Raw genomic sequence first — 105,537 nt, 5'->3', positions numbered from 1 at the left:
CAAAAGGTAAAAGCTAAAGCTGGTGGAGCATCACCACCGTGCTCCAGGTGCTGTTTGGAGTGAGCTTTCCCAGGGAAAGGGCCTTGAGTCACAGGCCCTGCTCCATAACAGCAAATGATTCAAGCGTTGCTGCTCTCCCAAGTGCTCTTAAGAGCAGCACCCCATCCTTTTCCCTCATCCCATACTGTTATTTTACTTAAACAGTTTTTACAGTAGAAAGCTCTGCTCTGGAAAAGTCAATGAACTGGACAACAGAAAGGGTGGTGACAGCAAAACAGCACCTGTATCACATGTATGTGTACAGACCCCCTCACACACGGACGAAGGTTGGGGTTTGCTTGGCTACGCAGTATTTTCTGCAGAAGCAGCCCGGGGAAGGAACAACCCTTCATTTCTTTTCTCGTAGGCATCTGCTTTACAGTTTTATTCCTGCCAAATATTTATAAACGTACAACCAGAGAGGGCTCTGCTTCACATTAAGAAACAAACTGTTCATTTTTCTTTCCCCCTTAAAAGCATTAGTGCTTTTTCTGAGCTTGTCCGTATGTTGCTGGTTTGGAAGACACCTTTGTTTCTGTATTGCTGCTGCTGGTAAGGATGAGAGAGGGTTTCACAGGCCAAACCTAGTCCAGGTTGTCCAACGAGCTAATGCAGTCAGGCTGACTAAAGGAGAGCTGCTCTTCATCCTGAAGATTTGTGAGATGGCAGTATTTGTACTTGGCTTCAAAGTCCCCCCGCTCTTCTATTAATGTTTCCATCCTGGAACAGACAGAAAGAATCAAACCTTTGTTTACATAATTTAGCATTCATAAAAACCCTTTGTGCATCCCTGAGAGCAAAATGAATTATGCACTAAATGGATCTGGCAACTGTACAGGCAGCTAAAGCACAAGATTGCAGCTGTGGCAGCTTTCCTGAGGGAAGCCAGCAACCCAGGAATCCCCCTCTCCCCCAGCTCCATCCCCAGCCCAGAGCCTGAGGAGGATGCTGCCTGGGGAGTCCTTAAGGGGAGGATGGGGTAGCCCTGCTCCCTTCCACTCTGCCTTGGGTGGAGGGGGAGGGAAACACATGCAAGCCCTGAGGAACAACCTCTGGGGCTAAAAATGGTCAGGCCTTTTGTTTCCGAAGTTCAGCTTTTGCAAGCATTTCCAGCTCACAAATCAAAGGCTGAGGCTGGCAGCTGCCAACTGCCCTCGCAGCTTCACTGTTCTGTGTTTGCAATCCTCCCTGCTCTGCACCCTAAGAGCGGAGTGAGGAGGGAAGGGAAGACTCACGTTATTTAAGCAAAATCGGTTTCTGCAGCCTCAAGAGCGGGACAGCAGGGTGTCTTCACCTTTGAGGATGAACACGAACGTTAGCTTTACTCCAGAAGCAGCAGCGCAAAGAGATTTTCCTCATCAGCTCTACCATTTCTGCTTGGCTTCTGCAGGGACACCACAGGATGCAGTGCCAGTGGCTACAGCTTCCATGCCAAAGGCTGTCCTCTCAAGAGGCTGAGGAGGACACCGTCCAGCTCTAACAGAGACCTGTCTTATTTGTATAGGTAAATTGGGGGTAGGTTACTAAAACCAGAAGTGCAGAAACATGAAAGGAATTTACTAATGGTTGCTATTCCATTTTTCTTTCTTCAACGTTTGTAGTGGCTGGCATCAGCCTTTCTGTAACAGGGCAACTGAGGAGCAGTAACATGCAAAATTGGGAAAGCACAACTGTATTCTGGACTGATGGGCAGCTTAATGAACAGCTATTAATATCTCAGCTGTTTGTCTGTTTTGACATGTCACTTCTTCACTTTCCCGACAAAAAACCAAACAAACCAACCCCATTCTGTTCTTATTGCCAACAGTTATTTCCCCCCCGTCCCATCACCCTGGAAGGGGAGCCACCCCACCAGTCACTACACCTGAGCAGCCCCTCCAGGTGGGGAGCACAGCAAGAACCAATGGGCACTACTTTGGGCATCTCCTTTCCAGAGAAGGAGATAGAGAAGCACAGAAATATATATATATATTTTTGGCACAGCTTGCCTCCGGGGCTGACGAATCAAACCGACCATGCTGCAAAGATCTACTCTTTTTAGGAGAACCAATTGCCAGTTCCCCACTGAAGTACAAATATTTTACTTGCAGAGCAGTGCAGATAATTCATCCAACAAGCTTCAGTGGGATTTCCACTATTTTCAAGTTATTTGCAGATTTAGGCTATTTAAAGCAAGTCCTCAGGGCTACTTGTTCACAGGTGCTCATCCAATGCTTGGCCCAAGGCAGCCTCTCTTACAGCAGCGACTTAGGGCACTCTATGGTGAAGGAAATGATCCAGAGGTGGGTTTTTTAATGGATTCTGACTGCTGAAAATCCAATGCCTCATCTCCTTGCAATAACACAGCTGCCTCTGACTACACTTGCACAAAGGTTAGGAAAAAAGCTCATGTCCAGCAACAAAAAGCTGGAGAGCTTTTCTAGGAAAGCGCCTCAAGCCTTTCCAAACACATCAGTTGCCACCACAGCTCATTTATCCTGTCAGCCACTGCCAGGCTTCTCCATGTGTGGTTCAGACCAGAGCGCTGACAGAAAGGGTGATGCTCCCGACTACAAGGTAGATTGACCGAGGAGCTGCCCCAAGCAAAATGCTTTCAGTTCAGGCTTCCAAGGCCAGCTGCTTTGAAAAGGTTTCAAACCTGTCATAACTTAACTGCACCAGCCGCAAGTGCTGGCAGCTGAAGGAGGATGAACACAATGAGGAAGGAGGGGAGCAAGGAAAAAGCCATGCAACACCTTGGGGCAGCCAGTGGCAGTTCAAAACTGCAGTTGAGAGCAGACAGACCTGTCCTGGGTGACAGAGAAGCACCAAGCAGCTCAGCTTGCAGCCACCAGGAAAGAGAGGCTGTTACAGAAGAGGCACAGGGACCTGGAGCCCCAGAGAAAGCAGACGGGGAAGCCCCTTTCTATTGACCAGGTGGTTTTCTACAACTGATCTACACTTAACCTTTGGTGGCCAGAAGGTGCCCATGCCTGACCGATGGGCAACAGGGACATCCCCAGCGGAGCATGCTCCTGCTCCCCAGCCATCGCGAGTGCCGAGGGTGGGAGAAGCGTTGTGTAGCACAGCAGAGCTGCCTACTCTGTACGGGTTTCAGCCCTACAGGGCTTCACTCTCACTTGTGTAGGGGGGGAAAAACGTTGCAGAGGAAACTCAGAAAGCGATGAGACAACCTGATGCTGCCATCACCCGCTGGGAGACCCCAGAGGCTGCAAACAGCCTTGGGATAGGAGAGTCCCAGAAGAAAGGTGAAAACCAGCAGAATATGGCTGCTGGAGGCTCCCACCTTGCAGATGCTGGGAAGAAACTGCCAAAACAGCCCATTTTTACCACCTGCAGCAGGCAGATCACCATTGCTTCTGCACCTCCAGCTTCTCCCATTGCAACTGCTGGTCTGCAGCAGCACGCGACAGCCAAGCGCGCTGGCTCCAGGACACCCACTGTTCCTTTGGGAGAAGCCAAGAGCATGAAGAGAGAGAAGGGACTAAAACTGTCCTCTGAAGGTGGCAACAGCAGCAGTGGGTGGTCCCAGAAACAAAGTCCTGAACCCAGGAAACTTTTCCTAGGGCTGAGACACCACAAGGCCTCTCTTCTCCAAAAGCAAAGCCAGCAAGCAAACTGGCTTGGATGATAAAGTCAAACTGCTTATCCAAAAAGCTGCAGGTCTGGAGCAGGATTGTTTCCAAAAGGCCTGAGGACCACCATGTGGAATGACTCCTGGCACAGGAGTGATGCTCTCCCCTGGGCTGGCTGCTGGCTCTTACAGCTGGGGCAGAAAGCAGAGCCTGGCGACAGCAGAGCCCAATAGCTGCAGCCCTGCTCCAAAGCAGCTGGAGAGGAACCTTGTTAGAAAGGATATCCTCTTGGGGATTTTAGTTTGGGAATACGAGACCCTTCCCAGAGAGATTCAAGGTGAAAAAAAATCTGGCCCAAGAGCAACCCTTATCAGAGGCTCATAAAGAAGTCTGTGTGGGGTTTTGAAAAGAAACTATCCATGTTGGTGAGGCCAGAATGTCACCTGCTTTATTTTAGCTGACTTGCTATAAAGTTCATAGGCTTCTTCATGCACAGATGACAATTAAAAAATTTAAAAAATCAGTGTACATTGCACAAGGGAGATTCTTTTGAAAACATGCTTTCATCTAGGAAACATTCTAGTGCTGGGTTTCCCATTTTTTTATTAAAATCAGTTATATTAGGAAATAATAAAACCCTTTAATTGTATCATACTAGCTCACCTGATCTTTAACCCGTTGCTGCTCAAACACTGAGTGCTTGCAACGGGATATCACAAAATCAAATGTAGCAGCACATAACGCATGGCAGCTCAAAACTTAGAAACGGTCAACTAGTTGCCATTTTATAGCCAGCTACTTGTGAGTAGTACTGCTGTACTATACAGATCTGGAAGCAAAACGATGCAGGGGGAAGATAAGATTTAAGGGATTTTCTCTGTACGTGAACCCACTGGCACAGCAGAAGCGCACACCAGAGCTTTTGGCAACATTAAGAAAGGCTTCACGTCAGCTTTGCCTATGACAACAGTTCAGACACAAATCTTCAAGCTGCTGCAGTTTTTATCTTCACTTGACATCGCTCAGTCCTAGTTGTCAACCAAGCAGCAGCATCCCTGCACACATGGCTGTTTATAGTTTAGCTGTGCTGCGTGTCCTTCCAAAGGCAGAAGTCCGACTCCAGCGATCACTGGCTGACTCCTAGAGACAGCTCCGCTTTCATTTTTAAGTCTCAAAACTATACACAAGCCTACCGAGGGAGACAACGTAGCAGTTCCTAATGCCACTTTATTATCCTAAAATAGAATAACAATTCCTGCCCTCTACTTGTATCTGTGATGTCCTTGTCTCTTAGAAATTTCCCCACGTAGAAATCCTGAAGCAGGGTATATATTGAGCAACAGACATCCGTAAACACAAGCGTACTAGGTAGACTTCAGTTATTTATCAGGACTGCTCTCTGGATGTATCCTACAAATACGGCAGAACAGAACAAAATCACACTTGCGTATCGCAAAGTGGCACATCTGCAATTAAAACCACCTTCTCATCACCCCTTGTCTTCCCAAGATCCTTTACAACCCTCCTTTCAGTTAAGAAAATAAAACCAAAACACCCCTCCACTTCCTTCATCCTCCCTCATATCTTTCTCAATCGAAATCCATTTTCCAACTGCTTCTCTTCCCACTTAGTTACTTCTGCCAACCCATCCCCTCCTCTCCCATCTCACCCTTTCACTTGCTCCCCCCACCAGCCAACATGATCGACTTCTCCAGCCACACCCAGCTCCTACCCAGGGCCCATCCTGTAAACTGGCCTTTGCAAAAGAGGGACCGACGCTTCATACAGCAGGTTTCAGAGGAATAGGAATTTGCATCCAAGTGAAAGAAACACTACATTTTTCTGAGGAAGAAGAAAAAAAAAAGAAAAAAAAGGATTGGTTGTGGCTGTCAAAAGATCACAAGCCTTTTCTACTTGCAATCTTATGCCTGCAAAATTCCCTCCTTCTGTTCAAGGAGAATGTGGGATCCCAAACCAACACTTGCCCTACCCCACCTTCTGCTCTTCAGAGAGCAAAGCTCGCAGGAGGCACAATCCACGGACACATCACGGAAAAAGTCGCTATTTCTGTTCCCCATGGATTCTGTCACAGCAGCTTTCAAGAGGCTGGGCAGACCCTGGCCCACCTGGTCTGCGGACGCAGTGAATGAGCTGCCCTGTTTCAGGCTTGGCCATGATACCACTTACCAGAAACTCAACCAAAGATGCACTGGAAACTTCTGGGACAACGGGAGAAGGGAGATTCTCACATTCAGTGACAAGGTGGTACATCAGGACACAGTGGCAGGAAAGCCCTCTGACTGCAGGCCAGGCTCACGCTCGGTGATTTAATAACAGCAAAGCTATGAAGACAGGAAACTTCTAGCTGTGCAGCATACAGTCGAAGTCACCTAGCAAATAACTTTTAAAATTAGAGAAATCCAGCAGCAAGACACCCTTTTCAATTTTGTTAATGAAAAATAAACATCGACAGCTGAAGACATCTTTAGATAGAACACTGGAGAAAAATACAGGCCATTATTTAATGGGTTTTCCAAATGAGTTAATCTGGGTAAGAAGTGACCTGTCCAAAGGCAAATGCCAGTATCAACTCTATTTCCAAAGCAGTGTCCCTTCTATGATACAGTATAAAACTGAATTTCTTAATAAAATCCATGTCAAGTCCCTCATGGTCTTATGAATTTGGTGACAACAACTTCAACCACTTCAATAATTCTGAAAGTTTAATTAAAGTTGTATACAAGTAAAAATGGGAACTGGAGGTAACTGTAGGTAATCAACAGCCCTTGTGATTCTGAGACTAACCCTAATAAACTAAGCTCTTGTAAGGAAAGGCTTGATTTTGCATAGCTGAACTTGGAAGAAGTTCCTGCTCATCCTGCATGCTGAAACACTGGAGTTTTTCTGCATAGTAAGGAAGGCACAGCTCAGATCTTCAGCCCAGCTGAAGTATCTTCATCCTGAAAATCCTTGAGACAACCAGGGAATTTTTAACCCCCTGGTGACATTAAAAATTTACCTGGAAGTAATTGGCTACAACAGTGACAGGAAAGCACCTTAAGGCTGATGCTGGAGGTTGTCCTCTTGCTGAACATCAGTGGCATGGAGACCTCTGTCTGACTCCCTGCTCCAGAGCAGAAACCTGGGCAAACGCCCGGGTAGCCCACACTATGGGCCACGTGGAGGCTCAGCCCATCAGGTAAAACACATCTGTGTGGTATGACACATGGTATGAAGCTCTTCGTTCAGCTGTGAAGATCACTGTTGGGTGAGAGGCATGGATTGACTAACAGAACACAGAGCTGCTTGGAGCCCCAGGCTCATCACCAGCCCATTCCAGCATCAGCTTTCCTCAAAGCACAGGGCTGGAGAGGGTCTCCTTGGCTGTCACAGTCCCATCTCAGGCTACTGCCTGCCAAAGAGAAGATAAGCCCAGTCAGAAGCTCACAAAACACTATTCCTTAGTTAACTGAACTGTGCGCACTCCTGATGGCTGTTCCTGAAATCTTTTTAGGACCAAAAGTCTTCACCTTTTAAAAGGTGATGCTCTGTTCATGCAGAGTCATGTGCTAACATACCTTCAGAGCTAAACAAAACTATTCCTTCACTCCTAATGAAATCTGAAAAAATGTCGTATTTGTTCAGTACTTAAGAGGATTCTTTTCAGTGTATCTTGCATTACTATAGTTTTTGAGGCATATGATACTACAAAACATAGATAAAAGCCTGATATCCCCTTCGCACCAAGGCTGGAAGCATCTTGGCAGTCTATTAGGGTACAGAAGGAAATGCTCAGAGGCATTTGTCACTTGTCAAATGAGACAATGCCGAGATGCCCAAAATATTTTCTTGTTAATGTATTAAGGACACCCTGAGGAGAGAGCACCAGCACACTAGCATCAGACTGCTATACCTTGGAAGAGCAGTCTTCTGGCTCACTCGAGAGAGGAATTTGAGTGACACAGAAGTACCCCTAAGTTTCCGAGGCAAGTTTTATAGACCTAAAATTTGCTAAATGCTGCTGAAAGACTAAGTGAGGGTGAAAGACATTCCAGGTGTGCCTGGAGCCCAGAAAAAAAAAAACAAACTTAAAATGGCATTTTCCCCACTTTGACAAACCTTTGAAGCAACAGAAGACTGACTGGAACTTCTGTAGGGCAGGAGAACAGCCTGCAGCTACAAGACTTCAAGATTTATTTATTTTAAACCTTATCAACTGCTGCTGCTGGACAATTAGCATATTTATAACACTGCTAAGGAGATAAGGCTTCAATACAGTGGCATTTGGAGGGAGGCAGTATATATTTAAATGGAAAATCTGTCAAATATAAAGTACTTACATCTTACCTGAAAATGATTCCTTGAAAAACAACTTAAGCTTTTAAAGGCCAATACAATTATGTATTATTTTAATCTTAGTGCTAAAGGAAGACAGAAAAAGTGTATTTACAACGTCAACACTTCAATTAGAGAACTTCGTATTGCCATCCAATTACGTGGTCTGCCCAGCTTTTGGACCTATATAAAAAAAAATCCAACATCAATCTTACACACTTGTCAGCTGGGCATAACCACCATCCATAGCTATATCAGAATAAAACAAGTTATAGGGATATAGCTTAACAGTATTAGACTATTGTCGTAGTACATACCACACGGCAGTATCACGATGTGGTTCATAGTTGTAACAAAACACCTAAAGGCACTTGGCAAATCTTGTCCTCACCACCTACAGTAAAAGATGCCCTAAACCTGAAGGAATCAGCAAGCACTGTTGTCAGCCACCCTGCTGAGAGGTAGGGTATCTTGTGTCTTCTTCTTCAAGGACATGCAATGAGGTAAACATTCAAGAAGGCATACCCTAAGTGCCACCTCGAGATCAAACACCAGAAGATAGCCAGCATCTCTCCCTCCCCAGCAAGTTTCAGTCCCTGCATCCAGGTCATCTTGCATTGGCTTGGATTCGAGAGGGGAACATCACTGGACCCCACCTCACTACAGTTCACTTCAGGAGAGTTTTACGTATCTGTAACCCTCAAATTTAGCTGTACTATAATGTTTTCTAATAAAATAATTTAATATCCAATTTATCAAAGTAAGGAAGTCACTTGTTTTCTTTTTCACTGAACCGTGGTGAAAAAAGGTCACTGTTTTATTCAGCATCATAGTTACATAACAGTTGTCTGTTTCTATTACTAGAAAGAATTTATTAAAATAGTCCTGAAAGACACCTTTTCTTTCTCCAATGCTTTCGAAACTATGCCTTTTAATGCCAATTCCACACAGTCGCGGGTTTGATCCGTAGTAGTCACTTATAGCAATTGTCAAGGCACAAGCTCAGCTCTGCACATCGGCTGCAGCTTGCATTATAAAAGAGATATGCCAGTTACATCTTCATGTAAAAACGCATAATCCCTTTATCATATATTGCAACAGGAGAAATTAACATTAAACACAGACTACGAAAGGTAAAGGATTTATTTCCGATATGATTTGTAGAGTTAAATTAAAAACCTACTGAATACTTTATGTAGTAGATGAACATAACCTTAGTAGTTACTTTCTAACAGTTTATTTAATGGTTGGAAGTGTACAACATGAAGTAGGCCTTACGTTTAATATTGTTCAATTTTGCTTATTGTTAGATGAGATTAAAATACAGTAGCCATCCCTTTAGATTATGTTGCAACACTGATCATGTGCCTTGATAAGTAGGAACAACGATTCATTAAATAAAAGGTGATGACATAACATGTAGGGAAGACTTTGGATTGTCTATTTAAAATGTCAACATAATAGGCAGTTAAGAATAAAACTTCATTTTAAGTGCACTTCCACATGCTTTGTTTATAAAATAGCAAAAACTTCCTATCTTTTTTTCCAGACACTTCACTCCCTACTCTAAAGCTGTTCAGTTGAAAATGCACTTTCCCCAGTAAACTTCTTTAAAAAAAGTAACTAAAATTTCTACCCTTTCATATGCTAAGAAATGTTTCCTAATTAAAAACACAGTTTATTACAAGACATGTGAAGACAACATATAGTGAAATGAATTTTAATTTTTGTGCTGTGACTAAAGTAAAGTTCTCAAGGCTGCAGTTTAACATTCCAAGTTCTCCCTTCCATCTTTATTGATTCTTAAGATTTTGCACAGAAACTCTTTGGGGGCTAGAACAGCAGTAATTGCATCACACTGTTTTCCAAGACTTCAAGTTTCAAAAGCAAACTCTTCAAAAAGTACAGTTCTTGATTTGATTAGATACAGGGACAAAAATATAGCACATACTTGAAGGTTACATGGTCTACAAATGATGGCAATATTTTCCTTGGGAGAGTACAGTTTGTTTTCTTGTAAATACTCAAAAAGGCTCAACTTCAAGCAGTAATAAACACAAGCAAAAGTGATTTAACCCTTAAAATAAATATTCAGGAAAACCTCTCTGTACATACAAGTGAAAGAATATGTAACACTTTCACGCTAAAAGAAAAAATAAAGATTTTGTTCATATAAGCAGCTGAAATCTGCTGTTCCAGCCCAATGTCCCCAGTAAAGAAGGGAGGCACAAACACAGGTGACTACTGTAGCTCACTATCTTATGGCCTTTTTGGACAGGGACATCACCACCATCATTTTTTTTTAATCCCTTTTGTTATATTTATTACAGCATGCCAAATCCTTTGGCATATGTGATGGCCTTCAATAATCTTTCTTTAAGTTTTTCTTTGCTTGAGTACTCCGGAAGCAAAAGTACATTAAAGCATGTGTGAGATGTAGGTAACCTGTAGAGCAAAAAAAGAAAGAATTCAGATCTGGAAACATGCAGTACATGCAAAGAAATGCATCACTATTTCACAAATCCAAAATAATGGATTTAAAGAGAATGTGCTTTGCTTAAAGATTCAACTTTCAGATTTAACTAAGTTATTAAATTAAAAGCATAGAATTTGCTTCAATTTATAAACAAGCAAAACGTAGGGTTTTTTTTACCTCTCTGTATCTGGGCCGTTTTTGGCTATGATCATCTTTAACTTTCCAAGTCCTCCCACGGGGGCTCTGTCTGTGCCTGTTGTAAACTGTAAGAATAGTCTTTTCTGTTCATCTGTAAATGAATGGACTATTTCCCAGAATTCCCTATCAAGGAAGAAATCAAAAAGTAAGCTGAAAACTGTCTTTGGTACAAATGAGACTTTCAAAAGTAATTGAACTTGGAAGGTTTAGGAATTCTAATCAATCTTAACATCAAGTTTACAAGTTGCATTCATAAACCAGAACTAACAGTAATATATTTACCAATCGATGAGATTCAGAAGTAGAAATCAGAAATATTACCAAAACACTGCAAGTTAACTGTTTTTAAATGTTAATTCGCCTGATAAGTGATCTGCAAATATTCTTCCTTTATTTTACTGTTCCTGTTTCCTAAGGAACTGTACTGGTTCCACTACACTGCCCATCTCTGCCACCTTCTTAAACACCACAGTAAACAAATGCATCTGCTGTCAAAGGTTTTCTACCCTAGCAGGAACTAGTTAAGTAGTCGGCAAAGTCTAGAGGACTGAAGATGCACACTTCTCTGACCCTTGTCTTCAGAGTTCTCTAGTCAAAGGGGACAAGAACGTAAAAACATTCAAAACACTGATTTTACTTGATTTCTAATTAGAGAAGTAAGTTCTACACATGCAACCTATTCAAACAATTCGGTGTTTGTGATTTTTTTTCTTTTAAACAACAGCAGAGCAGTGGTAATTTATTGAACCAGCCCTGTTTATACTGGGGATTACTTAAGCATATGGTATAAGAGAAAGACCAAATACCCATGGAAAAAACCCCTTGTAAGCTTTACCAAAGTTCACTGGAAGCTAAAAACAATGCTTGTAATATCTGCTCTTTTCTACTGACAGTACTTGACTATAGTGAAATTATACATAAGACACTTGCACCTCCAGGACTACAAAAATACTCAATCTTACAGTATTAAATTCATTGTGAAGAAACAGGCATGTTAAGAGCTTTTAATATTTCAGAAATTAGAAAAAAAATACCTAATAATAAGAGAGTCTCTTGTATAGCCACCATCATATTCTGTAGTTTCTTCTAGTGCTTGAAAATCTAAATTCTGTAAGAAGATGACATTTTTTAAAATGACCACTAATTATATACTTAGGATCAAAAGAGTTCCGCTTTCTGGTGTACATTCAGGATTCTTACCCTACTTCCACAAATAAGTAATTCAATTTCCTCTGGTCTAAATAAATATTTCAATGGAGATTCATTGGTCACCATGTGGAATCCTCTCCGAAAGGCCTTGAACTGCTTTTCTACTGATTTATTGAGTATATAGTCAGCATACAGATTGACAAATTCCTGTAAGGAAACAATCCCCCCAAAAAATCTTAGTATTTTGACACAAGCCACTTGAAATATCTCCCAAAAATACAAGACCCCGAAATACATTTAATTCCATGATTCTACATAGATTATCTGGGCTCAGCTTCTACTCAGCAATAATAAAGAACAAGTCTCCAATATTTCTCAAACAGGTCAAACACCACACCCAGAAGCTATGTATGCATGTATCGATGCTTTCTTTTCTGCTTACAACTATACTGTGCTATTGCAATTTTAAAAGGTTTTTAAACTGAAATTATAAGTGAGACCAAGCCTTTATAGAGTGCTACATAATTCTGCATACAGTATCTAAAAATTACAGATCACGTTAAAAAATTATTTGAGTGTACCTTTCTATTTTCATTGGTAATAGGAATTTTATCACCGTTTTCCTTTAAATCATGCATCATTGGATTGCCAAAGAGATCCGTATGAGATATTTGAAACGTTATCATCATATCATCTTCCACACTTCCTTCATACTCTAGTAAGTCTCTCAAACTCTGGTAAAGAACCTAACAGAATAAGAAATACATGTCTGTCATAGATAAGTTTCAATAGTTTTCACTGAGTAACACCAGAAGACATGAAATCATCTGCCTCAAAAAGGGTTGTTATTCTATGACAAGTCACCTAAGGTCTCCCATAACAGTCCAAACAAAGGTGTATTAAGCTCAGTGTTTGTAAAAATAACCAATGGCAGATATTAAGGAAAGATAAAAAAGAAACATGGCAATGAGTGATAACTCCCTTAGAAGAGCCTATCGGTACCCAGGAATCTTCCTAAATGCACTGGTCATACCTGTGTCTTTAAGAGCCACTGACTACCTCTTCCTCTTTTAACTCTTTTGAAACTGTATTTACTTTTGGCATCCAGAACATGTTACACTAATACGTTGAACATATATGTGTTAAAATCAAAGAAAATGCTTTATTTTATATCAGATAAAATTCAGGCAGCAGGCTTTTATCTCTTACATCTTGATTTAAAACCCAAACAAACTAGGAAGTAATCGGGAAGCAACACAGATGGGGCAGTCATTAAAGTAAGAAAGTATTTATGCACAAAAAAAAAATAAATCACAAGTTAGGTCAGAATTTGCCAAGTGGAATCTGAAATTACCTGTAAGAGTTTGCTCTATTCAAAGGAGCAACCAGCCTTCCTCCCTGCTATGCCTTAGGAAAAGCCCAAGACTCTCTTGGAAACCAAAGGCTATGCAGAGAAAGAACAATTCTTTGGCTGAGACAAAGGTGTAGGACTCAAGAATGCAAAGTGAAGGTATAAGCAACAACAGAGTGCAACTATACTTTTATAGCGAAGTAGAAGTAATAAATTTCCCCTCAATGTTTTAATTATTGAAAGTTTAGATGTAAGCCTCATCCTCTCACTATCTGTATCCTTTTGATTCTTCCACAGCACCTTTAAAAATATCTTGCATTGAAAATGACTGGAATTGGAACCGTTGGTGGTGAGGGCCAGTGAACACCCTATCCTCCATGCTCTATAGCATTAGAAAAACACTGTGAGGCTTGACTACTGTGAATTTCATTTTTTGTTTGTGAAGCTCTGAAGTGAAGTAAGTCATATTAGAATACAAAGAGCTTAAGGATTATTTTAAAAGAAGTCAGTGTAGCTGTCAGAGGAGAAATGTTAAGAGTAGGGGAGAAAAATTAAGATATGTCCTGACTGCCTTGTTTCACAGAAATAAATCCTCTTTTTCTGTCACAAAAAGTTTTGAGTATGTAATAAAAATTACAGGAAACTGGGAGCACTGTGTATTTCTCAACATCAGTTTACAGAGAAACTGGTCAAAGCTGGCATGCTGTTGTATGTAGCCATCCAAAGCAGACTGGATAACCTATTTTTTGATGACATGTCTCATTTTTTGATTAAACAAAAATAAAAAGCAAGTTCTTTCTGAACAGTATCATTTTACTCATCTTTTTTGAATAGCTGAAGATTTTGCTTAATGAAAAGAGAAATGTCCCATCATTTGAAATGAAATAAAACATACTAATAACTCATACTATCTAGCATGAGTGAAAACTACTGGTGATCTTCGATTGAAGACGGAGCAGGGCCAAGACATCTTGCATATATGCTTCTATGCTCTACCTACTAAAACATGCGCACAGCTTAGCATTTTTGTATAGCCACTGGCTGAGGAGGGGTGGGGGAAGATGGAGACTGATCACTGCTCCCAAACTCTAAGGATATTCATGAACCGTCTCATCTGTCTTTTGCTTTAGACAAAAACCAATATGAGCATTGTACCTTTGCATGTCTACTCTTACTTTCACATTTTTTACAGAAATCTACTTCTACAAATAGATACAAACCAGCCTAACTGTAGAAGTCTCTTTGGGAAGATACTGTTAATAATAGTTTATGCTTAGTAATGCTTAGTGACATTAAGTAATTTAGGCAACATGTAAAAAATAGAACAAAGCTTTACAGATACCCGTCCCTATTTGTTGACTTGACAATTCTGCCTCCTCCAAAGAAGAGGTAGTAAGAGGTTTTACTGCTTACGAATTTATTTTAACAAATACAGACTCTTCACACAAGTCACTGGTTATTTCACTTCCACTTCTGACAGTGATCTTGTGTTTAATTTACATCTAGATTAAGTTATTGCATGAAAACTCAAAGAACATAATGAACTTACAGGATGAGAGTCTGCCAGATCACGGAAAGTTCCTTTTTTGCCCATTAGCTTCCTGTAGACAACCATGGGAAAATGTACATCCAGTATACAGTTATTGTAAATTGCGAGACCCAGTACTATGCCAATCAGTGTAAACTGACCCTCAGTTTCAAAAGAGGACGGATTAAACCAAAACAGTTTTGTAGATTCATCATATGTGAACATCCCTGTAAAAAAAATCATGTTGAACAATTATGGTTACATTTCACTAAAAATGACATGTAAAACATACCATTATAAACCGATTTGCATTAGAATGCCTCTAAAACATGTTTAACTTAACATTACACTGAATTTAATGGCAAAGAGAAGCTACTTACCTTAGGGTAACTGGAGCTGCTCAAAATACTGTTACTCACATTACAACTAAAAGCATGCAGGAGACCTGCGATACAACACCCTGCAAAACCCACTGAAGCTGTACATCCACAACCTTTCATCCCCCTCCATTACTGAGGAAGCAGCAGCACATTGTCAACATAGATTGTAACTTTGATAAATACAACAGTGCAAGAAAAGAACACCATCAAAAACCACGTGGATGAAATAATCCCGGAGAACTCCAGTTCCTAGAAAGTGATAGTCTTTCCTCAAAGGCTTTTCCATGCCAGTTCCAGCAAAGGAACAGGACTAGATGCAGCCCCATTACTGAACTGGAAGCTATGATGATGGAGCAGAGATTAACCATCACATATGAACTTAGAGTTAGATGCCCAACAGATTTTTTTGTTTGTTTGTTTAAAGGTACTCGACAAGGCCCACTGTTGCTGCAGCTATCACATACATCCTAAGCTGAGGTGAAAATGTAACATGGGACTGTTGTTTCAGAGAAGGGGTTGCAATTTTAACAGCTTGTCACTGTTGAAAGTGGGAGGTTTTGCTTTGTTCCCCTATCATCTGATTCAGCTTGCTATTTCAGGTGACCAACTTCCTGCCAAGTTCACAAGCTGAGCACCTTCACAGAAAGCTTCAAACAAACAGCTGAACTGGCACATGCCAGGAGTGGCGGGAGAGGATAGCACTGTATAGACAAGAGAAGGGCAAAGAGTCCCTTACCCTTTTGGCTGTAGCAAGCCACTAGATTAGCTCTTGTTTATGATACCAGAGTTTATGTACAGGCTATAAGCTATTCAAATGAGTCCCACAGTAAAATCCATTGCTTACCTGACTAGATACCAAAGCAAGATAAATCCAAAACCCATAGACTTAATGGGAGAGAGAGACCCCACCCTGGACAAGTACAGTCGCCGTGATCTGTTGCTAAGTCTCATGATTTCCAGGCAGAACCTAAGAAAAAGTGCCCAGGCTCCTTCCTCTCCACACACCAGAAGTTAGATGCACGTGGTCAAGAACATGAACTACATTTGCCACAAGGATTTATCTTGTCAGCTCTTAAAAGATATGCTTATTTACAACCTAAGATGATGTACAAATTGATTACAAAGCCACAAGAACATAGCCACAAAATTACTCCTGAGACTGAAAATAAGATGTCACCTTCAGCCAAGAGATAAAGCCTGAATTCTCATTCAATGTAAGGAAATGAACTGAAAACTCATTCAGAGACTCTGGCTATTCCCCAAAATTGAAGATTATTTATCTCAGTAAGGTACTAGGACAAGGTCAGCTACTAAGGGAGCACACAAACAACAGAATAACAAATCAGGTAAGTCAACTGGAAACCAGAAATGGATCAGCAGCACAAGCATATATAGGAGAAACATTAAAGAGAAATCTTCATTTCATTTCCTGAATTGGCTGAAGTAACTTCTGGATTACTGGCACAATAAAAGCAATGACTTGTACTTTCTGGAAGATGATGGAAGAGTTAAACAATCAAAACAAACAACTCCAGCAAATGTCTAATAATGAAGGGCTAACAGTTTATCCAGATCCACATCTCGAAACACTTTAATGTGAAATACAATATTTTATTCACTGACCAAAATTAAGACTATATAGTACATTAAAAGCATAATAAAATACCAGAAGAAACTGGAAGCTGCAATAAGGGGAAAAACAACTGTATAATGTTGCTAGGAATATTATATGAAGTTATTCCTTCTTCTCTTCTGCCATGGTGACTGTTGGTCATAAATTTAATATTTTGTCTGAGTTACTGCCTCCTTTGAGTAAAACTTTAAGGGTAGTTTAATATGAAAACACTTAAAATGTAATGGCAAAGAAACTATTACAGCAATAAACGTCACTCCACGCATACCTGTCAGAAGACAGACACTTTGAATTACATTTAAAGGATTTCCTTCATTTTCTCTGATAAATAAAGTGTTTACAAATCAGCAAAAGCCACATTAGGCATAGATGGTGTATAGACAGTTACACTGCAGTGCATATTAATAGGTGCAAAAAAAAGATGACTGAATGCAAGCTACATTTTCTGCTTTTACACATTTATGCCGAAAGCCAATAAATGCCTACTCTTTCCAAAGTTGATATGAATACAAGAAGTGCACATACGTTTTTGTATTTTGAATACAGAAGTAAAATTTAAAACATGCAAGCACATCTCATCTACTACCCATCTTTACACACAGGGAGCGTATATACACTGGCTAGATCTTAACTGAATCAGACTTCAATTACTAAATAGGAGTATTTCAATACAGATACCCCACACAACTTCTGTTCAGATAAACTCAGGTCAAAAATGTATTTTGCATTGGAAATACAACTTGGTCAGTCAAAGTACTACGACTTCCTTATTTTGCCATACTCTAATTTATTCCAAGTAACTTTACTAATTCAGATTTCAAATCTCTCCAAGTTACAGTTTTCAGAGTAAAAGTTGTCTATGGATCTGTATCACTTGTTACAAGAACTGGCTTGTGTACAGTGAAGGGCAAGGGCCAAGGTTCAGATTCTGTTACCGATTCTGGGGACTTCCTCTTTAACCCAGTCAAAATGAATTCCTGTGTTTCTTTAACAATTTTCTAAGCTACAAAACCAAGAACAACGGCTCCCTTCTTTAAAACAGTTCAATGAACCCAAATTAATTAATGGCCATAAGCTGTTGAGCTTCTTTAATGGACACCATTACAGGAACTACAACGTGACATCATATTTCACATAAACTACGAAATTAGTATTGGAACCTGGTAGGTCTCGTTTCTATTCTAACGCAAAGTATTTGCATAATTTTAAAACATTTTCATCTTTTCAGAGCAGCAGACAAGCTGCATATTAAAAGCAGCATGTCCTTGCATGTATAAAATGGAAGCATAAAAGACTGGTGCAGGGAGCAAGGGAAAAAACAGTAAGATGGAAACATGACTTAAAACGCAAATATAAAACTTTGGCTCCGATATATCAAATTACTCCTAGCTCTTAACTAACTACAATCAAATTTTACATTAATGTCGCACTTTGGATGCATACCCCTTTTAGATGAGATCATTAGAAGAACTGAGACTATCAGGTTTTTTAAGCTGGAGGAAGCGGAGGAAATAACTCAAGAACTCACCATAGTCCTACTCTGGTTTTATTGCAGAAGCTCTTCCTCTTTGGTTTGATTACTAATTCTAGAAGCTAATCACAAAGCAAAGCGAGGAGAAAGGTGAGAGAACAAACAAAGGAACCCTGCAAAGAAACCCTATACTACTGATTTATATCTAAACAAGCAATAGCTTTCACTAACTATACACAGTTATTCCTTTCATCATTCCTCCTTAGAAGGATGACTGATGATGACAGTGAGCCTCAATGCATCAAGTACTCTCATGATCACCAAGAAATCTGGAAAGCTTCAGAGAAAAGCAGCAGATGTAGAAAGGCACTGCATAAACACAGAACAGCCCAGGTTGGAAGGGACCTTGAAAGATCATCTGGTCCAATTTTTCATGGGAAAAATCCAATAAATTAGTAATTTATTAGACCACATACCAATATCTGGATTGAAGATTTCTTCCACAACCAGTTGAAAAAATTCTTTGGAAACACCTCCTTCATCTACCCCTTGCTCTCCTTCAAATTCAACATACAATTGCTTCTTCAAGTCTGCAGGATTTTCCATGGCAATCATCTCTAGCTATTGAGTGAACAGATAGAAGTATTTAATTAGTAAATCTGTTTACTAGAAGTCAGTTGAGTATCAAATAATGAAATCAAAACTACCCTTCAAACCTAAGAAGAAAGCAAGTATAAATCACAACAGTAAAATATCAGAAACCAACAGTAATGCTAAATCACTCTAAGCACGTATTAGAATTTGGGGATTAACACAGCAAGAAACTTACCACAGATCTGATCTGTTATCAAATTAAGTCTGTTAGCCTTCTTCATTTCTATTCTTTTAAGCACTTATTTAAAATAAGTAAGCATTGTTTTGCACAAAATTCACAGAAAACAGTATGAAAACAAGATGTATTACAGGGATAATTAAATTCATTTGACAATGAAAAGACTGCAATCTGATCTACATGTTTGACAATGAACAGTTTTGTGAAGGGATGACACAGATCTATGTTTTTAGAACCTTCATGTAACAATTCATAGTGGAAGACAGAAAACAAGCCTTTGCCTAGTAGCTGCATCTCACAAAGAGCTGGGAAAGAAAAAACAGAAATAAAGACACTAATATTACAGTCAAATTGATCCCCTTCCCTCTTGACGCTAACGAAGAAGTCTCAAATCTCTTGCTCTTATTTCTTCAGTGCCTTTAAACAGATCTACTGCATTGCTTCCACAAAAGTTAAGGTCAAACAGAAGCTGTGACATTTCATAGGCAAGGGTTTCATGTCTATATAAAGGCCATTACAGGTCTTTCACTTTCTTCCAACAAAAATATATCCTTTCAGAAATCAAAAGTTATACAAGAGTATTTTACAGCTGATAAGAAATATGCTGCTTAAAAGCATAAACATATTGGTTATATCTGTGCAGTATGATTACAATAAACATACCTACGTGCCAAAGAAAAATCAACAGCAGTAAAGCAGAGCACAGATGGATCTGTACATTCCTCTACCAAGACCATATTACTGGTGAGATTTGCCTCTAAGCCAGGCTAGCTCAAACCTTACTTACCAGCAGGTGACCTTAACGTGCCAAACCATTTCTTCTCATTTCACTGCCCTACCTCATCCACACACACATGCCAACACATCCTTTAAATCCCAGAATTTTACTACAGAAGTGTAAAGAAAACAGGAATAGAACAGAAAATAAAGGCAGCAATAATGACACCATCAACTCAAAATGACACCATCAGTGAGACACATTTTCTCCAGGTAACTGCCAAGTCAGCCAGCTATGTTGCAAGGAGCACAGGAGGGGGAGACAGGTGACAGAGCTAAGGTGGTTAGTGTAACTGGTTTGAAGACTTTGAAGCTCCTCATGCAAAAGGAGCACATGGAGAAAGAATTGCACTAACTGGTATTGAAAACCAGTATCAGGAAGACAGTGTGTAACTCCGTAGCATGAAAAGCTCAGCTTAAAAAAAATGGAGGTAAGCCACGAAGACCCCAATAATGAGAGCAAGTCAGATTAGCTGACTGAGATATATATATTAAATCACAAGACTATCTGGAAAACTTCATATGTGCTACCTAAAGCATTCGGTATTCTACTGCATATAATTTGCAATGGACTATTTTTGCCCCTAAGTAGACCAAATAACATTTATTCTTTGAAATTCACTGTATTCTATCAACAATACTTCTGCAGCAAAAACATGTTGCAGTTCACCCCCATTGGCATTCCCATCATGCTTCCCATAACAGTGTAGTTTTGCATCTTGCCTTTCATGTAAATCTTAAAATCATGCATCTTACAGATGTATAAGAAGTTTTCTTCCCAAATAGGAGGGCAACAGAACTTAAGCCATGTTCCAAATACAACTGAGACTTTTTAAAAAAAGAGAAGTAGCATTTATTTTAAGACCCTAAGTACAGGTTATACATTCAAACTGGACAGACAGAGGTTCACCTATTTGAATCCCTTCCACTTACAACTGGCACTAATAATACTTTGGTTTTTTTCTCCCCAGTCATTACTTTGTTGGTTTTGTAATATTTACCACCAGCAATTTACTATTTTGCAAGTTTTAAGAATTTTGATGAGTTCTGAGGAAGTACTAGCTCTGCATTTCTTTTGGGACAGCAACCCTGTGTCATTGTGTAAAGGCTCTCTTGTGTCACAGATATTAAGGAAAGCACTCATACTTTCCTCACACATACAAAGCAATTTAAAAAAACATTCCAAAATGATTTTTTTGGCTGAGAACTACACTGCAATGAGTGCTATAAAAGAAAAGCAGTATTAAAAAAGGGGAAGGAAACAATCTTAGTTGAGCGATGCCATCTGGGGAGATTGGAAAGCTGCACTGATGTCTGCAAGGGACTCAGATACAGGATTACCAAAAAGCCAGTATTTTGAGTCAGAGCCTAAAGTTCCTTGAAGTAGCTCTATAACCCGGACAATACTGCTAAGCTGCTCAGCTGAAGGTTGTGAATTTAGCTGCTCCTTTGAACATCCATGTCTCTCAACACTGAAGCTTCACAACAAAACTGGAACTCAGTGGAAAACACAGCATTAGTCACGATAGTAGAGAGGCAATGAAATTTAGCAGAACTGCAGCAGTGTTTCTATAGCAAGGAAGTATGAACTTCAGTTTAAAGTGTTTTGTTTTGTTTTTTTTTTTTTGTTTTTGTTTTTTTTGTTGTTTTTTTTTGTTGTTTTTTTTTTTTAAATAATCAGAGCTACCCCAATCGTGTCAACACAGACGCTGCTAGATAGACCCAATCTATATGTGTACGTCAATTCCAGTGTTTTCTGTCATGATGATTTGACTGGCCAAGCAGATGAAGTCATCATTACATTTTCCAGCGACTTCCCAGAAAGCGCGTCTGAAGCAGTAGCATCAAAAAATTGAGAATCTACAAATTGAAAAGCTGAAAGCTGAGACATGACATTATAAAGAATATCTGTATTTTGTTGGCCAAAACATGATATTGTGCCACAGCATAAGAGACTGTATTATTTGGTTTGCTTACAGAACAACATTGTGCTTTCCTGAGAGACAGGAATCTTCCATTGGATGACATATATAGGACAACATTTATAAGCTTAACATAACACCAGAGCTTGGTTACCTTCTTAAAATTGATACTAATTGAAATAATCTCTATTCAATTGAAAATTATCAAAAAAACCCTCAAGTTCTATCAATGTAACATAAAAGCTCTCTTTAAGGCAGTGGCAGTAATACTTTCCATTCTAGAAGGCAAAACCGACACGAACACAACTAATTTAAGTCCGAAAGTACCAGTGACACATCATGACATAAGTCAGTCACTACATTTTCTGCAAAGCTGCATGTGAAGTAATACTTAAGTGACTAAGAAGCATCCTCTCAAGCCATACGTTATGGTTCATGCATAAATCACCACAGTCAGACATTCTGCACACGACCAAGGCACACTAGAGTGCTGAGATTTTTAACTGAACATAAACATTGACTTAGTCTAAGAGAACCTCAAAGCTCCTGAAGTACTTTGTGGCTAATACATTGACAGAATCTGCCTATTAGCTTCACTTGTCACGTAAGAGTTTTGCTCATCAATATCTTTTGCAGTCATTTACAATCAGGGGAGGCTTGCTGCCTGCCAGCTGTCTACACTCAATGTGAAATTTGTCAAAGTGAGTTTCTAACTTGCGGGCAACCACCAGGCAGACTCTGCTGAAGGAGTCTTTTCAGTTGCACAATTCATGTGTCATAACTCACACCCTTTAAATTACTGCTACCTGAGAATAAATCCACACACAATCTGTGCAAAAAAAAAAAAGTAAACTCAGGTAGGGGATGAAAGAAGTAGCTGTTGCGGAATGAAAAGGCAGAAGAGGGGATTTAAGGATAAGCTTCCTTTCATTCCTACCACATTCAGGTAATATGACTCAGCAGAAGTACAGTTAACATCTCAAAACAAACCTATCGGACACAAAAAAGCATGTTAACTGCTTTCAAGAATGGCAAACTCAGCTACCAACTCCTAAATGTAAGGGTTCCTTAATAAAAGTGGGGACTAGCACTTTACTATTTGCAACCCCATCCCCCTAGTGACTTTTCTAACATGCATACAAATAAGTATACAGTAAGTATATAATAGAAAAAAAAGCATCTTTCATTAAGTCCATTTCAATAAAAAAATTAAAAATAAGCTTCTGACACAAGTTTCACACATGCAAAGAGTCGAATAATGAACGTGTAAATAAAATTTTTACTCAGATATATTTCTTCCAGGGTGAACTATGATTCTCTTAAGTGGCTTTAAACAAGTTATTGCTTCAAAGGTATTTAAAAGGTATTGCTTCAAATTCTCAGTGAAAGAAAAAAATCCTACAGTAATTAAAAAAATCACTTACCAGTGCTCATATTGGTTTTAATAAAATCCCAAAAGTGAGAAGATGTACATAATGAATTCTAAAAGTTTAAATATTAAATATTGATAAGAGAAAAACAGCTTGGTGATAACTTAATTAGCTTGACTAATTAGCAGAGACTTGTACTTCTTTTTCAAAAAAGAAATTATGAAGGCTGATCGATGTATTTCCTTGAAAAATATCCAGCATCAGTAAGGAAAATATGAATAAAACCATCTCAACCTAATTTTAATCAATATTTCTGAAAATGCTTTTATCATGAAATTATCAGGGTTATTCCATATATAGTCAAAAAAGTCCGCAATGGTTGTTCTGGAAAGACACAGGTCTAGTAACATGAGTATGTAGTTACTTACAATTCAAATGAGTCTGTAAGTATTCAAACCCCTGAAGTAAAAAGTGCAATGTAAGGGTAAAGATATTGGAAATCGTAATTACTTACCTGTAATTTAAGCATGCTTAGAAACATTTTGTCACTGAACAGATCTAAGAATACACATTTACAATTGAACACTATTACCTTGGTAAGATCTTTCTGATAGTTTTCATTGAGACCCTTCCAAAGTTCAATACTGCACCCCGAAAGTACAACCATCACTGAAGCAAACTCATACAATGCAGCTTTCAGAGAATCACAGAATGGTTAAAGGTTGGAAGGGACCTCTGGAGACCATCTAGTCCAACCCCCTGCCAAAGCAGGTTCACCTAGAGCATGTTGCACACGGTTGCGTCCAGGGTGTCTTGAATATCCCCAGAGAAGGAGACTCCACAGCCTCTCTGGGCAGCCTGTTCCAGTGCTCTGTCACCCTCAAATTAAAGAAGTTCCTCCTCATATTCAGATGGAACCTCACATGTTTCAGCTTGTGCCCATTGCCCCTTGTCCTGTCACTGGGCACCACTGAGAAGAGTGTAGTTCCCTCCTCTTGACACCCACCCCTAAGGTATTTGTAAGTGTTGATAAGATCCCCTCTCAGTCTTCTCCAAGCTGAACTTAGGTTTGATGCTGTCAGTGCTACTACAGAAGCACATGGCACCTATCTTTGACCTTCAGTTTGAACTTTGACTACAATCAGAGATAGAGCAAGTCACTTTAAGGATTAGGACAGGAGTAAGGATGAAAATCTTCATCCAGACTAATTACAGGCCAACTAGGAAGTGGAAACAAATTGCGAAATTTACTAAAGAAAAAAAAAAAAACAAACCACATCTCAACCTGTTACAGGAAGTACCTGTGTAACAACAGCATGCAATTCTTAAACAGATCAGGTACCCACTGAAGAAAGTGCAAGATGACAGTGTGGAACAGTATTTTCCCTGTGACACTTTTCCAGCTACCAGTAGACTTGCAGCTTAGAGACTTCCTGAGGTTTGCGTGTGGGTCACACCAAAATGCCCGTAATGCCCATTAGCTTTTGATGGAGCTTTCTTTCATGAAGAGCTACAAGTTCTGGGCAATGACATCCATAATTTTAAAGTACACTGAGTGGAAAAAATATGTCCTTTTGCTTGTGTTAAGCTTGCTTCCTGATAATATGACTGGGTGCTACCAGATGAGAAAACCAGTATTTCCCATTCAACTTCTCCTTGCCATCTTTTATGTCCTCTCAGTCATCTTTTTTACCATTAAGAGGACTTCACAGTCTCTCCGAAGAGACTCTGAACTCTCTGAATGTATTCCTATTGCGTCCTTTTTGGTATTGAAATAAGAAACAAGTAGGAAAAAAAGAGACACAGGCACATCACAGTAAATGCAGACATTGTATTGTTTCATTTGCTCCTTCCTTAACTTCTAACACGTCCTCAGTAATATTTAAGATCTATTCCTTGAACACCGATACTTCATATCATCAGTTAAAACATATCAATAATTAAAAGATGACTTCAGTACCCACTACATACATCATTTATCAAGACAATTTTCTCTAAATGCACATCACCTCATAACAGCTACTTCGTTGCATCTGTTTGAAATGGCACATACAGCTCCCTTCCTTCAGCTAGGATGGTGAGTCTTCATTCATCTCCATCTTACTGAATATAATCTATTTTGCACTTTCGAGAAATGCCTGGGCTCACTTGTTCTCATTGACTAACACTACAGTTCAGCTCAGACTGCTTTAATTTAGAATAATTCTATCTTTTTCCTTTATTTTCTGTCCCAGAATAAACAGTTTACAATTCTTACCCTCCTCGGGGCTTTGAGAGAGTCAGATCACCGTAATTTCGCATGTTCTGACAGCTTAAAATAACAGCCAGAAGAGGATCCACGGCAACTGCTCAGGCACGCATTGGTAGACTGACAGGCTGTGCAAGGGCTGCTGCAAGTGCACCACAATTGAAATTAGTATGTTTGAGCTTAATCTGATTTAAACTACCTAAATTTCCAACAGACCAAGACTGTGCACAGCGATGACTTCTGTGGCTCCATTGTGATATAGCAGCTGCACCAACTTGACATTGGCCATGAGCTTTCTAAGCCACACTAAACATATTTTTTGTCTTCAACTATTTCAACCTCCTTCCACAACAAGCAACATGTGGAAGAATGCCTTTTCTCATACTTACAGATTTTCCTTCCCATCACCAGCTTGGAAGGTCTGCTTCCTCTCTGCTGAAACTGACATTAAAACAAACATTTCCCTAAAACTAGCTCTTATCCTCTTTTAGCCCATCCTCTCCTAAAGAGATAGTACTGTCCCTTCCTTTTTTTCCAGTATTTATATATCCCAAAGCTGAACAGAGTTTTGGAAATGGAAACAAACTCCATTATGATAATGTGACAACACATAACTGGATAGAACTGTAAGTCTGATAGGTATTGCAATTACAAAGAGTATTCTTAAATTAGAAAACCAGTACACAGTAGGGTTTAATCTTAGAACAGTATATTTCTCATTTGCCTAATAATTGGGTTTACAGACACAAGCCATTTCTGCGCTGCAATTTTATTTTTCCTATGGGTACTGGAGACAAAGGTTTTCCCTGACAAGTTGTAATATCAGCAATTCCCATGAAGCAGCTAACCCATCTAGAAATTCAGAGGTACACAGAAAAATCAAGGTGGGAGCTCATTTAGGGCTCTCACAATTGACCTTCAGTAGCAGTTAAAGAAGTCAAATTTAACTAGAAGTAACAGCAGGGTTGACAGGCAAAAATAGGTACTTTCCCCAGAGTCTTTCCAAATACCTGTCTGGCTCTTCAGCAACAAGCTTTAAAGCCGTGGTTAAATTTAAAATTTTGCAAACATTGTTGTGCTTCAATAACAGAACACAGAAAAATGAGCTTCTGAAAAATAACAGCTTTAAGCAAATAATAAAAGGAGGGAGAATCCTAAAATTAAAGGACATATTTATGAAAACAGTTTCCTGTGAAATATTTTTTATACTTTGTATCCTGTATAATTCTCGTCTTCCAAAAAATGTGTGAACAAATGGCTTTAAGTTTTACTTTAAGACGACAGCATATTCAGAAACAGTTCGCTCTCACAGTTCTCAGGTACTAACAGGTCTTGCTTCTCCTTTCTCAGTCACATCAGTATTTGCACCAAATTGCGACAACACTTAGAGAAGCGAATTCTACTTATCATGCAGTCACTCCGCACACTTTACATCTAGAAGTTCAGAAGGTCACATGAAGAGTATACAACTGAAAGGCTTTAATTCCAACTTCCATTCGAAAAATCCTACTATCAGAAGACGATCCAAGACAGCTCAGAGGACAAAAAAAAGTACTGAAACAGAAGGTGGTCACTCCCATCATTAAGAGCTGCAACAGTGCAGAATCTGATAATGGGGAATAAGAACTATTTGACACTAAAACATCTAAGTCTGCAAGCACTCTGAGCAGAAGTGGTTCTGCTGAACATACAAACCTTCAGCAACACGCTTAGAATTCAAACTTAATAGGTAAAGCTATTTGAGTTTCTTCTAGAGGAAATCTAGTACATAAAACACTGCATTCACATGCAGTCCTTTTCAGTTAGGCAAATCCCACGTAGTTTGCACAGTCAGAACCAACAAACCTAAGTTCCATGTTGCTGCATGACTTACCCGGACAAGTGCATCATCTATGATGTGATCACGTCTCACTTTAAGTCGCAAATATGGGTTGAGCTGCTGTCCTTGAACTAAGCTGTAGAGCACAGTTATGCGTCTTTCACTGTACATCCGGATTCTATTGTCATAATACAATCCCAGGTTCTTGGTAACAGCATTCAATATGAAGGGACAGGTCATAAAAGAGAATTTATTTTCTGTTTCTACTTTGAAGAAAGTGTAGTCTTTGTCCATTTCTAGAACATCATTCAGTGGTTCATTAATAAATTCTTCAAAAGGGATAAGTGGTTTTCTGCAATCTATAGTTTTAACACCAAGTTCAGTTTCCAGTGGGTCCACTCGAGGACCCTTTTTATTTCTTCTTTCCTCACCCAACAGCTCTTGAAGAGTTAGTTCACTTGATTCTGGGATGGGTTCTTCATCTTCCTCTTCATTATGATCTGTATCCACATCTCCTCCTACTACATTTGCATAGTAAACCATTTTCAAGCACTTTGAAGCAGCAACAACAGCATCATCATCATTCACTAGGTTACGACTATTGAACTCATTGCTTATGACTTTGTAAGTAATAAGCTGCTGAAATGTTTCCATCATTCTCCGAATTTGGTCTGCTCTGTACTTAGACCACAATCTGACCAGTTTTGCTTGAGCTGCAAGGGGTAGTTTGCTCATTGCTTTGCAAAACAATGGTAGAGCCATTTCCAGATATTCTGGGCTATGAAGATTGCCATTCTCCATAACGATAATAAACAAATTCAGATAGTTAGGATCCCGAGAGTACACATTATGGTAAGTCAAGTCACATTCCACATTAGGTGACAAGTACACAAGTGCATTTAAAAAGGCAGTTTCTATTTTTTCATTAGAAAGTAATCTATCATACACCCGTCTCACTGCTTCAATATCTACAGATACTTCATCCGGGCCTAGTTTTTGGAGGTTGTTGTCTCCTTGTGTGTTATCACCTATTCTTGATGACGAAGATGACGATGCACCTGAATCTTCTTCCATAGCAGCAGCCGAACAGGCAGCTTTTTCCTTTTCATCTTCATCTTTGTCTTCATCCTTTCCTTGAAGAGACTTGAGCTCCTCCTTGGTGTGCTGCTTGGCTTTTCGGAAACTCTGTACCAATGCTTCAGCACTAGAAAATACTCTCCCAATCACCCGGATTAAAGGGGAATAATCCTCTTTCTCTCGACATAGTTCAAGAATTTCATATATCTTGTCTTCTGTTAGAAAAGTCACATCTATAAAAAGATAAAGTATCAATTTTATTAAGATAAAAATTAAAAAGATAAAATACTTCTAATTTGCCCTACTCATGAAATCTGTGTATCATATCATTAACACTGGAAAACAGTGTCAGTGCTGGATAAATTCAAGCCAGATCCTTCACAATTTCATTAGCATGAAGAATCATTATTTCATTCACTATGATTTTGTAAAATATTTTATTCATGGATGTCAATCAGAGAACATGCTCAATGGTAAAACTTTTGTAGCTGATTAACTACATTTGGTAGTTAACAGTATTGTATCATTTTAACAAGAGCAACTAAATCAATCAGCAAGATGTTTAAGCTTTAAAAGACTTAATGATAAGACTGTGTGACAACACAGTCTTCTAGTAAATCTGCATAATTAATATATGTCACTAAACTATACAGAAACTAAACTGTATCAACCTCTCTTTTCAAACATAGCACATGCATATGGACTTCACACACTTTCTCCCTTAAAAACAGATCTTGAAGAAAAGATTCAATGATTCGTTTTGTTGTATATTAACGGAAATATAAGATTTCTTATTTCTATTTTTAATGCCTTCTGCAACTGCTTTTATACTAAACTGATGCCTGAAAAGCCTCCCAAAAAACACAACACATGCTCAGAAATTTATCCTGCCTTCTAAATTACACACACAGTTGGGCATGTGGGTTATTTCTTTGTACATTAGGCCTCACTGAAACAAACAACTTCAGTATACTCATCAACATACTATTCACATGAACAAGCTGGTTTACACACATCATCTCCACTGGCTTCAAATACCTGTCTGTTCCCCCTCCCTGCCAAACCCGATATGAAATATGTTATTTGGTCATCCATTTGTTATTTGAAATCTTTCTCTTTAGAAAAGGAGAAAACATTATTTATGGTTTTCTATGCTACTTCTCAAACAGAACCCACAGATGCTTTCATATCAGGTGATAATTTAGAGTAGGATTACCACATGATCAGACCCTGAAAAGATGTTCTAGTTTAAGCAGATTCTTCTGTACTGACACATAATTTAGAACTAAAACTGAATCTGTTTAATAGCATCTCTAGAGATCTAAAACACACATCACAGCACTGTATTCACCAACCATGCTAGAACAACTACCTCTGCAGAAAGAAGGAAGCATATCATTTTAAGACAGTTATATGTTGAAGTATTTTGAAATGTGACTGCCTACACTAACATTCATTCCAAGCAGTCATTAAATTAAAAATACAAACTAAATGACGCAAAGACAACCTATTGATTTTTGCAGAGTCCCAAGCCATTCTTAGAGCACATATAACACAGCAAAGATTAAGCTTATGTCATGCTACTGAGATTGACTTCCAATCTGAGGACAGTGAAAAACTAAAATCCATCCTGTTAAAAAAAACAACAGCATTGAAAATATTATGAAAGGATTCAAGCTTAGTGCAATATCTCCTATTTTTATCTGCTGCAGTGCCTGCAAAAGAAGCAGGCTTGCCTAAAATAAAAAAAAATTAACTGCTGATACAGATGCTGTTCCATGCCACAGGCTCCTCAAAATGAGGACCACAGCCTCAAGTTCACTGAGTCTGGATTGCAGAGGTTATTCATAGCATAAAAATTATCAACAAAAGCTGACAATTTAACAATGTAACACATTTCAGATTTCCAATACTTACAACACGTATTTCCCAGTCATTCTTTTAAAGGTTTTAGTATTTAAGGAACTAACCATGTGCTATTTTCAGTTAGAATATTTAGTATTATCATCAGCAGTTTCATAACAGTTTTAAGTCATATCCTGTGACCATCCTCTAACTGAGCTGCCATAAGGGTCTGCACCATTTTTACTTCACAGCATTGAGAACAGCTGGACAAAAACGTAAGTGGAGCTTTCTTCTAACTCAAGTCAATTTTAGCTAACTTGTGTCTGAATATGTGAGCTTTTACATGCCTTCTCCTCTCACCCTTTCTATTGCAACTAAGTGATCCAGCGAAGTAAACGTACCTCTTCTCAGACCTTGTTCTCAGTAATACTCCATGACAAATCTTTACATGAAATCAAGTTTTAGCAGTGATTCTTGACTGTGAAAAAGACTGCATGTGATCTATACACTGCCAACAACACACTCCCTAATTAGCAAATTTATTAATTAGCTTTTCATTATCTTTTATGGAAGCTTTGTTATTATTGTGTGCTCACTGCCTGTCCACTGACCTTTTCTGTTCCCAATTTAATGTTTTGGTGATCAAAAGTTAAAAATAGCTTCCCAGGTAATTATAACCCTGATTTTGAAATGTCGCTCTCTCTATATGACTACATTTGTAACCCATACTTTTTATATATTTGCAATTTCTCTATTTCCTTCCTCTTTTTGGACAGCCATCTAAGATATTACTGAGATGCTGACAATGGCCTCCAGATAGACTATTACCTTTGGGGAAAAATGTAAGAGCTTAGCACTACAGAAAAGTAATTTAAATAATTCTTTCTGAAGGGCATTTCTTTCAATTTATTCAGAACTTCCAATCCTATGTTAAGCATAAAAGCAAGCTGCACATCCTTCTCCTTGTCTGTCTTAAACTTAACTGCAGTTTTCCCAGTAACTGTTGCTGCAGATGGACCTTAAAAAATTTCAGAGCACTAGATTCCTTAGACATCATCCAATTCCAAAGGTAACTAAGAGTCTCGGATGGGCTTTAAGAATGCATTAATGCTCTCTGTCCATACAGCTACAAAGACAGATCAATACTTGTGATGCTGCAACAGATGAAGCCCGAGTCATTGGTTTAGACAACAGACTGCCTCTGGAGATAGGCTGAGAAGACCCTCAGATACCTGTCCTGGGGAGAGAGGACTGTAGGGTCAGAGAGGAGGAGGAAAATCCTGTACGCGCACACCTCCATTAAAAATACACAAAACCAAGAGACAAATCACAAAACAGATCTAATGTACCTCTTGCCTGTCTTAACTCTACGCTGGCTCCCCTTTCCCCTCCCTACTGTTTGCCTCTTTGCTTACTCAGATCATAAATAATTTGGGAACAAATTTATCCTTGCATCAGATAAAGAACAAACTGATGCAGGTATTGACTGGAGCATCTTAGGTCCCTTATAACACAGTACTATTGCTGGTTCTGTGGGGCTTCTTAATTCTTTGATGTAAACAGTTTCACATTCTTCAGCTAAAATGAATGAATCCGAATTTCTGTGTTTATATCACTTATTGCAACGATACTTAAAAACGTCTGCTCAAAGGTTAATGGCTTTAATCTCATTTAGCTTGTGATTTCTGTTTGCACCACAGGTTTGTTGACAACTAAAATTATTCTTGTAGTATGTATTTACTATTCTAGAGAGTTTGAAAAGCTAAATAGAAGTTAGAAAAGACATACAGAACAGTTTTATTTCTGCAGACTGACTTAGAAATCACTTTGTTTAAACTTTTTTTAACTTAGTAGATATATGGCCTATCATCCACTGTACCATTTTTTGTTCATCTGTTGAATTTCTTAACATAGAAACTGGAATTAGTTAAAGTATAACTTTTATAACTCATTAACTACAGAAGAGTTACGAAACTAGCAGAACTAAAGCAGTCATACAACAGCACTTAAAATAACTCTCCGTATTTGCAAAACCAGCAATCTCAGAAAGCAACAAATGCACATGGATTTTAAGAGATGTGGTAAAGATCCAGATTTGGAACCAGTGTTCAGCATTAATCCAGCCATTTTTCAGAATCCACAGTAAAATATTTAATTGTCCAATATTGTATTTTACTTAATAAGTCAGCAGAATTCTGTAGGCTTATGCTTGTGCATATTAAACGTGTTTTATTTTAGGAAAATTCTAAAATAACATCTTACCTTTAAAGTCATCTCTTGGGCCTTGCAATTCCTTCTTGTTCATTTTTCTGTCAGTGCAGGAATTGTTATGGGCACCTTTGGAATTGTTTTCTAGGTAAGCTGAGCTCGTTCCTTTCTTGGAGGGATGAGGATCACAGAGTTTTGCATTAATCTTATAAAGCTCGAGGGCCTTAATGGCTGCTGCATTGTTATCCATACGGAGAAAAGTTGGACAGGAAGCACAAAATTCATTCGTGCAGGCTTCATTTCCACAGCCCTCAGTTAACTGGTGGTAGTAGCGCTCTATTAGATGCTTTGCAGCTGCTCGCTTCCTGTAGCAAACATTCAAACAGTAAGTACAAGGATTAGTAGAGCTTTCACATAGAAAGCTCATTCAAAAGCATCAGCAAGGCAGAGATTAGTCAGGCACTGAAACACAAGATTTCTGTGTCAGAGAGGACACATCAGGAGATTTTTTTTTTAAAGGCAGGATTCTCATCTTGACAAATGCAAATCTATTTAACACACAATTTCATTTGTGGGTCCTATGTAAGTGAAAGGTAAATCCTGTTTATGCACAGTTTTCAGCTGTGTTACAGCGGACACAATCTTGTTCAGCTCTGAACAATCTCAGTTGTCACTGAGAGAGCAATGTAGATGCAAAGCAAGGCTGCGAGTGAAACAGAACTGGATCTCATACAGGTGATTGAGTCTTGATGTATAGTACTGAGGGATGGTTGTCACTGACAGAGGGAAGAGGCATGAAATACAAAAAAAATCCATGCATTTATTTAGTAATAATATCAATACTACATCAATAGGATATAAACTCTTTAAAAATCTAAACCATTTAAAAAAAATAAGATTCTAAATGACTAAGTTATCAGATATTTAGCCTATTCAAATCTGCAGGAAAAACATTTGTTGGTTAATTAAACTGATGACAAAACCACGATTACAGATGAGCTCAAGGCTGAATATACCTCTCCTCAGCTTAATAAGGTATGTGATTCTCTAAAAAAAAAAGCTATGTGCCAAATCCTCCTCTTTCTCCTGCAATTATACACAGCAGGTATGTATTCTGAAGAATTACTGTATAGCTATACAAGTCAATGTGCTCAGTACTATATATACACACACAAGAAAATTAACTGGTCAATTAATAAGGTCACAGACTTTTACAGAAACATGCAAATGGTAAGGAAATCACCAGAAAGCTGCAGGTAATTGGGACAGAAGCAGCTGCGTGCAGCACCAAGAGCACCATATTTGACCACATCTTGGAAAGAAACCCCCAAACCTTCACTTCATTTAAGAAAATGAGTTATTAATGAAAAATATAAACTATGAAACATTTCAAATGTTTTGATTAGGTGTAACATGCAGGCTTTTTTACCTAACTTTAGTGATCCATTACTATAAATATCAGAACATGGGAAACCAAGATTTTAATCGGAAATTGTGATATTAACTTAAAAGTTGCCTTTTCCGATGTTGATGCATGCACAGACTCTGCATAGAACAAGCACTTGAGAACCGAAGTGCTAGACCCACTGGTACTACTCAGCACTTGCTGCACCTAGCTGTTAATACTGGCTGGTTAAGTATCAGAGTTTCAATGCAGCTGCTTCAGAAGAAAAAATGTCCTCAAGTTCTGAAAGTAACTGTTGAGGTGTATATTATTCCCCAATAACGCCTTTGTTCCTTCCTTTTCACCCTTCAAGATCTCTCATGATCCTAGAGAAGAAAATATTTCTTACAAAGAAAATCATTACCTCAACATCTACCTGACCTGCCAAGTGCCCCAGTGTGTTCCAAGATGAAAAAATTGAAGAGAAAGGCTTCCCTGGCACTGAGACGAAGGTGGAAGACCATTAAAAAAAAAAAAGCAGCACCAGCAATACCATCAAAACCACTACTGTATAAACAGGGAATAGCTGTATTCTGATCCAAGGAAAGCGTTCTAGTCTCTCCAATTTTTATACGTAGACTTAGGAAAACCTGCCTCTCTCCACATACGTATAAACATGCAAGTTTTTTGTATGTTTAAGACAAGATCCTGTCTTTCATACTTCAACTTTTAATACAGAGGCTTTAAAAAACCAACAGTGTTTTAATACTGTTAATCAGTCCATGATTTCAGAGACATCTATTTCTGAATGCCAAGATTTCATGCTTTGATCATTCTTGACTTTCAGTCATTCCAGACCTTTAGATTTAGAGTGAGAAACACTGTCATTTGTAAGCAGGTGAGTATATAATGTGAAAGCCTTTCTTTGTTAATATCAAATTTTTACACCTGAGCTATGGCCACCTGTTTCACCAACATGCTCCTTATTTACTCCTCTTGCAGTCTCTCCTATGCATTACCTTGATGCCTTCATGAAAGCCATTTCCAACTCAAGTTGAAACTTACTGTTCCTTTAGTCTTCCTCCCTCTCTCTCACACTGACCGTGTTTTCCACAGTGCATACAAAATGGCAGTTATTTCACATACACATTATCATTTTAACTTTATCCTTCCTCATCGCATGTTCCTTCCATCTTATTTCTCCATTGCAGTCTACATGTCAATCACAAGTTTTCTGCCATAATTTTGGTGTTTTCTGACCTATGGAATACACCTACGAATGTCATATGGATTATTTCTCATAGCTGTTCTAACTGTATACATATTAGGGAGGCATGTGTGTATTTATTTATTTACCTAAAGCAGCTGGAGTTGTTATTCAGATTAAATATATTGTGAAAAGCTGACCAATTCTCTAAGAGAGAACTTACGTTTTCAAACTGGAGAAACTGTTAGTCTTAGAGGCATGCACACCTTTCTAGCTTACCTAACATCTTGTTTGAATACAGTTATTTCAATGTATAAACACTGATACATTAAGAACACAATTTATCATATTAAACAACACTCCACTTTAATCAGGTCATATCTGAGATGCCAGGAGACAAAGCTAAGCTTAGACTTATCTCTAACAGTTAACTTCTGAGGGACTCAAGTTTTTTTGCTTCCAATTTTTAACTTCCAATTACTTCTCAAACTGTGCCATGCCTACAATAATGCTGTTTGTACAAACATTTTCATTTTGACTCACGGCCACAGACTCACCAACTCAAGTTCTGTGAAATTCTATTAGAGACAGAAGGTTTAACTGAAAGTTAGAATTTTTTTTTTTTTTTTTTAAATCAGCTATGGAAGCAAACAATACAATGTCCAACAGCACTAGAATACAACAGTATTAGAATTTCCCCCCACTTATCTCTGGCGGCTATTTAGCAGATTTTTGACATGGCCTCAGATCAACTATTTAAGTAAATAAAAAAAGTGGAGACTTAAAGTGAGGATACAGACCTAGAAGGTAGAACAGAATTCACCAGGCCTTCCACAAGAGCTACCCTTACTGAGGTCCACCCATGAAAACACTTATAGTTTTGAGTAAGCCAATGTGTGATTTTACAGAACAGTAAGATATTCCACACCACATTCCTGTTGGGGTACTTGAAGAATTATTGTCACTGTCCAGTGCCAACAGCACACACTTCTATATTATTCAGAAAAAAAATGTAGCATACCTTCTCTGTTCTCCAGAAGTGAAAACTTGATCTCTTTCTACATTCCCTTGCTCATTTAGTATGCAGAAAACTTAAGTTCTTAGCCTGAGGCATTAAAACTGGTTCATCAAGCGAGGTAACACAAACCCCCTCTCTATTCTTAGCTCATGCTATACAGTGAAGATTGCAGCTCACCAAGTTCCTATACAGGGATCTAGTGAAAAGTAACCGGTCCCTTATAAACTCCATGACTAGTTTACTGTACATTAGCCCACAGACACCTTCTAGTGTAGCTGAGGCTGCAGTGACTGACTTGCAGATATGTTCGCAAAGACTCACACTGTTGTTGCACATCCAAGTATGAAACTGCACTGGTGTGGTTGCAGTTGTAAACATTTCACAGGCATATCACAGGTATATCTGTATGCCTTAAGGATAACCTCGTACACAGTGGGCCTTGTATAACCTCAAGCAAGATGCACTACTTCAGTGAGGAGGAGATGCACCTAAAAATAGATGTCATCTTCCTTCCCCAAAGTCCAACAATTTCACAAGCATATTTCTCCATTTAAAAAGAAATCAGTATTCACCTACTTACTTTTGTAGCACTTAAAGAAAAAAAGAATGCCTTTAGGCTTTTTAATTGTTGTTTAACTAATAAAAATCCAGATAATAAGTACTTTGCATTTGTAATTTAAATGCTGCCAAAACTGTGGAGTATCACTAGAAACATGCACCACTGAGCCTCTGCCTTTCTAGATACTTAGGAAAAGGTGCATTGGGCTGCATTTTGGGTTGTAAAGTAACTTTTGAATATCTCAACCACATACAAAACAAGGCGTTGAATGCACTGGTTCAAAAGTTCCTATGTAACAGCATCTAATTTGCATTTCCCAAATATCTTAAACTAAATACAGAGAAATGCTACATAAAGGAAACTTTTGTGAGAGAAAAAAAGTCAGATGTTTAAACATTCAAGAAATTTTAGAAAAATCTGAATCATGATTCTTCAGAACAAAGAATTTTCATCCAAGTTTCAAAACTTGCCTTAAGTTAAAAATATCTGCATAAACGCATCATTTTTGTTGTAAGTTTACCCAAATTTTGGAAATATGTATGAAGGTTTCATACTTATCTGGAAATATCAGTATGAAATGACTTACTTCTGAATGGTTTCTGCTTGGTACACAACAACTTTTCTATTATTTCTACACAGAAGTCTCACATTGCTCCAAGACAGCCAATTTTAGTAAGTGGAAATCTACAACGGGCTGTTTTAACAAAACCATCAGGAACTCAGAAGTGCCAAAAATGTTCATAAGCTGTTTTCTTTCTTAAGACAAAAAAAAAAAAACAAACAACAAAAGTATTAATGTGCATGGAAACAAGAAGAAAATTTATGTTTGTCTTTTGGAGAGGAAAAAAAACAGGGACCATTTTCTTTAGTACTAATAGCAAAACAACTTTCAGTATATGCCTTAATGACAAGTGCATGAAGACTTCTACACCTGCAACTATTATACTACACTGTGGAAATAAGATGACCAGCAGATCAGAAACTGTTAAAAAAGTGTGGGCTATGGATGGACATCTTTGTGAAGTTAAATACTGTTTTCTGAGAGTTTCAGTTTCAAACCTTGCATGTTGGTTTCCTGCTTCTGTTTAAGAACAGCAGTGCTAGAGAAGACAAGCTTCCAGTAAAAGCAATGCCCGCATGGACCCTTTTGAAGTGGCCTGCACACCGAACTGCCAAGTGCTCCACCCAGAGCTGGAGTCGAGCCTTCTGTTCCAGCACTGTTGTAACACCTTTCGCCTGCCTCGACCACTAGCACCCCTGTGAACGTACACCTGCAAATGCACACGGAGCTTGCATTTTCCACCCTCCTTCTTTCCAGTGTGGTGGGCCTCAATAGCTGAGGTGCAGACTGTGTACTCCCTTGGACCATACTGGCTTCACCCAAGGGACCTCCCTCCTCACCATGTATTCTAGGTTCTCTGTGCCTCCAGGAACATCATGTGCTGACAAAGTCAGGCATGGCACTTCCTCAGGAAGGGCGAACCTGAGAAGAGAAGAGTTGTCCTGACTTTATAGAGCAATGCAGAAAGACCGCTAGAGAGAGGGGGGTCAAGAACGTATCTCTTAATCTTGTCTCACAGACAAGTTTCCTTGCTGCAGTCCTATTAAAAAAGCACCCATCATTACTGCCCTTTCCTCTTTAGGTTAGTAGCTCCAGAACTCTACAGAGAATGTCAGTCCACAGACCAACTGGTTTCATACCCTGGTTCCTATCAGTCCTTCTTAAGATGACATGCAGTGCCCTGTCACCTATGCAATCCCTCCAACAATTAGCCGAAAAATTGAGATGAATAATGCATCAACTATACCCTGGCTTTTCAACCCAAGCAATTTCAGGAAAAATCCTCATTCCCGCCCCCCCCAAACATCACAGGCCTGAAGCCGTTAAATAACTGATGATGGGGAAACAATTATTAGGCAATTATTGTAAGAAAACAATATATGTAAATGGTAAGGACTGTAGACATACTTGACTGTTTTAAATACTACACTCACATTTACAGAATCAGTGCCTTTTGAAAAGGCAGAGAGAAATGCAACGTTCATAAAAAAAAGCCCATAAATTTATTTAACTACAAAGAAAAAGTAACTTGAATTACTGCTGGAATAAGCTTACTAAGTTTAGGACTGACTATAAACTTAAAACATCTTTCTCTCTTTGAACAAATTTGTTTTCTTAATATTTGAAAGAAAAAAGTACATAATTGTTATCAGCTGTTAAACTTTCAAAGAATAATCATGTCTAACCACACAAAACGTTTCAACCGTTCTCCACATCTTGTTTTAAGTTATCAAGTAAGGAGTCCTAAACTCTGTACTGGCTGTGAGGCCACAATAAGACCAACTTTGTCTTTATTGGAAAGAAATGAAATGACAGTAACTTCACATACTTGCAGGAATCCTTCAGTCTTTTATATTCAGGAAAAAACAAATAATGAATATTTTCTCAAATATTAAGCAAAATACATATTCTTTAGTACCTTCCATGTTGTTTTCCTTTGGTTAAAGAAGTCCTGGCACTCAAGCAAGTACAATTAAACTTCACACTGTACTGTACTGAACAAGCTTAAATTTGTCAAGTATGGAATTTATACACTGTATTCTGATCAGCAGCTCAACCAAAGAAAGGAGACTATTAGCACTGAGATATCAAAAGATTTAGACAGTAACTTGGAGACACTGATTCCAATTGTCTACTTCTAGACCACTGGAGTGTTTCAGTAGAAAGCATGATATAAGAGACAAACTATTTCAGACAAAAATACTGATATAAGAAGAGGACGGACCATTGCAACATGTAAGAAGGACCCACAGAGAAGAAACCTAAATGCTGATCAACCTTGTACTCTCCTTGTACAACTTGAAGTGGCCAAGTACAGGAAAGGGACAATCACACAACTCTGTTTTCAAATTGTTAGAAACTCCAGAACACTTTTAAAAGTTCTGTTTCCATGGTAGCATTTTTTTACTATGCCTTTCATTCTGCATGACACTGTCCAAGAAGGACGACCATGATCAGACAGAAACTAAATGCAAATAATGTGGATCATAAGACTTAAATGCCCAAGTTTCCAGCTGAAGAACAGTCTAGCATTTGCGGATTAGACAGCTCCAGAGAGAAATACCTCCTCTTTAAGCTCTCTTTTTGTTTGTTTTTAACTGGCAAATTTACAGCATCCTCCAAGCTCCTTGGGAACCAAGGACCATACATTTGCTTCAGTTATATTTTCTAGCGCAAAATCTGGAATTCCTTTTCTTTCAAATAGTTATTCCAATCCCTAACATTCTATGATTCTGTCATTATCTTACTGCACTTTTGCTCTGGGAAGCAAAGGTATAACAGACACTTAATTGTAACTTAAATAGTTGCTTAATTTAAGGAAGTAGTAATTCTTGAGTAGAGTCAATGCAGTCTTATTAACCGATGACATTTCCTCAAGGGAATCACTGCCAGGCTAAATGACACATTGCAAGCAGCTCTGAGAAGAAATTTTTTAATTCATCCTAGACAGATCACAGTATAACACAGTGACAGGCTACAGGTGTACATAAAGATACTTCTTACATCTTTTCCTTCCAAGGATGGCAATAAAACAAGCAGCAAATGCCACAAAAATATCTATATGTGCTAAGGTTTGATACAGAGGCCATGATCAGTATGTCCCACGGTTGTTATGCAAATCCACCTGTGTTTTCAGCTATGAGGAAAGTAATTTAAGGCATTCTATGTCTAGAAACCACTAGGATTGCATCTGAAAGTATGTATCATGAAACACTAAATACTTATACAGTTACTGTATATATTTGCAGTGGTTGTAATTTGTTTTTTTCTGGCATATTTTGAGGCTGCTGCAGAATTTCTATTTTGCCACTCTTTCAACAGAAACAAACAAGCTATCAAATCTACTCCAATGCGAGATGACTATACATCAAATATAACTGTAACACTGCTTTAAATGGGGGGTGGGGTGTCAATGACTTTGGAAAGAGAGAGAGACATTTCAAAACTGCAAAGCATCCCATCCTCAAAAACGAGGAGAAAGATGAATGCACAGAAAACCATCGTATCAGAATACCCAAACCTTTACCTTGATATGTGACAACACACAATACACAGAGTGAAAATACATGAACTGATAAGAAGTCAAGTTATTGTTAAAGTATACAATTTAAAATTACATACTTCAGCACTAAAGGGGTTTTAAAGTTATACTAATCGAAGCTGAAAATTAATGCAGTCCTGTAACAGGAACAGACAGGAAAAGATGCTGATCTTAAAAATTCAAAGACTTGAATGAATGTTAAGGAAAAGACTCCTAACTCTGAGCTAGCATCAAGATGTTCATCACACATAGAGCCAGAATTTGAATAGCTTGGGACAAGCAAGACTTATCCATGGAAGAATTTGCTGTGTAAGAGTCTGAGTCAGTAGATTTTTTTATTTTATTATTTCATTTCACATATGTGAAACATATGTGACTATGGCTCTTGGTACAAAGCTTTGCAATGCAAAACACAGAAACAAATAAAGCAATTATATCAGCCAACCAGAGCAAAAACAACTCACCCGTTCATTGTGCAAACAACAAAACACTTTGCATAAGTCCCTGCATTTACTAATAAATTACAGGCATGTAAATAACATAGTAACTATTTTAGCTACACAGTAGGCTCGCAGGTCACACTGTATTACCCAGCCTGCCATTCTACCTTATGTGGCAAGAGCAACTATGCAGCAGGATTGCAGAAATTCTCTGTAACAGGTAATGTACACATCCCATTGTGATAGAGTTTTAAAAAATTTAGTCTTGCAAGTATACCATGCATTAATACTGTATAACTACTACAAAAATATCTAAATCCCTACAGCTTGACTGGCTCACATCTATTTTAGATGGATACCTGAAATCTACATAGCCAGGGCAACTCTGATCATCATTCTGCACAAAAAAAAAAAATAAAAAAAAAATTCAGCTTTCACACAGAAAAGCTTGCCACTGTAGATTGTTTTTTCAGGTTCAATTTAAAGGAGGATAAAACACACACAAAAAAAACACGTTGTCAAGCTGCTAGAAGGAAAAATACTTGTACTGCCTTTTGCTTCTGATTTATCACAGGTCCTTGCACAGTCTTTGCTTCACACCAGTCGAGATCCTCGTTTCTGACACATCTTTCCTTACAATGTGTAAAAAGCAGAAGTCCAACTGACAATATCCAGAGTGGACTACAGCCAGTCTACAGCCTGATTTCCCATGTTTGGCTAGGCCAGGGAAACAAAAGAACACAACCCAACTTGCTGTAGGAACAATAAAACAGAATGCAGCAGGGGCTGCTCTGGAGCAGGAGAACAAGACTATTGCAGAGTTTTTGCCCAGCAACCTCTACCTCTAACACATGTCCACCTCTCAGGTCTGGATTCCTGCAACCTGTACTCCTAAGAAAGCAACTAGACCGCACTTCTGTAACAGATGGCATGAGAGAGGGAAAAGCAAACTCATCGTCCCAGGGGAAATGCTCCTCCTAGTATAAGAAAAGACTTCACTGCAGTGAATTACTAAAAACACACGGGAAAAGCATTCTTTGTTTCCTTCTCATCACTTTTAAGGTTAGGTATGCAGTCCAACGTGGAAGGGCTCACCTCAGCTTTGCTCCTCCCCAAGTTGGGCAGCTACAGTAGAGAAGTCCTCGAGTAATTCACACTATGTCCCTAGCCCGCAAAACATCCTGAAACTGGCATTCATCCCACCGTGTGTAAAAAATGCTAGACCACTTGGGGGGAGGGTGTGAAGGAGAACGTTTAAGGTCAAAGAAGACATTTGTAGCAGAAGAGAAACTAACACAGGTCTTCTAAAGCCTCGGACAGTACCCTAACCAGTCAGCTACGCTCTGTCTATCATTTTGAACTTGTGCTGTAAGCCAGAAAAGCGGAGTTTGTGGTTTCCCTATTTGAGTTCTATGACAGGATGGTTTGAATAGCTAGAAGAGAATTTTTGTTTGCTAACTGACAGAAGAATAAAGTCTTAAATAACATTTTTCTTTTTTTAAAGTGCTCCTCTCATTCCTGCAACCCTTCTGAATTTGAAATTAAAATGAACATTTCAGCCTATCACAACCTTGCTTCTAGTTAATCCTGGCTTCTAGGCTAATGACGACAGACCAAAACAATGTTTAGAATTGTGAGCAAGATGCTACCTGAGTACTGTTTAGTGAAAAAAAAGCTAGTTTTCTGTTTCTAGAAGTAACTAGTATATAAATTTACCAAGTTAAGTCACACTTTTTTTTTTTCTTCTTAGTTCAGCAATCCATCTGCCACAATAGGTATTAGCAGGTATTGTGCCTTAGTACTGAAGTGTCATCAAACTCATGCAAGATGTTAGTGAGTAGCAGGTAGAAATTACACCCCTACTGTCAAGTCTGAATATAGGCCTGAAGATTTCTGACACTGTATTATGCTACCATCTACTGGTTCACGTTAAATTAAACCTCTGAACTTTCCTTTCAACTCATTCATTCACCAAAAGAAAAAAAAAAAAAAAAAAAAAATCGAATCATCCCAGTTTCTACAGAGGTTTGAATTTATTTTTCCATAGCAAAAGACTAACTTGAAATTTTCTATGGTGATTCCACAGTTCTACTCAGCTTTTGTCTTTTTTTTTTTTAAGCATGTGCAATAGTAACTGTTGTGTATGTTCAAAACATTTTCAAACAAGATATACCAAACTGATCCACTCATTTACTTACATTCGGCTAGTTTCAATGTTTTCAGAGTGAGGTTCTCCTGGTGATCTGCAAACACAGATACAAAACCTTAAGCATTCTTTGTTATTTTAAGTCATTACAATATGAAGAGTTAGGAAAGGTGGAAAGTGATAATAATGTATTAGTGCCACTAAAAGCATCAATTTTATGCACTTGCACATTTGCTTGACCAAACTCTAGAAGACAGTTGATAACACAAAATCTGACAATATAATTAAGCCAAATTTCTCTAAGGAAGACAGCACTTTTTCCCCGCAGCTTACACAACAGCAGCCACTAGAGGAAACTTCTGCTGGCAGTACTTCCGTATTCAGGTTACATAGTGCACCAGTTCTGGGCTAATTCTTCATAATCACTTCTATAAACAAAATGTATACTCAAAGTTTATAAGTGATCAACTGTTACAAACAGATTCTCTGCACAACTGGACTGTTAAGAAGCAGCAGCTCAGAAGCAGGTCTCAACAGAATCCCAAAACAAATTTCATGTCTCTCTCTACTTGAATTTATGGACATAATCTCACAGAGCAGGAGTGCTAAAGGCAGCTTTCTGTTTCTTCCTTCCAGCCAGCAGGTCAGCCAGTAATATTCAGAATTAGGTGTTATTGCCTGGCATTTTTGAACACACAAGCAGCACCTGTATTCAGCTTGCCAACCCCCTTGACTTAATTTACAGAGTAATTTAAGGGTTATAATTCTATATTAATTTAAGTAGGCCAAATTATAGCTGTTTAGCTCCTCCTTATTTCCATCTTCTTCCTTATGCCAGCACTGACTCAAGAAGTTAACATTTCTTTTTTGCTGTTGGGTTTTGGTGTGGTTTTTTTTTTTGTTTGTTTGGGGTTTTTTTGTGTGTGGGGTTTTTTTTGTTGTTGTTGTTTTTTTTCAGATTGTTTTTTCCTCCATTCAGGACTTCCCCCTACCCAGTGAGTTGTAGCCACATAAGCCAGGAGACAAGGCAGTACAAATACAGCAGTTTTGAGTTCAACCACCTTAAGCTGCTTGGAATCATCCTGAACAACATTATGCAACCTTCACTTGGGTAAAGAGTTTGGTACAGTTGACCAGAACTGCCATGCTAGATACATTGCGTGAAGAGTGGAAATAGAGCAGTCATTACAGTAAGACTCTGTAGCTTACATGAACAAAAATGTCTTTCATGACAGAGCTTTCTCAAAACAGAAGTAAGCTAAAATCTGCAAATAGAACTCACTTCATAGGTTTCAACAGAATTTGCTAGGGGACTTCAGTCAGCACAGCTAAGCAGGCTTTGCCATAGCTTTACCAGGAAAATCATTGTTTATAGGAATGGAATTTCTGAATTTCTCTATTTACTATATTACTAACTATACTATTCTAAATGCTAGTGGAAATCTCCACCTGTAGCCTGAAACATTTCCTGTTTTCCTATGTTTCATTGTGCTACCTTACTGGATGGTCCCTCCTATTAACACCCAGACTGTTCTCCGAGTTCTCTACTAAAATCTTAGTTCCTTTGCTGGCATATTAGATCTTCACAGCTTTCTGGATTTTACCAAACTGTACTATATTAACAGACCCAGTGCCTAGAAAGCATTTCTGGCAGACAACTTAAAATTCCTAGCCTAGCTGGATACTATGCAGTGAAAGATGATGCAGAACACAGGAAGGTATTTGTTTATATTCCACTAAGTTATAAAATTAAATTGACACTAGGGACAGAATTGTGAACTTACCATCCAACTAACTTTATATTCATGCTTAAAATGCAAATACCCTCTAACTGGAAAATAACAAAAAAACTGCCCCATCTCAAAATTTGGTCTCTATTTATTCCCTCCAAATGATATTTCCCTTATGCATTAAAGTTCAGGACTGATGAGATAGTTGCTGACAAAAATAAGGCTCAACCGCAAAACAAATAAAAATTTATTTTCCCTTCAACTCCAGTGACCAAAACAAGTCACTAAAAACTTACAGAGAAAAGAACCTCAAGTATTTTTTTTTCTAATTATTCACATAAGCATGTAAGTGTTAGAAGCCATGCAACCTGAGGAGCAGTGGAAAGAAGAGTGTTTATATTCATATTAGCTAGCTCTATTCACATCCAGGACTTCAGAAACTGATAGCAAAGACCCTGGAAGTTTGAGAAGGTTGCTATCTTTTGTGTTGTATTTCCTATGACTAAAACAAATAAAACTAATACAACACAATGAAGCTTTGGGTAAGAGCAGTGCTTTAAGTTGCTATGAAAATACAAGTGAAATAGTGGTGTTAAAACAAAAACATCAAGAGTATTAATCACTTTGAGCCTTTAAAATACACAGCAGTATGAGAAGTTACAGAAAAATCGCAGATTGACATCTAAACTTAGCATGTAAAAAAGGTAGCCTGGTGATTTGCAGTACAGACATGTAAACACAGCTATCAGTATATCCAAAATATTTTCCCACCCTTATCACTTGTGTGGGTTTTATCTGGGCTTTGAATCACAGAATCACCCAGGTTGGAAGAGACCTCAGGGATCATCGAGCTCAACCGTTGCCCCTACACCACCCTGTCAGTCTTTTCTTAAACACATCCAGAGATGGTGACTCCACCACCTCCCTGGGCAGCCCATTCCAATGTCTGATAACCCTTTCTGTAAAGAAATTCTTCCTAATGTCCAACCTGAACCTCCCCTGGCGAAGCTTGAAGCTGTGCCCTCTTGTCCTATCACTAGTTGCCTGGGAGAAGAGGCCAACTCCCACTTCACTACAACCTCCCTTCAGGTAGTTGTAGACTGCAATAAGGTCACCTCTGAGCCTCCTCTTCTCCAGGCTAAACAACCCCAGCTCCCTCAGCCGTTCCTCGTAGGTCAGACCCTCCAGACCCTTCACCAGCTTGGTCACCCTCCTCTGGACTCGCTCCAACACCTCAACATCTTTCTTGAAGTGCGGGGCCCAGAACTGGACACAGTATTCAAGGTGCGGCCTCACCAGTGCCAAGTACAGAGGGACGATCACTTCCCTAGACCGGCTGGCTACACTATTCCTAATAGAGGCCAGGATGCCATTGGCCTTCTTGGCCACCTGGACACACTGCTAACAGACAGTGCAGTTCAGTATATCCTGTTCTGCAAAAAAGGTTTCTTCTCTAAGACTAACAATATAAGAGAAGGCAGTTTCAGGGAAGTTCAGAAAGAATAAAATCTAGCTGAGTCAGAAAAGGTTTGGTCCTCTAAGGTAATTGGTTCTACAGAAAACAGGGCTCAAATTCCTTCAGCTTATTGTTTTCTCTAACATGAACATACCTATGATTTGCAGAACTACTAATGCACTTAACTGGATTTTAAAAGGTTTCAAATGACAATGTAAGCACCAAATAAAATGAGCTTTCAGTATTCATTAAAACAATGTGGAAGATCAATCTAATTACAGGAATTGTAGTTGTTTGTTGAGAAGCTACTTATTTTGCAATACCCAACTGTTTACAAACAAGATACCTTGTTATTTCTCCGAGCAGGCAACAGTACTGAAAAACAACTATACAGTATGGCAAGATGTCCTTTCATTATGCTTAAAATCTGAAACAAGAGTTCTGTTCAGAGAAAATCTCACAGCAAATGCTCTTACAAATTTCAGCTTTGAATTAGACTGTAGATACTGATCACAAGACACCAACTAATCTGAATACTGCAGTATGAGCTAGCAAATTCAAATGGTGGCTCACTTCCAGTATAACAGGGAGCAACTTCTCTATTCTGCAAGCCACTATTTTTACCTTCAGTGTACCTCCCTAGGACAGAAAAGTAAAGGTATGCAAGCCTACAAATTTTAACATCAAGTCTCCTGGACAAATACTTCAAAAAAAATTGAACAAATTACTAAAATAAGTATGCTAAACAATTTATACAGAATTTCAGTACGACAGTAAAAACCACCAGAGACTTAAGTGATAGTATTGCCCTTAAGAGGGATACCACAGAGCACCACAGTGCTTGTATTTTAAAAAGCGGGCAGGGACAAGCTAAGTGAGATTTGAAATCACTCTAAGCAAAAGGGTAAGTCAGCTTTGGCAGCTGACTTATCTTAAACAAACAACTTACCTTAATATTATTTATAAAACTTCAACCCATTAAAATGAAATACTTTTAAAATAAACATGATACTAAAATTGATCCTGAGAAACAATACAATATGCTTTATGCTTACCTTTTACAAGCTGTGGCCATTCGGTGACATCAGGGTGATCACAATTTTGAGTCACTGATTAAAAACGAGTTGTCACACCAGTCCTGTGCCACGCTGGGCTAAGCATAAGCTTAACAACTCTAAATAAGTAAAAATAATTTAGTTAAAAGTCCTTACAAATTTTATTTGCAGCCAGCCCACTAAATAAAAACCATAAAATGGAAGAAAAACACTGATGTTAAGCATTGTTTTATCTGCGAGATTAAGACCTACTGCACAAAAAGTAGTTCATTTTTCAATGGCATTCTAAGACTTCTAGAGTAACTCACTACAGTACACTCAACTGGTGAACTTGAAAATCCATCAACTTATTTTCATTCTCTCTAAAAAGCAACAAAGCCAAAACGCATCTCTTGGACCAGCGGAAAGCACCTCACATCAAGACAACAAGCATTCAAAGATTTGGAAGCAGGTGCGTAAATATGAACTGTAAGTTCTAACTACAATAAAATCCTTTTAGTTGTTTCCCTGCTACAACTCAAACTAATAGTGGTTCCTAAGAAGGTTTTGTGTTTCCAGGGGAGCAATATGTAACTTGCGCTTTGCTGTGTGCCTCTCCCCAAAATGAAGTAAGCTAAAGCTATGTAAAAGTTTCAGAGAAGCACCCTTTGCTATCTATGGCTAATCTTTTAGGTTCTTTGCTCCATTTACACCACATGTACTCTCTCCTCTCCCTTAAATTTTCAAACGTGTATTTTACCTGTCAATTGTTTCCCGTGATCTGGCTCCACTGGTATAAATTGAAGGGTTGGTCCTTTACTTTGTCACGCAGGTGGCAGCCAATGATCACTCAGCAATACTCGTGCCCAGAGCGCCCTGGGACCACCCCAGCTGATTACTTCCATGGCTGAAAAGGAACCAGTTAGTCTCTTACCTACTGCTATTATCTACTCTAAACTAAAGTTAACTGATAAAATATTTCCAAGCATAACCCTCAACACTCAATTCACCCCATTCTCTCTTCCACCCAAGGTCCTAGGTGCACTGGACAAAGACTATAAAGTAAAAAGGCCTTTGATGGAGAGTCAGATCACAAACAGCATTATTCACTTTTTGTTAATATAAAGTCTTGATTAAAATTGAAATTTTATTACTGTATTTAGTAAATAAAAAGTTATCTTACTTTCTCTAAATAGCCAGTAGCTATGAAGACAGACCTCTCTACAGTATCTGAGAAGTTCATTCCTGTGGCTCTAACCCAGATGAAACCCCACATTTGTAGGTTGCCATGCAGCAGAAGCCTCATACAGGAGCAAGGTGCACAAAGGCAAGCAAGCTATTGATGGCACACCCGCGGCTTTCTGCAACACCCACGGTCACAACCATCTGGTGCAAATACTAAGAGAGCACATCAGACAGCTTTAAATGTTTCAGTGAAGAAAGCTTCTGTGTTTCAGTCCAACCTATTACAAGAGTCTTTCAGTAAGGTCTTAGGTTTGATGAGCAATCAAGCATTCTCAATACTAATTTGTATCTATTAACTTGTCAAAGATACAAAATCACTGATCAGTAAGCAAGGCCCATGATTTTCTCGTCTGTCAGAAAAGCTGCTGACTTTTGCCATTCTACCACAATTTGCCATTCTGCTACAAACTCTGCAACGGAACAAAGTTTGTATTAGTTTCAGAATGAAGCTTATTAGTTTTATTGGGTACATTCCTTGAGGCAGGAAAAGCGCAATTAATTATTTTACCATCAGTAATATTTCAGTCTTCTCATCTAAACACAAGTGCAGTTGACACAATGAAAGTAAAAAAGAAGCAGGCTACCAGAAACCTCTGAAAAAAAAAAAAACCAGAGGTTCTCCAGTATCTATGTTTTACAGGTGTAAATCAAAGTTTAACTGAGTCAATGCCAGGAATACAGTACAACGAATAAGTCAGTTGGATAGATTCCTCTTCTGTCAACATTAAATGACAAACAGGGTAAAGATTTTCAAATTAATGTTTGCTGACCATCAGCTGTACAGAAAAGCAAACAGCAAAAAAACAAGATGCTGATGCAAAACTAAGAAGCCTTAAAACGACGCTTATGGCATTCCGATTTAAGACCTGACAATGTCCACTTTCAGGCAAGCCTTAGCTTTAAAGAAACAGATGCCTATTCTAAGGCAGTGCTTTCTTCTAGTTAAATCTAAATTCTTGCTGCTTTCTGAACTGATGTGAAATGGCTCCGTAAAATGCCTTTAGAAATTAAAACCCCTTCTAGCTCTTTCCCCAAGTAACTTTTAGTGTGCTGGTCAAAGCGGACAGTGGTGTAATCTCTAATGCCTCATTGGCTGGGAAACCCACATTCTGTCCAACCGCTGGAAGTACCAGCTCACGTTCTGGAGTGCACTGAATCAATCACTCCCTACCTAGACTTGTTTCCTATGTCACCCAGACCATGGGCAAAAGTAATTACAGCAGTCTTCCATTCAAATGGAAGCATGTTAGAACAAGAGGCTGACAGCAATCTTAGTAAAACAGGGTCTTCCCGAGGCTGTTTCATGTGAGAAAAGTCATCAACACCATTGTCAACAGTGAAGGAACACACAAAATGTTGGTACTGGCTTCAAAAACCATCAGATTTCAGAATATTACAGAATATGCACTGAGGTGGCAGCTCCACAATCATGGCCAAGACAAGTTTGTGCCCAGGCCTGACACAGATTCAGCTCTGTTAGTCGGATTTACCACACCACTGAACATTGTATCTACAGCAGCACTGTGAAGAGAGGCAGTATCCGTACCAGCATGAATCTCACCAAGCTGAAGTTAACTCGTTTAAATTTTGTACTGAAATTTGTATCTACAAATTGAATTTATTGTGGATCAGAGCTTTTAATCAGGTAGTTGCAGCATTTCTAATCTGTTACTAGATACCTTAAAACTAGACTTACTTTACTGGGGTCTAAAAATCTCATGCTACTTTTCAACAATACAGATGCAAGAAATCTTAATGAATCATTTTCCTCCTCTCTCTCCTCATCCAACTTTCCCACCTATTCTTGCTGCCAGTCCTGTGGGACAGAATATGACTGGCAAGGATTTCCTAGCATAGATGAAAGAATTCATTTTTCTAAAACCTTACTCATTCATGCATCAGCAGAGTACTGTCTGCTGGCAAAGAGACCATCATGTTGAAACATAGGATGAGTGGTAAAGGAGACTGCCATCAAAGATCCCTTATTCTGAATCTAGTTTGAACAATGGACATTTTGACTGCTGGATCCAAACAAGGCAGAAAGAAAAACAAAGCTAGTAAGAGAGTCAAAGGATGCTACTCGATCAGGAAAGGGAAACCACACTCATGAATAGACTAACATCTTGGAAAAGGGCGTTATGAAGAACAGGAAACTGACCTAAACCAACTGCTTTTCTGTCACAGGAATTTCTTTACAAAAAAAAAAACACCACCTCTGGATTTAACTTACCTTCTAGAAGGTAGGAACAGCAGCCCCAGAGCAGATATTTATTCTTACTACTCAAACAGATTTCTCTGGTCTTCACTGTCATGATTAACATGGCTTACGGTTTAGGCTTTCACAGACACACAGAGCAGCTGAAGGTATCACACGAAGTTTGTGCCTGTGGAGTATGTCCGCGAAACCCGAGATGGCTGCTAGGCTCTTCAGGCCTCCGCAGGCTCCGGGACAGACACACCTATACCTGCCTAGTGACTATTTACAAGAGGTATATTCAACCAGGACTACAACAACCCCTATTATAATAGCAAGGCAATACACAAGATCCATGCCTTCAAACCATATAACTGAAGAGCCTTGTGTGGCATGGAGAAGCCCTCATTGAGAGGGAACAGGACAAATAATATTTATGCAGTAGTTTGAGACAACAACCATTTCTCCAAGGTGGTAAAGGTGCAGATTTTCTGAAAAAGAATGTTCTTATCAACTCAAGAAGAAGAAGGAAATAAATGGTAAATGAGTGAAAGAGCAAGAAGTCAGAAAACAAGTTCAGATGCCTCTAAAGACACTAAAAGCAACTTTGCTGCATAGCCTAATGAGAACTTCTCTTTGCGTATTTCATTTAATTTTTAAAGTCTGGAATCACAAACATGAGCAAAGAAGAGGCCTGCAGCTCCAACTTACAGAACCTAAAGCCACACCATGGAGAACATAAGTACCTATTTGTCAGCAATCAAAAATAAAGCCAAAAAGCTTCCAGCTACAAATCACTTAATTGGAAGTTGTCACTTACATGGATTTCCTATACCTAGTACTTTCCTTGTGTTATTTGATGTTCACTTTCTGTGACAGAACAGCAATCTGGCAGCTGACACCCAGTATCTGAGGTCTAGGAAGATACCTGAGAGGAGGAACACTTTTCTTATTTAAACTAGGACTTCCTCTTCACCTTACTGAAGGATGGGTGCCCTGGGAGGTGGCATTTGTAAGAATTTAAGATACCTTTACAAAAGAATCTTAAGTATCCACCCAAGTAATCTTTGATCCGAGTTTTTTTTAAGATTCTCTTTTTGACAGCTGAGCTAATGAAAATAGGAGCGATTCACCTGTACAAAGAAGTACCATGATCTTCCTTACCTGCCAGTGCCAGAATTTGAGTTACTTAATTAAAAATAACCATTTCTCTCAAGATATCACTATAGACAGCTTTTGTATGTTTTCTGAAGAATCCCTCTGAATCCCCCAAGAATGAATTTGATACATTTCCAGAATGACTTTGAGTACCATGATGAAACGGACAGTCATCATCTATACAGTAAAAGATGCCCTCAGAACTACCCTAGCTAGCTTACTACTTCAAAAAAAGGAACGGACAGCTGGAAAGTGGCCTTTTATAACTTGAGATTGATCCAAGTGTCCTGGAGGAAACTAGAATATTCACCAAAACCCTAAGTTCAATCTTAAGTGTCACCTGCATGAAAAAAAAAAAATTAAGAGTAATAGTGTAATAGGCATGTTTGACACTTAATTTCTCAGTAAGGTTGGAAACATCAATTGCTTTTGTTCCCTGCATGCTGCTTCCAACAGAGAAAACCTGAAAAGACATGAGATTCTAGAAGTTTTCTTCATGCAACTAATAGCAGGTCAAATTAGGAATAATCTTAAAGTAAAATAAAACAGCCACTAATAAAACCTGATGATACAAATCCTAATGGAGCTGGAAAAAAAAACCAAACAGCAGCAAGGCATCTATATGATTTTTTTTTTTTTCCACTGCCTGGTAAACCAAACCATTCAACTAATAACAACAAACACAAAATCACATAGTTAGAAAACCAAAAGAACTGGGTTCTATCCTGGAAAATGCCAACCTAGAGTGACTAAGGCAGTCACAACTGATGAGCAAACACACATGCTCCCCATATTACAGCTAGAACAACAGATATGACTCATGAAGAGTTCCTGGAAAGGTGTCTGTTCATCTGTACAAAGTACTTCAGACATGTTCAAAACTTGAGCTCAATTCTCCAGTTATTCAATATTCTTCAAAAGTGTTCCAGAAGTAGCAAAAAAGAGTCACAAAGACAGCATGAAGACAGGAGAAAGTGCCTTGTGATAAGATAATGGAAAGAGTTCAAAGTTAATCAAGCTAAGTAATATGGATACTGGAAGAAACTAAGTCCTCTCATAGCACAGAAAGAATACATAAAAAAGATCTTCCAATTAAAAGAAAGGATATGAAAACCCACATGACTGGAAACTGAAGGTTAACAAATTCAAATTAGAGTAGGAACACAAGCATGCAGGACTGCGAGGACAATTAACACTTTAATAAATTATTTGGGGTGGGGATCTGAATTTGCTACTATCTTCAAATTAAAGCTGGTACCATTCTGGAATTTACACTTCAGTAAAAACGCAAGTTACTCAGTTTAATAAAAGTAGAATTTGGTGCATGTCAGTATACAGAGATCAACCACAGACTTATATAAAAGCTTCATCCTATAACATCTGTATACTTACTTCACCTTGATGTCAATACTCCACAAATCACATAGTAAGAGAAAAAGGTCTAGTGTTTGCTCCCATTCCCTCTCACCACCCCTAAGCTAAAGGCCTGTGCGTTACTCTCATTTTCTACAACTGCCTTTGCAACTCTGGACGCTAGATTTTCAGTATTTGCTTTTGGTTTGATATTCCAGGAAGGTCATAGATGTATGTCACGGTTTAAAGTTGGGCTGGCTTTATTCACCTTTGTAAAAGAAAGACCTGAAATTATCTTTAGCTTCTGCATTTTTCACTTAGACCACAGCTGATTTTTCTTTCACTACACACACTCCATATTTTTTGCAGCAGAACCACTTGTTTCTCTCTCGATTACGCCTGCTACTTCAGGCTCCATCCAAAATGGTATACAGTTATGAATGGAAAGCCTTCCTACATCAGGAGGTGAAATCCAATCATCTGTTTAAATTTCTTTTAGTAGCTCTCCTTTTACCAGGTAGGTATCAAGTTAAGTTATTTTCCAAATGGGTAAGTTTTACAGCTTCACTTCAGCTTTAACAATTAAAACTTTCATTCCATCTGTCCTTTTGCTTATGCTTTGTTATGTTGCTTTCTTTTGCCACCCATCTTTCATGCAGCCTTCCACATAAAGTATCTTTCTGTTCACCAAGTTCTTCAGTGTCACTCGCATGTTTGTTTATATATATAGTTTATATTAAGACCAAGCAATCATGCAGTTCTGTAGCATAACATTCAGTTTTCCTGATGTTCCATTAGTATTCATTATTCACAAGTTGTGGGGGATTAGAAGGGAATTCTTCATCAACTTATGAAGCGCATACCATTACAAAGACTCTATGCATACATACATCAGCAAGCAGTTAAATATTCAGAAAAAAGCAGCCAGCAGAAATAATGGCAATAAAGAAATAATGGTTTAGGTTTGAAGAAGAGCCATCATACACACAACTGGTATTGAAACGGGAGAGCAAGAAGCAGGTGGGTGGTCCCAGTGGTGCTGTGGGTGCAAAAATGAATACATACTACCTGCCAGATGCCTGCTAGAGTAAAGGACCAATCTATACAATTCTCTCAGGAACATCTGGATTGTGATAATGTAACATTATAGCTTTTATAGATTTACAGTCTTTAATTAGCACATATGATATTTAAAGTTTCAGCTTATAATTAGTCATTTTAGCTCCTGTCTATAGCTTCCTACAAAACAGAAGTTAAAGAAAAAGACACCCAACAACCCTTCTGCAAGGTTGAGACTTCAAAACTTTAAATGTTCTTATGTTAAGTATCTTCAAAACAAAAATCTAGACATAAACACACAGTGTATAGAACTCGTATCAGCAGTTACTGAGTTCTTCCCCACATTTTAAGTGGTTAAAAAAGAAAGTACCCACATAGCTTAGAAGCAGTTGTTGAAGTAACTACATATAATTTTATATATGCATTAATAGACTTTTTTATTATGGTAGAAAAATTAACTTAAACAATAATTGTTTCTCTGAATGCAGCAATGCCAAAAGTTTCAAAAATTCTCTATGTACCAAGCTGCAGAACTACAGAACTTAAGAGACGTTACAGAGTGGTGCAGTTATTCCATACTACCAGGTATCTCCACAGGATTACACCAGAATACAGATAGAAAATGGAAATTAAAATAACTACAAGTTAAGGTTCCAACCTTGCTGTAATATATACACATACTTTTAAGCTGGCTGGACACTTAAGTGCCTAGACAAAAAGAGAGACCATGTGCCATGAGCTCATGCTAATAAAGGTTAGATTTCTCTATTTCCTAACATTCCAATTTGCAAATTTGACTTCCACTGATGTTTGCTTAAGTTTTCTAGTAGTTCTGAACTTATTTGTCAAGTCATACCTAAAAACTGTACAAGCCTCACTATAAATATGCTCAGCAGCAAGGAAAAAGGAACTTTCAGAAACAGCACCGATTCTTATCCAATCCATGGAGAAATAGATGGATGGTAGCAGCGTGACGCTGAACTTGTAAAACAAATTAAAAGAGAATTCAACAATGTTGTATCATCGATATTTATTTTCACCAAGAAAAATCAAAATAACTCAGTTTTCTAGAGAACTATGCCTAAGTAACAGACATCACAGTCAAAAAAATATGGGAAAAATGAATGTATGTTACTTCCTGAATTTATTTCAACTTTTTTTTTTTTTTAAATCAGGGAACAAAAGTACAATCATTTGTTATTATAATTATTAGCATACACACAATGTAAGTGAAAACATAAACATACCATATCTTTCCAGAGCTGCAGAAACTTGTTCTTTCAAATTCTAAAATGGACTTCTACAGTTCTTGTACCTATAATGCAAAACATTACATTTCAGTTTTTGCACTACACTCCATAGCCATCTGAAGCTCAATACAACTTCAAAACGATACATTCAAGAATGGCCATTCAATTAGTCACAAGTTTGCAACTACAGGAAACACATACTTAGTCTGTTTCTGTTCTATGATTCTATCTCAAGTTGGAAGGGACCCATAAGGATCATCGACGCCAACTCCCTGATCCTTGCAGGACCACCTAAAACTAAATCATATGACTTCCCAACGAAATCATACTTTCCATAAAAACCACAACAGAAAATACTTAGTACGTTAGGGAAACTACAAAAGCAAAAAGTACATATGCACAATGTTCCCTATTCTTTCCTCTCTAGTGATGCAATACAGTTTTACAATTCCGTTCATCCAGTTCATTACAAATATCCATTTCCTTCTTCTGGAAGATTCTGGCAAGGTTTCTTCCCCCTCCCCACCCTACTTTTTTTTTTTTTTTTAAAGAATCAGTATTTATAATAAAAAAAACCCCAACACTCACAAAAGAAGTCACAGATAGAACCATATCTTTGTCCTCGCTGCACAAAACTGCTGGAGTTTGATAAGCTTTTCTATAAATTGTTCCTTTTCAGGGAAGCCATAATTAACAAGGGACTCATGACTAAAACATACTCCAAACATTTTCAACAAACACCTAAAAGCACAACCAATTTCAGGCGAAAAAGTGACAGAAACAGGCATTTAGGCATATAACTAATCTAGTAGTTACTTTCCAGAAACTTACTCATTTGGCACAGAGTATCACACTTTCAGTACCATGAAAATTTAATACTTAATTTCTTGTTTCTACAACTCTATTAAGAACAAACAAATCCAATGCAGCTGATTTAGGCTGATCTCTGATACAGACTGGAGTTCCCACAAAGGAAACCCTGATCTGGTTACCTTAAGAGTACATTCAGGTTTGTCTTAAACGTGTCAAACGAGAGAACCCATGCAGTACCGAAGGCCCAATTCTGTATCAGGGATGTGAAAAGGAGTGATCCTGGACTGACACAGTCATGCCAGTAAAGCTTTACAGCAATAACAGTTTGTACACAATTTTTTATACTTAAATTAAACAGTTAAACAGGGCACCCTACCTGTTTCATGAAACAAGATTCCTATTTCAGCACACAATTATGAAAATTATGTGGATTTACGTACAATTAGGAAGAAAAAGTTAATGTTATGCAACTGTGTCAATAAAACTTTACTACCATTCAGAAGAAAAAATGAATAAATTTATCTGAACAGTATGAGACAGTAACTGATCATTTTCCTGTTCGGAGGTGGCACTTCCACTCCATACCAACTGCAGAAAACCAGAATATCTAGCTTATATTCCATTGAAGAATAATTCTTCATTCAGAGTGACTCCATTAGGCAAACTCAGTTAGAAGTATTCTGACAAATGTGACCAGTATTTTCACACCTTGTATCACAGAACTTCCAGCTTAAACTCCAATATATATATTTGTTCATGTACACATATAGAGCAATGACATCTATATAAAATTCACTCACTCTCCTCTACAGTACAAAAGCACCAACTTTCAGTGTGCATAGAGTACAAGCAGAACACAAAGTACAGCATGAAAAAGTATTGCTAACACATTTATCAGGGATCTTACGATCATTGCTCAGCAATAGAAGAAAATAAAACAAAGGTTCCCAACATAACTGAAGCTATGTAGTTTAAGACAGTACAATTTACAGAAGAGACAAGACCACAGTAGAGGAGATGGAGACAGAGGATTTACTTAATAACATGTAGCTAGCAGAGAAGAGCAAGCAACTTCAACAGCACAAAACTGAAGCACCTGCACTTACAGTTCTCTTTCTCAATTCCCCCCCGCCGCACCAGCTACCACCACGGCACAGCAGTTCAGCAGTCTACTAAAATAATCTGCACAAAGGCTACATGAACAACAACAAAATGAAACACGGAATCTGCAATGCTTGTCTAAAAGGAATTAAAACAATTTCATGAAGTCAGATGTGCTTCAACATTTACCTTTAGTATACTTATTAATTAGCCACATCAGCCTAAAAAAAAAATGCAAGTGGCAAATGTGACTAAAAGCATGGCTAACACTATTGCTTCCAGTCAACATAAAGAAATCTTGATCTGTCACATGACCAGAGCCAAAAGAGCTGCTTTTTTACAACTATGTCACACATTTTCAATAAGAAAGAGACTTCAAGGCACACCAAATGATACTAACAAAGATGGGAAGCTACTGAATTAACCAAACCGTAGCATACAGAACTGCAAAATATTTAAGAAATGAATTCTAAATTATGAAAAATATTTTGTAACTCTCATGTCTGGCCTGATGAAAGACATCATGAAGTCACCTCTGTCAGGTGCTTAAACGACATTTTCCACTTTTTTTTTTTTGCAATAACTGTCACGAGACAGGAGCAGAAGAAAAAATTCTGAGAAATTCTAAAGAAAATGGTTGGTATTTTACCTAGTATTATAGACCCTCTCCCACAATTTCAAATATAGACGTTCAAATAAGAATAATTTTCTTCCACGACTGGCATTCTTAATATAACAATGTTAGCCAAATGAAAAGAAAGCATTCACAAACATCCTTCTTTCAATATGATATTCAGGTCACAGGAACCAGGCAAATGGAGTATTTATCACCACCTTACAACATAAAGGGCTCAACCTTCGCAACCAAGAAATACCAGTATTTCACAGAAATCCACACTCTTAAGAGCTCCTGTGTCCTTGAACTCTCATGGGACTTGCAGGCTGTGTGGACTATAAGTATGTATTTCTATGGTCCACAATAGGCAAGTTTTGCTACAACAACTGAGACACATCTAGGTGCTGCTACTGCAGCCAGGGTACGCTAGTATACCTTGGACTTTCTAAAATAAAACAGGGTATATACACATATTAGACCACAATATTCATCACGAAGACTCTGGACAAGAGATTTCACTATGAAATAGAAAGTAATCATTATCTGAATATGGCTATGCAAAAAGAAAGATGAAAACATCATATTGGAAACAGAAATTCTGAAGTAGTGATAGACCTCTTCAGTATTATCTAGCTTTGTAAAAGTTTTTGATACCTTTCAAGAAAACAAAAAATATTGTTCTGTAAAATCAAAATATTTTAAGCATTAACGTAATCAGCTCAAACACATGACTAACCATAATGCAAAAGAAAAACTCGTCTACAACTATGGTAGCATTTCCTGAAGTATGTTGACCTATAGTCCATTTTAGAAGTTCAGCTCCTTTAAGAGCCACTCCACCACCCTCTAACACCCCAAGCCTGCTGAACTGCAGCTGCTCCAACCTGGGTCCCACAGAGCATACCAGAGCAGGAGTACACAAGTAGTGCCAGAGCCTGGCTGCCTGGGCAAGTTTGGCATCTCTCAGCACTGCTCAAGCTTGGCAACACATTACAGATAGCTCTTGTGCTTCCCCTGCACACAGCTCCTAAAGATGAGGGAGAGGGGGTGTTTATTTGTCATGCTAATTTCCTCATTTTACCAATTTCTTTGATGCAAGGAAGTATCAACAAGTCCAAAAAAGGGGTCCAGCAAAGGAAGTAAGAGCATAGTCTCTTCTATGAACGAGAGATGAAGAACTAGCTTCATCCCTAGAACTCTAGCTCCGTCAAGACAGCAGAAACCCCGCCACAGTCCTCACAGGACACCAGAATGAAACACAAACCATGCAGATTAATCGCTGCCAGACAATTATGAAACAACAACCAAACCCAAATACGGGTTCCATGATTGTCTGCTTGTGATTCCACTGGGATACAAGGCCCACCAAGACCAAATTTCCATCAGGTTTCAAACTGAGATACTGTACCTTACAGTTTCTGAGACACTTAAATTTTGTTATTCAGTTACTCAGACCGCAGCTTTGAAATTATGTCACACAAGGACTGAACGTGAAAAAAAGCAGCACCCTCTGTATCAAGCAGCCAACTGGTACCTCAGTTCAAGTTTGTGCTAAATCATCACCACTGTAATTCACCTCTGGTACAGTCCCACTGTTGACATACTACACAAGATAAGTATGATTCTCAAAGGTAAAGCATATGAACACAGAGCATGTTTTTAAAGCTATTTGGATGGATGCAAACAACAACACTTTTTGATGAAAAGTCTTGAATAGCTACATACCATAAGTGCCCTTTTTAAGCCACTAGATTACAAAAAAAAAAAAAAAAAAGTCCAAACCTCTGCTTTGCTCACTAGAAGTTTCTGTTAAAACACATATACCTCTTTTCTAAGGAAATGCAAGTTGCTTCAAAAGAAACAGGTCACCCCTCTTACCTAAGACAGTGAAGTGAGGGTCCAGAGGATAGCCACCCATTTAGTTCCACTCAGCTGAAAAACTGCAGCTTCTCCTAATTCTTCACCACCCTGTAAAACATGGGTAAAGAACCATGCAGGATGGTAACAGAAAGAGTATCGGTAAAGACTGACTTCCGCCCCCTTCCTCCATTCAGCAGTTTGCATAATACAGGGAAGCAGGCTCAACCTATTAAAAGTAAGAAGTAGTTAATGCTTCCTTTAAGAGATTCATTCATAAGAGTATTTGTGAGACAGAACACTATTGTATTATTTAATTTATAATGTAATTTTGCAACCAGTAAGTTATTTTGTCGTCACTAAGTTCTGTCACTCCTAGCCACAAGAAGGTGGAACTATTCAAAACCAGCAATTTAAAGTGCTATTTGTTCACATGTTACATTGCCAAGCATGAATCCTGGATCTCAACATTATTTGATTTTATCTTTTTTTTATATTTCTCCTATGAGGTTATTTTCCTGAAGAAATGTCTCACCAGCTACTGAAGCGTTGCTTCATTACAAAATACTACCTTTACACTGTATTTGCTGACTTTCTGCTAACCAACCAGATACGTCACACACATTACTATTCATATGAAATAGCTTTTTTCCAAACTTTCATTCACGAGCAATACAGCCTTACAAGGCTGTCAGGCACTGCCTGTAAATACAGGAAGTTAATGCAGTAAATGTTAAGGTCAAAGTATTTAAGGTGACAAAAGTCACTTCAAACATGCCATTTGTTCATTGCTGTTGTCTCTTAGCAAAGCTTACAACACTGTCCTGGGAGGGGAGGGGCAGAAGGAGATTATTTTTTAAAAAAATAAATACCATATTCTAAACTATTTGTTGCAAACGCTCATAGCAAACGTATTACCCCTCTCCTTCCATGTACAGATCAGAACTTGATTAAAGACAGAAAACCTTCAACGCTGCTTCTCTATAAAACTCATAGCTACCTTAAATATACTGGATAGTTCAGAAAAAGTGTAAAACATACCTTCTTTGTTTAAAAATCAGTATCAATTCATTAACTAAAGTGAAGCGAAGACCTGGCCCACAGTACCAGAAACAAAGATTAACACTGGAAATTAGATATATGCCTACATACTTCAGGAATTCTCTCCTCTTATCCCTCAATTGCATGTTCTATTTTTAAAGATTAGTGGCTTTTACCTTCCAGTGTATGAATACACTGGTGTGGGGAGGGAGAAAGACATTTCCTGCATTTAAAAAAAAGATGAATTCTCTCTGGACATTCACTAAGTAAACTGAAACCAAAAGTAGCAGAGGCAAAAAAAAAAATTAAAAAAAAATCTTTCGTGTATAGCAAAACCAAGATGATGCGTATTTACAAAAATGTAAACACTAAATTAGTTCCATGATAAGTGTCATATAATGCACTACACTAATTATTGTTCATACAAAATGTTATATGCTTGAACATGCTCACAATTAAACATGTTTATGACCACTAAAACTTGACTCAAAGATATTTCCCCCCTCAGTTATGTATTTGGTTAAGTAGAACCTGTGAATTCATACAGAGCTAGTGAAGAACACATCAACAAAGCACATACTCATAATGAAATAAGCATGATTTTACACTGGGGTACATATGTCATTTCATATTCCCAAAGCAGGTTTTCTCCTACAAAAAGCAAAGTTAAATGAAAATAAAGAGAACCTGTTTTATTTTCTCAAGTTGAACAGAACAGAGACAAACTCAAGGTGCTCTAACAGGGACTCTTAACAAGCTGAGAACATCCCTAGATGTATTTAACAAATACACACAGTTTTAACCTCCATTCACAAAAGAATCATAATTTGCACGTTTTAAGCAGCAGCAAGTAAAAAAAAAAAATCTACAAGTTTTGTTTGCTAGTAAAAAAAAGGATCAAACCCATACAGTGTTAGAACTCTGAAGAGGGCCTGGACTGAGAGATCCAGGCTTCGAAACTCACTGCTGTGAAAAAGTTAAACACCTCCGCTTTTACAAGCCTGCCTTTCCTTCAGTAATTTTTTTTTTCCTCACACAGTCACACAATCATACCTTTAAACCCCCAAACAAATCAAACCATTTATTTTAGCACCTAGCTTGGTGCCTTTTTTTCTAAATTCTTGAGAGATAGTCAGGATACTCCAGTGAGGAGAAAGATCAAACAACTCTGGTAAACAGAAAAATAACTTGTTAATGCCAGTACAAAAGATGCTACGTTAAATAGCAAATATTCAGAGTGGAACAGTAGGTATTCATAAAAGAGAGGTGAAATATCTGTAATATTGCTTGGAAATAATTTAAATTGAAGGTATTTTTCGGCCCCGTAAACCTAAGCAGTGGTCTAGCTTTTCTTCCAACGTGTCTGTATTGAATTGACAGAACATTACTGTTATGAAGACAAGTCATAAGCACTGCAAACTGCATCTGTTTTAAAAGACAAATGTACGTGAGGAAAGCTATCGAATATCCATAGCAATTTGGTAAAGCGCATATTTTCAATCCAACACATTCATTAAAGTCTGAGTTTCACAGTATTTTCAAATTTAAAAAATGCACTACGTTTCCAAGACGAAAAGGCAGAGAGTATTCAGTCCCACCACCCAAACCAAGCAATATGTGAAAACTGTAAAGCCCATTTTCCTGCAGTTTTTGTTCTTATCAAGAGGTATCTCTCACCATCTCCAATATTCTCCCACCCAGTCATAGATGTCTAACAATGCATTTAAACTTAAGAGTGTAGCTTCACCCTTAGCAGGGAATCTCTCTAACTGCATGCTATTTGCATGAATGAGGAACGGAATCTTATCTTTTAGACCTCTCCCTTTCAAACCAGTCAAAAAAAAAAATAAAAGATAAACTGACAATACAATCATATAGGTCTTACTTCCTTAGGAAATCAAAGCTAAAATCAGGTACAATTTCCCACCGAGGAACTTTTTGGTAGACATGCAAGAGGCATGGTAAAACTAATCTGACAAGCTGATTCTCAGAGAGCCTCAGGTTCCCTACTGAAGCAGGGAAGTTTCCATACAGACATAGAGGGACCATCCCTCAAGTGATGGTCTCAAGGCTTTGTCTTAAGAAGTAGAACATCACTTACACAGAAGGAAACATGAACAAGTGTTTCCATTAACTGGAGAAAAAAAAGTGTAACTGCAAGTCTATAGATTACAGGTTCTTCCTACTTAAAGCAGACTTGTGGAACATGTTTTGCTTCCTAAGCAGCAGTAACTTCTGAATGACCATGTCACATCATCCTAGACATCTGATTTACAAATCAACTGTGAACCGTAAGGACCATAGAGTTCCTTTAAACCAAATACTGCAGGTAGACTTAAAAACTGAAGCTCAGCAAGTCCTGCAGTCAGGAGTGACACATTGCATTCATCAGCAAAGCAGCCTGTTCACAGGTTAGCGTATCCAACTCTTCAGACTGCATAGAAGGTAACACGAGCAAGTGAACATACCTACTTTGTTAAGCAGGCCTTGCACGTTAGTTATGCACTCTCACAGTACTTCCCACACCCATACCCCCACAACTGTCACAGCACCCACCCAGGCGCCCCATGCCCACGGTAGCCCCGAGGAGCAGCCACCACCGCTGCGCCGCTCGGCCGAGCCGGGAAACAGAGGCAGGGGCAGGCTGGGTTCACCCAAGGTCGCCCAGCAAGCCCGGTCTCCCCATGGGGCGGGCTGAAGCCCGGAGCCACCCGCTTTCCCGGCCTTCCCGCTTCTGGGGAGGGACAGGGCGGCCCCCATCCATGTGCCTCACGGGCAGGAGGGAGAGGACCACCGAGGCCACGCACCCCTGCGCCGGCGCCTCCCCTACCCCAGGCAGAGGATCTTCCCGGAGGAGGGAAGCGGGCAGGGCCGCCTCCCGGCCCCGTCCCCTTCAGGGCCGGCATGAGACGGGCGCCATCCCCGCTCCCGACCCTCCCCCGGGCCGGGCGCTGCGCAGCGCCTACCGACCTGGGCGCCGCGGCCTGCTGCTCCCGGTCACTCCCGCCGCCGTCACCCGGGCTCATGCGGGGGCCGCGCCGCGCTCTGGGCCGGGCCGCAGGCGAGGAAGAGAAGGAGGCGCCGCTGCTGCCGGTGGAGCCGTCGGGGCCCCGGGGCGGAGAAGACGGGGCTGCGGCCTATCGGGGCGGGGAAGGGAGAGGCGAGCGGCCTGGCGAGGCCGGCGGCGCGGCGCGCAGGGGCGGGAGGGCAGGCCGGGTCGCCTCTTTTCGCGGACTCGCTCGCTCTCAGCCCGAGCCCCGCGCCACCATCTTGGGAGCAACGCGGATCTCAGCGCGGCGCAGGCTCGGAGGACTCGCGGCGGGCGGGGGTGGAGTGGGGGGGGCAGAAAGGAGGACCCGCTGCGTCCCGGCGTGCACCGCGGGTGGGGGCGGGCGGAAGAGGCGGCTGCGCCACGCTACCCACCGTGCGAAACCATAGAGTTCCCGGACCGGTTCCTTCCTGCCTTTTTCAGTCGCGGCGCTTGGCTGAAAGGAACCGAGGCGGCGCTTGCGTGCTTGCACGCATGAGGCGGGCGGCGCCATGTTAGAAGAGGGCAACGGGGCGATAAGGTAGGGGCGGGGGCTCCCCTCCCTATAGAGCAGCGGTCAGCCCAGCGCAGGGGGCGGTGACGCGCTAGGCTGGGGCGGAGCTCGGATTCGCGCATGCGCAGGTCCGGGGGGGCGATCCCCGGGCGGGGTGGGGGAGGGAGGAGTGCGGCCCTTGGCGGGGCGCGAGGCGTTAGCGGGGCACGCGCGCAGGCGCATGTACACAGGTGTGAGTTGATACGGTCACGCGGGTACATGTACGCGTGCATACAAGCATAGATACGGGGGACGTGCACATACGTGTGTGGAGATGTACGTGTGGGTGTACATGACCATATGCGGGCATGTACGCACGCGCGTACGTGTATGCAAACGCACATGTTATACGTACAAATATGTGCGTGCACATTGATACACAACAGGTGCACGGGCACACATGTATGCGCACACACGTGCTGCCCCGCTCTCACGCACACCCAGCTGCAGGCAGGCAGGAGGGCAGGCGAGCAGGCGGCCATTGAGGCCCAGGCGCAGCGCAGGGCTGGTGGCACAGCAAGGGGCCATCACTGCTGTGGCGAGGAGAGCAGCCGCCACCACCTCCTCGCCCCTCAGCGAGGTCCTTACCGAGCCCCGCCACCGGCCAGCACCGCTGCCATGTCAGGCCCACCTGGCGGCCTGCAGAGCAGCCCACCAGGGTCTATCAAGTTTAACCTGGGTGAGGTGCCAGGGCTGGTGAGCGGGAGGGAACGCAAGAAGGGGAACGTCCGGTGAGCTCTGGAGGGGAGGCCACGCTGGAGCCGTATGTGCCATATGCTGCTGGTGCCACTGGCTGAGGCAGGCGAGGACAGGCAGTGTCCGGCCAGGCCATCGCAGGCGAGGGAGGAAGGGGAGACCAAGGGCTGGGCGGCTGGCTTGCCGTGAGGCGCAGGGGGGCCTTGCCGTCACAGCCCGCAGTGGCGGGCAGGTGGGCAGAAGGCCACCATGGTGTAAACTTAGGTCACCAAAACCCCAGTGTTGTTCAAACAAATGATGTTTTCACTCTTGAATCACTAATTTTTACTTGTAGCATATGCATCTAAATAAATATTTTTAAAAAAAACAACCCTGGGAGGCACAGAGGGCAGAATTGGCTGGCAGGGCTGGGAGAGTTGGGGAGCAGTGAGGCCCGGGCAAGAAACCCTCTGGTGCTGTGCAGCCCTGCCTGCTGCCTGACTTGCTCATCTGCCACTACAAGTAATTTTTCTGTTGCCTCTTGGGTCATTTCCCTCCCCTACCTACACCCAGGCCCGTGTGTTGCAAGTGTACTTTTTGAGAGATTTTAAAAACACAGTAAAATCTGCATTTTGGCAGGTCAGTGTTGAAAGCAGGTTGATCAAATCATTTCAAAAGTGGGCAACGCATGCAAAATTTGACTTTTTGGGATGCTGACTTTTTTTGGGCATTAAATATGTAGAGCTGCAAGCATAGAAGTGGAGGAAGGAGTAAGTAGACAGAAAAAGGAAAAGAGATCTGAATCTTTTTTGCATTTTCTCTTAATAAAGGGAATTAAATAGAGGTGGTTCTGTTCTGGCAGAGAGTATATGGTTTTTTTCAAGTATAATCTAGAAGCATGAGAAGTTCTTAAATGTTAGAATAAGCTGTTAAAACCATAAATTCTCAAAAGCATGATACTGAAGCCAAGTATTTGTTCTGGGCCAGGAAGCCCAGTTTAAGATCTTTAAGAAGACCTGGATACATTACAGTTTTTAGCACAATTTTGGAAGACCTAACATGTATGTTACAGGGTAATAGCTGGTAAGACCAGTGGGCTTAAAATGCATCATTACAAATCAGTGCAGAGTGTCTTGGTACTCACAAAGAATGTGGTGGGCAGATGTATAATTGAAATATTAAGACTGAATGAAGTACTCCTGTACTTCAGTGTGGTCTGAAAGCAGGGTACATTGCTGGGCTCGGACATTGGTATTCATCTAAAAATAATCATTGAAATGAACACAGACTTCTGCATCTGGAGGCTCTCTCCCACACAGTAGCAAAACCTGCCAACTTTGATGTATTAAAATTTCAGATTCAGGACAAAGTTTATTGTGCCATGCATGAGCTTTCCTGTTACCTCAGAAATAATATTGAGAAAACTGGATCTGGAAGATGCACTCTCTCACTGCTTTTCCCTTCCTCTATTGCAGAGCCGACGTGTCCGGTCCTTGTCTCCTTCTTGACTGTAAGGATGCTATGGGGAAGTATGTCACAGGCTAAAGTCCAAGTAAGGAACATCTTCTGCTCTCCCCTTGCTTACAGAGCCAGTCTTCTCGTCATAGAGGTGCCCAGGCTGGTCAGGCATAATTTGCTTTTGGTAAATCCATGCTGGCTGTTCCCAGTCACCTTGCTCTTACTGAGTCTGGAAATAACCTCCCAGACTGATCATCCGTAAGTTCCTCAGATCCTCCTTGCCTCCAGCCCTTGAGGATCCCCCATGAAGACCACGATCATTCAGAGATGACAGAAGGTGGCCTCACAATGATACTGGTCAGCTCTCAGCATGCTTGGTTGCTTCCCACCTGATCCCATGAGCTTACATATGTCCAGTTTGTCTAAGTAGTCCGTAACTTCATCCTCATCTTCTGTGAGCAGCACCTTTCTGCCCCAAGCTTTGCTACTACCCGTGGGGATCTGGGAGCCCCAAGACCACACCTTGCCATTAGCAATGACACTGACATAGTCTTGTCCGTGTCCTGTGCCACTAGGTGCTCTGCCCCATTAAGCAACAACGCCACGATTTCCTTAGTCCTCCTTTTGCTGCTGATGTACCTACGGATGCTCTTACTGTCCTTCACATCCATCACCAGTTTCAACTCCGGCCTAGCTTTGACCTTCGCAATTTTAACCCTGCATGCTTAGGTGATGCTCCTAAAGCCCTTCCCTATCCCAGTCAATCATTGCATGGAAGCTATCTCCATAACTTTTGTCAGGACATTTGGTCATCTTCTTGCATCCTTATAGCAGGAAGGACCAGGACTACTGAAAATATCTGAGATAGGGACATGGTGGATTTATATGATGATGGTCTTTTTTAGCCCTCTTTCTTTCCAAATAGTAACTGACACTTGGTTCGGAGTTGGGTTTTTTGGCCCTTCCAGACTATCAAGTGCATTTTTTTTCCATGGAACTATTAACTGCAATCCTGAAATCTTGTCCCTGGTTAGTAATGGGCAGCTCATGGCCCATCAATGCTCTGAGGTAATATTGCTTAGACATGTCACAGGTTTTCCTCTGAAGAAACCAATGCAATTGTGAGGAAGAGGCAGGTGATAGCAAACAGAGGAAATGTGCAGGATGGATCCAGCTGATGTGGATGCTGGGGTTTATGTATTGCACTGGCTGGATGCAGAGGTATGGGAAGGAGACTTCTCTGAATAGGACACAGGTATGAAAAGACTCAGCCTTCCTTCTGTGTTGAGGAGGTGTGGGACAAATCACGTTGGCTGTGGATGTGCAAAGAATGCTACTTTAAGGGATATACCCAGAGCAACTTGTTTTATAGCAGTGGTGCATGGATGACCAAGCTGTGTGATGGATTTTACTTTGATTCTGCTAGGGATAAATTGCTATTTTGGGGGAAGAACTAAATCACGTTTAGGTTTTATATCATGTGTTTGCAGCTTTTTTTTTGCACTGAAGTAGCTTGACTTGCCATAGATTATCTGTGGCCGTTGGTGTGCCCAGGTTGTTCCTGTTACAAAGGGGATAATTGTACTTTCCTGCCTTATTTAAGTATGTTACATATTCTGAAGTTCTCACATATTAGGGCACAGAAATGCTTTTGCTGCCTTGAGTGCTTTCAGCTACTTTACGTTGGTATAGCCAGCTGCTGGAAAGCAACTGGATTTGCCCAGCTGGGCAAACTCTGAATTTGGAGAAATCTGATTGGAATTCCCTATGGAAAAGCAACCACTCCCTCCCTGCTTCCTCACTAATCCCTGCTGCAGCTCTAGTGCCTGGGTGTGAACTGCAGCTGAGGAGAACAAGTGATTAGACTGTATTTTGCAGCGATCCGTTCCACAGAAGAGGCTCCAGTGAGATGCATCAATTACGTGACTGAAGTAATGCTTGGTAAAAAAAGTAAAAATCAACAATTACAGCTAATACCCGGGTTGCTACGTAGAAGCCCTGCAGAAAATCTAATCTTAGCATCTGAAAATTTGGAAACAAGCATCTTTTTTTAACTGCTGAAGGGGAACAAATATAACTTGCCTCATACACAAGTTGTATGGAGTAGGCAGCGGTTTCCAGCAGGAGCAAAAGGACATTAAAAATAGAATCCCAAGCCTCGTTCACCATTTACTTGTGATGCTGGACAAATGCCATCGTGAACCAAGTCTGCTGCATATTAATTTCAGTAGATGTTGATGTCTCACTTCAGAGCTTTGTAGAAAATAGTTTCCCTTGGGGATGTCTTCGTAAACACACAGGGAATGCTGCCTGTGTCCTGTTCTCATTTCATGTGAAAACGCCAATACAAATGACCTGATAATACTTCTTTTGTGTTGATTTCAAATAATTCTGTGAGTGAAAATTAGATTATGAAGCTCTGTGAGTGTAACCCCTTAGATGACAGGCATCTTTTTGTGAACAACCTACCTTAGTTAATCCTCTTTAGACGGAAGGAGTACACTGAAGTGTTATGAGCCTTTGGGAACCAAGCCAAATGCTTTGACTTGCTGATAGCTGAAGCCTTGATGCCTTGTTTTGCAGATAAAAAGATAAGGAAGAGGAAAAGATCATCAGCAATACAATGAAATACTGAGGTTCTGAGTTAGAGCTTAGTCTGGGCAATGGTGAGATAAAAAGTCCCCATAGTGACTGGGTGATGATGATGGACAGTGGTGATCTGTCCTCTCATCTGTTCCTCTCTTTTTCCCTGGTAGAAATTTGGAGGTGGGGATAACACTCTTGACTCAGATCTCCTCATTTTCAATGCAGACAGAGGGACCTGAGCTCTTAAGGCTGTCTATAGGGGACTGCAAGTCAGTTGGCTTAATACAGTGTAATCCTTATGTTAATCAGGCGGTGAAGCTCAAGCCCTGGGTGTAGGAGAAGGCAGGTCACAACTGAAGTGGGTATTGCTTCTAACCATTTCTCCTCTCATTCCTGTCATGATGGTGAGGAGTTAAGTAATTTAAAGTGGTTAGTAATGTGCCCCCAAAAATCTTAAAACCTGTCCAGCCCCTTCTGGCCACTCTACCCTTTGCCACTTATGGTAAACGTGACCCTCCTTGGACTGAGAGCTGTGGTAAAACTCTTAGTGGAGTCAGATAGGAGTGAAGCAAGAGGAAATAGGAAAACAGGCACTTCACTTTTCAAAGTCCTCTGGAGATGGCCCAGATATGATTCCCCCCACCTCCCATATGTTTTTATACACATGCGGTTTTTTGCCAGTGTTGATTTTTAAGTCTGAAACCAATCTTACCTTTTTTTACTGGTTTGGTGTGTAAGAATAGCAAGGAGAATGTTTAAACTCTACCAAATAACTGCTCTTTTTATTCACAAGACAGAAACTTTAGTTTGAAAAATACAGAAATGAAGTGCAAGCAGTACTCGGAAAAGTTTATTTCATTCCTTGACTAAACTTGACATTTACTTTTGTCAGGTATGCCTCCAATTAACTTAAATTCCCACCGGGGAAGGAAAAGGTGGTGAGTGATCAATGAACATACTATCGAGAGTGGTTTTCAGTATTTCATTCTAGGATCTGAGCTACTTACCTCCGGTTCTTCATTTTAACCTGAAGGACTGAACTTTTCCATGGGCATTTCTGAAGGGCTGTGCATACTTCTGAGTCTGAAAAGCATACTTGTTCTCCCCTTTCCCCACATGAAGAGGCGAACTGGTCTCTTGGTTAAGGTGTGATGTGGAGGTTCATGTTATCCTGACGCAGTTCCCATTTCTGGCCCGAAGACTGATCTGGATCAAGTGAGGTTGTTTTGGTTCCTCCTTGTGAGCTAAGGGAGATTTCCTGATGCGTTTTGCTGAAGTAAGCTTGTCAGGGGAGAGTCTTGTTTCCCTGAATGCTTTGCCTGGCACAGTGGCCTTTGGAAAGAAATAGGGTGAAAGGAGAAGCAGCTCATGCACACTCCTTCGTCTCCAAGTCTTTCTTCCAGCCTTCCACTTACCTCCTCCAGTCTTCTTGAAGAAGCAGAATATAGACATTTTTGTTCTTCATGGTGTGAGGGGTTTGTGCTTTTTTTGCAGGTCTCCACGATATTTTCTTTGGTCACCTCTGCAGATGAACTGGAAATGCTCTTTTTTTTGGTCATTCTGCATTCTTTCCGGTTCTGTGCCATGAGGATGCCAGCACTGCAGGGATTTTCAACCCATTTTTTTCTGCCTTTTTGCTCTCTGCTGTGCTGTTTCACATGCTCTTCTACATTCATAGCCTGGCCCTGGTTCCTGACGTGGTGTCTGGTTTCAGAAAGAAGTCTTGAGCAGTTGCTGTAGTTGTGAAAGATGCTTAGGAGCAATGCTTTTGTTTACTCAGAGATTTCACAGGGACATCTTGGTATGTTCTGCAGCACTCAGCACAGCTGAAACTGCCTTACATCACATAGCTATGCAGGTTTGGGTTAACTGTTTTGTCGGTTGTAAAAGAGGAGCCTGACTGACAGCTGTTTTTCTGACCGCATGCCTACATTATTTTTCTAAGATATATATAGAAGTCTGACTTGCTGAGCAGAGCAAAATGACTTTGTGCAATTAATGTGACATGCTTAATAATGCTTGGAAGGGAGCAGGCATCTGCATTTATCAACCTGACATGGCTAAAAAAAAATCTACAAGCAATCCCAACGCTAACACAACCCATGTTTTTTCTAAAAGAAGGCATCTCACAATGCCCAATTGGTAATATTGCCTTTGAGACAAGACACTCTATTTTTCCAAGAGAAACTTGTGTCATGCCAGAAACTCACTTTACCCTTGGGTTATACTACAGGGTGACAAATTCAATTTACAATTTTTTTTTCCTTTGGCATTTTAATGTCATAATTACTTTCCTGTTTAAACAGCTTGTTCCTTGAATACAAAGTATGGCTTGGTTATTAGCACTGCAGCGGCACCTTGGTGAAATCAGGTCCAACCAGCTATCCATAGTTTTTCCAGTCAATAAATTATTTTTATAAGGTCATCATGACATAATTGAAAAGTTGAAGGCTCAACTAGTTAGAATACAATATGCAGCTTTCCACACCCAGTGTTTTTATATAGCTGTATTAGAAATACTGTTGCCTGGGGAGGTTTTAATTTGAAAAGGAGGGCACTCCCAAGGGGTGCCTGCTTGAAGATGAAATCTTATTTAGCTTGAGAAGAAAAAGCATCAGCCAGTGCTCCAATCTCTCTTGGCTCAGGTGCTAGAAGATGTTAGAAGAGAAGCCCGGCTCCCCTCCATTCCTCATCAGCAATACTCATTTTACTGTTAGCTCTTGCTGCTGCAAAGACAGCTATACTAGGTTCATCCTCCTGTAGCTCGTGGGACCTACCTTGCAGTATGTCCTTACCTGAAACGTAGACTATACAAGTCACAAGATTTTTTCATCAGTGTATAAACATCAGATGCTTGGCTGGCTGCCCCTTGCAGGAAAACACAGAAGTAAGAAGGGATGGGGGAGAAGAAGGAGAGTTTAAGCTGCCTCACATGCCTTGTTCCAGTGAATTGCCTGGTTTTGGTATTAGGTGGAAATTTAATTCCTGTGTTTTGGGTCTTGCTCCCTGCCTTACTTCCAAGGAGTATCAGAGGAGGGAGCAGAAGCACAAGGATGTGGGAGGCATTGACCATTGAAGAGCGTAGCTGGGAAGAAGGGGATGAAAATGTTAATTTGTTACCAAATTGGGGATGAATTGTGTTTGAACCCAGAGGTTAAAAGTACTATAGTTTATTTGTCTCCTGAGACAACCACTATCCCCAGTGCTGAGCTCACCACAGAAGTGTAGAATTGGGAGATGCCATACAGATATCTGCTGGAGGATGTAGTGTTATGCTTGGGGTCCTGCTAGAGCATGTTTCAGGCTGCACCTGATCCATGTGCCTGCATTGCCTTTTTGTGGAAACTACTATATAATCTCCATCTCAGCCCCATGTGACATTGGCATGTGGCCATGTCACACCTCTTGACCCCAGAGCTGAAAGATACTCTGGACTGGTAATACCCATATAGCAGGAGAGATCATACAAGCCATTATGTACCCAGCAAATGCATTCAGTAAGGGTTTTGTCTGGAAAAGCATTGAACATCTATCCCATACATGTCAATCCACCACTGCCCAACCATAGATCTATGGTAAGGGATCTTTGCATTTGTGATTTTGCTTTCACAGTTTTGCTTTCTTAATTTTACATTTTGTAATATTAGAAAATAATACTTTCTGTCTGGCACGCTGAAGAAATACAGATATTTTCACTGAGAAAGTGAAATCCTACATGACAGAGGAAAATCCAGTTGAAATATGTGGAAGTTTTTCCTGAATAAGTACTGAAAGGTTTGGCCCTTGGGATGAAAATAGACCTTGGAGTTTTACCAAGGTGCTTCAGAGCTCCTTCACAGAATCGCAGAATCACAGAATGTTAGGGATTGGAAGGGACCTCGAAAGATCATCTAGTCCAATCCCCCTGCCGGAGCAGGATTGCCTAGACCATATCACACAGGAACACGTCCAGGCGGGTTTTGAATGTCTCCAGAGAAGGAGACTCCACAACCTCTCTGGGCAGCCTGTTCCAGTGTTCGGTCACCTTCACCGTAAAGAAGTTTTTCCTCATATTTATGTGGAACCTCCTGTATTCCAGCTTGCACCCATTGCCCCTTGTCCTGTCAAGGGCTGTCACTGAGAAGAGCCTGGCTCCATCCTCATGACACTTGCCCTTTACATATTTATAAACATTAATGAGGTCACCCCTCAGTCTCCTCTTCTCTAAGCTAAAGAGACCCAGCTCCCTCAGCCTCTCCTCATAAGGGAGAAGTTCCACCCCCTTAATCATCTTCGTGGCTCTGCGCTGGACTCTCTCTAGCAGTTCCCTGTCCTTCTTGAACTGAGGGGCCCAGAACTGGACACAATATTCCAGATGCGGCCTCACCAGGGCAGAGTAGAGGGGGAGGAGAACCTCTCTTGACCTGCTAACCACACCCCTTCTAATACACCCCAGGATGCCATTGGCCTTCTTGGCCACAAGGGCACACTGCTGGCTCATGGTCATCCTGCTGTCCACCAGGACCCCCAGGTCCCTTTCCCCTACGCTGGTCTCCAACAGCTCTGTCCCCAACTTGTACTGGTACATGGGGTTGTTCTTGCCCAGATGCAGGACTCTACACTTGCCCTTGTTATATTTCATTAAATTTCTCCCCGCCCAACTCTCCAGCCTGTCCAGGTCTCTCTGAATGGCTGCGCAGCCTTCCGGTGTGTCAGCCACTCCTCCCAGTTTGGTGTCATCAGCAAACTTGCTGACAGTGCACTCTATTCCCTCATCCAAGTCATTAATGAATGTATTGAATAGTACTGGTCCCAGTACCGACCCTTGAGGGACTCTGCCAGACACAGGCCTCCAACTGGACTCTGTCCCATTGACCACCACTCTCTGGCTTCTTTCCTTCAGCCAGTTCACAATCCACCTCACTACCCGATCATCCAGACCACACTTCCTCAGTTTAGCTGCGAGGATGCTGTGGGAGACCGTGTCAAACGCTTTACTGAAATCGAGATAGACCACATCCACAGCTTTACCATCATCTATCCACCGGGTTACATGCTCATAAAAGGCTATCAAGTTTGTTAAGCATGACTTCTCCTTGGTGAAGCCATGCTGAGTGCCCCTAATGATCCCCCTATCCTTGATGTGCCTAGAGACAGCACCAAGGACAAGTTGTTCCATCACCTTTCTGGGGATGGAGGTGAGGCTGACCGGTCTATAGTTACCCGGGTCCTCCTTCTTGCCCTTTTTGAAGACTGGAGTGACATTCGCTTTTCTCCAGTCCTCAGGCACCTCTCCCGTTGCCCACGACTTAGCAAAGATGATGGAGAGTGGCCTAGCAATGACTTCCGCCAGCTCCCTCAGCACCCGCGGGTGCATCCCATCAGGGCCCATGAACAGGGAACAGGTCCTTGTTCCCATTGCTTTTCTCTTTCTAATATGATGACTGGAGCTGTCTGGATGCAGAACTCATTTGAACTAAAAATAAGTATCTTTTAAAACAGGATCTTTGTCCTCTGGTCTCTCAGAAAGTCTGCTCAGGTATGACATAGTGTATTGCTTTTGGTGCTGATTTTCTAGGCTAGTGTTTAATCTGTGTGAACTGTGAAATACTGATTTTACATTACTTATATGGAAAAGGCCAAGCTTGTGAGCAAATTACTGTGTTGCTAAGGATCGGACGAGCTCGTTTGAACTAGTTTCTTTACTAACCTACAGTGATCATTTATTGCAGGCACTTAAAAATAAAAACCAGCTACTTCACACTGTTTAGAGATGTTGAAGAAGAAATATAGTGCTCTTCATACACATGAGAATCAGATTCAAACAGATACAATAAACTTCATGTCAGGTTTTCCTTTGTAAGCCTACAAGTTCCTTGACAGCCTTGTAATGACAGAAAGAAATATTAAAAAAAAATCACAGAGCAGATGTGAGTCTATGCCCAGGGATTATTCTGTAACCCTGAAAGGCTGAACCGACACCGTTTTTGCAAAAGGAAGCAGCAGGTGCCTATATGCTTTTTCACAAGTGACATCCGATTTAAGATGTACCTCACCTGGCATCCTCACCATTCTAGAGAGGATATTAGAAATTAATGCCATCACACACTTCTAAATTCATCAAAATTGATGTCATTACAAACATAAAGGCATTGTAAAGCTGGATGAGCACTCACAAGACATAACTTCAAGGGTAAGACCCTTATCTGATGTAGATTCTGTAACAGTGGACATCATGGTGTAGTCTGCTGGTTTTCGTTTCCTTGTTCTTACTGTATGAGCAAGACTGTATACTTGTCTGTTATTTAGGGCTTCTTATCTGTAATGACCATAAAGGAGGTGAAAAGGTACAGTGAATTTTAAACTGGTCTGCTGTTGGAGCCAAAGAATTGCATCTTTGAGACTTGATCACCAGTGCGATCTTCCGTGTTGGAATGGGAACTTTTCCTTCAGGGCATATATTACCCTCTCCAGCTTGGACTGAACAGCTGGAAATTGCTGAAGGGTCTGTCCCTCAGAACTGGGAGAAATGTGGTGAGATTCATTGTGTAGGATGGGGGTTTATCTTTCATTGAAGTATCCGCACTGATGTTTCTAAGACTGGCATGTTACACCCCAGAAGGAACATCTTTCCGTTTTCATCTTATAATTTTGGTTACTTCTGTGCTTACAGACACCGTTATGCTCTCCACTGTTCAATTAATAAACAAGCTCCTAAATGTAGCAAGTAGCCCCCCCGCTTTTGTTTTTTCCTTCTCCATAAAAACACTCCTAGTGAACCTGAAAGCAAGATTTACACAAGAAAATGTTTGCCCTGAGAGTGAATACTGTGGTTTGATTTCCCTGCAAAGACTCCAGGCTTCTCAAAAGCTTAGTTGTGAGCGTGTAGGGTCCTCAGTTAAGAGTTATATAGCGTAGTAAGTGCTTGTAATCATTTATGAACTGTAATAGAGTTGTAAAGTGATTTCTAGTGCCGTAATACTTGTAATGCTGGAAATATAGTACTTTCATACAGTATGTCATAAGTGCACCATACGCTTAATTGCAAATTAAGACATAACTAGTTGAAACAACAGCTCTCATGCCTAAATCTTCTTTTTTTTTTCAGAATAAAGTAATGCCAAATCTGTAAAATCATGAACTGAAAGTAGTTGAAAATAATATCAAAATTAGTGTCAAAACACTCAGGACTAGATATGAGCTCTGAAGTTTTAACACCAAGTGAAGTTCTGATCGTTGGTCTTATTGTTGCAATATGCAAATATTTAGGTAAGGAATACATAAGGAATAACAGTACTATACTTCATGTTGAACTCTTCTTAGAAGAAGTAAACATCACTGATGCTGTCCCATCACAGACACAGAGGTCATGCAAGCTTTATCTTCCTTCCACAGACACATGTGTTTATGGAGAGGGAGAACCGGAGAGGCCACCTCACAGAGTGACACCCATTGACAATTCCTTTGTGCTCGTATTTCAGTTTCCATTCTCTTAAATGAAAAAAAAATATATTCTTAGTTGAAGAGAAGCCCACACTCCATGCTGTTTAAGCCACAGTCTATATGCAAGTCATGTGAATGATGGAATATTCGAACTACAAAGTCTTTTACATTACCTTTATATTAAACAACATCCTAGGCCAAGTCTTCCCTGATCTACTTGAGCAAGTAATTCTCTTGTGTACAGAGGTCATGATTTGTCTCATTTTCAAGTGTCTGTTGCTAGCAGTGGTTAGGCTAGAAAGTATTCTGTTTTCCTTAGCTTTTCTGTTTGTATTTATCTGTGTGTGTGTGCCTCTGCACGTTGATGCATGAGACGACAAGGCAAATGTATGATAAAGGCTAACATTTGAAAGGGTTGTTTTGGAGTATTAAAACCTATCTGTATAGGGATATCATACACCTATAACAAAGACAATTTTTATTACCCTGGTAAGGAATTGGTAGGAAAAAAAACAGTGGCTTTTTTTTAGTTGAAAAAAAAAGTTGCATGGTTTGAGTGATTCCACATATTGTTAACATAAAATTGGGATAAATGGAATAAATTGCTAATTGTTTACAGAGGCATTGTAAATCTAAATGAGGATTCCTAAGGAATGACCTTACTGATAAGACCCTTATATGATGTAGATTTTACGTCAGTGATTATCACTGTGTAGTCTGCTGTTTTACAATTTCTTTTTTTTTTTTACCATATGAGGAAGACTTGATGTTTGAAAAGATATTGTTAGCTTTGTGGCTGTGAAAATGTTTTCAGTCAAGGCAGCATAGATGAAAGGGCTGCAAGGAAAGCATCAGGGAGGGATGTCTTTGCTCCCCGGGTGCTGGCAGAAGCTGATTATTGAAACAGAGTTGCTCCCTGGAAGTTTGTGCCAGGTTCTGATAGTTGGAAAGAGTGATGATTACTGTAGGGTTGTCTGTGAAAAACTCAATTTTATCTGTAGATAAAGCAATTATAAAGGTAGCATATGCACTGCTATCACAATACTAATTTCTTACCCACTTGGGAAGTTAACGTGAGAGGCTTTGGACAGCCCCTGTTGTTCACAGGGAAGATCATATGAGGCAGGTTTTGCAGGTTAAGACTTCTGTACCATTCTTTGCAAGAAGAGGGATTGTAGAATGGGGAAACCTTGCTGAAGACCCAAATTCTCTTTCAGGTGTTGTGATTTGAGTTCTGAAACCTGATTTTTCATGTATGAATTCATAAATACAATTGAAAAGATGTATCTTCAGTAGAGTTCCTTACGATGGTCTTATAGTGTTGTATTTTCTCCCTACTCAATGGGAGACATCTCAGGTGTCCATCTCAGCTGGAATTTCAGCTTCCATTTATATCATAGGAATATGGTTAAAATCAATATGATGATTAATTTTATTAGTTCTTTTATATAATGTATCTATGTACCACCTCCAGATACACTTACACTTAACACAGATATAAACTGAGCAGCAAAGTTAGCTAGCACAGCATGTAAGCAAGTACCAACTAAAGGACTAACGTACTCCTTAAGCTCTCTTGTTTTCTCAATAACACTCTGGAATGGTCTGGTTGAACAGCTAATGATTCTGAAAGCATCCTCTGAAGTTGATTAAACTTGGCCTTTGCCAGGGCAAGGGTATATCCTCTGAGACATGAGGCATCTGTCTGGGTAACTGTGAGGATGCCTCTGAGCTGTGGTACTTGCACCCTGGGAGCATGTTAGAGAGAGAGCTGGCATGCCTCACTCCTCCCCCACTGCCTACACTGGTTTCCACTGGAAGAAGACCTATAAGAAACTCAAGGAAGGGTGTGTGGTGGCCTCCATCAGTTCCCTCATCTGGACATTGAGGGACTGAGACTTTGGGACACACTACAGAAGCCGTTGCATTTGCCACATAGTTCGTGTGTAGCATCAGAGTTCTCTGGCTGATGATTTGCCAGGCTGAAAATGCGGAGAGGTGTTTTGTCAGACATAGAGGACTGGAGTCATAAGCAGTTTGACAAATCAAAGCAAGGTACTATATTTGGACTGGAGAACTGAACTTGGAAGCCAATTGGATTTTATGCAACATGGGAGTAGAGTGGCACCAGGGGACAAACCTGGATGTGCAGCTACTCCTTCCACCCCCTGTTATTTCTCAGCTGCCTGAGATCTGAGTTAAGCACAGAGTAACAGCACTTCGGGAATTGTAACAAAATCCACACCTCCAAGAGAGACTTCTAACTCCTTAGCCGACTGGACAGGCAGTAATAGCCCTGGCTACTGCTGCTAGCAATCACATCCCGAAACAATGTGGGATTCAAGCAGGAGATTTTACACTTGAGGGTCAAATTCTTGAGGGAATGTAAAATGGCCCCCTCATGTCTTCTGCACTAGGGGATGGATCAGTCATCCTTGCTGCGGAGAGTTACGCCCCCAGCAGGGATGGGATTTTTCAGGGCATTCAGCACTGACCTAATAACTTTCTTATTGGTGTCAAGCAGAACAGAAGTGGGCTGGAGCTAACCATTGATTGCAGCTATTTAAGTAAATGGTGCAAGTGACACCTTGTATGTGAAACTCACAGGAAGTCAGAGGGCATCAGGGTGGATGTCTGAGCCCCGGGGAGGGGGGGTCACAGAGAAGGGGTTTCCTTCTCCGCTCTCCTGGCTTTCGTTCTCAAAGATTTAAAACAGGTTTTGCCTGGATAAACCAAGTGGCTTTTCCCAACTCTGTCATTTAAGTCTATGATGCCCAAACTGAATGGCCTTTAACGTTAGTCTTTAAATCTTTTAATGTAGTGATTAAACATGACAGGGATTAAGTCCCTGTCCAATAGCAGCTCACCTGGGCACGTTGTTGGTTAGATGCAAAGCACAAAGCCAAATGCTCTTAAGCACCCAAGCATACTGCTGTTTCAAAACGTAGCAAGCTCCGTCATGTCTTGTGATTAGGAAGCATTTCTTTTTTATTGAAGATAGGGTAGAACAAAAAGCTGATTAAAAGAAAGTCTTCCAAAGCAAAAAAAATAGATTGTGGACAAAGGTTAGGTCAGAAATGGAATGGTTTTATCCTAAGTATTTTTAAATATATGTGTGGTATGGTTTAGATGTATTTATGAGGTATCTAGTCTAATGGAAAAAATAACTTACAAATTCATAATTTCCTCAAGTATCCAGGCAAGAGACTAAATACAAGGTAAATCAAATAGAGTTTGACACAAAACCCATTAAATAATAAAAGCATTCTTCTGGTTGCCAAGTTGCCTAAAAATCTCCCAGGAAGTGTCAGAAAGAAGGGGCCTGTGTGAGCCGTGGAGCCTTTAATTATATCAGCACACAGCATATTTACTTTTGCAGGTTTTTTGCCTCAGTATGTTTTTTTCCTCCTCATCATTTTATGTGGGTCTTAAAGGTTAACATACAGTTCATGCATGATTTAAACCCTGTTCTGGAGACAATGTCCTTTGTTTCCTCATTGGCCTTTTCCTATGATGCTAATTACTATAGCAACTGAGTGCTTCACATGGCTTTATTTTCATAACATCTCAAAGAGATGAATGGGTAGCATTACTGCACTTTACAGATTAACAACAGAAAGTTTGAGGTAAAAAATTAAGCAAGTTTTTTTCATTTATTGAGGGAAAATGCCATTTCAAGAAAATTAAATTGTCCATTGACAGGTTTTGCTTTTACCTACAAACTCCTCCGGGAAGTGTGACTGTGTCACTCCTGAAGTGTGATGCTTTTGTTTTTTCCTCAAAAAAAATAAAATGAAAATGTTTTCCTTCCACCTGCTTGAATTTAAGAGGAACACATTTGGGTTTTTTGTACTGGCTCCCAATATCTCATTTGAAATCTCTTAAAAAGAAGTAAAGTCAGTCAGTGGAGCGGAGTCCTTGGTGGGTTGTGTCCCTCAAGTGGAATCAAGATTGGGAGCCTGGGTTTCTGAAAAGCAAAGACAACACATGGATTCATCATGGTTTTGATACCTGCAGACTTGCCAACAGCCAGGACAAAAAGATGAGTTTCCCTGCAGGTCCAGTGCCAGGTATGCAGTGAAGAAGGTGGCAGAGAGCAGCTGCCAGCTGCCCAGTGTGGGGTGGCCGAGGCTTTTGGGAGATCTGGGATGCTCCGTCGGAAACTTTCCTAGGCGTTTCTGGACAGAAAAATTAAAAAAGGAGAGTCTCAATGCCTCTCAGCTCCCGAGCACAGAAGCTTTTCTTTCATCTTTCTACTTTTTCTTTGCATGCTGGTTTGCACCTCTCGCTCTCTCCTGATGCCACGTGCTCACCTTTCTCCGCATTCGTGGTTCTCCCCAGGCTTCTGTGCTTCTTGTACCATGTTTTATTTATACAGTGCTCTTCCTGCTGCCTTGCTGAACACCAGTCCTTGCTTTGCTCTTTCATGCTCTCACTAGTCAGCCAGTCCCAGTTTTTCCTTTCTACTCCCCCTGCACACTTTTTTCCTCATGGTCTTGCCAGCCTCCAGACCTGTGTGTCCCCCATTTTACCCTCCCCGTCTTTGCCTTTTCTGGCTCCAGCTCCTGGTCCTCATCCACTCCCTGCCTCTCCCAAACCCTGCAGAGGATGTTGATCCCCATCCACTCCACATCTGAACCAGGAGTCTTCTTACACGGTGCTTGGACAGCGTCAGTGCTGTTCTGTTTCAGCTGCTGCTCAGCCTGAAGTGTCCCAGAGCCATGGAATTGCTGCTCTGGGCAAAAGGGAGCAACCCAGCATGCGACAGCACCATCAGTCACTTCGAGGAGACCCTTCTGGGGCTGGAGGGGCTGTGGACGTCAATGATGCTGCTCATGGATGATCGAGATGTGTAAAACAGGATCCTTCATCAGGCCTGAGGAGGATGTGAGGGGCAGAGGGGTAGTGGGGAGGGAGTGAGGGTGCCAGGCAGAAGGCCGAGGTGGGAGACTGCCCTGTTCCTCCAGGGTGGCCTTTTAGACAGTCTTGTTATTGCCGGCTCCTCTCCGGGGTTTGCTTTTCCCATTCCCTCTGAGGGAGCAAGAGTTAACACAGAGGGCAGCAGCTGGACATGGCCAAAGCCCTTGGCATGCCTGCGTGACCCGGCCGCCAGCACCTGCCTCCTTCACTCTCCCTGACCTGGCGCCCTCCATGCATGGGTTTCCCTCCTCTCTCAGGCAGAAAGGTGGCGTGAGGCGGGTGCCGTTTTGACCCTGCTCTCTTCTTTTTTGATGCATAGTGGCATGATACGTCTAGGATTTTGTGGAGAGGAAGAGAGGATGCTCTGGCCCTTCACAAAATCCCTTTGCATGAGCTGGTACCCTAACAAGGAAAGACACCATCTACATGACAAAGAAACTCTAGTCTGTACTTACTGCTGGACTTGACTTACCTTTACCTTAGTTTTGAAAACTGTTCATCTGTATGGATAGTACAGATGAGTTAAGTTTAAGGAAACAATGACCTTGCCCAAAGGTATTCTCTATCCCAGCAAATGAACTGCAAATATAAAACATATGGGGCAATCTGATTTTTAACTGTGGTAAAAAAAAGCTTTTACAGTGTATTTTAAAGAGTTTCAAGGACAGCAAAAATCACTGGTGTAATTTAGCTGTATCCGGAGAGCTGATGCAATCCATATCAGTAGGGAATTGCCTAACACATCTGGGCAGGGCTCCTGCTGGTGGCGTCTGCTGGACGTCTGCAGTGTAATAGGCGACATGTGGGTGTTTTGGGGCCCCTGCTCTAGATTTCCCTCTTTGAGCCTGTCATTTCTGTTTCCCTTGTTTGCTGATGGCCACCAGCTGGGTCCTGACTGTGGGGCTGGGCTGTCGCACCAAATGAGTGTGCACATTTGAGCCCGTGGTGCCTTGGATCCCCAAAAAGTACAGGTAGAAATGGTGGGCGCCTTTCTAATAGCTGAAGTTGGTGTATTTTGCTATTGTTTGTATTTATTTTGGGCTGAGAGCCTCCCAAAACAGGATTTAAGTCCCCTTGCAGTGAGTTTCCCAGGCAAAATAATAATGAGCATCAAAAATAAAAGTGCCTGTGTCATACCCTCTGCAGAGAGAAGCAGGAGGTGGAGATAGCAGGTGCCTTGAACACTGCCGCAATAATGGTCATTGCAGCAAAGGTCCCAGGAAGCCTATAAGCTTATAAAACCCCTTTCAGCTAAAATAAATCACTGCAGCTTCCCTCTCAGCTGACAGAGATTTACTCAGTTTGCACTCAGTTTAGGATGCTCCCAAAGTGCTTATAGCCTCTTCTGAACCCCTCCGTACGAGTAATTCCTGGCTCCTGCTAACTGCCTGTACTGTCCAAAAAAAATTTCTATCTTTATGCTTTCAAATATCGCTGTTGCTGAGGGGAAATCCCTGCTGTTTCCTCCTCAGCTTTCTCTTTGCTGCTCTTCCCCTCGATGTTGAGGATTAGGCTCCACCGCAGCCAGCTTTGCTGTCTCACTCCCTGCAACGGGGTGCCAAGCGTTATACACTGACGCAGGAGCTTTCCCCCCTTCCCTCCACTTTCCCTTGCTGCTGCCGCTCCCTCAAAGCCCCGGAGCCACCGTTTCAGCCCAGTGCAGGGAGGTGATAAGGCTTTGAACTTTTGCTGGGGGCTGGCTTGCTGCAGCGGGTCTGAAGGGCGCAGCGAGGTGAAGGAGCAGGTGAGGGGCCAAAGGGCCAGCGAAAGGTCCCGGGTGAACGGTACCTGGAGCACCTTGTTTCCCTCACGGCCAGTTTTGAGCTGGCAATACGTCCTGCCAGGTGTGGCCCCGTGGCTGGGCTGGCTGCAGTTGTGCCAGGAAGCTTGAGCCTTTCTATTTATTTTTATTTTTATTTATTTAACCATTTTAAACAGTTTTGTAGGAACAGAGCTGTAAGATTTTCTGTAATTTTTAAAGGGTGTGGGCTTTCTTTTTCAGAGCTGAAATCTTTGTTGTCAAAATACGTACGTAACCTTGAGATCCCAAAAGCCTGTTGTAGGATCTGTGAACGGGCTGCACATGATTCTCTTACAAACTATCACTTTAAAGCACTTCTCTTTCTTCCACTGGATCTTAACGAACCTTATCAAGACTGAGGCGTGAGCCAATTCAGTGTTTACTAATGTTCTGCATTGGTAAAACAATACAAAAACACCTTTTTTTTTTTGTGGGAGGAAGGAAATAATTATGAAAACTATGTAAGGATGTGTATCCATGCATGCACATGTGCACACGTGCTAGTTTTGATTCAGAAGTGGAAGTGATGGCAGCTAACACTGACAAAATGCAAGCGTATTTTTACTCCCATCAGGCTTTTTCATGAGCCTAAAGCACTGTTGCAGGACTCTACTGGTTGTTAATTTTCAAAAATGCAATGAAATTATGATCCCATTGAAATTGCTATGAATTTTAATGGATATGAGCTATTAAGACAGTGAATAAAATGAAAAGGCCTGGCTTTTCTCTTGCCTATTTGAAATATGGCATTTTATTGTTATTGTTTTCATTCTTGCTGCCAGTCTGAGGTGCTGATGCTAAATTTCCGTGTTTTTGAAGACTCTCCTGGAAACACAAAATAAAAATAATCCTGCATTAGCACGGACAACTCACATTCCACTCTAATTGATACATTATAATTTCCCCTCTTCTTATTTCCCTTCTGGTTTTCAAAACTACTTTTTAATTTCTCCAAATCACTTTGTAAATTTACATTCTGGCTTAGCTGGTCTGTTTTTCTATTTCAGAAAAGTCAAGTCAAGTCAATTTGGCGGCTTGACAAAGCAAATTAATTTCCTTCAAATGAGATGGGTTTCACTGAAGTCATAGTTCTCAAGTTCCGCAGTCCCCTAACTGCCAAGCTGTATTTATTTACATAGATGCAAAGCTGTCCAGCTGGAGGAGTTGTTACTTGTAAAGGCACAGGTGGGGAAGAAAGATTTTCCCCCCCTGTGTTACCTGTGTATCCAAGGCCAACTCCCAGTCTTTGGCTGGGGTGCCTGCAGGGGAAGCCTAAGGATGAGCACTGATGGAAGGGATCTTACCTCTGCTTTTTCTTTCAGGATTCATATACGTGCTCACACTCTGCCACAATCGCTTTGGTCTTCCCTGGATTGAGTTTCTAACTCAAGTTCCCATCTCAGCTGAACTTCAAAAAACCCAGGAAAGCACATCACCTGGTTACAGGGAGGAGAGATGCAGAACCAAGTGATATGAGAGCACCTGTACAATTCCAGCTGATGCCATTGCAGAGGCTGAAGATACCAGACTCATTTCATTTTTTTGTTTTAAATTTACACTGTATCCCTCTGGCATCAGCAGAGAAGCCTGAGCTGGAGATAACCACATAGACAAGCTTGTCCTTTCTGTTTCATTGACTTTCATCATTTGTTCAAAAAGTTTTATATGCTCCGAGCTGCTTAAAGACTTTTGACTTTACAGTTTTTTTTCACTGAAATCCTTGTACCTGTTTCTGATCGGCTTGAAAATTCCTATGCAGACACAGAACCAGATTGTGAAAGGTCTGTGAATAAGTATTTCGGCTGGTTAATATTTCGGCTGGTTAATATTCCCTGCCCAGTGCTGGACAGCAAATTATCTTTGTATGTGTTTAAATGCCAACCATTCTAAGCACTGGTTCAAAGCTTACATTGCTTATTGCAAAACCTCATCAACTTTCTGGTAAATATCTGTGTACTGGAACAGCCCCTCTAGACAAAAAATAAAACTCAAAGAGCAGATCATGTTGATGGTGTTCTCAGCCATATTTGTTTCTGTCAGTAAGTGTTGAGGGACCAAAGAAGAGAGGTGTGTGAAATTCTTCCCAGGCTGTACTTGGCTATTTTTTCCCTGCTGCTCTGCCCAGCTCTCCCCTTTGGATGTGCTCAGAGAATGAATTCTTACACAGAAATGGGAAAAATCTCAGAGCCGCTGCATGGCCCTCAAGACAGTAGCTTGTCCTTTACAGAAGAAAGAGCTTGTAACAGGTAATGATTTACGTGTCTCTAAGGGAAAGGAAAACTACTTGAAAAGGAATGTCTTTATATGTGATGGAATTTCAAGTTACTAAGCAAAAAGAAATGCACATAATGCATGGACAGAGGCATCAAGTGAATCTTTTCATGCGAGCTTTTGGAAAATGCAACCCAAGAAAAAATTAGTTGAATAAAAACCTATGTCACACTTAACTCTGTGAGCAGATTGCCTGCGTAATTAACCATGATAGCTGGGGATGAGGACACATTAGAAGATAAATAGCAGAAGTTAAAACAGAAGTTTATTAGAATAAATTAGAAGTTAAAATAGCAGAAAAATAAGAACCGTGGGGCAGAAGCAATGCTGTGAGGGGAAAAATGACTGGCTAGAAACTGCCATCCCTACACACACACAGGAATATCTCTTGTACTTTAAACTCAAGTCATAGCAGATTTCAGAACCTGTGCTACTTTGGAAGTGACAGAACATCTCTAAAAACATACCAAAGCAAGGAAGAAGGTGGAACATTACTGAAATACTGAAAACTTGTTTTATACCATCTCTTTTCGGCCACAAACTTTCGTTTGTTATACCTAACCTAGGTTAGGTGTTTGGCCTGCCTCAAGTCTCTCAATAGGCAGCGGAGAGAGAGGGACTCCTGCTTGGCATCTCTGGAAGTGATAAAGCATCCTTGCTTGTTCATAACAATCCCTGAGAGCAACACTGTGGGCCTTACTGAAGAATTTAACACAGAGTATGCTGAAAGAAGTGGGATATGGCGCATATGCCAAAATTGGTCCTATATTTCCATTTCATATCTTCCAAAAAAGCCAAAAAAGATTCAGTTTTAGCCAAGCCACTAAGAAAAAATGAAAGGAATGTATCTGTTCTTACAGTGTGTTTCAATTATAGCAACAACACAGGAAAGGTGTCAATAAAAACAATAAATCGAGTGAGCATGGGTTACCATGTGTGATCATATAGGGGTGTGAAAGTGAGACCGGTTAGGGAAATATGGGGTATCTTTGTTCCTCTTTAGGAGTAAAGACACCATCTCCAGTTTTCACTTGGACAACTGCCGTCTCCTGCTGCCCTCGGTGCTTCCTGGGTTACTCACGGCTCTTCTGCTTTGCACAGGCAGTGACGTTCTCTCTCAATGGCTTATGTCACTTTATAATAATCTTTCCTGAAAAGCACTGTGCTCAGAGCTACTCTGTTTTCCCCTGCTAATTCCAAGTGAGAGCATCACTCTCTGAAATTTTGGCTGCTTAGGAGCTGAGCTGAACTGTGTGGCTGGTCTTCATTTTTGCGCTCTTGCAAAATCTGTCTCTTTTTGTCTCCCCATGGCCACATTTAGCTTCTCCCAGCTTTTTCCTGTTTGCTGGTGCAGTAAAACAGGACCTGCCGCTCCATAACCAGCTGCTCCATAACCAGCCACTCCTGCATCTGCTCCAGCATCCTCTCCGGACAGTGGGAAGTGCTGGCTCTGTCAGTGAAAGGTCTGAGAAATGCTGTAGCAAGGTAGTTAAAAAGAATTTCCTCTGAGGGGAAAAACTTTGCTTTCGCCCACCATCAAAGACTGCTTTACGTCCTGCAACCTACGCTGGAAGATAAGCTCCATTAAAATCAAATCATAGCTTTATTTTTAGCACTTAACATGTTCTTTTTTTTTCCATGCACATTTCAATTCCCTCTTAATTTGCGGAACTCCTGGCCTTGGTTGCCTCTGGTGGGAAGGAACTGCACCAGGCAGTCATATGCTGTGCTTTTCACTCTTTGCCTTTCATTTGCAGCAGATGCCCTCCTGCTCGTGTACGATGGGAAATGATGAACAGGACTCACTTTCTTTGGTGCATTCATTATTTTGAACACTTTTATCTTTTCCCTTCTCTGAAGCGAACAGGTTTGATTTTATTATTCACCTAGAAGCTTTTCGTGCCTCTAATTATTTTCATTGTCATTTCTGAACTCATTTCCTTTCTGCTTTGTCCTTCTCAAGGTGTCCAGAACTGATCACGATGCACTAAGTTGGGGTAATAAAAAGTACTTTCAGTATCGCTTCTCTGTTCCATTCTTTTTCCTTCCAAGCTATTCCTTTTTTTCTCACTGCAAGACATCTCTGACAAAATGCCTACAGTGACACCCAAATGTTTTTCTGACTCTTGACAGTTAAATTTAGAAACCAAAAGAAGTAGTTCATATTCTTCCTCTCAGAAAGCACCATCTTCTGTTTGAAAATGCTACATTCATCCGTGATGGCATCTTGCTTTGCTGGTATCTCATCCAAGCTCCTCTCTTGGTTTACTTAAAAGTTTTTGCCTTCCACCATTTCCACTCTCCTGTTTCTTTATTAATTTTCAAACTTTTTAAGCAAAAAAAATTTTTTGTCACTTGACTGCCCAGGACTGTTTTGTATCTGCATTTTATTCCTCTCCATTCCCAGAGCCTGAGTTTGTCTATACTTGTTACAAGATAACCTGAGTTATCTTGTACTTTTTAGTATTGTCCATTTCAAAAATACTTTAAATCCAGGTCAGATCAGGGCATTACCATGATATATTAGTGGGTCTGAAAATCTTTGGCTTGACTAGTCTGTAGGTACAGCAAAACCACTTCATCAACTAGGATAAATCACTAATGTTCAGTCGGAAGCACAGATGCTGATCAGCTCATCAGTCATACAGGCTGCAGAAGGCCATAGTGCAGCAAATAATAATAATTGATTAATCATTTGTGGCCTTTTCTTTTTCATTAGACATACTGACCTACAAACAAGGAGAACAGCGTAGCTGTGTATTTCATTATTATATCAGCCACCACAGGGCCAAACTGGCTGATCAGAAAAGAAGATACCAGACTTTTTTTTAAAAAATAAAAATGCTTATCCAGGAATTGCTTAAGCAATTCTTATGACTGAAAAATAGCAACAGATTAAAAAATGTAATTATGTATTTTTAAAACATTTGAAAAAAAACCAGTTTCTTCTTTCTGAATTCCCGGTTTCTGACTTGCGGACTCTGTTTCCAGGGCAACAGTCGATAACATAACAAACACTGAAGGAAGTACGCGAGAGAATTCCCTCTTCTGTTTTAGGTGAGAGTTATGTCCCTCTATTATTGCTAAGGAAATGAGGAGTATTTTGCACAGAATAGTATTTATCACGCATCTCTGCATGAAGTACGCAGTCTTTGCAGTGTGTTTGTTACCTGATGTTTGCCAAGAGATGGAGCTGCAGAGTCAGACACCTTCCAAGCCTGAACCCCACCGTAAATTAGGAGTGATATAATAAAACCCTTGGCAGCAAAAGCCTGTAGCCTCTCACACTGATGCGTACTACTCTTCCCCCCTGTGACGACTGGCTTGTGTTGGGCACTTAGCCAACTCTGTCCAATCTATTCCAATTTGTTTCATTAAGCCGTGGTTCAGAAAGCCAAGAAACAAGCTACATTAATCTTGGTGGATCCTGGCCTCTGCTCAGGATAATGCTATAGAAAATGCTCAGCAGTCCCACGTTGAGCAGTAACAGGATGAAAACAGCTGCCCTCTTGGACTTGCCTTACAATGTCCCTTCGCTACATACATCATTGTAAAAATGCTGCTTATGCTGCACAGCTCTTACTCAGCAGGTAATTCTCAGGGGCTACCTTCAACAACTTAGGCATTGCTCAAAACCTCATCTCAGTTTCTGCCTACCTACAGTGTGAGACAGAAGACAGCAAAGAGATTCCCAAACTGCCGGGGACATGAGTTTGTCAGTCTGTGAAGTGTCCTGCCCTGTATGGGTTTACCGGCTTAGGTCTGAAAGCCGTAAACCTGTGTTAGTACAGAGCAAAGCCAAGTACTTTTGGAGCAGACCTCGGGTTCAACTCCAGGTTAATGCAGTGATCCAGCATCTCGGAGCCATCTCCCATCCACACCACGCTCACATCCTTCCTGTCCCATCACCCTGGTGGGTGGAATGGGTCCAGGTTTGTCTGTACCTGCCCGAAACAACCTGGAATTGCCTGGAGCTACTCTGGAGTTAGGTACAAGCATGAGGAGCCTGCTGAGCTAATTGGGCTCCCACTCCTACCCAAGCCCCAGGGAGATTCCCAGAATAGACCATAGTTCCTGAAAACCAGTTCACTCCAGCCTCTGGATCTTCCCACCACACATCTGCTGCATCAGTTCTCATGCAAAAAAAGAGCCGGGAAAGGGCAAGAATGGACTTACCCAAGTACCCTCTTGCACTCGTGAGCAGTCAGGGCATTTCTCTGTTTTCAATTTTCACAGACTGAAGCAAATCTGTGTTCTGCTTCATTCAAAATCCTCATGCTTACTGATTTTTTTTTATGTGAGAACCAACAGGGGATAAATTGTCCTTCAGTTGTGCTTCCAGGTGAGGGAAAAAGGGAGAGAGGGAGATGAGTACGAGGAGGTGAGTCTGCTTCTGCCTTTGGCTTGCAGTATGAAGCTCAGGTCTGTGCAAACCAGTTTTGAACTTTTCTTCCAATAAAGATTTCACTCTTTGTGTTAAGTGGTATGTCAATAAGAGAGACACTCAGAGCTAAATAGATTAAAAAAAGACCACTTGTCTATTTGCTAAATGGGATTGACAAAAGTCCTTTTTCCTCCCTGTTTTTTCATGGGGAATAGCTGACCTGGGTTATATACCTAACTCCAGCAGAAATACCTTGGCTGGGAATACTGACCGGACTGAGGGGTTCAAATACTTTTGGGGATAAGGATCAGGCAGCGTGTGTCCTGTTGGTATTTCCTTTTGGGTGGCAGGGGCAAGTCTTCACTTGTTAATTTCTGAAATTTCTGTACTTCTTCCCTAACTTTGGGCTATGATTGGCCCCATCTGACAGATAGACTGAGAATTTAGCATGGCAACCACAGGCTCTCTTTGGAGTTTTAGACTACACAGAGCTTGGTGAAATATTTTTAAATCTGACTTCCCAGTGAAAAGCCTGTTTGTCAATCAGTCTGTCATTTGGTGGTTGGGTAGGGAAGGAAATCCAAAAATAGTGCTGGAGAGAAATGGACTATTATCCATGCTTGTAGGTGGCACGTGACTGGTCACACTACACGTGCCTTTTGGCCATGTGTAGATCCAAAGTAACATAACACACATTGTCCCTTACTGTGCTGTCAAAAGAAAGAAGAAAAGAATTTGAGGTTTTTTTAAGAGAAAAAAAAAATCTATCTGCCCAAAAACCTGACGTTAGATAATAACTTCTTGAAATACCTGTGTTTTTTTTTTAGTGAGGTAAATAAATTATGATTTTTTTAACCAAAATATCACTGGAGCAGTGACTCCCAGTTTTCATAGCCATGTCCCGGAGCCCAAGAAATCACTGTGGAGCCCACACTGGACTGGTGGGTTTGCTAGCTTGGGCACTGGGCTATGATTCACATGTAATACGCTCATTCTTCACCTCTGAAGCCCACATCACTGGTTAGAATCTGTTGCTCTAGGAAAGCCCTGGTAACTCACTAACCTCTGTGCTGCACCCTCACTGAGTTTGTAAATGGAAACATCAGTAATGGATAAACATAATGATATGTTTTGTCATAGCTGAAAGATGTTCTGCTTTATACAGAACGTTATACAGGTAGGCGATGATTTCTTACTATCCCTGGTTTAGAGATGTAGTTATTGACAGAGGGGTGGGTAAGTGACTCAAATGTGGAGCTCACCAAGTTCCACAGAAGGCTCTTAGAGACTTCGCTTAGCATTGGAGCGATGCCAGTACATTTATGTACATATATCAGCTGATGAAAATACAACTTGTTTGGCATTTTTGCTTAGTGAAAGACCTGGAGTAATTTGGTCCTATCTCCTGCGCATATTTATCTGAGTTTTCAGGGAGTAGGTCCATGCACTGGAGAGCAGACAAACCACATATACATGGGCCCGAGCTGCATTAGAATTAAGCAGAGAGCAATATTTTGCACTGCACAAGCAGTTGATGTTCTAAATTACGTAATTAGGTGCACATACTCTGTTATTACAGATAAAGTGGCTCTATTAAAGTGTTACAATTAAGTAAACCACGTTTTGTTGGAGCAGCTCTATTTTCTACATTGTAAAATAGCTTCTCCCCCAGTACAAAACTTGTCCCAGCACTCAGTTGCCCCCTTAGTCCATGTTAGAAATTGCAAATGCTCTGCTTCACTTTAACGAGGAACTGGATGGGTCTGGTAGTCGAAACATGCCAGCTTTCAAGAGAAGAGGTAGGCTTTGGGGGTTACTTCTGGAGCTAATTCTTGAGACCAGACAAATCCTTCAATCACTATTTAAGTAACAGCTTTTCTCACTCTCTAGCTGATGTTAAATACTTAAAGAGTGTATCAGATCAAGCAGACAGCTCACGGACATTAAAGTTTTGCTTCTCTGGTAAGCGATGGGGTAATGTGACTCAGATGTAAAGAATTCTAAAAGTCATCAGATGCTGGGACTATTTGAGCCCCTGCTTCTTCCTGTGCTTACCTGTTTGTGGAACAATGATTCAGTGTCAGTTTTAATGGGGTTGTAATGGGATGAGTATACACCACATTACATGAAAAATAATTTCTCTGTGTACTATTGACTGGTGTCATACATAAGATGGAAGAGTGGGAAAAGAAAAACATAGCTTAGAGTGACTGGGCAATGGATGGCAATGGTACATGTGCTTCCCTTCAGCTGGCCAGCCATCTTCCAGTGAAGCATGTTTCTGATAAAAAAAAATGGTGATTTGAACCCAGAGTGTTTCATGGACACATCCCAGGGCTGATGATCATTCAGCATCCACAGGCAGGGGTCTCCCAGCCATAGCAAGGCTTGTAAGCAGGCCCCCTGCAAGGCTCTCTGGCTGTGGCTAAGGGGAAAAAAATAAACAATACTAGCGTGTTTCGTGGCTACTCAGCACTGACTAGCAGAGGTGAAATGAATAATGTTAGAAGAATATTTTTTACAGGACACAACAACTGCCAGTGTCCCAGTTTATGGCAGCTTTCCCATGGAGAAGTGATATGGGAAATACCTGAACACCTGGGATTGATTGTAGAAAGGCAGTTTGGCTAAGATTGCTCCTACCTCATGGATGTCAGATTGTTTGTTTTTAAAGCTATTCTGTTTTTCTTTAAAAATAATTCTTTACTTCTTTTTTATTCCAGGTACATGATTACAGTGGGGATTGTAGTCTGCATCGCAAAAAATCAGATATCTAAGACATCAGAAAATCCTGCTAACTGAGTAAAAAAATGTCTAAGACCTGTGTAGGCATGGAGACCTAATTCCTGCCTCGGCTTTTCGGAGATTCCTTCAGGATAACCTGAATAGCATTTTCTAGGGTAACGTGCATAACAGCAGTTTGCGCTTTGAGTGGCTTGGGATGAACATAACAGCTCTTGGAAAATTTGGGTTCGGCTCCGTTGTTCCCACGTGTTTTGTGAGCAGCTTGAAAGACCCACAGGGATCGCCTTTGCTCTTAGACCTTTTTCTCTGAAAGTTGTCAACCTCACTACGGTGTTATTTAAGACTGATGATCGTATACAGGCTCCAGTTCAGGGGTCTGTTCACTCACCAGCACGGGGTGGGTTGGGTTACACATGTCCCGCTGTTGCTAATGCCAGGTACTGGAAAAGAGACGTAAAGGCCTTCAGCTTCTGGAGCTGTCATTCGTGGTACTTTTCACAAGCAGCACATTCACTTGGAAAAATAATTTTAAAAAAAAAAAAGCTGATGCCTTTCTTCTGTGCTCATGGCTCAAGCTGTTCCCTCTGAGCCTCCTGCACTGTGTTGATATGGCAACAGGCTGCCAGATTTTTACATCAAGAGCAGTGCCGCAGCCCTTCGTTCTAACAATTTATGGTTGTTGATTCAAGATATCTGGAGAACTTTCTTCACTGCTTCCCCTACCTCTTCGGACCTTCAAGGTCAATCTATTTTTCTTCCTACAAAGCTGTCAGGTTATTTCCTTTCCTATTGCATTCCCCTCTGGAGCACTCCCTCCAGTGCAACATACACCTCTATGGAGAGGTATAGGCAATGCCTGGCTATTTTGGATGTATATTTTAGCCATGCCACGTGCCTGCAGTTCCTGGACCATTAAGCTGTTGGAAAGCCTAACTCCGGTGGAAATCTGCCTGGTTTCCCTCCAGCTCATAAGCTCAGGCTTCTCGTCAGTTGTCCTGAGGCAGTCCTGCCTTTCTGACAGCTTTTGAGTTTTATACTTCTATAACATGAGACAACAGGTCAGAGGCTTCCTGGCATAGATCGGACTAGGGGGAAGTGCAGGAGGTGCCCGTTAGCTGGGCATTTGGGCTACGTCTGTGCTCGTAAGGGTGGGGGCATAGGTTTGAGCATTGCCCCGTGGTTTCTCACACTGCTTGTCTGGGTTAGCCCAGTTGCTCGCATGGTTTTGGCCAGTACTGATTACCAGCTGCAGACACTAGACACCATGAGGAGAGCAGCATATGCCAAGGACCCTTCCTGCAGGGCTGTCTGGATATGGCCACCCTGTTTTGGGAAGGAGAGGGTTTGCCACGCAAGGGAGCCCCTGGCCTGTCCTATTTTACTAGTGCAGACAAACTAGTAGATGACTAGTAGATCGAGGGCAGGCTGCCCCCATGGCAGACCAGGCTGTGCAAAGCAGTCCTGTTAAGGTGGCTCGGGGCTGGCTGCCTCTGGGGCAGGCTGGAGGCAGTCCCGTGGCACAGCTGGGCATCATGTACTCCCTCTGGCTCTGTGACTGTTGCTGTTGTTGCTGCTATTACTGTTATTGCTATTGTGATGGTGATGATGTGTGACTTTTTGAGCTCCCAACATCCAAAACGATCTGAAGGCTCTGCTCTAACCTACCGCAGCAATGTTTTAATGGCAGGAAATCGAGGATGCAAGCTTCGTTCCCAGAGCTGTGGCATCAAAGCCTACAGGAGCGCATGAAGGTCAAGAGCAGGCTGGGGCCGTGCTGGAGGGTGGCAGCGTGTGGAAAGATGCAAAGCTGGTGCGGCCACTTCTGTACTGCCTGGCAGGAGATGCTCTTGGAACCTGCTGTCGCCCAAAGCTGCAAGCAAGCAAATATTTATCCATTGTGGAAGATCATCAGAGGCCAGGGCTGAACTGGAGAACTGAGTTACTTGCGAGCAGATGTACCCTTGGGGTTTAAACTAGCAGTCATGAAGCTCTAGCCCTGCAGCTTCTCATGTCCTCAGGGCCTTCAGTGCTGCTGCTCAGGGGTGCATCGCTGTGCTGCCTGTCCCCAGGATTTCTCCCAAGTGTGCTGGAGGCTTCCTTGAAGACTGACAACCACCCTGACCTGACTTCCAGTGGCTCCTTGTGAGTCATGAAGCTGTGAATTTCAGTAAACAGGGACAGCAGCAATCAGGTATTTCTCAGTTTCCTCCCTGAGACTGAAGCGTGCTGCGTGTCTGAGTATTGTCTCTTCTTGTGGGATGTCCAAAATGGCATGGCTGCACCCCTAGTTTGCAGCCCCAGTTACTGGCAGCATTTGTGAGAGCTCACACTGGTTCCTTCCCACTCAAATGCATCCATTTTATCATGCCAATTAGCTCAATTCAGTGTGCAAGAAATATGTAAAAATTACTTTTTCCTAAAAGAACATAAATGTTTTCATATAATTTGACAATTTTCAGAAATTATTTCTTTTACTTTGAGAGATGAGGAAACAAAGTTTGCGAATATAACAGAGTCATCTTGGTTCAGTGAACCAAAGCTTCAGGGATATGTTTTTTTCAGGATGACTAGTTTTACAGTCCTGGTGGAATTTCTCTTTTTAATTAAAACCAAGCAATTTTCAGAATGTTACATGCATCTTGAATAAGAACTATTCTAGGAGCTTGCAAAACTAAATCTGAAATAGTTTTCCTTAAGCTTAAATAAGTGATCCATTGCTACAGGAAGTCAAGAGAGAGGGTAAACCTTTCCACTGTGAATCTTAAGTGCAATATCCTTGTTCATCTTCTTTTAATTGATGGCAAAGACAGTTCTTGTGTTGTACACCCTATCACTTTCCAGTTGGTGCCATGCTGAATGATTAGACCTTAAAATGGAAAAAGGAATTCAGGCCTACAAAGGCTGCACTGCTTCCTGAGATACTGTTGTCACTCTGATATTATTATCATTTAGAATAACAAAGCATGAGTAGAACAGTTGCTGTTTCCTTGCCGTTGCAGTCCCCTATATATTCTCTGTTTTATACCTGTGCTATCACATCATCTTAACAAGGAAGGAGCTAGCCATTTATACATTTATTAGTCATGCTTCTCAGCATCATGGTTTTATTGGAGTGAAAACCATGAACTGTTTCATGGTTGGCTTCATTCCCACCTTTGAAGAACTGGAGCTCATGGGAGCGTGACTCCAGAACCAATTATGAATGATAGCATTGCTGAATCTTCTAGTACTATTTGTTACTTTAGTACTATGATTTTTCTTCAGGATTCTCTAAATAAGGATAAAAGTGCATTTTTAAAAACATGTTGAATATGTTAGCTAAGAAGTTTTAGTATTCAGACCAGGCAGGGATAGCTGACCCTTGTGTCATTAATTGCTCGACATGGAGTCTGGTGTTAAAAATACATCTTCAAGGAAAGACCAGCTCTAAGCATTGCAATACGAATATATTTTTGAAAGATCTTAAAAGAGTTTTTTAGATTTTTAAAGAGACAATATCTTCTTCTGTGATTCATGAAAGTAATATTTCTTGAAAGACACAGTAAAACCATCCATCCAGTCATTACAAGGGACATACTAGTTGCAAGAGTTGGAAAACTGATAGCAAGTCTTGGAGCTCGCAGTGAATTATATATCCACATAGGTATAAACATATCAAGCTAACTCCTGTTACTGGACTGCAGGGTGAAAAAGGGAAAAAGAGGTGACATGTTTTGGTTATATGCTACTCAAAGTTGACCTTTATTCCCGTCACAGAAGGTAAGATCTGTAGCACTCTCTTCCCAGTCTTGGATCGATGGATGATGTTACACACGTGTGCCATCTTACACTCACTTTGAACTTCATGGGATTTCCTGAAGGAAAACTTACCCTCATTTGTTCCAAGTTGTTCCATTTTTAAAAAGTGTTTTATTCTGCCTTTATTTTATGGCACTGCACTGAGCAAATGTGATTCAGTTCCTTGTCATTGTTTTGCTGATGAAATACAAACCATCTTTCTACTGTCAGTGAATGGTTAACAGTTTTAAAAAGGACTTATCCCAGAAATAGCTATAGACAAAGACACAGGAATTGCTTTACTTAAGATGAAGTAGTTGCCTCATCCACCAGAAGCATGATATAATTAATAGACTGAATTTTTCATCTCTTATCACATTGATAGTGAACTTGAAATGTAATCTTCCTGCATTTTGATTTTTTTGTATTTCATTATAGAAATGATCACTCACTACTAATAAGAGGCAAGCTCTTACCATGTGTATTTCTAGTTATTGTGAGTTTATATTTCATTGTTTGAGTATGAAAGCACTTTTAAAAGATATTCTATTTTTTTTTAAGAATATCTGCCAGTTGTTTCTCACTTCTGTCCCAACTGTGTTAAGGATAAGTATTAGCCATACCTAGGTATGATTCTGGAGATAACTCCAGAGTTGGAAAGCCATGAGAACAGCCAGACATATTATAATGGCTGCGCTTGGACACCTGAGTGGGAGTGGAGGAAAAGAAAGGTTAACATCCCCATGTTGTTTCATTACATACAGATAGCCACAACTCACACTAACATATGCTTTTGCCTTTAGCTTAGTAGTCTTTTCCCATGCAGCTCTGTTACTCTGCATCACGTATCATGAAAGCTGTTAAAAAGCATATAGGCTGTTACAACAGGAATGTTTCCCCACCTAAGTACCATCTGCTCATGAGCACTGGAAGTTGAATCCACCAGTTGAACTGCTTGGAGGCAGCAGAAACAAGACACAGAAACATGGTCAGAGGGGTATGTTTCATGCTTCTGTTTCTTTCTGGTCCTTTGGTGAAACCATGAAATCCTCCTGGCCTAAGGAAAACAAGAGCCTGACTACTCTTGGTTGTTTTTTTTAAAAAAATATTGGTCTTCTTAGAAGTTGCTAAAGTCAAAGCAAATGTCTGAGTATCTGTTATTTCATTTTAAGAGAGAGACTACCCTGCCTCTTCACTGGAGAAAGCTTGAAGACATAAAGTGGGTATTTGATAGTGACAGAGAGATCAACAAGACTTTCCTGTACCTGTAAAATTCAAATAGAATGACCCTTAACGAGGTCCTAAAGTCTGAGATCATAAGCTCCCCTTCCCTTCCCTTCCCTTCCCTTCCCTTCCCTTCCCTTCCCTTCCCTTCCCTTCCCTTCCCTTCCCTTCCCTTCCCTTCCCTTCCCTTCCCTTCCCTTCCCTTCCCTTCCCTTCCCTTCCCTTCCCTTCCCTTCCCTTCCCTTCCCTTCCCTTCCCTTCCCTTCCCTTCCCTTCCCTTCCCTTCCCTTCCCTTCCCTTCCCTTCCCTTGTAAAGAGGTTATCAGATCTCAGATGCTGATACCAGCACAGCTCCTCGTGCCTGCTGTTTCTTCTGAAGTTAGGTCAAGAAGAAAATGGAGAGTGTTTTCCGACTCCTTTAGTACCTTCTGTGCTCATTGGCCCCATAGTTTAAGGGGAAAAAGCAGCTTGGATGTCAACAGCAGAAGAACTTCACTTTGAAGAAGAGAAGAAAGCCATCCCAGCCGTTCCCTTATGAAAGGAGGCTGCAGAAGAGAGGAGAGGGAGAAAATGAACTTGTTAGTGCAAGAGCCAGGCTTGACTCCGTGCCTTGCCGTTACCTACCTCGTTTCCCTTTATCCAGTCTGCTCAGACAGGGTTAACATTTCTAAGAGCAGTTGTTGCAGTGGGAGTAAGTCACTGTAAGACTGCAGCTCATTATCTAACCTCTCCATGTGGGAAGAATAAAATCCCTGTATTTCAGAGGGCTGTAGTGCTGAGTGTAGTACACTGAGAGGCAACACTGAGGTGCTCGTAGCTGTGAAGGTTGCAGAAGCACCATGCCTGTGCTGTGTCTATGCTAGCTGGGTGTGCTGGGAAGCTTTTCTTTCGGAACTTTCAAGGCTTGTTTTGCATTATTTATCAAGGTGATCTGGGAGAATGCAACCCCTTGGGAGCAATGAAGGTGTCATGGGCAGGACTCATGTAAAGCTACTATTAGGGAAAATACTCAAGGGACGAAGTATTCTTAGTATGGTGAACTATGGATAAGGAGAATCAGTGTGAGTACAGATAGTGCTCATGAATTTAAAAAAAAGCTTTGAGCTTTCACTTCAACCAGCCAGTCTCCTGAGTGCTTATCAGCAGTAGAGTAGCTCTGAAATTGAGGGTAGAGAGTGAGCCTGTTACAATCCCAGCATATATACTTCTATTCCTAGTTTCTGGACTTCAAACACGCCGAAGCAGATCATAAAATAAAACATAACCAAGCTGCATTGAAAGATGTAATTGGGATTCTGCAGATAGCACACCGCCTCATGTAAATCCTTAGAGGTTGCTCCCTTCAGAACGTAGCCTGGAGAGACTGGCCAGGGGTTTCTCTTCAGGAGCTGCTAATCATGACAGAGCAGTGGAGAAACATTTAGTCCCTATTTCACACCATGTTTCAGAAGTGCAGCATTTTACCCTTCCACTTCACTTTCCTCATGATGTTGCTTTGAGTTTTCTTCTTGTCCGTGATCAGAGGAAGATGTTTATTGCTCCTGTTTCTCTCTGGTCCTTTGGTGAAGTTAGTCTTACTCTAAGAAGGAGTAAATCCTGCCATTTCTTACTCTCTGTTCACCAGCTTACAGTGCTCAGTCTTTATAATGCTGCTAGAATCAAAGGAAACACCAGAATATCTCTTGTTGCAGTGTAAGAAAGAGAGTTGACCCTGCCTAGCTGGTGGGAAAGGCTTGAAAACGTGAAGAAGGTATAAATGGTAATGGCACAAAGAGCAGAAACACTCCGCAGGCTGTTTTTTGAACCTCATTTTTTTGGTGTTAACTTCAAGGTTTTGACTGCTTGGCAGTAGTGCTATTGCCAGTATGCTAAATTTGAATGCACAACCAAACACATGCATACGTACATGGTTCTTTGGGGCTCCTTCTTGGTGTAGGGCTATTCAGCAATCTTTCTGCTTGCTTTAAACTGCAGCTTTTGCCTAGTAGATGCATGGTGATGGCTTTGCAGCAAGAAAAGTTAGTCCTGCCTGTGCAAAACCATGTATTTACAGGTGCTTTCTTAACTGCTTTATTCAGTTGTCTTTTCCTTGTGAGTCCCTGTCAGATTTTCCCCTCTATCAGTGCATGATAGAGGCTTCCTGACACCCGCTGTGGCAGCTCCAGCTCTGTGGTCTAAAACAAGCAAGGCTGTGGCTCTGGCTGTCCCAGCTTTCCCTCTCAGTGCTGTGAGCTGGGTGTTTACTCTTCTGAGTAAACTGGTGATTCATATGGATGTGCTCAGCTATGTGGGAACAGTCACACAGAAGCAATATGAAAAACGAAGATTTTTTTTCCAAAGAATCTTTTGCAAGGTTTTACTTTGATTCCTTTGGAAATCCTTGATTTCCTTCTCCAAATCACAAACAAAAAGCCAGGTGGGTCTATTTTTTTTTTCCCCAGCTAAAAATTATAGTTTCATGTGCAATTTCAGGTGAAAAGCCCCCTGCCAAGTTAAGAAAATAGAAAATGAACTTTTAGAGTGGCCTCTATTTCAGTATTTCTTTCCTTCCCAGTCTCTCTCTTCCCCAGGGTCTCCAAGGTTTTCCTCTCCCCTCCATCTCTCTGTTTCTCCCAAGGTCCCTCACTTGCTTCCCATCTGCTTCTTGCCAGCTTTGAACATTTCACCCCACCTTGTGGTGTTTCCCTTGTTGCAGACCTTTCTCAGTAGCTTCTCTGAGGATGTTTCTCAGCTTTCTTGAAACATCTCTGGGTCTTTCTTTAGCTTGGGTTTTCATAAACAGACCAAGAAGGTAGGTTGTCCTATGTGATCATATCTTCAAGTCACACGAATTGGGGGCTACAGTGGGCAAAGTAATTCAGAACTACCTTCCCCAGAAAAATCTTATTGCTATTTGTGTTTTGTCTGTATCCTCTGTGAGACCAGAGGCTGCAACTCATGAGCAACACCCTACGCAATGAACCCAACCATCATGGGAAGGAGGTGGACAGCAGCACAGGGATAGGGCATCATTTGGGATATATTACCTATATACATATCTGGACAAAGCATATGTGTGCTGGGAACAGCTGTGTTCCTCCGGGGCTGACAGCAGCACGCTGCCGGAATCCTCCACCAGGTAGCCTGTGGGGGATTGCCTACTTCTTTGTCTTCGGTGTCAGGGAGCATCTGCCACTCACTTCAGCCCCCGGGGGCCAGAGGATGACATCCATCTTCATCTGGGGTGCTGAGCGCGAGCGTGCTCAGGTGTGGGAGGGAGCCGCAGGGTGGTAATCACCCATGTGGCACACGCACACAATCTGCCATCGCTTCTTCTTCTGCTCCCGTGATTTATGGTCTGGCGAACGGCTCCAGCTTCACGCCCTGAGTTTTGTAGGGCATTATTTGATTTTGCAGAGGGAAGTATATAACTTACTTGCTGAGTTATGCTCTTGGTAAGGCTTCCTCTTCTCTTTGAACAGCGTATTTGTTTCAGACGGCATTTCCTTGGGCAGCAGGAACAAGCAGAAGAGGGAAAGAAACATGATTCTTGGAAATAATTTAATAGAGTGATTTTAGCGGAGCTCTCAGGGAGGAGAGGCAGAGGTGCAGGCACTCCGGATTGGAAATCTCTACTGGGATTTTGATGGGAGGAGCTGAGCCTTGGGGTGGGAGGACAACGGAGTGGCGGGACCTCTGGAGAGGAAGGGCTGGACAATGGGGGCTCTGTGGTGTGAACAAGACAGCTCAGGCTGAGGGCAAATTCAGGCTTAGCTGCTGGTACCACGTGTGTTCCTGTTCAGGTGCACGGCATTTTCCTCTTCCTACGGTTGAAAGTGAGCGCTTCTTGCAATACCATATTTCTATGGCAAGAAGGAGCAGCCCAGTTTGGTAAGCAGCCCAGTTTTCCCACAGCAGGATGTGCTTAGGCTCAAGCCATAAGCAATTTTCTTTTTCAAAGTTAAGTATTTATTAGCGTGAGCTGATACGCTTGAATTACAATAGCTCTTGTATTATCAATAACACGGGAAAGCTGAGTCAGAAGAGTGAAGTGGTCTGTACAAGGCATACCTCTGGTGCCTAGTGCTGGAGAGACAGAGCTCTTGCAAAAATCACCTAACCACTGCCATGCAGTCAGGGGACCACTGAACATAATGAAGGTCCTATATGGTGTCTGCATCCTGCGTTTATGCGTTTTAACTTCATGATAATATTTTGGAGAGGTGTATGGCTAATGCCTCAAAGAAGCCAAGAAAGTGCAGAGTTTGCCACATCGCAGGCCCAGCGCTTTGCTCGAAGTTGCACATTGTATTTTTCCTAATGCAAAGCTTTTTTTGGGGAGGGGGAATTTTAAAGAGTGTGTAATATTGTGCCGTTTATAAGGACATCAGACGCGCTGCACTCTGGCTGAAGAGGCACCCCGGTGCCCTGAGTAACGCTGCCCTCGCTGCCAGTTACTGCCGGCAATTCTGCCAGGGGATTTCACTTCCAAATAAGCCCTATTGTAAATATCATATAATAAAAGAGGGGACATCAGAGGAGTGCTGGGTGGGAGAGAGATGAAGGACCAAAATGTTCAGTGCGACACACGGACAGCAGCTCCGATGGCTCAGCCTCTGCTTGCCACCATCCCTTGCCCCACACACTCGTGCACTTGAAAAAGCAATAAAAAATTAGTTACAATCCTAGTGAATGTTATCAATTGCTCATTGATACGATCAGACAAGTAATTATTGTATAGGCTTAATTGTGCCTATCCAGAATGAATGGTGTGCAGCTAACGAGCCCTGCGGGCGGTGGAAGAGCCCTGTCTGCCCCCTCTGGTGGGGTGCAGGGCTGCAGGGGTGCTGGGGTGCAGGGGTGCTGGGGTGCAGGGGTGCAGAGGTGCTGGGGTGCTGGGGTGCAGGGGTGCTGGGGTGCAGGGGCGCATGGGTACAGGGGTGCTGGGGTGCAGGGGCGCATGGGTGCAGGGATGCTGGGGTGCAGGGGTGCTGGGGTGCAGGGGCGCATGGGTGCAGGGGTGCAGGGATGCAAGGACGCAGGGGTGCAGTGATGCAGGGATGCAGGGACACAGGGACGCTGGGGTGCAGGGGTGCTGGGGTGCTGGGGTACTGGGGTACAGGGATGCAGGGACAGAGGGGTGCAGGGGTGCTGGGGTGCAGGGACACAGAGGTGCTGGAGCGCAGGGACGGAGGGGTGCAGGGATGCAGGGACACAGGGGTGCTGGGGTACAGGGACGCAGGGACATAGGTGTGCAGGGATGCTGGAGTGCAGGGACGCAGAGGTGCAGGGGTGCTGTGGTGCAGGGATGCTGTGGTGCAGGGATGCTGTGGTGCAGGGACGCAGGGGTGCTGGAGTGCTGTGGTGCTGGGCACCCCGGGAGCCCAGTGCGCCTCCCGGGGCCCTTCCCAGCAGATGTCACTGTTCACCCACCAAATGAAACCGCTCCCAGGCAGTGAAGGGCCCTTGGAAACAGCCACCGCAGGCTACTACTGACAAATGAAATACGCTGCCTCAGAAGAATATTTCCATTTGGGAATAAGAGTGAGAGTGGTTTATTTTTATGAAGGTGGCAGGGGAGGGAAATTTGCTGTAAACCTGGAGGAGAGCATTACTGACCCCGCATCGCCGTATTGGGCACACAGCTTTAGGGTGGGCAATGGGGATGATGGAGGGTGGAGGAGGCAAGCTTTAGCTGGTCCCACTAACGTTCCTGCACTGTTTAGGAGCATTTAATCATGACTAATAATTTAGTGATTTAATCATGACATAATTTTGTGGGATTCAATCATGACTAGCCCTGCCCACGCTTTATTTATTCAATATATAGGTCTGTATGATGCTTATAGAGATACAAAATTCATATTAAATATCGGAGCTGAACATTTTTCCCCTCAGTACATAAATTAGCTGTGGGCAATTTGAAACTGGGCAATTTCTACTAGAAGCAAGTTACATCCTTATTCTCTTTTAGAGATTTTTCAGGGATACTTTTGAGTCTGGAGAAAGGCTATAGGAGAGCTTTGTTTTCCATGTGGTATGGCAGAGCTGCTGCTCTTAGTGAGAGCTGTGCCTGGCACACAACCTAAGTTTCACTGCAGAGATATGCAGATACTACGATAAAGAAGCTCAGACACCAGAGTGACAAGCAAGCAGAAATGCTGCACTGCACACAAGAGACGATGGGCAGCCGGAGATTTTGCTGGCCTAATGACAGGGATGTAAATGGGATAATGTGCGTGTTCAACGTGGGACATCAGAAATGTCCATAATTGTACAGTTGCAAATTTCATCCTTGGTGATTTTGCGTTTTAAACCAGGTGAGAGAGCATGCATGAAGAGAAAAGTAATCATCTTACTGCTGGGATATCATTAGCCTGTAAAGTGCTGATACTGGCAGGGGCACACAGCGCAGTGTGGGGAAGAGCAAAGCTGCCTGCCACCCTGCTTATCTCAGCCCCCCCCGGTGTGCAGAGCACTCCTGACGTTACAAAATGCCCTGAAGAAGGGCTTCTGCACCTGAAAATGTGTTCATTTTTTTCCATTCCAAAATCTTGGCTTTTCCTGCCAGCCTAACCTCGCTCGTCTGCTCACCCCACTGACACACTTGTGCTTCCATAACCACAGCAGGCTCTGGCCGAAAAGTTTAGACTGTTTCCCCTGTTGTCCTATGGGAAATGTGTTGCTGAATCTGCCCTCTCAATCCGATTGAGTTCCCAGATTGAATTATTCATAGACATTTAGCCTTGTGTCAGCATTGTCTTTCGGGGTGAGAAGCTCTTCTGCCCTCCAGCAGGCGTTTCTAGGAAAGTGATCACATCCCCCCTCTGCCTTTCCTCTGCAGGATGAACAACCTGGGCTCTCTGGGTCTCTGCTTGTTGGGCTGGCTCCCCATCGCTGGCCCTTCTGGCAGCCCCGCATGGGATCTGGGCTCTTCATGTTCCTCCTTGTGAAGAGGGGTGAGCAGAAGTGGGGTGCTGTGCTGGATGAGGCTCACTGCTGCCCTGTACATTAGTTTTACCAAGCATTTTTTTAATTCCCTTAAGAAGCTCATGATGGGAAAGTTTGAGCCATCGCTGTTGTCCGAAAGCAAATGCCTATATTCAGACTGAAGACCATTGCTAAGGTACTCCCCGAGATTGCCCCAAACCTGGTTTCCTTGAGGAACCTCACCGGTGATTTCCTGCTAGCCTGGGTGCGCTCCTTACAGAGCCACTTCAGTCTGCCCTCCAAATCGTGCTTCATGTACTTGACATGTCCTGAAAGTAAACTCAACTATTTCCTACGTTATGAAATAGCAATGAGGGGTGACTCTGTGTGGAAGATGAGATGTGCAAAACATAGCATGGGTGGGCTGAACCCATTGCTGTTTTTTCCGTTGTTCATGTAGCCTCAATATAAAAACAACTAGTTTAAGAAAAAGAGTCATTGGGTACCCAAACCCTGCAGAGCTCATGTTCGTCTGTGGGTCTGGGTTCCTGCCACGGGCTCTGACCTTCCCTCTAACTCATAGAGGGTTTTTCTCTTAACTTTGGTGGGAGCAGGAAGAGTTTGTTAGCGAAAATATTCGAGGCAGATCATTTTGGGGAAGAGATGGCTGTGAGATACTGCTGAAGGAGCCAAAGTGGGGCGGGAGGCTGAGGTGGCAACAGGAGGAGCCGGGGGATGTGCTGGGTGGGCTCAGGGTCTCGGGTGACTCCCCTTCTGCACGTGCCTC

General features: G+C 41.1%; 1 protein-coding gene and 1 long non-coding RNA gene across 7 annotated transcripts; one reads left to right on the top strand and one right to left on the bottom strand.

Moving 5' to 3' along the window:
- Positions 1 to 9,074: 9,074 nt before the first annotated feature.
- On the bottom strand, positions 9,075 to 64,533 carry UBE3A (ubiquitin protein ligase E3A). Of its 6 annotated transcripts, none has more exons than XM_068418170.1 (14): positions 64,421 to 64,533; positions 55,567 to 55,634; positions 48,071 to 48,217; positions 47,332 to 47,450; positions 43,143 to 43,187; positions 32,288 to 32,598; positions 27,158 to 28,413; positions 18,612 to 18,756; positions 14,673 to 14,878; positions 12,354 to 12,518; positions 11,824 to 11,979; positions 11,658 to 11,731; positions 10,603 to 10,746; positions 9,075 to 10,394 (listed from the first exon to the last, which is right to left on the bottom strand). In XM_068418170.1, exons 4-14 carry the CDS (start codon positions 47,349 to 47,351, stop codon positions 10,274 to 10,276), a joined length of 2,643 nt encoding a protein of 880 aa, XP_068274271.1. In that variant the 5' UTR covers positions 47,352 to 47,450; positions 48,071 to 48,217; positions 55,567 to 55,634; positions 64,421 to 64,533; the 3' UTR covers positions 9,075 to 10,273. The 6 variants fall into 6 exon arrangements, with proteins under 6 accessions (XP_068274271.1, XP_068274245.1, XP_068274253.1 ...); XM_068418144.1 differs by lacking the exons at positions 48,071 to 48,217; positions 64,421 to 64,533 and adding exons at positions 59,978 to 60,067; positions 63,968 to 64,327; XM_068418152.1 differs by lacking the exon at positions 64,421 to 64,533 and adding an exon at positions 63,968 to 64,327.
- LOC137673419 (uncharacterized) lies at positions 64,391 to 85,548 on the top strand. Its single transcript, XR_011049734.1, has 3 exons — positions 64,391 to 64,566; positions 66,729 to 66,805; positions 84,763 to 85,548. It is a non-coding gene; the product is annotated as an uncharacterized lncRNA (long non-coding RNA).
- Positions 85,549 to 105,537: the final 19,989 nt, after the last annotated feature.

Source organism: Nyctibius grandis, chromosome 2, assembly GCF_013368605.1.
Source record: "Nyctibius grandis isolate bNycGra1 chromosome 2, bNycGra1.pri, whole genome shotgun sequence".
Taxonomy (NCBI): Eukaryota; Metazoa; Chordata; class Aves; order Nyctibiiformes; family Nyctibiidae; genus Nyctibius; species Nyctibius grandis.
Note: the sequence above shows the minus strand (reverse complement) of the source record. Positions and strands in the feature narration are given on the sequence as shown.

Excerpts from the sequence above, each read along its gene's own strand:
- UBE3A (XM_068418170.1), bottom strand. The coding sequence starts at position 47,351 with ATGGCCACAGCTTGTAAAAG. Across the intron at positions 12,519-14,672 it reads ATCTGGCAGACTCTCATCCT|GTTCTTTACCAGAGTTTGAG; the intron begins GTAAGTTCATTA and ends TTATTCTGTTAG. Across the intron at positions 10,747-11,657 it reads AGAGACTCTCTTATTATTAG|GGAATTCTGGGAAATAGTCC; the intron begins GTATTTTTTTTC and ends CTTCCTTGATAG.